Below are 121896 nucleotides of genomic sequence, written 5' to 3'. Positions count from 1 at the left end.
AATCACAGGAGCAGGGTGTAAGTGGTACGTGGGTTTCTAATTTTAAATTCGAAAACATACCACACATCAGAGCTACATAGTCAAAGTAAAGTAATACCGGACAATCATGATAGCTAGGTTAAAACAAAAACCTATCTTGCACAGAAGAATACTCGCTGATTTTTAAAGTAACTTTAGTAAAAGATTATATATTTATTTCCTTTGCTTGTTCTTTGAAGACATTGGAGTAGACTTTTGGATTCTACAAAAGCTTGTTTTTTTTCTTTGTAAGTCATTATCTCCATTATGTGAGAATGAGGACTAAAGCAAATCAGAACTATAGAAAATAGGAGCAATGCACAGCAGCCACTAAGGACTCACACAAAATGTGTGACACTTCTACTAGGATCTTCAAAGATGATTCAGACAGTGATCTTGCCCCTAGAGTGGATACACAGAAAAACATAGGAGACATCCAAACATGTATAACACAAGGCAGAACACTGAAAGAGAATGAGAGATACCAAAAAGCATACCACAAGTATTTGTAAGAACAGAATTCTTTTCGGTAGGGATTAGGGAGGGTTTCCTAGAAAAGTATCCTTTGTGAGAGGTTTTAAAGAATGTTCTTTAAATGATGGTTAATAGGGCTCAATTCAACAGATATTGTTTCCTACCTACTGTGTGGCAGGCCTCATTGTAGGCAGTGGAGATACAGTAATGGAAGTCTGCGTTTAAGCTGTGGATGGGGGTGAAGAATGGTGAAAGACAAGTAAAACCAGCAATACAGCTCTTTCTGGATTCCAATCACTTTTTCCACCTTATGTTACCTCTGACATCCCTCTGCCTCTGAAGTCTTCTGAGGGTCTGCCTCTTGTACCCACAAACAACTTCTTATCTCTTCTCTGTTTCTGACCTTTCATCTAGAATATGACTCTTGGTCTTACCTTGTTCTCAGATCAGCCTGGTTGTAGGATCAGGGTTTCATTCTTTGACCCTTACCCTGCAGCCACATGCACACTCTGCCCAGCCCCTGTTCCAGCTCTAGCTCTAGTCAGGAAGCTACAGAATCAAGAAGCTGCCACCACAGCTTCAGGCTCCAGCATTACTCTGGTATAAAGAGGAAGTTGGGCACAGTTTAGTAAGTATTATCAGAGAGAGTTCTAGTGGAGAACATTTGACTCAGCCTGTGAAGATCCAGAAAGGATTCCAAAAAGAGCAGATGCTTGAGAGGAATTATCCAAGAATGAAAGGAAGGATGAGATTTTTTGGCATAGAAGAACAGCATGTACAAAATCAGGGAGAGGTGAGAGTGTGATGCTCTTAGGGAACTAGAGAATGAGTGCCGGTCAGAGAAGGATCTTGTGGGCAGGGAGAGGAAATGATTCTGGACCTGCAGAAAGAGACTATATCATGTTAAGGAGTTTGGATTTATTTAGAAGATGATAAAAAGTAGAGCAGAAAGACAAACTGCATTAATGATGATGCTTTAAAAGAATAAAGTTTATATATGTGGACATATCATCAGTGTATCATACATAACTTTTGAATTTCAAGATATTCTTGTTTTGATAACTTCCTTGATAAGCTCCATGTAGCATTCACTCATAAAGTGTAGTATGTGAAAACCGGAAATGGAATTACAGTACCTACATGATTATTTCAAGCTTATCTGTTTGCTTTTAATAATAAATCATCAGTATTGTGGAGGCTGATTACTTTCTGGTTAATTTTCCATTAATCTGAACAGTTTTTATTATTAACTATGTTTATCTCCTTATGAATAATAATTGCACACACATGAAATTCAGTGGTCAATGCCAATTCCATGAGTCACTCTGCTATTCATGTATTATCTCCTAGACGTTTTTTTCTTTTTTCTCTTCTATCACAATATAGAATTGCATATTCTATTCTACTAAAAAGTAGGTTAAATACAAATAGAAAAAGTATGAGAATCTCTTAAAAGAGAATGGTACCTTGAAAGAGAAAGGAAATTAACCTATTTGGGTTGGGGGGAAATGTTAACTTCTTAGCCATTTGTCAAGTTCATGGGAATTTCCTAAATGGGGGAAACATGAAAGTTTTTAAAAATTTCTTTTAAAGTTTTTCTAGGGCTTCCCTGGTGGCGCAGTGGTTGGGAGTCCGCCTGCCGATGCAGGGGACACGAGTTTGTGCCCCGGTCCGGGAAGATCCCACATGCCGCGGAGCGGATAGGCCCGTGAACCATGGCAGCTGAGCCTGCGTGTCCGGAGCCTGTGCTCCACAACGAGAGAGGACACAACAGTGAGAGGCCCGTGTACAGCACAAAAAAAAAAAAAAGTTTTTCTAATCTTTTTTTTTTCTTTATTTGCTTGCACTGGGTCTTAGTTGTGCCTCCAGGGCTCCTTAGCTGTAGCACATGGGCTCTTTAGCTGTGGCATGCAAACTCTCAGTTGTGGCATGCATGTGGGATCTGGTTCCTTGACCAGGGATTGAACCTGGGCCCCCTGCATTGGGAGCACGGAGTCTTATCCACTGCACCACCAGGGAAGTCCCGTAAGTTTTTTTAAAAAAATAGTTACCTTTAATAAAAAGAGTGATCTCTGCTGTGATTTCTTGGTTTAGAAAAGTGAAAGAAACTCAAAGGGGTTAATTACAGCTTCCTGCTCCAGGCAAGACCTGCCCAACATATTCTTTTGCTCATCAAAATTATTCAGTTCTATTTTTATATTCCATTAACTGATAAATATTAAATCAATAAGAAAGATATACAGGGCTTCCCTAGTGGAGCAGTGGTTAAGAATCTGCCTGCCAATGCAAGAAGGGACACAGGTTCAAGCCCTCGCCCGGGAAGATCCCACACACCGCGGAGAAACTAAGCCCATGCACCACAACTACTAAGCCTGAGCTCTAGAGCCCGCAAGCCACAACTACTGAGCCCACATGCCACACCTACTGAAGCCTATGTGCCTAGAGCCCATGCTCCACAACAAGAGAAGCCATGACAATGAGAAGCCCATGCACCACAACGAAGAGTAGCCCCCTCTCACTGCAACTAGAGAAAGCCTGCACACAGCAACAAAGACCCAACACAGCCAAAAATAAACAAATAAATAAATTTATAAAAAGAAAAGAAAGATATACAAAATATTAAAATAAGTCATCTATTTGTTAAGAATTCTGATAAGCAGCTATAATATTATTTTTTCACTTTGTTTTTACATAGTTTTAGGCATCCCTATATATTCTTTAAAAGTGCATTTCTAAAATTAACAGACTTCTTTTTAGTAGTTTTAGGCTTATAGAAAAATTGACTGGAAAGTACAGAGTTCCCATGTAGCCCTCATCCCCCACCCCACAGTTTCCCAGTTATTAACAACTTACATTAGTGTGGCATAATTGTTATGAATGATATTTTTTCAACAAAGTTTTAAACTTTCCACCAAATAGTTCTTGGATATCTTATGTTAGATTTACTCCTAGACACTTGATATTCTCTAATATTTCTATAAATAGTTTCTTCTCTTTAATTGTATTTCCAGTTGTTTGCTGCTAGTAGTATTGATACATAGGAATGCAACTCACTTTTGTCTTACATAGGACATTTTGTTAATTTTAGGTTATTTTGGGTTGTCTATGTAAACAATCATATCAACTGCAAATATTGACCATTTTGTTTCCTCCTTGCCAATCCATATGCCTCCATGCTACTTAGGACCACCAGTGTAAGGTTTTATAGAAGAAATGATAGGGAAATATTTGTCTTATTCTTGTTTTTAAAGGGAATGCTTCTAATATTGTCCCACTTAGAATGATGTTTGCTTTAGGTTATCTACAGTATTCTAATCAAGTTAAGGAAGATGAGAAAGTAGATCCAACATATATATAATTGGTATCCTCAAAGATACAAACCCTTCCCCCACAAAATGACCATCCTAACTATCTAAAAGCATAAATCAAGAAAACTTTTTCTCCAGATAAAAGGTAATTTGACTATTATGAATCAAATAATATGAGACATATCCTAGCAAAAAAGTTATTGAGAATCAAAGAAAAAGAAAACTTTGGTTTGCCAAATAAAAGTTTAAGGCACAATAACTGTGTCTCAGATTTCCCCACAGCCCTGATTACAAGTCAGTAAAATAATGTCCTCAAGAACTCAAAGTCCTCATGGAAACAAAGTGTGAGTCAAGAATTTTATGCCCAGTAAATTGCTTTTCAGGTATAAAAGCAATAGAAGTATAATTCTAAACATAGAAGAATTTAGAGAACATAATACCCATGTTCTTCTTGAACAAACTACTTGAGGATTTACTTTCAGTCACCTGAGAAATAAATGAAACGATGGCAAAAGGACAAAGTATGCAATACTGAATTCATTTGACAGTGAGAATAGAACAATATAAAAGTTTTGTGGTTAAAGAACAAAATGTAAATGTCATAAATTCTGATGTTAAAGGAATACTACTTCTAACAAAAGCTGGGGGCTTCCCTGGTGGTGCAGTGGTTGAGAGTCCGCCTGCCAATGCAGGGGACAAGGGTTCGTGCTCCAGTCCAGGAAGATCCCACATGCCGCGGAGCGGCTGGTCCCGTGAGCCATGGCTGCTGAGCATGCACATCCGGAGCCTGTGCTCTGCAACGGGAGAGGCCACAACAGTGAGAAGCCCGCGTACCACACACACACACACACACACACACACACACACACACACAAGTTGGGACAGGAAGGAAAAAAGGTAAAGACTCAAGCAATATATTTAAGAAAATTCATCTGGCATTGGGTTTTTGAAAAAATGTGTCCAGGTGATTCTAACAGGCAGCTGAATTTAGGAACCACTATGTACTATGGGAATAATGACAGTTACTCTCCTTTTCAAGCCTCAATAGTCCATGGTAAGTACACCAAACACTCTTGATTTCTACCAGTCTCAGGGCTGTTGAACAAGGAGACAGCAGTGTGTAACAATCTGTATATTAAATCTTGTATGAGAAAACTATTTTTTTCCTTCTTTGTGTGAGATATTATTTTAGTATATAATCTTGGCAAGAACAAGCTGTTCTTGACTATGAATCTGGCCAATTGTTATAGAAATCACCAACAAGAGTTACAATGAATAAATCCAATCAGTATGCCCTGTGCCTGGAACATCCATATCAATCGAGGCTGACAAAAGAATAGTAAGCACAGTAAGGACCAAAAATAAATTAGAAAACAAACAAACAAAAACCCAGAGATAACCACCTGTAAGCTCTGGTATCCAGCAAATTTAAGAATGCTTTCGGGGTCTCCTCTTGCAAGAAGAGGAGTTGGGGGCTAACTAATCCTTGTCCTTTCTTTCCTGTTCCCATAATTTTCTTACTCCGTTCTGGGTTTTCCCATCAGCCTATTTGCTTGTCTGTGGTTTGCTCCACAGAAGTAGCAAAATCCATTCCAGATATTTGTATCAGCCTATCAGGCTGGCTGCAATTTGGAGCCATCAGTAGTCAATTTCTTTTATATTTTCTTTGTGTACTAAAGGAACAACTCCAGCTGTCCCTTATCATGTTGTGGTCCACTCCCTGGTGAACTGGACCTGGACTTTTTATCATTATGCAGTGTTTCCCTATCTCTAGTAGTACTTTTTGTTTTAAAGCCTGATATTAAAGCTACATCAGCTTTCATTTGGTTAGTATTTGTATGATCTAACTTTCTCCATTCTTTTGCTTTCAACTTCAAGATCTCTGCTCAAAACAATGGGAGTTTACTGAATTCTAATTTAATAGCTATTTGGGTCAGTACATTGAATCCATCATTCCACTGTTTTCTGACTTCCGTTGTTGTTGGGATCCAGCTTTGGCTCCTATAAAGGTTATACACTTCAGGTGTGAACTCTGGCAGCAGACAATTCAGAACAACTCTTCCGAGATCAAAACCCACTTTCTCATGGGCTGAAATTATAAGCCTGCTGAGCTAAACCAGAAAAACAAATATGGTAGAAATGACTAAGTTCTGAGATCAGAATTGGCACATAATTTGTGCAGCTCTGTGCAAAATGAAAGACTTTTTGTTAAAAAATTATTTTATTTAAAAAAATGTATTTCATTTATTTATTTATTTGGGACATGCTGCACGGCTTGTGGGATCTTAATTCCTCAATGAGGTACCGAACCTCGTCAGTGGAAGCACAGAGCCCTAACCACTGGACTGCCAGGGAATTCCCCCAAAATTATTAAGAATATCAAGACAGAGGTAGCAGGACACTAAACCAAGTTTAGGGTCCTTCTGAACACGGGGCCTGTGTAACTGCACAGGTTGTACACCCATGAAACTGGTACTGTGTGAGATAGACTCTGCTTGTTGTGGTGATCTATTACTTTTCTGCACAAATGGAGCCATTTGTGCCATTAGGACTTGAGTGAAATTCAAAGAAGAAAGCTGATCGAAAGAAATGATTCATAAAACTTTAGAAAGCAATCAACAACCTTCTTGCAAACATACACAGACTTCTCTAGGAAGAATACACAAGTGATTTCTTACAATTCTCAGCTATTGCTTTCAGAAGACAACTTACTCTAATTATAATAAACAAGCAGAAATGTCAAAGAAGTGAAGAGACTCATTTTTGCTCATTTACTACAACTATTACCACTTAGTAGAAGGTAGTACTGAGGCAGAAGGAAAAATATTCCAGAATTCAATTCTGTTTTCGAAACATTTTCCCATAGCTACCACCCATCCTTTAGATTTCACTGTGGAAATAATAACTTAGATGAAAACAAGTATATACCAGTGAGTTAATAATAGTTGTGTGATATACACATGGAAGGGTATCAAGCTACATTGCAATTTGGATATCTAATAAGATATCATGCTTTCATTAGGTTAGAAAAATGAACAGCAATAGTATATTCATTCATTCAACAATTGTTTAATGAGTGCCTACTATATGTCAAGTAGAGAACAGTAAAAAAATAACACCGTATATATATACATATATACATGTAGGTATGTAAATGTATGTATCAGATATTAGTATAATAAGAAAAAAAAGCAGTTAAAAGGAATAGGAAGCAAAGAGGGGTTGAAATTTTAAAGGGGTGACGGTCAAGGCAGATTTTACTGGGAAGATGACATTTGAGGAAATGTTTGAAGTAGATGCAGGTATTATGAGAATTTTGAGTGTGTTTGTGGATATGAAGAGACTGAAGATAAAGGAGAAGAGATAAATGATGGAAGATGGTCTGGGAGGTGATAAGGGGGTGGGATCAAGGGACATAGGTTAAGGGATTGGCCCTGAAAAGTGAAAGACAATTCATTTTCTGAGATCAGAGAAAGTGACCTAAAACTGAATTCAGAGTAAAACGTAATTGTAAATTATTGACTTTTGTACAGAGTTAAGGTGATATTAGCAACCTTAATCCTATGAGACAAAAGACCAAGGTCAAGGAAATAGTGGTGATATTAGTAGAGAAAAGAAAGTGCGTAAGATAGAAATGTAAGAATATAATTTGAGAGCTGAAGTACAGAATAAGGAAAAATGAGCTTATTTAGGATAATAAAGGCAAAGACAGTGTTTAATAAATTATTAACATCACAGCTTATAAAGGAAGCATCACGCAAAATAAGACCATAATTTTATAATCTTAAGAAAAACAGAGAGTTCCCTGGTGGCCTAGTAGTTAGGATTCAGCGCTTTTACTGCTGTGTTCATCAAAGAATTAATGAATGAATGAAAGAATAAAATAAAAAAGTAGTTTAGATTCTGAGCAAAGACAGGACATAATAAAAATCCATAACATGAATTTTGAAATTCAGAAAAATGTTGTATAAAACATAGAGAAATGTTTAAAATCTGTAACTAAAGCAATGACCCGTGGAAGGATTTCCCCTCTGAGCAGAAACACTGTCAAATCAGAGAAGGGTCAAGGAAGTTTACTCTGAGCAGGACTCTGGGATAAAGATCCCACTCCCAGCTGAGAAAACAAAACAAAGCTAAGCCTCTCTCTCGGATATGGAATCTAAATTTATTCTACCCTTATAGTTAGGGAACTCCCTGCTGAGACATTAATATTAACACTGGAGCTGGACCCCAGTGAAAAACACCTAGGATGCCTGGCAGTAGCAAACCCCAAACCACTCTAAGGGATGCTTCTGCAACAATGGTCACATGAATTATGCACTCAACGTTCACAATAAAAAATGACAAAAGACAGGCAGTTAGATTACAGTTCACAAAAACATAATAAACAGGAGGATATGCAACCTCAAGAACTTATAGAAAAATATTTCTGCAAAATTATCTTTCAAAGTATTTTTAAATTAAATAAAATTAATTTTTAAAGAATTAATAGTAAATAATTTTTAAAGATTAAAGAAAAAACAGGATCCAAAATTACAGGATAATACATATGAAAAAGAATGGGTAATTTTGATTTAAAAAAATACAATTTCTAGAAATGAAAAACAGTCATTTGAATTGAAAAATTCAATCAACTTACTATTACTGCTGTTATTAAATTACAGATTACACACAGCTGAAACAAAATAGCAAAATGGATGATGGAGAAAATTATTCAAAATATATTATGCAGTGATAAAAGAATGGAAAATAAGAATGGGAGATTAAGACACATGAAGGATAGACTGAAAGGCCCAATATAGTCTGAAAAGTGTTTTAGATAGAATAGAAGGAACACAGGAGAGGCTATACATGAAAACATAGTGGAGAGATTTTCTAGAAATGATGAAATAAATAAATTTCCAAATCAGAGGAGACTGGTGAAGAATAATAAAAGTAAATCCATATCTAGACACATAACAGTGATATTACAAAACATATATATTAAAAGGAAATTCTTATGGCAACCTTGAGAAGAGATGGTTAGTACAACATATCTCAGATAAAAAGAAAATCTGAAAGGCAATGGAAAAACAGTATCATTGACAAAAGATATATCAGGAGCAACTACAGACACCAGAAAGCAAAGAATAATACTTTCAAAGTCTTTAAGATAAATAACTGTCAGAAGAGAATTCTACATCAAGTGAAACTATTATTCACAAATGAAAGAGAAATAAAGACATTTTAGACAAGCCAGTTAAGGGAATGTGCCTCTCACAGACCCTCAGAGAAAGAACTTTCTTAACAAAAAGAAAATTGAACTAAGGAAGAGTGAGATGCAAGAAATAACAGTTATCACAGGACTGGAAAATGCTGACCTAAGAAAACAACAAAAATGACTAATTTGGGTGTTTAAAATAAGGTGATTCCCCCTCCGTCCCCCCAAAAAAAACTGGTGTTATTTTTTTGAGAACTAGATAAACCTATTTTAAAGTGTATATGGAAAAATAAGCCAAAATAGTTGGTAAAATTATGAAATAGAAAAGTAATGAGTGGGAACTCGCTCTACAAGACATTCAAACGTTGTTATAGAGATAAAAGAATAATGTGATACTGACAAGTCAGTGGAGCAGAACAGAAAGCACAGAAACTATTGTATCATATGTTGGATTTTAGTACATGACAAAGGTAGCACTTCAAGTCTTGGGGAAAAGCTAGATTAAGCAATTAGTGTGTTAGAATAACTGGTAGCTATTGGGGAAAAAAATAAATTTACTATCTATCTACCTAAAACCCCACAGCAAAATAAAATTTAATTGAATCAAAGATTTAAATGTAAAAAAAAAACTATAAAAATACTACACAAAAATATGGAAGAATACTTATTAAAAATCTTGAAGTAGAGAAGACTTTTCTAAGTGACAAAAAACCCAGAAACTGTAAAAGAAAATACTGATTTAAAAAAATACCTAAACAAAGTTAAAAGACAAATGATGATCTGGGAAAAAATACTTGCAATTCATATCATGAACAAAAGAAAACCCAACAATTCTATAGAAAAATGGGCATAGGACGTGAACTGACAGTTCACACAGAAGGAAATACCAATGGATCTTAATATATGAAAAGATACAAAAAGACTTTTGACTTGAGTCATAATAAAAGAAATGCAACTTGAAACTCCAATAAGATGGATTGTTTACCTTTTGGTGGGTAAACAACAAAAGAGTTTCTAACACATTGTTAACAAGGGCATAGAGAAATGTTTTTTTTAAATTTTACTCATTCATTCATTCCTTTATTTATTTTGGTTTAAAATGTACTTGATGAACCTGAAGGTGATTTGATGAGGAAATGTTGATTGCTGCTTCAAATAGACCCCATAATTTCATTTACTTAACACACAGAAGTGTAATTTTTGTACAAGAAATAGACCAGTGCAGAATTTCCTAGTGATGGGAGCAAGGGAGGAGAAAGGGAAGTATAGGGATGGAGGTCTAATCCATGAAGTCACTCAGGGACCTAGGTTGGTAATAATTCTGTTTCTTCAGCAAGTGGCTTTCCAAATTGCCCTGAGTACTGACATCCAGCCAAGAAGAGCAGAAAGAACATGGAGAAGAGTGCATGGGAAATGTCTTAGCCAACTTGTGCTACTCTTAACAAAATACTATAGACTAGGTGACTTTGGCGGCAAAATTTTTTTTCTCATAGTTCTAGAAGCTGGGAAGTCTGAGATCAAGGCGATGCCAACATGGTTGGGCTCTGATGAGAGCCCTCTTCTGGATTCCAAATGGCTTACTTCTGGTATGGCAGAAAAAGAAGGAGCTAGCTCTCTGGCCTCTTGTTGTAAGGGCATTAATCTCATTCATGAGGGCTCCACCCTCATGATCTGGTCACCTCCCAAAGGCCCCACCTCCAAATACCACTGCATTGAGACTAGGGTTTCAACATATGAATCTTGGGTGTTTACAAACATTCATTTCATAATAGGACGTTTTAATGGGGCATCATAGGAAGACAATGAAACGCATTTGTAGACGAATTTATTGAAATTAAAACACACATGCCTGTTGTTGCATGCCCTTTGAGGAATTTATACTACAGATATACACATGTGCAAAATGAGGTCTATACAAATATGCTCACTACAATATTGTTTTTAGTAGCAAAAACATTAAACAACCTAAATATCCAAAGTAGGTGATTGGTTAAATACATTATGATACGTGTATCTAATGGCTATTACAAGAATTACAAAGCCATTATACTATTATATATTTATATATGTAGTATAAAATATATATTTATATTATTATAAATAATTATATAAATTATTACAAGGAGTGAGGGAGCTCTATATGTACTGATATGAAGTAATTTCAAAGAAATACTTTTAGATAAAAAAAAACAACATGTAGAACAGTGTGGGTCATATGCTACCATTTACATGAGAAAGAAGAAATATGTACACACCTTATATGCTTGTATATCCATACACTGCTTCTGGACAGATATACAATAAACTGATACTAATGGTTGCCTCTGGGGAGGGGGCCTTGAAGACAAGGGACAGAGATGGGAATAAACCTTACACTGTACAGCTTTTTGTAGCTTTCAAAATAATTTTTTTCACTACGTACAACCTAGTCAAAACATAAAATACTTAAAAATACACCAAATATCAGAGAATAATAATATGAAAGATGATGGGAATTAGGCTGAAAGGTAGTTATGAGAATGAATCAGATAATTTAAAGACATGTATGCAGGATAAAATTCTAAGGTAACTGCTAAGAATGGATATAAAATGTACAATTCTAAAATAGAATAAGGGTAAAGAAAAAAATAATTCAGCAGAAGGCAAAAAGGAAGAAACAAATAAAAGGCACAAAATAGGACTGGCAGTAATAAATTCAAATATATCAGAAATCACAATGAGTGTGAGCTCATGAAACTCACAAGCAAAAGACAAGGTAACTTCAGATAGGCTCCTTTAGATTGAGCAGCCTGCCAATCACCAAAGATGTGAGAAAGGTCATGTTAAGATCATTCAATCCCAGCCAAATTAGCCCAGACCAGAATAGACCATACAGCTAACCCACAGAATCAAAACAATAATATATGTTAAGCCACAATGTTTTGCAGCAAAAGTTAACTGGTAGAGTTGGGACTTTAAAAATTATAACAAAATACTTGCAACAGTTTTATGCTATTAAATTTTGAAAACCTGTAAAAAAGACAACTTTTTTGAAAAAGATCAACTCCAGAAACAGATTCAAAAAGAGAGTGAAACTATGAATAAACATAAACCATTAATCTAAAATATACCCTCATTTAAAGCACTAGGTTTAGAGTTTACGTTAGATTTTTTAAAAACCAAACTTCAGTAACAGTTAATTTCCGTAGAATTATAAAGTAGGGAAAAGATAAAACCTGGTATAACTGGTGTAACTTTGCTATAAAATTATACAAGAAGAGTATGGAGAAAGAAAAATTAAAGGTCAATCCTGCTGATAAACATGGATGAAAAAGTCCTACACAAAATATTAGCAAACAAAATCTAGCATATATATACAGAAAACATATATACACATATAAATCTATCATGACAAAGTAGATATTATAGCAAGAATGCAAAGCAGATTCAACAATGAGAAAATCCAGAACCTAATTAATTCATTACTGTCCTCATTAAAAGATTCAAAAAAGAAAAGCCATTTTATCATCTTATTAGGTACAGAAAAAGAAAACTCGTAGAAGACTACATATATGGACAGAAACTTTCCTAATCTGAATAAGGACATTGTGCAGCTTTTTGACTTTTAGCTGTCAGCTTCATTCTTGCACTTGCGTTTTCTCTTCTCTCTATCACAGGGGGCTGGAAGCCTGATAACTGTATTTCCCGTGCTCCCTTGCTGTGGTTTGGTTAGATTCTGTCAATGGGAGACAATGGTTGAGGATTTAAAAGGTGGCAAAGGGAGAGAAGCCATTTGTTTCCTTCTTCTGTTTCTGGCTCTAGTAGCAGGAGCAGCTGTAGCAGCTGTGCCCCAGCTGCCCAGAAGCACAGCATTCTAGGGCTCTGAGTTAACAGCACTTTCACCTTTTTGCTCCTTAACCTTTCCAACAATTTTGTAATTAGTTCCGTGTGTTAGCTTCCCTCTGACATACCTAATTGGTTTGTGTTTTTCAAACTGGTTAATAACTGATATAGGTATCCACCAGACTCTGCAACAAATATCATTAACAGTGATGATTAGGGAAGAACGAGAGAGTGAGATGGAGGAGGGGGCGCATGAGCGCTCTCTGGCATCTCTTCCTATAAGGGAAACTGATCTTACAGGATCAGGGACCCACCTTTACAACTTCATTCAACCTCAATAACTTCCTTAGAGGGTCCTCTCTAAATACTGCCACACCAGGGGTTAGGGCCTCAATATGAATTTGAGGGGGACACAAACATTCTATCCATAACAATGGACAAATACCCTGAAAAAGGGCAAGGAGCTAGGCTGTTTGTGTCTGCACTCTAAAACTGAGGTATTCTTAATTACCTTTAGAGCCAAGTGTCCTTTATTGCAGGGAATAGAGCCTCTGATTAACTCAGATAAAGGATGTAAGTCTCACAGAAACCAAAGACCAAAGCCAAATTCCAATGGACTTCATGGGAACTAGAAAGCCACCAGGGACCAAGGCCACTCTATGTTTACAGTCTATGGGGCAGATTCTTTATATGGTGCTGTAGGTCAGGCAGACAATAAGATATGTCTAATATGGTTATTAACCATGAGGTTGGTTATGTACCTCTAACAAATATTCCACTCGTCCATAAGTTTACTATATTAGTAAAATAGCGGTTGCTATTGTTAATTCTAAAATTTCCTTTTCCAAACTTCTTTGTACCACCTTTAATTCTAGGATTCTTGAAATTGGCGAACTATACCACATTTGAAAGACATGAGATTTTAATCACCCAAATAAACAGGATTTTTCACTTTTATACTTGGTAAGAAAAGTTGCCAATGGAGACAAATACGAAAGTACAAAATAAAATCAAATTCTATAAATTAATGTTCAATTTTAGTTTTTACAAAGCAAATGTATTCAACCTGACAACGAGTCATGAGCTACCAAATAAAGAAGTTAGATTTCATAACTATAAAGGCTTACTTCTTTTTAAGACCACATCTTGTAAAGGGATCTTCTTTAAAAATACCATGAATATTACTGATGGTAATGGTGTCCCTTACGATTGGCCAGCTCCTGAACTGACTGATTTTCTATTTGCAGCCACAATAGTGTTAGTATCCCAGGTCAGCTTTAAAGTGGTTTGAGTAATTGTATCAGTCAGGGTTTGATTAGACAAGCAAACCAGTAAGAATATCTTTTTGGTAAGCAGAGGTGAGTTTGTGGTGACTTCCATTTGGCCTTTCCTACTACAATAGTTTTTTTTTCCAAGAGTAAAGCAACCAATGTGGGGGCTATTCCAACTATGCATGCCAGAACTGGAGAAATAACCATTAGGTGAATTCAAGAGCCTACTGAGCTTGCAGTGAAGTGGACTGGAGCCAAAATTCCAATAAATACCTGACCTTCGTAAGCCCCTACTCTGACTGATGGACCATAATGGTGCTTTGGTTCTCTAGGAATTAGTGCCCGTGTCCCATAATTTCCATAGTTTGGTTATTCCACCTTCCTCAATGCATATCACCCTAGTAAATGACTGCAGGGCCCTTTGCGTAAGTTTAGGAGCAAGATTTACAGTATATATTTTGGGCTGTGCATTAGGGTTGTTCCTCAGGGGAACCTGGTCTCCCCTTTATTTAAGAGGCTCTGGGTCTGTAAATTGGCTCAAGTCTGGTAATTGGTTCAGGAGCCAAGAGTTTTGTATTGCGTGATTCAAGTCAGACTTCGGCTCATCAGACCTAGCGTTTCCTGCTTATGCAAATCATACTAAATATAAATGATACTAACTTACTATGCTAAAGTAAGATTTCAGTACATTGCTTATCTAATTCTGACCTAGGGCCGCCATAAGCAATCAGCCAACACCAAAGATCTCTATGGGTCAACTCGTTCTGATTACCCCTTTGGCTTTGCTGTCTGTTACATTAACCAAACCCACTTGTCTTTGGCAATTAAGCATTGCCATTTTGTCCTTTTCACCACAGGAGCCTATGATCCTTTGGTTCCAGGGTTTAGTGAACAAACAAGCCAACTCCAAGAGTGGAAAGCCATTCTTAGTTCCTTGGCCTAACATATCAGATCCAGAATTTCTGCTTTGTACACCCAAATCAATACTTTTGGCCTGATCCTACTTTACATTCTTTCCACCCTGATCCAACACTCTTAGGATCCCAAATGTATTTTATCAGTCAAAATTAGCAAAATCTCACTATCCTTTTGGTGCATTTGGCTCCTTCTTGTAGGTCATTTTGTAACTGACCTCCCGAGGCCTGCCAGGATTTAAGTCTATTTCAAGTTTGAGAAACAATGAGGGATGGTGGGGATAGGTCCTGAGGAGGCTTTGTCTCCTGCAAAGCCACTCTCTCAGGTTCTTCAGGCAAGCGGAGACTGACCTTCTCATGCAGAAAGAAGGGCTACTTCTACTGGAATAGAAGGCAGAGCAAAATTTAAAGGTCATGGGCCAAGGTTCATTCACATCTGCCCATAAAGTCCCCATATCAATTTTCAAAGTCCCTCTTCTTCCCAATCAATGCCCTAACTTGAACAAAAAAGACCCTATGGAGTGGTAAATTCAATTTGCCTTGTAATTCAATCACCCACAGGATTAGCCTTTTGTTTTTCAGAAAAATTTCAGAAACTTTGCTACTGCATGAGATAGAGTTTCTTTTAGGGCAGTCATAAACAAGTTTGTAATTCTGAACGTTCCTAGAATTCCCTGGCTTGTGGAAACAACTAAAGTCACCTTAATATTGAAGACTGAATTCCACTAGTTTGAAAGCTCTCACGTACATAACTGTAAAACCTTGGGCCTCTTTTGAGGTTTCTCTCTTACAGACATACCTCTGGTGTTTTTGGAGGTTGTCGCATAGTGTCACAAAGCATGCATGGCCACTGTGCGTGGCACTGCTTTCACTTGGCTCTGGGCCACCACTCCATACTCCCAGCAGACTGCTGCTGGAGCTGGCACCACAGCCCTACTCTGAATTGCTGCTCTGTGCTCCACCTAAGCCACTGTTGACACAGGGGCTGCTCCTTTACACTCTATGCCTGCCATCCCTGTCATAGCTGCTTCACCTGGACTCCCATTCCCTCTCCCTCAGGCTGCTGTTTATGCTGGTGCTGCTGCCCAAGGTAACTAACTCTCTTGGCCTTTCTACATGCGCTGCTGCTGGCCCAGCTGCTGTCACTCTACCTGGATGCTACTTCTGGGTGCCTTGCTGCTCTGTCGTACTCCATTGCCAGACCTTCTGCTTTGCCTCCTGCTTCTGCTGTGGTCACCCTATCCTTTGCAGCCAGTCAACATCCTTCACTGTCATCACCAATCTGCCTTAGGCTGCTAGCATTCACCTTGTATAAAATGCGTAGAGAAACATTTTCCTCTCCTCTGTGCTCTGTCCTCTTATAGAATTCCACCTCAGAGCTGCTTGGGGCCTGAGGTGTTACATAGTATAAGGAGTCTTCAGTATTATCCACACATGCTCCTGTCCTCATAGGTTCATGTTGGCGATTAGGACAACAGTAGAGCTTGTGGGGAGGTTGAGTCAGAGGCACTGCACTACACCCAGAAATCCTCTTGAAATCTCAGGTCTTATTACTGAGTTTAGTTTATTGTGTTAGGCTTCTTTCCTTGAGATTGTGCCAGGTTTCTTACAGGAGCTGCATAATCTACTTCTCTTTTACCCAGTTTTCTACTCAGTTTGAATTCCTATCATGAACACAGTTCAAATGCTTGTCCTAGAAGATGCCAGTGAATACAAACAGATCCAGTGGTGTGTGAGGGCCTCACTCCACACTAGAATATAAAGGATAGTCACTCCACTGTAGGATTTAAAAACTCTCATTTGGCTTTATCAGAGGGAAGTAACTTCATTTCATACATGTATATGTGTGTATGTTTGTATGTACATGTATCAACAATTATTTGTCAGATACATATATTGTGACAGATGCTCCAAGTATATCTATGAGCAAAACAAAGATCTTTGTCTTCAAAGCGCTTACATTTAGTGGGAAGACAGAAAAAAAAAAACAAATATAATATGTATTAGTAGCTGACGACTGCAGAAAAAATATAACACTAGAACAGGGTAAGGATAATCTGAAGTGTCAGTGGTATGTGTGTGCACATGTGTGAATGTGTGCCTGCATGCATGGGCACAGTTGTAGTAAACCAGATGGTTAGGGCAAGTCTCACTGAGAAGGTTCCCTCACTGAGGGAAGACAAGAAGGAAGAGAGAAAGTTAGCTAAGGAGAAGAACATTTCAGGGAGAGGGCACAGCCAGGGCAAAGTCCTAACCCAAGAGTGTGCATGGTGTAATGGAGTTAACAGCAAGTAAGCTGTTGAAGGGGAGTGAAGCTGAGTGAAAGGGAGAGTAGAAAGAGACAAAGTCAGAGAGATAATGGGATGCCAGGTTAAGTTGGACCTTGAACCTGTTGTAAAGGTTTTCACTTTTACTCTGACTAAAATGGGAAGTTTTTGGAGGACTTTGAGCAGACAAATGACACGACCTGTCTTACATTTTTTAAAGCTCTGGCTTCTAACTATGACGTTTAGGTTAGAGGAAGAGGGATAGTGAAGAGGTTATGAGGTTAGTCCAAATGAGAGAGGATGGTGGCTCAGACCAAGGTAGTAACTGAAGGGGTGGTGAGTACTCAGATTCTGGTAATACTTGAAGGGACAGTCACATAGGATTTCCCAAGAAATTGGATGTGAGAGATAGAGAGGAGTCAAAGCTAACACTAATATTTTTTACCTGAGCAGATGGAAGGAAGGAGCTGTTGCGAACTTTCAAGATGCCAAGATACGGAACGCCGCAGGTGGGCCAAGTTTAAAGAGTAAGGTCTGGAGTTCTGCTGGAGACCTGTAAAGTATGAGATGCCTATTAGACATTCAAGGAGATGTTGAATAGGCAGTTGGATATTCAACTCAGGATTCAAGAGGGAGAACTGGGCTGAAGAGAGACATTTGGGAGTTGTCAGATAAGAGGTTTACATTTACAGCCCAGAGACCAGATGAGATCATCAAGGTAGTGAGTTTGGATAGAGAAGAAAGGGCCCAAGGCTGAGCCTGGGGCACTCCAACACTAAAAGGTTAGAGAGGAGACACCAAGTCAGTCAAAGACTGAGAAGAAATAGCCAAGAAGGTAGGAGGAAAACTAAAAGAGTGTGGTATCCTGGAAGTCAAAAGAAAGTACATCAAAGAGGAGGGAGTGATCAATGTCATAAAATGCTGCTGGTCAGACAAGATGAGCACTGAAAATTGACCAATGGAATGATCAATATGAGGTCACTTGATGGCCTTGACAAGAACAATTTTGGTAGAGTAGTGTAGGCAAAAGCTTCACTGAATTTGGTTCAATAGAGGTGGAAAGGGAAAAATTAGAATCTATAAATGGCTATTAAGGAGTTTAACTGTAAAGAAATTGGACAGTAGGGGGAGGGAAAAGTAGGTCAAAAGGAGTTTTTTGCTCATTTTATTAAAGACAGTAAAAATAATAGCGCCCTTGTAGGCTGATGGAAATGATTTAGTGGAGAGTGAAAAGCTGATAACAGGGCCTAGGGAGCAGGAACTACTGGAGCAATGTCTTTTATTGGGTGAGAGGGAATAGGACCTCAGTGTCTAAGTTGAGGGACTGGCTTTAAACAGAGCAGGAATAGCTCATCTATGGTAACAAGCCGCTATGGGGGAGATTTTGCTTCGTGTAGAAAATGGCAATTTTTAATCTGGTTTATAATATTGGTCATAAGAGAGCAGAGGGTTTGTCAGATCAATGGAAAATCAGCTTTCCAAGTTGGCAGCTGTGCCCCTACACATTCTCCCCCAGTACTCATCCGGCACACACATGCCCAATCCCAAGGGGTGGTCCAGGCCCCAGGCATATTTAGGGAAGGCCAAAGAAAGGGGTCTTTATGGTGGTCACTGACATTCAATTCTGGTTTGCAGATGCTCCTGATTTGATTAGAACATCAGGTGGGAATAGAGGAAAGAAACACTTGTGTTTTTCTGTCAATTGAGTTCCATTTAGGACTAGAAAGGAAGAAAAAAGAAACAGTTTTCTATTTTAAGTAAATGAATAGGGTGATGATGAGTCAATAAATTAGCTAAGAAACAGTGCTAGGAAGGAGAGAAAATAATCTGCTATTTTAAGAAAATGGACGGGGTGACAATGATTTCATTACATTAGCTAAGAAACCAGTCAGCGCTTATTGTACGTTTCAGGGGGAGAGGCCTGAAAACCTGAATCTTGCACAAATCTAGAAGCTTGGCAGCAAGCAGAGTAAGAAGCCAAGACTGGATAAGCAGTAGGATGAAGGTAGAAAATGACACTGCAATCTGGATTTGTCTTTCTGAGGGAACTGCTGAGAATGGTATGGAGAAGTTAAGGGTGCCATGTCCCACACTCATGTCCTCATCTGCGTCCACGCCACTCACTTGTCACTCTGTCAAAGAAGCCTGCTGAAGCACAAGATCTGGACAAGAAGCAGAGAGTGTATCATCTGAGACCAAAACAGAATTGCAGGGTACTCGTCTACAACAAATAGTAGAAATGCAAATACAAGTGCAGTGATGTGTGAGTCTTCACCTGCATTCGTTTTGTTTAAAATTTCATTTAGCAGTAGCTCTGTTTTCTTTGATTCACTGTCGCTATCAAATAATGCCAATAATAGGTAACATATTATGAACTTACAATGTGCCAGGCACTGTTCTAAGTAGTTAAAATGTATTTATTTAGGGACTCCCCTGGTGGTCCAGTGGCTAAGACTCCTCGCTCCCAATGCAGGGGGCCTGGGTTCAATCCCTGGTCAGAGAACTAGATCCCACATGCCACAACTAAGAGTTTGCATGTCGCAACTAAAGATCCCGAATGCTGCAACTAAGACCTGGTGCAGCCAAATTAATAAATATTTTTTAAAAACGTATTTAATTAATTTCAAGCAGGGACTATTATTCTCCCTTTACGGATGAGGAAGCTGACACACAGAGGTTAGATAACCTGACTCTGCACACAAAGCTAGTGGCTAAGTTGGGAGACAATCCAGGCAGTCTAGTGACAAAAGCCAATGTTCCTACCTACTCCGGAATAGTCTCATCTCAGGACTTGGGGACTTCTGGATTGCTAAAGAACTTCTTACTGACTTGGGTGTTTGTAAAAAAATCTGTTTTATCTTTGCATTATGAGATTCTATTTCAATATTAAAATTTGAGTGGAAATTTCTTGTCTTCACAGAGATTTTAAAATAGAAAAACTTAGCTACTCTTTCTTATGAATCCAAACAATTTCTGGGAGCACTCATCCATGTGAGCACTATGTAATGGTGAGTCAGAACTGTTTGAAAGGTTTGGGGAGTGATACATTATTTATACTGCTAATTATCATACTAAAATTATAAATTTGCACAATGTTTATTGTGAATATTCTTCAGGTGCAGTTTAGTTATTCAAATTATTTCTGACTTTATGTATACATATGAATCAATGCTAACTTGCCATGTTCTTTTCAATACCCGTATTTACCAATTAATAAAACATTAAAATTTACACAATTCACCTATGGAAAACAGCTGATGGCAAGTGCGAAAAAAGGGGGCTAATAGAGAAAAAAATGAGAAAGAACAGTTCATTTTTGCAAGTAAGTAAAAACATTTTCCTCTTTATTTTATAAATTGTAGAGGTGGAAAAATGAAACAAAGAAGTCAGAGGATATTGTTAGGCATGAAGCTCTTCCACCCTGTAACAGAAGTAGTTCATGAAAGCTTCATCCTCTGGAGAAAGAGTGGGTATTCTGGGATTGCTTTTTGTTGTTGTTTTTCCCACAGATAGTGTGCTCACACAAGGGAGTATTACATTGTAAATTCTGAGGGTACGGTCACATTTCTCACTTCCTGTATATTTTTCATAGTATCTGGTGCTTTGCATAGGAGAGGGTGTTATTAATAAATATTGATTTGGCTGGGTATGATGATTAATTTTATGTGTCAACCTGATTGGCTAAAGGATGCCCAGGGCTTCCCTGGTGGTGCAGTGGTTGAGAACCCGCCTGCCAATGCAGGGAACACAGGTTTGAGCCCTGCTCCGGGAAGATCCCACACGCCACGGAGCAACTAAGCCCGTGCGCCACAACTACTGAGCCTGCGCTCAAGAGCCCGCGTGCCACAACTACTGAAGCCCGTGTGCCTACAGCCCATGCTCCACAACAACAGAAGCCACCACAATGAGAAACCCGCGCACCGCAAAGTAAAGTAGCCCCCGCTCTCCACAGCTAGAGAAAAGCCCGCACGCAGCAACGAAGACCCAACACAGCCAAAAATAAATAAATAAATTAATTTTTAAAAAAAGGATGCCCAGATAGTTGGTAAGACCTTATTTCTGGGTGTTTCTGTGAGGGTGTCTCCAGAAGAGATTAGCATTTGAATCAGTATAGAAGATCTTCGTTACCAATGTTGTGGGCATGAACAGAACAAAAAGTGGAGGAATGACGAATTTGCTCTGTTTGAGCTGAAACATCCATCTTCTCCTGCCCTCAGACACGGGTGCTCCTGGTCCTCAGGCTGTCAGACTCAGATCAGGACTGACACCACGTGGCTCTGCCACTCCCACTCCTATTCTTAGGACTTTGGACTGGGACTGACTCCATATCACCAGCTTTCCTGGTTCTCCAGCTTGGAGATGGCAGATCGTGGGACTTGGCCTCCATAGCTGGCATGAGCCAATTCCTATAAGTATAAAGATTTACAGATATTGGTCTGTTTCTCCAGAAAACCCTAACTAATTTTCACAGAATAGATAAGCAAAACATTTAGTCTCAGGTGAGGTACTCCTGGAAACATTTCAACCTTGGAGACACACAAACAAGTGTGTATAACTTGGAGATTAAAGTCAAGTACACATAGGCACTGATAATGTAGAACTGTGCTCTAGCAATCAGGCATAGCACACGTTTCACAAAATACCACTTCGAGAATGGCTTGTCCTGAGCAAAATATCAATAACAGTTCTGTCCTGATTTACTGTGTGATCTTAAATAATTTATTATCTTCTGTCATTCTACCTCATTTTCTACATGTATAATAAGATGTCCTATCAAGGTGCTATAAAGTCACATTAGCTAAATATGCTATTGCAGATGAAGTGTTACATGCTGCTTGCTTGGAAATATTTTCTGAGAAAAAAGTCAAAAGTATTTTTTAAACAGGTTATTCCTAAAACAAATGACATAATTAAGTGCAAGTGTGTGATCAGAGCACTACGTGCTGACAGATAACATTTATAGAAATTCAGTACTTTAAAGTAATTCCTGTACCAACCGTTACTCAGCCATATTGATATAAAATGCAAAGAAATTAGAGTGATCATAAACAGAATTAATCAAGACCTTATTCCAATAGACACCTACAACACAGTTGCTGTGGCCACCCACAACTTTTCTTTTCTGCATTGTGTGTGTATCAAAGCCACAACACGATGTGTTTGCAAATGACATTTATAGCATCTCAAGTTCTGTATATAATAGTTAATGACACATCTCAAAGAATTCTATTTTTCAGCCTTATTGGTTCACTATTGTAGAGGGAAGTAATAAAGTAATTCCTGTACCAACCGTTACTCAGCCATATTGATATAAAATGCAAAGAAATTAGAGTGATCATAAACAGAATTAATCAAGACCTTATTCCAATAGACACCTACAACACAGTTGCTGTGGCCACCCAACAACTTTTCTTTTCTGCATTGTGTGTGTATCAAAGCCGCAACACGATGTGTTTGCAAATGACATTTATAGCATCTCAAGTTCTGTATATAATAGTTAATGACGCATCTCAAAGAATTCTATTTTTCAGCCTTATTGGTTCACTATTGTAGAGGGAAGTAATAAAGCTCTACAGTTCCTGGAAAAAATGGTCAGACTTTATTTTTAGTGTAAAGGGTCAGAATTACATTCATCAGAAAGGGATACTGAGGTACATTCACAATTAGCAAAAATATAAGCTACTATCAATCAGGGAGCTTCCTGGTACCAGACTGAATTAAATGGTAATTGGATTATTTTAAAATCTTGAAATATAACAGGATTATGAGCTTACCACTTACTGGTATAATGTATACCATTATTAATATCAACAATTTCTTTTATTTTTCAAATGTTATGTTCAAGTCACTATCCCAAGATCACAGGGGCTAACAATGTAACATATATTGTAGTTTATTTTTAAATAAAAACTTTCATTGGTCAAGATGGTGGAGTAGGAAGACCCTGAGCTCACCTCCTCTCATGGGCATACCAAAATTACAATTATTCAGAGAGCAACTATTGATGAGAAAGACTGGAATCTAGCAGAAAAGATCTTCTACATCTAAAGTTATAAAGAAGGAACCACAACAAGATGGGACGGGGGGGGGGCGGGCAGGCAGAGACGCAGTATAGTCAAGACCCATTCCCTGAGTGGGCAACCAACAAATAGGAGGATAATTACAATTGCAGAGGTTTCCCTCAAGGATTGAGTGGTCCAGGAAACACATAGGGCTCCCCAGCCCAGAGGTCCTGCACCAGGAAGACAGATCCCCAGAACGTTTGGCTTTGAAGGTCAATGGGGCTTACATTCAGGACACCCAAGGGGCTGCAGGGATTAGAGACTGCACACTTAAAGGAAGCACAGAAAATCTCACAAGCTCCGGGAGCCAGGGCAGAAGCAGTAATTCGAAAGGAGACGGGGTCACATTCACCTGCTGATCTTGGAGAGTCCCCCAGAGAGACAAGGAGGCAACTGGAGCTCACCCTGAGATCACAGACACTGGTGGCAGCACTTTTGGGGAGCTTGTTCTACCACGTGGACACTGGTGCTGGTGAGTGCCATTTTAGAATCTTCCCTCTAGCTTATTAGCATCAGGACCTGGCCCTACCCACCAGCCTCTGGACACCATATGGAAACACCTCAGGCCAAGCAACTAGACACAGGCCCACCCACCATCAGGCAGGTTGCTTTAAGACTCCCTGAGCTCACAACAAGCCTGGGACACAGCCCTGTCCACCAGAGGGCCCACGACCTGGCCTTACACACCAGTGGACAGGCACAAGCCCCAGGAACCCCAGGGCCCTGCAGCCAGAGACCTTGGGGCCCAGCTCTGCCTACCAGTGAGGTGGCATTAGCCCTGGAACCCCTGGGCCTCGGCTCCATCCACCAGTGGGCCCTGAAGTCAGACAGCCTTGGACCCAGCTCCACCCACTACTGGCAGGCACCAGCCCCAGGATTTCCTGGACTCAGGCCCCACCCACCAGCAGGCAGACGCTAGCCCCAGGAACACCACAGCCCCACAGCTTTCTGTGCCAGGACCCAGCCCACACTCAAGGGGCCAACATCAGCTCTGAGACACCTTGGGCCCCTCACCCAGCTGCCCCAAGTCTGGTCTCACTCACCAGCAGGTGACACAAACTTCAGGACACCCTGGACCCTACAGCCAACTGTGTCAGGAACTTGCCCAGCCCACGAGTGGGCCAAAACCAGCTCCAGGACCCCCAGGACCCTGAAGCCAGAGATCCAGGGGCCTGGGTCCACCCACCACTGAGCCAGCACTAGCCCCAGAACTCCATGGACTTTTTAGTGTCTCATGCATTTCTACTTGTTTATGTTTTGTGCAGTTCTAAAAGGGAAGTTTATAGTGACACAAGCCTACCTCAGGAAACAAGAAAAATCTCAAATAAACAACCTAAACTTATACCTAAAGGAACCAGAAGAAGAACAAACAAAACCCAAAGTTGGAGAAGGAAAAATATAATAAAGATCAGAGCAGAAATAAATGAAAGAGACTAAAAAAAGAAACATAGAAAAGATCAATGAAACTAAAAGTTGGTTCTTTGAAAAGATAAACAAAATTGATAAACTTTTAGCCAACCTCATCAAGAAAAAAAGAGGGCCCAAATCAACAGAATAAGAAATGTAAAAGGAAAAGTTACATTGACACCACAGAAATACAAAGGATCATGAGAGATTAGTAAATAAATAAAATGGACAACCTAGGACAAATTCCTAGAAATGTACAATCTTGTAAGACTGAACCAGGAAGATACAGAAAATATGAACAGACCAATTACCAGTAATGATATTGAATCAGTAATTGCAAAACTCCCAACCAACAGAAGTTCAGAACCAGAAGGCTTCACAGGTGAATTCTACCAAACATTTAGTATTAACACCTATTCTTCTCAAACTATTCCAAAAAATTGCAGAGGAAGGAACAGTTCCAAACTCATTCTACAAGGCCAGCATCGCCCTGATACCAAAACTAGACAAAGATATCACAAAAAGAAAATTACAAGCCATTGACTTCAGACTATACTACAAAGCTACAGTAATCAAAACAGTGTGGGGCTTCCCTGGTGGCGCAGTGGTTGAGAGTCCGCCTGCCGATGCAGGGGACACGGGTTTGTGCCCCGGTCTGGAAAGATCCCACATGCCGCAGAGCACCTGGGCCCGTGAGCCATGGCCGCTGAGCCTGCGCATCTGGAGCCTGCGTTCCACAACGGGAGAGGCCACAACAGTGAGAGGCCCGTGTACCGCAAAAAAAAAAAAACCCAAAAAAAAAAAACAAAACAGTGTGGTACTGACACAAAAACAGACACATAGATCAATGGTCAGAATAGAGAGCTCAGAAATAAACCCATGCACTTATCATCAATTAATCTACAGCAAAGGAGAAAAGAATATACAATGAGGAAAATATAGTCACTTTAAAAAGAAGTGCTGGGAAAACTGGACAGCTACATGTAGTATAATGAATTTAGGACATTTTCTCACACCATATACAAAAATAAACTCAAAATGGATTAAACACTTACATGTAAGACGAAAAACCATAAAACTCCTAGAAGAAAACATAGGTGGAGCACTGACATAAATTGTAGCAATATGTTTTTGGATCTGTCTCCTAAGGAAAAAGAAATAAAAGCAAAAATAAACCAATGGGACCTAATTAAATTTAAAAGTTTTTGCACAGCAAAGGAAACCATCAACAAAACGAAAAGGCAACCTACTGAATGGGGGAAAATATTTGCAAATGATGTGACCTATAAGGGATTAATATCCAAAATATAGAAACAGCTCATATAACTCAACATCAAAAAAACAAACAACTGGAATAAAAAATGGGCAGAAGATCTGAATAGATTCTTTTCAAAGAAGACGTACAAATGGCCAACAGGCACATGAAAAGATGCTTGATGTAATTAATCATCAGAGAAATGCAAATCAAAACCACACTGAGATACCACTTCACACCTGTCAGAATGGCTATCATCAAGGGACTTCCCCGGTGGTCCAGTGGCTAACACTCCACGCTCCCAATGCAGGGGGCCAGGGTTTGATCCCTGGTCAGGGAACTAGATCCCACGTGCCGCAACTAAAGATCCTGCATGCTGCAACTAAAAAGATCCAGCGTGCCACAACTAAAAGATCCCGCATGCCACAACTAAAGATCCCACATGCTGCAACGAAGATCCTGCAGGCAGCAACGGAAATCCCGTGTGCCGCAACTAAGACCCGGCGCAGTCAAATAAATAAAATAAATAAATATTTTTTTTAAAAAAGAAAAAAATGTCTATCATCAAAAGGATGACAAATAACAAATGTTGACATGGATGTGGAGAAAAGGGAAAACTTATACACTGTTGGTAGGATGTAAATTGGTGCAGCATCTATGAAAAATAGTATGGAGATTCCTCAAAAAACTAAAATCCAGGAATGATAAATGATTTGCTCAAAGACCCAATTTTCACTGCCAGAGCTATGACTAGAACCCAGGACCCTGTTCCCTCTTTGGTAGGCTTATCTCCAGGTGACATTAGACATTTATTGAATGAATAATGACCCCACACATTAACTCACTTTGAATCTCAACTCATAATTAGCTCTTTTCTAATGGACTTGCCATCTTCTTTTGGTCTGAATAGGTAACAAACTGTCCCTGGGGTACTTACTTCCCAGAAGAGAAACACCCAGCTTTACAATTCTGCCTCTCTTGCTCAAGCAGTTTGAGCTAATTACAGAAGAACCTTATTTGGTGTAGTGGGTTCTGTGCAACTACCCAGACGTCCCCTTCAGAAGGAGGCATTCATTTCCTTAGCTCCTGGGACTGTGCACAGCTACTGTTCTTTCTAGGAGTTGTCGCACTGAAGGAAGCTGCCTCACTAAGGTTTTGTCTCTTCCCTGGGGTTGCCCCACCTTCAATGACTGTTGATACCAGCGAACAAAAGCCCAGTCCCCTTCCCGCAGTTCAGAATTCTGAAAGCCAGTTCAGCTCCAGGGCTCCTCTGCAGCTGCATCACAGTTCAACAACTCCTTCTGCCCAATCTCACTTCTCACTCCCTCACAGAGGTTACTCCTGACTGCACTCCTGTATCCGTATCTCTGTCTCAAAGTCCGTTTCTCTGGAAATCTTACCTAAAACAGTAGCCCTTTCACTCTGTTGCCAGAGTAAAAGATAACAGGAGAGAAAAATGCTACAAAAGAAGTTTGTGGCAGAAAGCTTAAGGTTTCCCCAAACTTCTCCTGCCTCACAAAATCCCATTTTTTTATTCCAATTTATATATTTTAAATGTTAGGTATGAGTTATTTTATAGGTTTACTTCTTTCAAGAGATTAAAAGCACATTATCTTATATATTTATATTTTGCAAACCACTTTCTAATAAATTACTTTATATTCTTAAAACTGTATAATTCCTGTGTAGCACTAATTACACTACAATTGCCTACTTTCTGAGTCTTTCCTGCTAGACTGTCTTGTCTTTGATTCTCTAGCACCTATATCACAATCCACAACTCCATATGGGATCCTCAGTGAATTAACAATTGCCCTTCAAGATATACTTACAATAAAGAACTACAGAACAGGGCTTCCCTGGTGGCGCAGTGGATGCAGGGGACACAGGTTCGTGCCCCGGTCCGGGGAGATCCCACGTGCCGCGGAGCAGCTGGGCTCGTGAGCCATGGCTGCTGAGCCTGCGCGTCCAGAGCCTGTGCTCTGCAACGGGAGAGGCCACAACAGCGAGAGGCCCGTGTACTGCAGAAAAAAACAAACAAAAAAAATACTACAGAACACATGAGGAAAGACTATGTCATGAACAAATGAAATATTCTGAAAGAGTACAAAATTATCTTTAAATGATGAAAGATATAAAGAACACATAACTGTGCAAAAGGAACAGAGAGAGAAAGAGAGAGAGAGAGAATATGGGTCTACTCCTCTACTCCTGAGCTCTCTTCTGGTCAGCTGCTAACCATCCTTCAGTTCTTTCACCAATACTACATTTAAAAAAAAAATCATTATGGCTTTGTAGTATTTTTTAAACAGCTTTATTGAGTTATGATTGAAATACAGTAAACTATACACATTAAAAATGTACATACACCCATGAAACCATCACCACAATCAGGATAATGAAAATATCCATCACCCTTTAAAATTTCCTCATGCACCTTTTCAGTCCCTCCCTCCACCCACTCCCTGCTCTCATCCCCTGGCAACCACTGATCTGCTTTCAGTCACTATGAATTAATTTGTGTTTTCTAGAACTTTATAGAAAAGGAATCATAAAATATGTACTTGTTTTTGTCTGGTTTCTTTCACTCAGGATAAGTACCTTGAGATGCATCTATGCTGTTGTTTGCAGCAATAGTTCATTTCTTTTTATTCATGAGAAGTATTCCATTGTACAGACATACAATTTGGTTATTCCTTCATCTGCTGATGGATATTTGGGTTGTTTCCAGTTTGGGGCCATTATAAATAAGGCTGCTATAACTAAGTCTTTTTTTAAAAATTGAGATGTAATTGACATTCAACATTATCCCAGTATCACACACACAACATAATGATTCGATGTTTGTATATATTGCCAAATGATCACCACATTAAGTCTACACACAGCTGCAAATCTTTTTTTCTTGTGATGAGAACTTTTAAGATATGTTCTCTTAGCAACTTTCAAATATATAATACAATATTATTAACTATAGTCACCATATTGTACATTACAAACCCATGGTTTATTTATTTTACAACTGGAAGTTTGTACCTTTTGATTCCCTTCACTCATTTCTCCCACCCCTCAAACCCTGCCTTCAGCAAACACCCAGTACTATGAGTTTGCGTTTTTTGTTTGTTTTGTTTCCTTCTTAGATTTCACGTCTAAGTGAGAGCATCCATTATTTGTCTTTCTCCGTTTGACTTAGCAGACAAGGTCCACCTACGTTGTCATAAATGGCAAGATTTCCTTCTTTTTTTATGGCTGAATGATATTGCATTGTATTAAATGCATACACACACATATACATATATACAGACACATACAACATTTTCCTTGTCCAGTCATTCATTAAAAGACACTTAGGTTGCTTCCATGCCTTGGCTATGGTAAATAATGCTGCAATGAACATAGGGGTGCATATATTTTTTCCAGTTAGCATTTTCATTTCCTTCACATAAAAACCCAGAAGGAGAATTGCTGGATGACATGCTAGGCCTATTTTTAAAAAATTATATACACTTCAACATTATACAGCATTATACTTTAATGCTGTATCTGTATATACTACAAAGTGAGCACTACCACAAATTTGGTTACCATCCATCACCATACAGTTGGCCTGTTCACCATTTCACCCACTGGCAACCCCTCCCCCTCTGGCAACCACTAATCTAATCTCTGTATCTATGAGTTTATTTTTGTTTTATTTTGTTTTGTTTTTTTAAGGTTCCACATATGAGTGAAATCATAAGTGTTTTGTCTTTCTCCATTTGTCTTACTTCAATTAGCATAATACTTTCAAGGTCCATCCATGTTGTTCAAATGGCAGGATTTCATTCTTTTCTATGGCTAAGTAGTACTCCATTGTGTATATATGTCACATCTTTATCCATTCACCCACTGATGGACACTTAGGTTGTTTCCATATCTTGGCTATTATAAATAATGGTGCAGTGAACACAGGGATGCATATACCTTTTCAAATCAGTGTTCTCATGTTCTTCAGATAAATACCCAGAAGTGGAGTAGGTGGGTCACACAGTTGTACTATTTTTAATTTTTTGAGGAACCTCCATACTGTTTTCCATAGTGGCTCCACCAATTTACATTCCCACTACCAGTGAACAAGAGCTCCCTTTTCTCCACATGCTTGCCAACACTTGCTATTTCTTGTCTTTTTGCTAATAGCCATTCTAACAGGTGTGAGATGATAGCTCACTGTGGTTTTGATTTGCATTACCCTGATGATTAGTGATGCTGAACATCTTTTCGGTAATTCCCTGGCAGTCCAATGGTTAGGACCCTGTGCTTTCACAGCTGAGGGCTTGGGTTTGATCCCTGGTTGGGGAACTATGATCCCACATGCTGTGTGGCGTGGCCAAAAAAAAAAAAACATCTTTTCATGTACCTGTTGGCCATCTGAATGTCTTCTTTGGAAAAATGTCTATTCAGATCCTCTGCCTATTTTAAAATTAGATTTTTTTTGCTATTCAGTTATATGAGTTATTTATATAATTTGGATATTAACTCCTTATCAGATATATTATTTGCAAATATTTTCTGTCTGGAAGTTGCCTTTTCATTTTGTTGATGATTTCTTTTGCTGTGTAATATAAACATGTAAGTCTTTGTGCTTTCACTTCCCTTAGGTAAATACCTAGGAGCGGAAGTCTGGATTATAAAGGAAGTATATGTTTAACTTTGTAAGAAATGGCTGAATAGTTTTCCAAAGTTGTTCTGCCATTTTACATTTCTCTCAGTAATGAATGAGGATTTCAGTTCCTTTACATCCTTGCCAAGACTTGGTATGTTCAGTCATTCTAATTTTAGCTATCATAATAGGTATGTAGTAGTATCTCATTATGATTTTAATTTGTAATGACTAATGATGTTGAGATCTTTTTATGTGCTTATTTTCCATTTGTACATATATAGTTTTTCCATTTATATATTTTTTGAAAAAGTATCTACTCAAATATTAAAAAATTGTTTTTTGTTTTCCTATTAAAAGTCTTTTATATTTTCTGGATAACAAGTTTTTTTTTAATCAGTTTATGATTTTTAGTATTTTCTCCCCATCTGTGGCTTATCTTCTCATTCTCTTAACAATTATCTTTTACAGGGCAAGGTTTTTAATTTTGACAAAGTCCAGTTTATTAATTTTTTCTTGTATGTATTGTGCTTTTGGTGTCGTATCTTAGAAAACTTTGTCTAACCCAAAGTCACAAAGATTTTCTCCTGCTACTTCAAGAAGTTTTACAGTTTGAGGCTTTGTATTTAGATCTATGATTGATTTTGAGATAATTGTATACGGTGTCAAGCATAGACCAAAGTTCCATTTTTTTGCATATGGATATCTAATTTTATTCTTTTGTCATAGCTGATTTAGCCATTTAAGGACTTTTATTATTCCTCATAAATTTTTTAGTAAGTTTTATCAGTTCCTTATAAAAATCCTACTGCAATTTTAACTGTGATTACAACAAATTTAAAGATCTGGGAATAATCAACAAGAGTATGTTTCTCCAATTATTTCACTGAAACTGTCTTGCCAAAGTCACCAAAGTCAGCTCCATGTTGCCCTTCCTAGTGGAATTTTTAATTATGATCGCAATGCAGTCACTCCCTCGCAACGAAACACTTTTTTTTATTTGGCTTCTAAGACTCTACACACCAGGGGTCAACAAGCTTTTTCTGCAAGGGGGCCAGATAGCAATTTTGGGCTTTGTGGATAATACAGTTTGTTGAAATTACTCAACTATGCCACTGTAGTATGAAAGCAGCCATAGAGAATATGTAAATGAATAAGTGTGGTAGTGTTCCAATAAAAGTTTATTTACAAAAAAAGACAGTGGGTCAGATTTGGCCCCTGTGAGCCATAGTTTGCCAACTTCTGTTCTACATTCTCCTTGTTTTCAGAAACTTCTTTGTCTCTTGTGCTTGTTGTTTCTTCTCTCTTTAACTTTTAACATTGGAGTGCCAAAAAAGACTCAATCATGGACTTTTCTTCTTCTCTATGTCAATTGCTTAGTGATATCATCCAATGCCATGACTGTAAGTATTTTATCTATATTAATGGCTCCCAAATTTATATCTCCAGCCCAGACCACTTCCTGAACTTCAGATCTTAGTCCAGTGTCTTATTAACATCTCCACTTGGATACCTTCTAGATATTTCAATTAATACATGCCCAAAATGAAATGCTTGATCTTTTTTCACAAATCTAGTCTGTTTTCACCATTACAATTGACGGCAACAATATCCTTCCACCTGCACAGGCCAAAACCCTTGGGAATCATCCCTGACTCTTTTCTTTTCCTCTTACCTTAGATTCAATCCATCAGGAAACCCAGGAGCTGTATCAAAATATACCCATAATTTTGCCACTTCTCACCACCATCACTGCTGCCACTCTGGTATAAGCCACTATCATCTCTTACCTAGAATAACGCAAGAAACTTCTAGTTAGTATCCCTGAATTCATCCTTGCCACCATGGTCTATTCTCAACACAACAGCCAGAATGATGTCTTTAAAACTTAAAATCAGATCATATCACTCCTCTTCCCAAAACCATCTAATGGCTCTGCATTTTATTAAGAGTAAAAACCACAGTCCTTATAATAGCCTACGTAACCTGGCATCTACTCTCTGCCTCCTTCTACCATATCATTTCCATGACTTTTTAAAAATATATATTTATTTATTTGTTTGCACCAGGTCTTAGTTGCAGCAGGCGGGCTCCTTAGTTGCGGCATGTGTGTGGAATCTAGTTCCCTGACCAGGGATCAAATCCAGCCCCCCTGCTTTAGGAGTGCAGAGCCTTATCCACTAAGCCACCAGGGAAATCCCTCATTTCTATGACTCTGTCTCCTACTACTCTCCCCCTAAAATCACTTTGCTCCTGTCACTTGGTTCTCCTCAAACATAGCAGACAAGAACCTGTCTCAGGAACACTGCATTAGCAGTTTGCTCTGCTTGGGAAGCTCTTCCCTTAGATATCTGCATGGCTAGATCCCTCAGATCCTTCGTCTTTGCTCAACTATCACTTCCTTAGTGAGACCTTCCCTGGCCGCAGGACTTCAAATTGCAACACCTCGTTCTTCCTGGCTTTCCTATTTCCCTTTTCTACCTTATCTTTCTCCACATTACTTATCACCTTCTTATTTACTTTTTAATTTTGTTTATTATCTGTCTCTCACCTACAGAAAGTTAAGTTCCCCCAGGGCAGTGAATTAGTGAGAGTCCTAAAAGGAAATAGATGATGTACTTAAAAATACATGTTTGAGGAAGATTTATTTATAAAGAGTCTATTTACAAAACTGTGCATGTAAAGGAGCTCACATGGATAGCAGCAGATGAGATGTTGCTGCCCCAGATCTGAAGATGGGAGGGAAGCTCTTATCCAAACTGGAAGGAAAGAACTGTACAGAGGTCACCGTGAGAGATAGTTTGAGGCACAATGCCAACATGAGGCAACCTCTCAGGGATAGAGCCAGGAAAAAAAATACCTGCCTTCACTCTCTTCCCTCCTTCTGATCTCTGGCCACTGGCTGAACCAACCAAAAGTCAGAGGGTACAAGAGCCACTTGAGCTGATTCATATAGGTCAGTCTTCCCACAGAAGGCTGAGAGCAGCATCAACAAGGGCTGAGAGTGTATCTAAAATCACAAGCAGAAGATGAGGCAGGCATTTTTGTTACTTTGGTTCATGGCTGTATCTTACTTGTAGTAGGTCTATAATAAACACGTGTCTAGGTCTTGGTTCAAAAAAGAGGGAATGACCAATTATGCAATTGCTACTGACAGGGTGAATAAAGTAAGAAATGAGAACTGACCTTTGGACTTACCAAGTAAAGGTCAATGGTAACTGGGACAAGAAGGGTTTTAGTGGAGTGGTTGGGATTAAATTCTGATTGGGGTGTGTGTAAGAGAGAATGGGGACAGAAGTGGAGACAGTAAATATAGAAACCTCTTAGAACAAAGAAGAGCAGAAAAATGGTGCTGAAGCTCAAGGTGGGGAGCTGGGGCTCAAGAAAGTTTTTTTTTTGATGGGAAATATTTCAGAATGTTGAATGCTGTTGAGAACAATCCAGTGGAGAAAGGGAAAAAGATATTTGGCAGAGGAGGGGGACAACTGTAGGAGCAGTCTTTGAATAGCTAAGAGGGTTAGACTGATTCCAATATATAGTAGCTTGGGATATGATCAAAGTAGCTTTACATGTTATCAGGAAAAGGACGGACCATTCAATAAATGATGGTGAAGCAAACTGTTAACTCATTAACAAAAATAAAATTAGATCCCTCTCTCATGTCATAAATAAAAATAAATTCTAGATGATGTAAAGGCCCAAGCATAAAAAGCAAAACTTCAACATTCAGAGGAAAATGTACTAGAATATCTTTATGATTTGGAGTAGAAAGAATTTCTTAAAAAGCTATAAAGGCAAAATTAATAAAGGAAAAGTTTTTTTAATGAATATGATAAAAAAAAAAGTCCCAAACTACAGGTTTATCATAAACAGAATTGAAAGACAAGTCACATATTGGAAAAAGGCAATTGTACCACAGATAACCAACACAGGATTAATATCAAGAGTATATAAAGGATCAGTAAGAAAAAGCCAGACAACCCAATAGAGAAAAGTGAACAAAGGATATGAACACACATTCATAATGGAAAATTGTAATGACCATAAGCATGACAAGCTGATCTACCTCACCAGTAATCCAGAAATGCAAATTAAAACAATCTGATACCTTTTCATATCCATGAGTTTGACAAAAATGAGAAAAGTTATATATAACAATAACAGTGAGGATATGGTGAAAAGGGACCTCTCACACAGGGTTGATTGGGGTATAAATTGGTACAGTTACTTTAAAGAACAAGTAAAAAATTCCTGGAAAACTGGAATATGTACATACCCTATGCCTCAACAGTTCTGCTTCTTGGTATATACCTAGATAAACTTTTACATGGGTGCAAGAATCCATGTGCTAGTGCTTTCAGTAAATTCATTTGCAATATCAAAAAAATGAAACAATACTATTGTTTATCAAGAGACATGGATAAATAAACTAGCTTATTCTTACAATGGAATAAGACATAAAAGTGAAAGACCTAGATATTTATCCAACAGTATAGATAAATCTCAGAACCTAATGTGTGATGAAAAGTAAGTTGCAGAATATATGGAGCATAACACCATTCACTTGCATTTTAAAGCCACAGAACAATACAATATATTGTTTTGAACACACACACGTTTGATAAAAGTATAAAGACAAGTACAGGAGTGATATCCACTGACTATAAAATAGTGATTATCCCTGAAATGAGACAAGAAAATAAAAAGGGAGGTAGGATTTCAGCTTTACAGGATTTTATGGCTTAAAAGGAAGGAGATTTTTGTTAAACAAATATGGCAGAATGTAACATCTGTCAAATGTGGGAATTAGGTGTACGAGTGTCTGATGTACCAGTTGCTGATATTTGAAACATTTTATAATTTAAAATTTTACATAAAAATCACTAGTAGCTTAGGTATTATTGTCCTTTAAAAATTATAAAACATTTAAACATTCAGGAGTTATCAGAATAAAAGTCCTCAAGTTACTAGTCCCCTTCCCCAAATCTCATTTTTCTCCCAGACTAATTATTAACATTTAGCATGCATTACTTCTATGTACTTATATACACATATGCATATATGTGTACAAAAATAGTTGTTTTGTATCTAAGTGGATTCAAAGAGAATATATATTCTGTGACGTGCTTCTTTCACTTGACATGTATATATATATATATATACATATATATATATTCTATATCATACTTTTCAACTTCTGCATAATATCCCAGAGTATGAATGAGCCATATCTTCCTTCATTGTTCCCCTAAATTTGGAAATTTAGGCTGTTTAAACAATGCTGTAGAAATTTCTGTACATATACCTGAAGTGTACATTTATTAGTATTCTTGTGAGCCACTGGGATACATTCTGAATAGTATGTTTATTTTAAATTTTGATGTCAATTTCCCTTTCAAAAAGGCCCTATAACTTACATTCCTTCCTGAAATATATGAGAGTGCCCATTTTCTCACATGCGTATCACCTTTACATATACTGGATATGACCAGTTTCTTTAACTTTTGCAACTTTGATGACGAAAAATGTTTCCTTTGTTTTAACCTACATTTCTTTGACCACTAAATGGGTTAGTATTGCTTGTTTTGTGAATTTCTTATTTATATCATTTGCCCATTTTTCCATAGAGTTATCTTTTGCTGAGTCATAGGAACATCTTATATCTTAACTATTTTTAATTACTACGTCGGTGGCAAATTTGTCTAAACTTTATTTATAGTAGCTTTCACAGAATACAGAAGTTTTATATTTTTATGTACACATATCTGTGAATCTGTTGGGATCTTGATAGACTACATTTTAAAGAACTGTCATCTCTACAATTTTCAACTGTCCCATCTAGGAACACAGTATGTCTTTCATTTTTAAGCTTTACAGTTTTTTTAAAAAGTTGCTTCCTATTTTAGTTTTGTTTGCTAACACAGGATCTTTTTTCCATTTCATTTCTGATAGGTTACTCCTGATATATAGTAAAGTTACATTAATTTTTTATTTATCTACTTTCACTTTAGAAAATTCTGCTTAAGAAATGGAATTTTCACTTCTTTGTTGACCTATGGCTTTGTGTTTACAGTGAAATGATTGGTTTTGTCAATGAGTGTAGAAATTCTACCTATTCTTATTATTGTGTGCTTTTTGGACATTGTACTGATGTTAAAATATGCAACTGAAGGCAAAATGAGGACCAACTTAAACACAATTATACTCAAATCTTAATTTCAATGTTCTGAATTAGATGTTATGCAAACTATCTCTCATATTTCCTTTAGCTTCAAATCTTTAGTGAAGGATTCTTCCCCACATATGCTTGCCAAATCTAAGTCTCCTGGCATACACTCTTTCTGACTTCTGCCAAAAGACTGTTTTACAAAGTCCTGCTGGGCCTCTGAGCCTAGATATCTGCAATTAGAATTTGCACCCACCCACTTTCACTGGGTTTCAATAGTCAAAGTGAAATGTTAGATGTGGGTAATTCCCTCTGGGAACATGGGAAGCTTTTTTTTAACTAACTAAAAAAGATTTAATTAAATTTGACATTGTACCACAGAGAAGTCAAGCACTTAGATAATCATCATTCTCAAAATTTACTCTCTAGAATACTGACAATCTTTGTTTCACAACAGGCCAAGAACTCATAAATTGTTTTAACTGATCTAATAAAACTATTAAATAATGTTAAAATTAATTTGAAATATAAATATATGCTCTTTAAGGACAGGGTGCCAAATCTCTCAAAACTATGACAGTGAAACCTATTGTTGATATCCTGGTATATTACATAGGAACTGTACTGCATAGTCTTAAGGCACAAAATCACTATATATATATATTTATATATATACACATATATAATACATATACATATATAGTATATATTTTAAAATGTCTAACGTACTAGCTTCAATAAAATAAACATCTGAATGATTACTTTTTATGTAACATGTTAGTTATTAATCTCTGTTGCTCCTAATGATAACTAGATTGTAAAAAAAAAACTAAACTATGTTTTGATGAGATATTTAAATTAACATGAGTGAAGAATGGAACAGGGGAATTCAGGTTAAAGAAAAAATACTAGAAACTTCTAAAAATGTTAAATAATATTAAAATATATATTAAATTTAAACTATTTTAGCCAACTTTCCTCAAAAGACATAATATAAACACTTACTGAAATAATAGTAAGTCAGAGAATTTACCAGTGATTGTGTCATGACGGCCTTTAGCATTTTCTTATAAGGGCAAATTTCAAATCTGAAACAACGTTTATGTAGGTATAATTTCCATACACACAATAAGAAAGAGGCGTGAGAGATAAAAAAATTATGTAGCAAATCTTTTGACCTATATAATCCATTTCGCAGACTACTAATCTCCAAAGTATTAGGAGGCATTAAGGGTAGTCTCTGGTTTACTGTTAAGTGTTCTATGTCTAGGCAATTTTGATAATTTTTTTATCTACTAAAATTAAATTATTTTAAAACATGACATTTTATATTGAGCATGGCAATACCAATATGTTTGCCAACAAACAAAGCTCGCATTGAGAATCCTGTAAAAATTAAAAACGCTGTATCATCATCAAATGGGAGAACTGACCAGTGAATGGAAGAGAATACACTGCTCACTGAGAAAACAGAATGGTAAAGATGCATAGATAAAAGAGAAACAAAAAGAATATTAAACACAGTTTTATAGTTCCTATCATTAGATGGTAGAATGCCAAGCTGTTCTGTGATACTGTCAATCTTGTCAGGGATGAAAAATGTTGGAGAAAAAAAAAAAAGCCATTTAGATTTTATTGATTAAAATGAAGAGGATGCAGCCATATATTACATTTTCACAATAAGGTCTAGCTGTGGTCTAAGTACAGCTAATTCTACTAAGCCTATATTATATAGTTGGATCAAGGGACACTATTTCCTTAAAAAACTAGAATTTCTTTATTCCACAGTTATCTTATGTGATTTTGACATTTTATTCATCTATCTTCAGAAGACTGATTAAAAATTTTCTCTTAGGAACAGAGATACACTCTATCTCTAAAAGGAAACTGTATAATTATTTGTTAGCTACAGGAATAATTTCAGTGCTTTAGGAACAAAGGCTGCCTTCTGTGGAAAGTTGGCACACACTGTGATTTTTAGACCAATTCTTTTCGGGACTAAACGTTAACTTAATCTAATAGTTTCATTTCACATGGGAAGAAAACCCACCAACCTGTCAAAACACTTCATTCTCAAATAGCTATGATAAAACCAAAATACTCATTAAAGTCAAACAGAAGTGAATATGATATACCTCCGTAAGCATTTATTTCACTTTATACAGTTTGATTTTCAGTGAAAATGAAATGTCTTCTTACCTAATGTTCTTTAGAAATACTTAACTATGTTCTGCAGTTTTCAGCAATATTCTTTCAATGTGAAACTTAATTATGAAACTATAATTTAATGCACTAAATTTCAATATGCCATTTCAGAGAAAAATATTTGCATTTCCAGGAGTTTAGCCAGAGTTATATACTTTAAAATTAAAAATGATAAAGACTTAATTTTATTCGAGAAAAATTCATTGCTTCTGAGTTGGTGCATCACAATATGGCACATTTTCTATAAGAAGGTCTTTCCTAGGGACCAATTCTGAAAGAAAAACAAGAAGAATATTTAACATCATTAAAATTAAAATTAAATGCAAATACACTCATTTCCCCCTAAAATTTGTAACAGTAAATTATCTAGTTTTAAAATAAATCTTCCCAGTGATATTTTATTTCAGTTAACTTCTAAGGTAGCGTTCCTAATTTTAAATGGAGATAGTTAATAGGACTCTCATTTCAGATTATACAAAAACATACATGACCAACTTAACCATTTACCATCAATTTATTAAATATAACTAAATAACTGACTAGAATTCAGCTAAAGCACGCTGTCAGTAGCAGATTACAGATTAATGATAATTAAAACTATCAACTGGGGACTTCCCTGGTGGCACAGTGGTTAAGAATCTGCCTGTCAATGCAGGGGACACGGGTTTGAGCCCTGGTCCAGGAAGATCCCACATGCCGTGGAGCAACTAAACCCGTGCACCGCAACTACTGAGCTTGTGCCCACTCTAGAGCCCACGAGCCACAACTACTGTGCCCACACGCCTAGAGCCCGTGCTCTGCAACAAGAAAAGCCACCGCAGTGAGAAGCCTACGCACTGCAATGAAGAGTAGCCCCCCTTTTCCGCAACTAGAAAAAGCCTGAGCGCAGCAACAAAGACCCAACACAGCCAAAAATAAATAAATTAATTAATTAAAACCATCAACTGGAAAATTAGCTCATGCTACCAACTATATAAAAAGCAAGACCACTTTCCTAATTTAAAGATTTCAGTGACTTCCCTGGCGGTCCAGTGGTTAGGACTCTGCGCTTCCACTGCAGGGCACCTGGGTTCATCCCTGTTTGGGGAACTAAGATCCTGCATGCGATTTCAAATTTTACATAACAGTGGTTCTCAACTGGAGGTGTTCTGGGTGGTCATACCAACTGAAGAATGCTACTGGAATTTAGAGAGGAGCCAGGGATGTGTGGGATAGTCTGTGTAGTGCAGAACTATCTGCTCAAAATGACAATAGGGCCCCACTGAGAAACACTGTTCAACAACAAGAACAACAACAACAAATGCTGAGTCCTAGGGAAGACATCCTGCTGGAGTCAACTGAGGTAAAGCTCTTAAGATAGAAAGTTTTTAGAAGAGCTGAATCCAGGTGAACTGCCATGATCAAAAAATGCTCACACCAAATTCTATGAAATAACTTGCCTATATTCTTCAAAAAGAACAAGGTCGGGCTTCCCTGGTGGTGCAGTGGTTGAGAGTCCGCCTGCCGATGCAGGGGACATGGGTTCGTGCCCTGGTCCGGGAGGATCCCGCATGCCGCGGAGCAGCTGGGCCCGTGAGCCATGGCCGCTGAGGCTGCGAGTCCGGAGCCTGTGCTCCGCAACGGCAGAGGCCACAGCAGTGAGAGGCCCGCGTACCGCAGAAACAAAAAAAAGAACAAGGTCATGAAAGACAAAGAAAGACTAAGGAACTGCTCCAGATTAAGGAAGACTAAAAACATATACATACTACTACATATAATGGCAGATGGCTCATAGGGACCTGCTGTGTAGCTCGGGGAGCTCTTCTCAATACTCTATAATGACATGTATGGGAGGGGAATGTAGAGAAGAGTGGATATATGTGTATGTGTGGCCAATTCACTTTTCTGTACAGTAGAAACTAACACAACATTGTAGATGAACTATACTTCAATAAAAAGAAAAAAAAAGAAGCCTGACTAATACAATGGCATATATAATCATCAATTCTAGAACTTGGAATTTCAGTTCCTTCTGATCTTAACCCAGTGTCTTTCCAAACTGAATATTGGCTAAGATGGGGCCACACTAATGAAAAACACTTTCTTCTTATCTAGAGGTGAGTTGTAAGAACCACTGTAATTGTGCTGTTCCATTCACATGCATGCTTATCCCACAGTTCACGCACAATATTTTTTTTTCAAAAGACACGGAGAATGTTGTTGTATAATGGAAGAAATAAATAGAACATTCTCAAGTAACTGATTTATTCATTTTAGGAGAGAGTATGTATAATGAAATGCATTTTTGCTCAGAAATGAAAAGGGTTCTCTCTGCTACTGTCAAACTTGTTTTTATAAACTCCTATTTTATATTTTATTTTGGTATATCAATCTTGAGTACTTTATTGTCAGGTCATCATTGGTAACCCCCTTCCCTATGACAGTACAGTGTGTACTCAATTTTGGAGTGTGGAAAATACATGTACTTATTTGGTTTTTGTTTTGTTTTGTTTTGCAGTACGCGGGCCTCTCACTGTTGAGGCCTCTCCCGTTGCGGAGCACAGGCTCCGGACACGCAGGCTCAGCGGCCATGGCTCATGGGCCCAGCCACTCCGCGGCATGTGGGATCTTCCCGGACCGGGGCACGAACCCATGTCCCCTGCATCAGCAGGCGGACTCTCAGCCACTGAACCACCAGGGAAGCCCTTGTTTTGTACCTGTAGTTTGGATATATAGTTGACATCTTTGTGCTTTGGTGTTTCAAAAATTTTAAGGCTGTAATGAGGAGTCACATTTACAATCATCAATATATTCTCTACAATGAATATGCTCCCTTAATTAAATCACGATGCTGGAAACACACACACACACACACACACACACACACACACACACACGATGATTGAATGCGATCTGTGTGACCTTCAATTGGACCCTAGACCAGAGATCCAATCCATTTTTTTTTTCTTCTGCTATAAAGGGCATTCTTAGGTCAAATGGAAAATTTGAATAACAGAACTGAATCAATGTTAATATACTGATTTTGATAATTATACTGTTGTCATATAAGAGAACGTCTTTACAAATTTAGGAAATACACAATGTAGTATTCTTAAGAAATATACACTGAAGTATTTCTCCAGATCTAAACCCAAGTGGTCTGTTATGATCTGAAAAATGCTCATTTGGGGGAAACAGTACATTATGCCTGTATTTAGCTCCAGAAAGTTCAAGAAAAAAATGAGGGAGAGATGATAAAGCAAATGTGGTAAAATGTTAGCATTTGTAGAATCTGGATAAAGGAAATTCACATATTCTTCAACTTTTCTTGCACCTTTTCTGTAAATCTGAATCATTAAAAAATGTTTTAGAGATATTACTAAATGAGTTCAAAAGGAAAACTGAAATTCTCACAAAAAAATAAGTGATCTGACTAAAGATAATGCTCTTATGAGCCACATGGTAAATCTGGCTTACTGAAATGAAAACCAGTTAAATAAGTATTATTTAACCATTTTTTATATCTCACTTGCTGTTACCAAATATTTGGAGGTTTCACCAGACAGCAAATTATAATTTAGGTTTTAACTTATTAACAATGGCAGTAAATTCTTTCATTTATCAAACATACATGTGCTTATTTTTTGCTAGACATTACATCACAAAATGAAGATACAGAAATAAATATATAATAGTCTCTTAAGTACAGCACAGTGACTTTAGTTAATAATACTGTACTGCATACTTGAAAGTTGCTAATAAAATCTTAAAAGTACTCATCCCCCCCAAAAAAATTTTTTGTAACTATATATGGGGACAGATTAACTAGACTTACTGTGGTGATCATTTCAAAGTATATATAAATACAGAGGACAGACAGCAGAAGCAAGAGCAACTACAATCCTGCAGCCTGTGGAACAAAAACCACATTCACAGAAAGATGAAAAGGCAGAGGGCTATGTACCAGATGAAGGAACAAGATAAAACCCCAGAAAAACAACTAAATGAAAGTGGAGATAGGAAATCTTCCAGAAAAGGAATTCAGAATAATGATAGTGAAGATGATCCAGGACCTCAGAAAAAGAATGGAGGCAAAGATCGAGAATATACAAGAAATGTTTAACAAAGACGTAGAAGAATTAAAGAACAAACATGTAGAAGAATTAAAGAACAAGCAAACAGAGATGAACAATACAATAACTGAAATGAAAAATACACTGGAAGAAATCAACAGCAGAATAACTGAGGCAAAAGAACAGATGAGTGACCTGGAAGACAGAATGGTGGAATTCACTGCCACGGAACAGAATAAAGAAAAAAGAATGAAAAGAAATGAAGACAGCCTAAGAGACCTCTGGGACAACGTTAAACACAACAACATTCACATTATAGGGGTACAAGAAGGAGAAAAGAGAGAGAAAGGACCTGAGAAAATATTTGAAGAGATTGTAGTCAAAAACTTCCCTAACATGGGAAAGGAAACAGCGACCCAAGTCCAGGAAGCACAGAGAGTCACAGGCAGCATAAACCCAAGGAGAAACAAACACGCCAAGACACATAGTAATCAAATTGACAAAAGTTAAAGACAAAGAAAAATTATCAAAAGCAACAAGGGAAAAATGACAAATAACATACAAGGGAACTCCCATAAGGTTAACAGTTGATTTCTCAGCAGAAACTCTACAAGCCAGAAGGGAGTGGCACAATATATTTAGTAATGAAAGGGAAGAACCTACAACCAAAACTACTCTACCCAGCAAGGATCTCATTCAGATTCGATGGAGAAATCAAAAGCTTTACAGACAAGCAAAAGCTAAGAGAATTCGGCACCACCAAGCCAGCTCTACAACAAATGCTAAAGGAACTACTCTAAGTGGGAAACACAAAAGAAGAAAAGGACTGACAAAAACAAACCCATAACAATTAAGAAAATAGTAATAGGAACATACATATTGATAATTACCTTAAATGTGAATGGATTAAATGCTCCAACCAAAAGACACAGGCTCGCTGAATGGATACAAAAATAAGACCCATATATATGCTGTCTACAAGAAACATACTTCACACCTAGGGACACATACAAACTGAAAGTGAGGGGATGGAAAAAGATATTCCATGCAAATGGAAATCAAAAGAAAGCTGAAGTAGCAATACTCATATCAGATAAAATAGACTTTAAAATAAAGAATGTTATAAGAGACAAGGAAGGACACTACATAGTGATCAAGAGAACAATCCAAGAAGATATAAGCATTATAAATATATATGCACCCAACACAGGAGCACCTCAATACATAAGGCAACTGCTAACAGCTATAAAAGTGGAAACAGTAACACAGTAATAGTGGGAGATTTTAACACCTCAGTTACACCAATGGACAGATCATCCAAACAGAAAATTAGTAAGGAAACACAAGCTTTAAATGACACAACAGACCAGATAGATTTGATATTTATAGGACATTCCAACCAAAAACAGATTACACTTTCTTCTCAAGTGCACATGGAACATTCTCCAGGATAGATCACATCTTGGGTCACAAATCAAGCCTCAGTAAATTTAAGAAAATTGAAATCATACAGAGCATCTTTTCTGACCACAACACTATGAGATCAGAAATCAATTACAGGGAAAAAAATGTTAAAAACACAAACACATGGAGGCTAAACAATACGTTACTAAATAACCAAGAGATCACTGAAGAAATCAAAGAGGAAATCAAAAAATATCTAGAGACAAATGACAATGAAAACACAATGATTCAAAACTTATGGGATGCAGCAAAAGCAGTTCTAAGAGGGAAGTTTATAGCTATACAAGCCTACCTCAAGAAACAAGAAAAATCTCAAACAATCTAACCTTACACCTAAAGGAACTAGAGAAAGAAAACAAACAAAACCCACAGTTAGTAGAAGGAAAGAAATCATAAAGATCAGAGCAGAAATAAATGAAATAGAAACCAAAAAAAACAAAAGCAAAGATCATGAAACTAAAAACTGGTTCTGAGATGATAAGCAAAATTGATAAACCATTAGCCAGACTCATCAAGAAAAAGAGGGAGAAGACTCAAATCAATAAAATTAGAAATGAAAAAGGAGAAGTAACAACAGACACCACAGAAATACAAAGCATCCTAAGAGACTACTACAAGCAACTCTATGCCAATAAAATGAACAACCTAGAAGAAATGGACAAATTCTTAGAAAGGTATAACCTTCCAAGACTGAACCAGGAAGAAACAGAAAATATAAACAGACCAATCACAAGTAATGAAATTGAAACTGTGATTAAAAATCTTCCAACAAACAAAAGTCCAGGACCACATGGCTTCACAGGTGAATTCTATCAAACATTTAGAGAAGACCTAACATCCATCCTTCTCAAACTCCTCCAAAAAATTGCAGAGGAAGGAACACTCCCAAACTCATTCTATGAGGCTACCATCACTCTGATACCAAAACCAGACAAAGATACTACAAAAAAAAGAAAATTACCGACCAATATCACTGATGAATATAGACACAAAAATCCTCAACAAAATACTAGCAAACAGAATCCAACAACAAATTAAAAGGATCAAAATATATATATATATATATAAAATCATTATGTTGTATACTTGAAACTAGTATAGTGTTATATGTCAACTATACCTCAATTAAAAAAACAAGTCTCCTCAGCTTCAAACAGTTCACAAGCTAGTGGAAAAGACAGATTAACCAAAAGTCCAACAAATAGTGGTTTAAGTAAGAGATTTAACTTTCTCACATATCAAGAAATATAGATTAAGGCAACCCTAGGCTACTGCAGGTCCTTAGTACCACCAAGGACCCAGGGTCTTCTTTTTTTTCCTGTTCTGCTCCTCTTCATGTATGGTTTCTGTCTTCACTGCTGCTGTCACATCACATCTGCATTCCCGGTAGGAAGAGGGGAAAAGGGCAAAAAAGAGAGTGCTAGCTCGGCCTCTGCCTTTTAACAGGAAAACAATAGTTTTACTGGAAGCAACATTCAGTAGACAGCTGCTTACACTGACCAGAAAGGTTTCACATGGTCTGAGATATCACATTTTTTCCTCCCCTGTCACACCGTACTCTGAACACAATTTTTCAGTTAGTGAGAAAGAAAGGCTATTGAGAGGCAACAACCCATTCACCCTTTTAGCTACACAACATGAATATGCACCCTTCTTCCGATATATAGAATACTACATCCGTTTACTGCTTGACCCCTAAGATCTCATCCATGTTCAAATCAAGGATCTCTAGCTGATGTGCTAACCTTTCCATTAGGTCCAGCTGTGGCTCACATGGTAGATACCTACTGGACCATAGTAAAGAATAAACAGGATACAGCAATAAAAACCTGGAATGGAAAACACATGGCAGTTACTGCTCCACAGCAAATCCTAAACCCTAATCCTTCTGGATAGAGGAGCAAAAGCTCCTTGCTTTTGGCAGAGCAATAAACTCCAGTCAGCCAAATTGGCAACACCTAATCCTGTTTTCTGGGAGACCCAAAGACCCTCTATTGTCCACTGTCCTTCAAGGCTTCTGGTCTGTCCTCTGGGGGATCCAGATGGAGATATTACAAAAAATGCCCTTCTCTGAGGCTCTGAAGCTTTCATAATCCACTTCCTGTTGATATGAGTTAAGGGACCCAGGGATGGCCTTAAGAGTGAAAGAGAGCTAACCAAACTTGGGGTTTCTTGGCAATACAACTTATTCAAAAACTTTATAACTTCCAATCTATTTTTTTCCAGTCATTTCCATGTGCAAGTAGCCACAGGCAAACATGTTGACACAGTTACTAAGCATGAAGATTTTCATTCTCTGGTTATGGTCTCTATGCTGTCTCATCTCCTTAACTCTTAGCTTAATGGACACTTCTTAACACAATGAAAAACTATAGGCTCCAGTGAGTAAATGCATCATATATCTGATCTTTGTCTGGCAAATGAGAAAGCTTGGGGCACTGATCTTATATTAGAGCTAAAAGACCCCCTGCTTGTATTGGCTTTAGTTTTAGTGGATAGGAGCAACCGGCATTTTTAGGCCTGCAAGGCTCTAAATTATAGGACCCTCAATCAGATTCCAGGTTGTAGCAAGAAGTGTCCCTTCACAAAGTAGTACTTCTTTCCATCTCTGCTTTGAAGACTGACTAGCTTAACCTGCATTAATCCTCTTTTTCAATATTTTGCTGAAAGCAGGAAGCAATAACGAGCACACATTGACATTCTGATTATATCCCTTATTGCTGTAGCTGTACTCCCAAAAAACAGTTAAGTGGCACTAACCTTACGTTCACTACTACATAACAAGGGCCACCAGCTTAAGGCCTGTAATGGTCAGGTCCATGTTAACAACACTCCCCTCTATCCCTGTCTTCCATTCAACTAATTTCACATTTTAGGTTGTGTAATTTTCAGTATCTCACTTCTGGCAACAACTTCTGTTGTTCTTAGTTATAAGTAACAGAAGCTGACTCTGGCTAATGAGGCAGAAAAGGTATTCATTAACAGTTTATTAATCTAACTCAAGGAATTACTGTGAAGGCTTAAGAATCAGGCAGGTTTGAGTCTAAGCTTCCAGGAACAATGTCCAAAGACATACCATAGAACTGGCCTGATGACAAAAACTGCTGCTGCCTATGGAGCACTAGAAATAACTACCACTATTTCTACCCTCATGGAGCACAACATGCTATACTTCGGATGTTGCCAGAAACTCAACTTTACTACATCTGTTCCTGCTACCACACCAATGACACTTCTGGATCAGTAACTTGACTCCGCAACCACTGATGCTAACTCCTGCCAGCAAAATGAGTTCTGTGCCAAGCCTCTTTTCTCAAGCTCACTTCTGAATACAGTACAGGTAGTGTGCTGCACCTATGTTAAATACATGTGCCTGAGGTGCAAAGGAAACTGAGGAAATGAATATTCTAGATCCTTTCCTGGGAATTTAGAACTCATAGAGATGGAAATTCCTGAAGTAAGACAAGGACATTCAAAAAGTGGTAAATAACCAGAAAAACTGTCAGATATTCATTACTCTATCCCTTCACACAATTTATCTTATTATGCAATCTTTGAAATCAAAAGGCATCCTACAATTGAATTTTTCTATATTCATTAATTGCTAATACTTTAATTAGGCCAAACATATTACAAGTATATTTACATGCAGTATACTATTTTTCACTGTGATTATTTTATTGATTATAAAATTCCTAACCTTGCTCTCTATATTAGATATCAAAGTACCAAAACAACATTAGTTTAGGAAGTTGTCAGATCTCAACAAGGAACCACACTAAGATCGTGATTTATTTCCTGTATTTTAGGCCCCTGAAAAAGCTTCTCTCTTATGGTCATATTAAATGTATCATTTAAAAATTAATTTCTTAAAATAAACATGTTTTAACTCAATTATGGCCCCAAATCAAAATTTAGGTCAAGATTTAAAAAAATAAAAGAATAGAAGAGGAAGGTACACGTCCAAACTCATTTTATGAGTCCAGCATTAGCCTAATACTAAAACCAAACAAGCACACTATTAAGAAAATTACAGGCCAATGTCCCAGTTGAACATAGATGCAAAAACCCTCAACAAAATGGTAGCAAACTGAATTCAACAATACATTAAAAGGATCATATACCATGATCAAGTGGCATTTATTCCAGATGCAAGGATTTTTCAATATCAGCAAATAAACGTGATACACCACATCAATAAAATGAAGGATAAAAATCATATGATCATGTAATAAATGCCAAAAAAGCACTTGACAAAATTCAATATCTGTTTATGACAAAAACCTCTCAACAAAGTGAGTACAGAGGGAATATACCTCAACATAATGAAGACCATATATGAGAAGCCTACAGCTAACATCATACTCACTGGTGAAAACCTGAAAGCTTTCCCTCTAAGATCAGGAACAAGGCAAGGATGCCTACCCACTACTTTCATTCAACACAGTTTTGCAAGTCCTAGCCAGAGCAACCAGGCAAGAAAAAGAAATACAGGCATCCAAATTGGAAAGTAGTAAAACTGTCACTGTTTGAACATGACATGACATTATATAAAGAAAATCCTAAAGAATCCACCAAGAAACTGTTAGAACTAATAAACAAATTCGGTAAAGTTGTAGGATACAAAAGCAATACAAAAAAATCTGTTGCATTTCTATACACTAATAATGAATGGAATAAACATCAGAAAGAGCAATTAAGAAAAAACCCTATTAACAATTGCATACAAATGAACAAAATATCTAGGAATATATTTAACCAAGGAGGGAGAGACTGGTACCCTGAAAACTATGACACTGATGAAAGAAACTGAAAACACAAATAAATGGAAAGATATTGTGTCCTCACAGATTGGAAGAATTAACATTATCATTAAAATGTCCATACTACCAAAGGCAATCTACACATTCAACGCAATTGTTTTTTTTGCGGTACGCGGGCCTCTCACTGTTGTGGCCTCTCCCATTGCGGAGCACAGGCTCCGGACGTGCAGGCTCAGCAGCCATGGCTCACGGGCCCAGACGCTCCACGGCATGTGGGATCTTCCCGGACCGGGTCACAAATCCGTGTCCCCTGCATCAGCAGGCAGACTCTCAACCACTGCGCCACCAGGGAAGCCCTCAATGCAATTCTTATCAACATTTCAATGGCATTTTTCACAGAAACAGAACAAACAATCCTAAAATTTGTAACATGAAAGACCCTGAAGAGCCAAAACAATCTTGAAAAAGTACAAGGCTGACAACATCACACTTCCTCATTTCAAACTATACTACAAATCTATAACAATCAAAACAGTATGGTATTGGCATAAAAGAAAAACAGCACACAACAACCACCAAAAATGGAACACACAGACACAGAGAAAAGATTTGTGGTTGTCAAAGGTAGGATCAGGGTGTGTGTGTGAAATGGGTGAGGATGGTCAAAAAGTACAAACTTCCAGTTATAAGAGAGATAAGCTCTGGTGATGCAATGTACAGCATGGTAACTATAGTTAAAAATACTGTATTGTACACTACAAAGCTACAGTAAACCAAACAGTGTGGTATTGGCACAAAAACAAACATGGATCAATGGAACAGAATAGAGAGCCCAGAAATAAATCCATATACCTATGGTCAAATCTTTGACAAAAGAAGCAAGAATATATCATGGAAAACAGTCTCTTCAGCAAGTGGTGCTGGGAAAGTTGGACAGGTGCATGTAAAACAATGAGGTTAGAACACACCCTCACACCACACACAAAAAACAAACTTCAAATGCCTTAAAGACTTAGACATAAGACATGACACCATAAAGCTCCTAGAAGAGAACAGAGGCAAAGCATTCTCTGACATAGATCATATCAATGTTTTCTTAGGTCAGTCTCCTAAGGCAATAGAAATAAAAGCAAAAGTAAACAAATGGGACCTAATCAAAGTTACAAGCTTTTGTACAGCAAAGGAAACCATAAACAAAATGAAAAGACAACCTATAGACTGGGAGAAAATATCTGCAAATGATATGACTGACAAGGGCTTAATTTCCAAAATATACCAACAGTTCACAAAACTCAACAATTAAAAAAACCCAATTGAAAAACGGGCAAAAGACCTAAATAGACATTTCTCCAAAGAAGACATACAGATGACCAATAGGCACATGAAAACCTGCTCAACATCACTAATCATCAGAGAAATGCAAATCAAAACTACAGTGAGGTACCACCTCACACCAGTCAGAAGGGCCATCAGAAAAAAATTTACAAATAATAAATGCTGGAGAGGGTGTGGAAAAAAGCGAACCCTCCTACTTGTTGGTAGGAATGTAAATTGGTGCAGCCACTACAGAAAACAGTATGAAGGTGCCTCAAAAAACTAAAAATAGACTGGGTCATTCGCCTGCGAGTCGCAGAGGCACCTGCTGCAGTTGCCGCATCTCTGAGCCTGGCTGACAGCAAGCCCAAGCCCCCCAAGCCTGCCAACAAGACACCCCCCAAGTCCCCAGGGGACCCCACGAAGGACAAGGCAGCCAAGAGGCTGTCACTAGAGTCGGAGGACGCCAGTGAAGGGGCAGCCACCACGGCCCGGAGCCCAGCGCCCTGGAGGAGGTTTACGGTGCACTGGTACACCAGGGCCACCTGTAAGGAGATGCATGGCAAGAACTGGTCCAAACTGTGCAGGGATGGCCAGGTGATCGATGGCAGGAACATAACCGTCACCGACGTGGACATCGTCTTCAGCAAGATCAAGGGCAAGTCCTGCAGGACCATCACATTTGAGCAGTTCAAGGAAGCTCTGGAGGAGCTGGCCAAGAAGAGATTCAAAGACAAGAGCCGTGAGGAGGCCACCCAAGAGGTGCACAGGCTCAGTGAGGGCAAGGCCCCCATCATTTCGGGGGTGACGAAAGCCATCTCCTCGCTCACCGTGTCGCGGCTCACGGACACCACCAAGTTCACGGGCTCCCACAAGGAGTGCTTCGACCCGTCCAGAAGGGGCAAGGGCAGGGCGGGCCGCATGGACCTGGTGGACGAGTCGGGCTACGTGCCGGGCTACAAGCACGCGGGCACCTATGACCAGAAGGTGCAGGGAGACAAGTAGCCGGTGGGGCCTTCTCCTGTCGCCCGGTCCCCCCCCCCGCCGCCTCACACTTCGTCATATTCCTGTGCTTGCAGGCAGAACTCTGACCCAGGGCTGGACGGCCGCGGAGGCACCAGGCCTCCCTCCCCCATGGACCCGCACTCCCCTCGACCCCAGCTTTGGCCCCGACTCACCTTTCCTAACGCAACTGCCTCGTCCCTGCCAGGAAGTGGGCAGATGACCCTTTCCAAAGTGTCTCCCAGGGCCAGACCACACCGGCCACTGGTTTGCAGCAAAGGGGGTGTTTTAAAGGAGCTGGTGGGCAGACGCTGTCTGGGGGTGCTGACCCGCAAGCGCCAAGGCACCAACCAGCAGCACCGATAAAGCAGACGGAGCCCTGGACAGGGCGCCACAGTACCCAGAGAGCACCACGCAGGTATGGGAGGCAGGGCACACCGTGCACGCTTGCACACCCATGCACACATACATGCACGCACATTCACCCATGCACGCACCTACACACACACGCACTAAGCACCCACAACACACGCACACACGTAGCTACGCACGCACCCACGCACACGCATGCACGCACACGCGCTCAGGCACACAAACCGAGGACCAGGTCTGCGCTGATGGCGGGCGCCGAGTTGAGGGCTGCAGTGCAAAGGAAGACGCCTCCTCTGTCGATCAAAGTGACTCGAAGTGTGATGTCACAAGATTTCAAAATGGAAACTAAGGGCAATTCATTTCGCTTCTTTGAGAAGAAATAGGAAACAGTGATGCATGTTTATTCTCAGAATGGCTCAGGGAAGACTCAGAATATTCCGTCTCTGTGACTCCCTCCCAGCAGCCCCTGTCTCCCGGCCCTGAGCGGGGAAGACCCCCAGGGGCCGGGCCCTGGACTAGAGGCTGCGGGTGGCCCGCCGGCTCTCTCCTTGCTCCTCCAGCCACTGTGGTTCCTCTGGCCTCTCTGGAACCTCCGCGAGCAGCCTTCCCCGTCCTCCCTGCCCTGGAGTGCAGAAACCGCAGGGCAGGGCCAGGCCAGGGGAGGGCCAGAGGCCGGCAGCATCTGCGGGGTTTGGTTTCTCTGAGAGGCCAGAGGTGGGGCCTCCTGCTGTCACAGTAGGCCCTTGGTAATGTGTCCCTTTGCATGGACATGGCCACAGCCTAGCAGGTAATGCTCTGGGCCCTGTGGTCCTGGTTTTGGTCCTGGGGGAAGCCCATGGCAGCCCCTGGGGAATGCTTCCCAGGAATCCAACTGCCCTGACGCTATCTGTCCTGTGTCCAGGGCAACAGGCCAGTTAGGGGCACCCCTCCATGGACACACGTCCTGGCCCACGGCACAGGTGGCCGTGAGTGCCACAGCACTGCCATGGTAGGCACGTTGGTCACAGCTGGACCTGGGAGACCCCGCCCACCCACACAGAGGGGCTCAGGCCAGCGCTCCCAGCCAACACGGCCACTCGCACGGGGCTCCCCCTGGGATGGCAGTGGCCTCTGCAGGCAGCTTCGTCCTGAGGCCCTGGCACCTCACCGCACTGTCACCCAGTAAGTGATGGAGCACAGGTCAGGGGTCACTGCGAGGATGTGAATCGCTGCCGTCTAGAAAGTTTCTAAAACTTGGGGATCCGAACCTGCCCGGCCAGGCCCCCAATCCACCACCAGGAAACTGAGGCCCGAGGGCTGGGGGAAAGCAGGCAGGACACCGACCCCCACCCTAGGCTCCTCTCCTCCCTCCAGAGGCAAGAGTCACCTGGGGAATTGCGTCTGCAGAGAACTCTGAACGTGCAGAGTGTTTCTGAGCACTAAGTTCATCACAGATGGGAAAGCCCGTGTTCCAGGGCCAGCCGGTTCCTCTCTGTGGACTCGGGACAGGACTCCTCCCCAGACCCATGCTCTACCCAGTCGCTGTGGGTCTCTGCCTGCCTGACAGCCCGGCACCCCCCCAAGCCGTCCCGCAGCAGGACCCTGGAGTCCAGCCCTCCCAGCTGGTCAGGGGCTGGCCTGCCAGGGAACACACGGGAGGTGGTCTGAGCAGAAGAAACCACGCCAGTGGCATCCTGGGACACTTCCTCACGCTGCCCCCCACCCCGGGGCCGGCCTGCGGGGCCGACACCACCCGCTGCAGGAAACCATCTTCCCGATGGTTACAGCAGCACCTCCTCCTTGGGTTAAGGAAAGTCAACTGCACACAGCTGCCCCCGTGGCCATCCCTGCCTCAGGCCCGCACTTGCGGGCTCCCAAACTGCTGAGGCCGAGGTGTCCGGGTGGGTCTCAGGTGTCCCCAGCCCGCCTGAGGCTTCTTTCCCAAAGTGTAGCTCTGGAAGCACATCTCCCGCTCAGGGCAGGAGGAAGCGGTGGCCCCCTCCCCGTCGGCTCTATCACGGCATCTGCGTGTAGCCCCAACACAGCACGTCGCTCGGGCTCCAAGCTCTGCACAGACACACATGCCTCCCTCAGGCTCTGGACGCTGTGGACACACAGGCAAGTGTGCATCTTTGCTACATGTTCTATGCAATACCCATTCGCTTCTACTAACTGTGGTTAACTAGGAACTACATGTCTCTCTGTGAACAAAGGAAACTGCACAGCAAGCCCACCAGAAAGCAGGGACCCGTGGTCAGGGCGAACCATGCTGACTGCGCCGAGTGCCGGGACAGCAGAGCGAGCATTTGAGAACACTGATCGCACTACAGTACTTGTTTATTTCTACTTAATGCTCTAGGATAAGCAACTAGACGGTGGTCAGTTCACCAAAATTGAAGTTCAAATTACGTAAGTTTAAAATATTATAGGAAGAGATCTATATTTATACTGGAGTATTTTTTTTTTAAGAAGATGTTGGGTAGGAGTTTATTAATTAATTAATTTTTGCTGTGTTGGGTCTTCGTTTCTGTGCGAGGGCTTTCTCTAGTTGTGGCAAGCAGGGGGCACTCTTCATCGTGGTGCACAGGCCTCTCACTATCACGGCCTCTCGTTGCGGAGCACAAGCTCCAGACACGAGGCTCAGTAGTTGTGGCTCACGGGCCTAGTTGCTCCGCAGCATGTGGGATCCTCCCAGACCAGGGCTCAAACCCGTGTCCCCTGCATTAGCAGGCAGATTCTCAACCACTGTGCCACCAGGGAAGCCCCCCATACTGGAGTATTTTTACACCTTGAATATCCTCAGTCTTAAGGTTTGAGGCCGATGAAAATTACAGTCAGGAAGAGGCACGCGGAGCTCCAGCGGCATCGCCTCCTGTCTAAGCTGCTCTATGTCCACGCCCCAGTGGCTAAGAGCTCAGGGCAGGCCGTGGCGTCCCTCTGAAGCACCAAGTGGACAGAGGCTCACACACCCGCAGCCTGGGCCTGCTCAGCCACCGGCTATCATGAATCAAGTTTTAACAGCACACAGCCCCACCATGCACCGCGCAACGCCTGTGGCTGCTTCTGTGGCTACGCCGGCGGCAGGGAGAAGATAAGTCACAGGTGCCATGGCCCACGAAACCTACAGCAGTCACTGCCTGGACCTTTAGGGGAGGCTGCTGGTGCTGCCTCCACCCCTGAGGACCCAGCAGGCTCCTTCCTCTGGGAGTGTTCCCACACAAGCTGGCACACCCCGTCCCACAGTGCACGCAGGTGGGGACACCGTAGTCCCCTGTCCGTACGATCAGGTTGACAATTCAGCTGTACTGTGAAGTCACCACGAGGCTAGAATGTCCTTAGAATGCTGACCCTGAGTAGCTTCCCTCCAATGACTGACTACTGAGCGCTCTGTGAAGTCCCGTGGCTTGGGCGTGTGGAGAGTGTGGCTGGTGGTCGCCCGGCACTTTGGGATGCTTTGGTTAACTCTCTCTCTTCCCCAAACCAAGCCAAACAACAAAGGAAACGCACATAACTCAAATTTGAAAGGGAGCATATGCTACTAGTTTGAACTAAGTTTTTTTCAGGAAAGGGAAATAAATGTATATATAGATGGGGCGGGAGCTAAAAATAGAGTTTCCATATGACCCAGCAATCCTACTCCTAGGCATATATTTGGAACTATAATATGAAAAGATTCATGCACCCCTATGTTTATAGCAACACTATTCACAATAACCAAGACACAGAAGCAACCTAAATGTTCATCAACAGATGAATGCATAAAGAAGATGTGGTATAAATACACAGTGGAATACTACTCAAACACAAAAAATAATAAAATAATGCCACTTGCAGCAACATAGATGGATCTAAAGATTATCATACTAAGTGAAGTAAGTCAGAAAGAGAAAGACAAATACCATATGATATCACTTACATGTGGAATCTAAAATATGACATAAATAAACTTATCTAGAAACAGAAACAGACTCACGGACATAGAGAACAGACTTGTGGTTGCCAAAGGGGAGGGCCGGTATGGGAGGGATGGACTGGGAGTTTGGGATTAGCAGATGCAAACTACTATAAATAGAATGGATAAACAACAAAGTCCTACTGTATAGCACAGGGAACTATATTCAATATCCTGTAATAAACCATAATGGAAAAGAATATGAAAAAGAATGTATATATGTATAACTGAATCACTTTGCTATACAGCAGAAATTAACATAACATTGTAAATCAACTATTTCAATAAAATAAATGTTAAAAATACTGTATTGTGTATTTGAAAGACGCTAACAGTAAATCTTAAAAGTTCTCATCACAAGAAAAAATTTGTCACTGTGTATGGTCATGGATATTAACTAAAAACTTACTGTGGTAATCATTTCACTATATACACATATATGTTGTATACATAATGAAATGATTATATATAACCATTATGTTGTACACCTAAAACTAATACAATGTTGTATGTTAACTGTCAATTAAAAAAATCTTTCAATGGCATGGTTTGTAAGAGTGTGAAAATCACAGAGGCATTTAGGATATAAATAATTTATAGGACATTAAAATATTTAACTCTGCAATTATAAAAAGTCTCTAAATATATAAAACACAAACATACAAATGAGTTTAAATAGACAACTTGCATATAAAATTTTCTTTTTTTATAATTAATTTTTTATTGGAGTATAGTTGCTTTACAATGTTGTTAGTTTCTACTGTACAGCAAAGTGAATCACCTATATGTATATATATATATAGGTATATATATATATATATATATATATATATATATATACACCTCCTTTTGGATTTCCTTCCCATTTAGGTCACTGCAGAGCACTGAGTAGAGTTCCTTGAGCTATAAGGCAGGTTCTCATTAGTAATCTATTTTATACATAGTATCAATAGTGTATATATGTCAATCCCAAACTCCCAATTCATCCCACCCTCCCCCGTCCCCCCTTGGTGTCCATATATTTGTTCTCTATGTCTGTGTCTCTACTTCTGTTTTGCAAATAAGATGATCTATACCATTTTTTCTAGATTCCACATATATGCGTTAATATGCGATATTTGTTTTTCTCTTTCTGACTTACTTCACTCTGTATGACAGTCTCTAGGTCCATCCACATCTCTACAAATGACCCAATTTCGTTCCTTTTTATGGCTGAGTAATATTCCGTTGTATACAGGTATCACATTCTTCTTTATCCATTCCTCTGTTGATGGACATTTAGGTTGCTCAAAATTGTTTTCTTTAAGAACCTCTTCCTGACCCACCAAGTTTGGGATTTGGAGCTCTGCCTATGTACCTGAACAGCCCCTCTACCTCTCCTGATATGGCAGCCAAAGGACTGTGACTGAACACTTTATTGTTTATCTTCTAATACGGTGCTCTAAGTTCCATAAAGACTGACCATTGTTCTATTCTTAGTGCCTAGCACAAGAGGTATTGAATAAATGGTTGTTGAATCACATTAACCTACCTTAGAATACAAACTATAAAGATAGTTTAGGGCAAAGACGAATATAAAAAGCCAAAGGACAGAAGTTTAAAAACACATCTGAAATAAAGAATAGCTTCCTAGAGCTTTTTTTTTTCTCTTTCAGTACTGTTCTTTATTATTTTCCAATTAAAACAAAAAACACCTTATTTTACAATCACTTAGGTAACACAATGCAGACAAAGAATATATTTAACCTTTTTTTCTTCAGCAATATCCACTCTGTGAAATATGGAGAAGACTCACGATATAGGCCTCTGATCTCAAAGAGCTCAAATTCTGGGGACCTTGTTAAATATGCAGATATCCTCTGCTTTTCTGCACAAGCACATTAGCCAGAAACTATGTCTTCTTAAAGCCTCTGACCTTGAAGCACATATCTCAAAAAACTCCTTCCATCCATAGGCAGAAATGTTTATCCATCATCCTCCTTCTTTACTAGCTCATCATTCATCCCACCCACGTTTGTTTTAATTCTCAGCAATATCATATTGCTCTCTGGTGACTTTGAGATCCTTTGTAGGTGGCATGAATGCTAAAATGGTTGCATTGTGGTACATCAAATCCATGGTATGAGATTATTCATCCATTTAAAAGAAACAAAACAAAAAACAGCATGCTACGTGTTCTCTAAACCCTGTCTAAATGGTGTGCTGCATAAAATCTTGTAAAAGGATAAGAAAAGGAAAAAAAACAACTGTCCAAAGGTCCAAAGTATATTGAACCACTAGGGAGAAAAATGATGATGGAACAATAAAGGTAAACTCTGGATCAGAAAGGGTATTTTTTCCTACAATTAATGAATATTCATGAATAACTATAGATAAAATAATGAGTGAGACAGTTCCTGCCTCAGGGAGTCTAATATCTAGCACCAGAGAGAGAAATAAAGCACATATACACATCACAAAGATAATACCCAATGGCAAGCTGTGTAAATAATCTGAAGGGAGATTACAAGGTACCATGAGAGCATATGAAAGGGTATATACTGTTTTTTAAAAAATGTATCACACATGTTCAGAAGCATGTTCCTATTTTGTTTGTCTTACATATATGCCAGACAGGAAGTTAAAAAAACATGGATAACGCTACTCAGAAACTAGGTAAATATGTAGCCCTAAAGTCTTGAGTTTTCTTGGTACCATCTATAACCATACATGTGGTTACTGTCTATAGAATATATGTTTGATAAAGGCCAACACTGAAACCAGTTGACCAATATCCATATTAGAAAGAGGGCTTTGAAAATGTCAATAGTCAATGACAAAGCAAGTATAGAAAAATACTGAAATTAACTCATTGTTCTAAGTCATAGTTAGTTTCTACTTTTCTACAGAAAACCTAGGAAGGCTAGAATGGACCAATGATGAGACTGATATGAATTAAAAATTATGATTAATCCAAATTCATGTACCTGTGATCATACCAAAAATAAAAATACAAAAAAAGTAGGGAATGCTTGGAAAGAAAATAGTTTTCCCAATATTTTTGAGATTTTAAAAATAAGGAGCTTTTCTCAAATGATGAAATTATTATATCTATAATAAAGAATAGTGAAATTATCTTCAAGGATAAGGAAAGCAGTCTTTTTTAAAAGGAAAAAAAGAGAAATTATTTAGGATAAAGAGTTCTTTCTGCTACTCAGTATTTAATTTCCACTGTAGATATTACTTAGAAGGGAGAAAAAAAGAGATGGATTGAGAATTTACGCATACAGGTAATTAATTATGCAGAGGAAGTTTCATTTCATTATTTTCAGTTTCTATTATTTTTCATGTTGGGACTTTATCTGATCTTTTTTAGAGATACACAGTCATAACTCTATTTTCTAGGCAAGAAGAATTTTAATTCCTCTCACTTCTGTATGTCAATAAAGACATTGCTAAAATATGTGGAGGAATTTTACTTAAAGTAACTTCTTAAAACAGAGATTAAAGACTCAAATTTGTTCTATCTTAAACCGATAGGAATAAAGTAGGAAAAAGAGACCCATATATAACTTAACAGAAAGAATGAGGCCTTTATTAAGGCAATATAGCATTAGATACTAATAATCATGTACGAGTCAAAATTTTCAATCTTGTGGAAAAATTAAACTATACAGAAAACCAAAAGAAAAAAAGAAATTTAAACCAATATTATCATATTTAAAACCAGGCTTCTGAAATGTAGCTATCAAATTTAGCTATCTGAAATAACCTAAATTTTTATTCATATAATAAAGATAATATTTTGCTGTAATTACCCATATAAAATTTTGGCTATAGTACACAGAAGCTCTAAAGATTATTATTAAGATTAAAGACAATGACTACAAATTTTCAATTTAGGATTAACCATGTTTATTGCCCTTAGAAATATAACTGGATCTGATAATTTCTGATAAATACTCATGAACTAAAAATAATTTTAAAAGTCCTATAGGACATATACTACTAGATATTAAGATTTACTGTAAGGCTGTAGTAATCAAGACATTATGGTTTGTGATGCAAGGACGGAAAAACAAACTAATTGAAGAGATTATAAAGTCCAGAAACAGATGCACACATATATAGTTATTTGATTTTTTTTAACTTTTTATTTTATATTGGAGTATAGCCAATTAACAATGTTGTGAAAGTTTCAGGTGCACAGCAAAGTGACTCAGCCATACATACACATGTACCCATTCTCCCCCAGACTCCCTCCCATCCAGGCTGCCACATAACACTGAGCAGAGTGCCCTGTGCTATACTAATTATACTTTAGATGTAATTATTTTTATACCGTTTTAAAGACTACTTTCCCAACAGAAAGTTTTTGTTTTTTTTTTATGTCCATGCCTCTCTCTCGCTTTGTCACAGCTTACCCTTCCCCCTCCCCATATCCTCAAGTCCATTCTCTAGTAGGTCTGTGTCTTTATTCCTGTCTTACCCCTAGGCTCTTCATGACATTTTTTTCTTCTTAAATTCCATATATATGTGTTAGCAAACGGTATTTGTCTTTCCCTTTCTGACTTACTTCACTCTGTATGACAGACTTTAGGTCTATCCGCCTCATTACAAATAGCTCAATTTCATTTCTTTTTATGGCTGAGTAATATTCCATTGTATATATGTGCCATATCTTCTTTATCCATTCATCAGATGATGGACACTTAGGTTGTTTCCATATCCTGGCTATTGTAAATAGAGCTGCAATGAACATTTTGGTACATGACTCTTTTTGAATTATGGTTTTCTCAGGGTATATGCCTAGTAGTGGGATTGCTGGGTCATATGGTAGTTCTATTTGTAGTTTTTTAAGGAACCTCCATACTGTTCTCCACAGTGGCTGTATCAATTTACATTCCCACCAACAGTGCAAGAGGGTTGCCTTTCTCCACACCCTCTCCAGCATTTATTGTTTATAGATTTTTAGATGATGGCCATTCTGACTGGTGTGACATGATATCTCATTGTAGTTTTGATTTGCATTTCTTTAATGATTAATGAAGCTGAGCATTCTTTCATGTGTTTGTTGGCAGTCTGTATATCTTCTTTGGAGAAATGTCTATTTAGGTCTTCTGCCCATTTTTGGATTGGGTTGTTTGTTTTTTTCTTATTGAGCTGCATGAGCTGCTTATAAATTTTGGAAATTAATCCTTTGTCAGTTGCTTCATTTGCAAATATTTTCTCCCATCCTGAGGGTTGTCTTTTCGTCTTGTTTATGGTTTCCTTTGCTGTGCAAAAGCTCTGAAGTTTCATTAGGACCCAATTGTTTATTTTTGTTTTTATTTCCATTTCTCTAGGAGGTGGGTCTAAAAGGATCTTGCTGCGATTTATGTCATAGAGTGTTCTGCCTATGTTTTCCTCTAAGAGTTTGATAGTTTCTGGCCTTATATTTAGGTCTTTAATCCATTTTGAGCTTATTTTTGTGTATGGTGTTAGGGAGTGTTCTAATCTCATACTTTTACATGTACCTGTCCAGTTTTCCCAGCACCACTTATTGAAGAGGCTGTCCTTTCTCCACTGTACATTCCTGCCTCCTTTATCAAAGATAAGGTGACCATATGTGCGTGGCTTTATCTCTGGGCTTTCTATCCTGTTCCATTGATCTATCTTTCTGGTTTTGTGCCAGTACCATACTGTCTTGATTACTGTAGCTTTGTAGTATAGTCTGAAGTCAGGGAGCCTGATTCCTCCAGCTCCGTTTTTCGTTCTCAAGATTGCTTTGGCTATTAGGGGTCTTTTGTGTTTCCATACAAATTGTGAAATTTTTTGTTCTAGTTCTGTGAAAAATACCACTGGTAGTTTGATAGGGATTGCATTGAATCTGTAGATTGCTTTGGGCAGTAGAGTCATTTTCACAATGTTGATTCTTCCAATCCAAGAACATGGTATATCTCTCCATCTATTTGTATCATCTTTAATTTCTTTCATCAGTGTCTTATAATTTTCTGCATACAGGGCTTTTGTCTCCTTAGATAGGTTTATTCCTAGATATTTTATTCTTTTTGTTGCAATGGTAAATGGGAGTGTTTTCTTGATTTCACTTTCAGATTTTTCATCATTAGTGTATAGGAATGCCAGAGATTTCTGTGCATTAATTTTGTATCCTGCTACTTTACCAAATTCATTGATTAACTCTAGTAGTTTTCTGGTAGCATCTTTAGGATTCTCTATGTATAGTATCATGTCATCTGCAAACAGTGACAGCTTTACTTCTTCTTTTCCAATTTGGATTCCGTTTATTTCCTTTTCTTCTCTGATTGCTGTGTCTAAAACTTCCAAAACTATGTTGAATAAGTGGTGAGAGTGGGCAACCTTGTCTTGTCCCTGACCTTAGTGGAAATGCTTTCAGTTTTTCACCATTGAGGACGATGTTGGCTGTGGGTTTGTCATATATGGCCTTTATTATGTTGAGGAAAGTTCGCTCTATGCCTACTTTCTGCAGGGTTTTTACCATAAATGGGTGTTGAATTTTGTCGAAAGCTTTCTCTGCATCTATTGAGATGATCATATGGTTTTGCTCCTTCAATCTGTTAATATATTTTATCATATTGATTGTTTTGCACATATTGAAGAATCCTTGCATTCCTGGAATAAACCCTACTTGATCACGGTGTATGATCCTTTTAATGTGCTGTTGGATTCTGTTTGCTAGTATTGTGTTGAGGATATTTGCATCTATGTTCATCAGTGATATTGGCCTGTAGTTTTCTTCCTTTGTGACATCCTTGTCTGATTTTGGTATCAGGGTGATGGTGGCCTCGTAGAATGAGTTTGGGAGTGTTCCTCCCTCTGCTATATTTTGGAAGAGTTTGAGAAGGATAGGTGTTAGCTCTTCTCTAAATGTTTGATAGAATTCTCCTGTGAAGCCATCTGGTCCTGGGCTTTTGTTTGTTGGAAGATTTTTAATCACAGTTTCAACTTCAGTGCTTGTGACTGGTCTGTTCATATTTTCTATTTCTTCCTGATTCAGTCTTGGCAGGTTGTGCATTTCTAAGAATTTGTCCATTTCTTCCAGGCTGTCCATTTTATTGGCATAGAGTTGCTTGTAGTAATCTCTCATGATCTTTTGTATTTCTGCAGTGTCAGTTGTTACTTCTCCTTTCTCATTTCTAATTCTATTGATTTGAGTCTTCTCCCTTTTTTTCTTGATGAGTCTGGCTAATGGTTTATCAATTTTGTTTATCTTCTCAAAGAGCCAGCTTTTAGTTTTATTGATCTTTGCTATCGTTTCCTTCATTTCTTTTTCATTTATTTCTGATATGATTTTTATGATTTCTTTCCTTCTGCTAACTTTGGGGGTTTTTTGTTCTTCTTTCTCTAATTGCTTTAGGTGCAAGGTTAGGTTGTTTATTCGAGATGTTTCCTGTTTCTTAAGGTAGGATTGTATTGCTATAAACTTCCCTCTTAGAACTGCTTGTGTTTCATCCCATAGGTTTTGCATTGTCGTGCCTCCATTGTCATTTGTTTCTAGGTATTTTTTGATTTCCTCTTTGATTTCTTCAGTGGTCACTTCATTATTAAGTAGTGTATTGTTTAGCCTCCATGTGTTTGTATTTTTTTACAGATCTTTTCCTGTAATTGATATCTAGTCTCATAGCGTTGTGGTCAGAAAAGATACTTGAAACAATTTCAGTTTTCTTAAATTTACCAAGGCTTGACTTGTGACCCAAGATATGATCTATCCTGGAGAATGTTCCATGAGCACTTGAGAAAAATGTGTATTCTGTTGTTTTTGGATGGAATGTCCTATAAATATCAATTAAGTCCATCTTGTTTAATGTATCATTTAAAGCTTGTGTTTCCTTATTTATTTTCATTTTGGATGATCTGTCCATTGGTGAAAGTGGGGTGTTAAAGTCCCCTACTATGAATGTGTTACTGTCGATTTCCCCTTTTATGGCTGTTAGTATTTGCCTTATGTATTGAGGTGCTCCTATGTTGGGTGCATAAATATTTACAATTGTTATATCTTCTTCTTGGATTGAACCCTTGATCATTATGTAGTGTCCTTCTTTGTCTCTTCTGTTATTTGATTTTATGATAAAGGTGGCCCTACAGTGCAGCGGAGAAAGAGTGGTCTTTTCAATAAATGATGCTGGATCAACTGAATATTCAGATATAAAAAAATAAATCTTGACTGCTATCTCATACCATATACAAAAATCAACTCTAGTTGATATAAACAACAAAATGAAAAAGACCAAACAATAAAGCTTTTGGAAGAAGCATAGGATAATCTCTTCATGACCTTGCTTGAGACAGGAAAAGATTTCTTAAACAAGACTCAGAAAAATATTAACCATAAAGGAAAAAAGGGATAAACTGCACTACATTAAAATTAAGACCTTCTCATCAAAAGATAAAAACAGCAAAACGAAAAAGCAAGACAAAAAGCAGAAGATTCTTATAATATATATATATCCAACAAAGGATTTATATTCAGAACATACAAAGAATTTCTTCAAATCAATAATAAAAAGGCAGATAACCTCTTAGAAAAATGGGCAAAAGACCTGAACAGCCACTTCATAAAAGAGAATATTCAAATGGCCATTAAACAACTGAAAAGGTGCTAGTCCTTCATTAATTACCAGAGAAATGCAAATTAAAATCACAATGTGATACTATTACATAACCACCAGAAACTCTAAAATTAAGAGATGCACAGTATCAAAGAGCTGGTGAGGATAAATCACCTGGAGTTCTCAGATACCACTGCTTCAAGTGTAACTTAGTCTAACTACTTTGGAAAGCTGGTTAGCAGTACCTATTAAAGCTGAATAAACACATACCATATGACATGGAAGTTTCACTCATACAATATTCACAGAAATGTTGCTACACACGATGATAAAGATGAATCTCACAAATATAATATTGAGAGAAAGAAGCCAGACAAAACAGAAATCCTATATGATTCCATTTACATAAAGTTCAAACACTTTATTATATTAGGTTAAAATTGATAGTGTTAAAAGGACATCAGTTATACTTATGGGAAGGGGCTGACGGTGAGGGACATCAGGGCATGATGGTGCTTTTGGGAAAGTGGTAACATTATATAACTTGATGTGGATGTTGGTTACATGATATTTCACTTGGTGAAAATTCACTGGGCTATGCTATTATAAATTGTGTACTTTTCTGTTTGTATGTTGTTTGTATCTTTGCTGTTGTTTCTGTCCCCCAAAATACTTCAGGGAATGAAAACCAAATATTATGTGAAATGAGAGTCTGCTGAAGCCCCACCAGGAGTTTGGAGGTATAATGGAGGATTCTCAACTATATTACCATTTTGTATAATCCCAATTCTTCTGAATTAAAATAGTAGAATCATAGGAGAAAAGATAAAGAAATAGACACAGTCTAGGTAGGTGACAAATTATACTAGGAAAATTAGGAATGCCAGATATATTTTATAAAAACAGTCACACAGGCAAACTTCCGAGATATTGCAGGTTCGGTTCCAGACCACTACAATAAAGTATCTCAATAAAGCAAATCACACCAATTTTTGGTTTCCTAGCGCATATAAGAGTTGTGTTTACACTATACTATAGTCTATTAAATGTCTAATAGCATTATGTCTAAAAAACAATGTACATATATTAATTTAAAAATACTTTATTGCTATAATATGCTAACCATTATCTGAGCCTTCAGCAAGTCGTAGCAGTAACATCAAAGATCACTGACCACAGATCACTATAACAGATACAGTAATAATGAAAAAGTTTGAAATACTCCAAGAATTACCAAAATGTTACACCAAGACACCAAGTGAGCAAATGCTGTTAGAAAAATGGCACCGATAGACTTGCTTGACACAGGGTTGCCACAAACCTCCAGTTTGTGAAAAATGCATTATCTGGGAAGTGCAATAAATTGCGGTATGCATATACTGCCTTTGTAACTGTAGTTTTGCAGTATAACCAGTGGTTAAGATTAAAAAGAAAAAATATATAAAAGAAAAAGTCTGGTAAAACAAAGTTTCATAATTCAGCATTTTTAAATACAGCCTTATAAATGTGTACAATATATACCACATTGTCTGGCAAAATCAAGTTTAGTAATCAGCATTAAAAGCACTGTAATTGCTCAATAGTTTAAAACACATTGCAAGCAACATTTTTCTTTAATATTACTTACTCAGCGTATTGTGGTCTGTGTGAATACCTTGTATAACAGATGTTCTGAGTATCAACTCAACATCAGAACCTATTTTTATTAGCTGTTAAGAAAAAAAAAAATAGACTAAATCCTCTGTTTTTTCAATGGTTCACATGAATGCACTGTTTTTGAAAACTAAAGGTTTACAATTCTTTTTAGGTGATACTTGCCTTTAACTTCTTTTTTTTAAAGAATATATTTATTTATTTATTGGCTGCATTGGGTCTTCGTTGCTGCGCACAGGCTTTCTCTAATTGTGGCAAGTGCACAGGCTTCTCATTGCGGTGGCTTCTCTTGTTGCGGAGCACGGGCTCTAGGAGTGCAGGCTTCAGTAGTTGTGGCTGGCAGGCTTTAGAGCACAGGCTCAGTAGTTGTGGTGCACGGGCTTAGTTGCTCCGTGGCATGTGGGACCTTCCTGGACCAGGGCTCGAACCCGTGTCCCCTGCATTGGCAGGCGGATTCTTAACCACCATGCCACCAGGGAAGCCCCTTGCCTTTAACTTTTTGTCAACATTCCAAGCATACAGAAAGCTCAGACATGCGTATATTTTTACCTTTTATCTATCCATTCCATATTTTGTTCCAAAACAGATTGGAGTATTTTTTGTTGTAATATATATTTTACAATGTGTTTAAAATGTGCATTTTGTTTTTTTGAGAGGGGCTAAATCTTTCTTTTACTGTAGAGTTGGATGTTCTGAACACTAGAAAGAGTACTGGATCAGGAGACAGAATACTTGGACTCCCAACTCTGGCTCTGTCATCAAGTGTATGGCCTTGGGTTAATACCTACTCACTAAGTTTCAGAACTCATCATTGCAAAATGAAGAACTGAACTAAAACAGTGAGTCTCAAAGCTGTGGACCCTGAGACCCTTTCAGGGGACCCATAAAGTCAAAATTATTTTCATAATACTAGAGCTGTCTGCATTGTTTGAGTTGTGAGCACAAGTAGAGTTTTCTCTTTGGAATACCATTTTTACTTTTATAGACAAACTCTGTTTATTCAGATTTGGGTAACTGGCAGATAGGTGAAATGAGTATGTCACTTTAAGAAAACAACTGACAGTATTTAATGGCAATGATAAAATTCAAGCTTTCAAGCAAAAATCAGAATTCTGGAGAAGCTGTATCTGTCAGTGTAAGCTTGACAGCTTCCCAATACTTAAAGATTTTTCTGATGAGATGGATATTAAGATATAATTTTAAAATATTACATATTGAACTATGTCAACATTTGGAAGATCTGCCTTACTTGGTGAACCTACATTTTCCAAATCATCAGTGCATGATGTTACAAAACATGCATGACTGAAAGATCCATTCAAAGGGAAAGACAGATTAAAATCTGTTGGTCTACTAAATGACCAACAGATTTATATGTTATACCTATCAATATTTACCATATTAGAGAAGGGCATATTGGAGAAGAATATCGTAGGAAGAAGCAACAGCATAAATGGCCTGAGATAGGAAAGTTCTTGGTAAACTGAAGCACCCTCAAAGAAGGCACTGAGACTGGAAGAGTGAGAAGTACGTGGTGAATTGAGGCAGGAAGTTAACAGGGGTCAGATAATACAGTGTTATAGGTCATGGTAGGTAGACACTTTAGATTTTAATTTGAATAGGATGAGGAGCCATGGGGATTGTGAGCAGAGGAGTGATGGGATATGCCTTTTTTTAAAAGGCTCACTGCCTTTTATAAGTATTGAGAATAGGCTGCAGGGAGTTAGGGCAGAAGCAAGACCCACCAGGAGGCTGCTGTAACAACCCAGTGAGAAATAATGATGGCTTGAACCAGGAAATAATAATAGGGCGAATAAGAAGTGGTTGAATTCTGGGTATATTTTGAACGTTAAGTCAACAGGATTTGCTGCCAGATTGGATGTAAATGTGAGAGAAGGAAAGCAGTCGAAAAAGAGAGCACCAAGGGTTTTGGTCTGAGCATCAAAAGGAGGGAGTGGCCATTAATTGAAATGGAGAAGGCTGTAGGAGAGCAAAGCCTCACCTCCCTACAGAGCTGAGAAGGGGCTTAGAAGGGGAGAGAAAGAAAAACAATGCGACTCCTCACCCACTGGAGGTGCATAAACTGAGCTGAGTCTTAGGTTTAAGGCTGGAAACAAGGCTAGATGAGAAACAAGGGATTATGGGAGATCAAAGGGGATGAGCACGATGTGGTATGTATAAGTCCTAGGAACCACCCCAGCAAAGGATAAACACACACACCCACACACATCCATTGGTCTAACAGATAACAGAGTTCTGCATTGCATCTAACCTTTAAAGAAATTTACCACTTGTTGAGGTCTGATATCAAAGAATATTCGCAATTATTTGAAAAGGCTAATATATACACCTACCCCCTTCCAACCACATATCTGCATAAGGCTGAATTTTCTTCATATAATTCAATCTAAAAAAACATACAGTTGGGCTTCCCTGGTGGCGCAGTGGTTGAGAATCCGCCTGCCAATGCAGGGGACACGAACGTTTGGGAAGCTCCCACATGCCGCAGAGCGGCTGGGCCCGTGAGCCATAGCCGCTGAGCCTGCGCGTCCAGAGCCTGTGCTCCGCAATGGGAGAGGCCACAACAGTGAGAGGCCCGCGTACTGAAAAAAAAAAAAAAAAAAAAAAAATACAGTGCCAGATTGAATGAGGAAGCAGGTATGAAAATTTAGCTGACTCCTATTAAGCCAGACATTAAAGAGATTTGCAAAAATATAAAATAATGCCTTTCCCCTTACTAAATTTTTTGGAAAATATAGTTATTTTTCATAAGTATTGTATTTAATAGGTAATGAGCTTATTTTTTTTTCTTTTTTGCGGTACGTGGGCCCGAGCTTATTATTCTTAAATTACTTAATCAACATATATTTTAAAAATTTCTCAGTTTTAAATCCTAATATGGTAAATATTACTACTAAGTATTTAATATATGCAGAGTTACAGAAAGTATAAAATATACACTTGTATATAACAAATATCTAATTTCAAGAGTGCTTAATGTGGGCTTCCCTGGTGGTGCAGTGGTTAAGAATCTGCCTGCCAATGCAGGGGACATGGGTTTGAGCTCTGGTCCATGAAGATTCCACATGCTGTGGAGCAACTAAGCCTGTGTGCCACAACTACTGAGCCTGTGCTCTAGAGCCCACGAGCCACAACTACTAAAGCCTGCATGCCTACAGCTCATGCTCCGCAACAAGAGAAGCCACCACAATGAGAAGCCCGCACACCACAATGAAGAGTAGCCCCCGCTCGCCACAGCTAGAGAAAGCCCGCACGCAACCAAAGATAAATAAATAAAATAAATAAATTTATATATAACAAAAAGGAATGCTTAATGTTAGTGTTCTACAAGTAAAATTAATTTGGGAGATGGTAGTTCATTTTTCCAGTTTAGTTAATATAAACAGACCTCAATTAAAAAATTTTTAAATCATGACTTCAAAATTTAAAAACACAGGCATAACTCAGAGATATTGTGGGTTCAGTTCCAGACCACCACAATAAAACAAATATCATAATAAAGTGAGTCATACAAATTTTTTTGTTTCCAACTGCATATAAAAGTTATGTTTACAATATACAGTAGTCTATTAAGTGTGCAACAGCATTATGTCTAAAAAAACAATGTGCGTACCTTAATTAAAAACACCTTATTACTAAAAAATGCTAACCAGCATCTGACAATGCAGGGTTGCCCCAAATCTTCAATTTGTAAAAAACACAGATTCTGTGAAGTGCAATAGAGCGAAGCACAATAAAACGAGGTATACCTGTACCATATTGTTATTAATCAGTCTACCAAATAGCAAAATATTACAAATTTCAGTATATACATTTTAACTTCTCTTCATGTCATGATCTGATTAGAATGTCATTTTAACTTCTTTCATGAATAGAAATTACATAGTCCCTGATTGCCCTATCATACGCTTAAGTGAAATCTCCCCCTTTTTTCTTTATGTTATAGGGAAAGAAATCCTTAGGCTATCTCATTTTGTCTCATTAGTTTATCATAGATATTTACTATTTCAAAAATAGCATTTTCTCTACTAAGTAGAAAAGTATTTGTATAAAAAAATTTTTTTTCACTATGTGGAAATTCTATTAAACATGGAAGAATTTCTCTAATTTGTACCTTCCTCTTTACCAAACCAATTCTTGGAATCTTAATTATTCCAACAAATAATTTTTCATTTTCTTCCTAATGGTCCTTTCCCTACATTTATACAGTTAGATACAGGAACACCTAGGAAGCAGTGTTCCTTCCTAAGACAGAGACAATGTGTATATGCATATGATTTTATACAGGAAAAGAATCATTGTGCACTTTTTCAATGAACATATACTAGGAATACTAGGGAGCTCACCGACTAGTAGATTGTCTTCAACTGCGGCAAGTGACTAAAATGCAAATACAGAAGGCAAAGCAAGAATAGTTCATAAACTCTGGATGGTTAACTTCCACAGCCAAGATATGAATTTTTTAAAAAATTCTGTCTAGTTGAGCTAAATGAGTAGACGTTCCCTCTGTGTAATTCTGAGTGAGTTACCACAACACTCACTCTCCTTAGTTTCAGTCACTTGCCTTAGATGAAGACAGCATTTCTGTGAACTTCTGGGTTGGTTCAGCTGCTCTTGCTTTGATCATGGCTACACTCACGTTCTTTTCACCAGGCAACTTGCTATCTTAAGGGTGTAGGCTGATGACCCTGAGAAGGTGAGCCAAACCAAACAAGTAAAGGTTATCTATAGTTGTGATGGCTTGCTTTAACTATCAAGTAATAATTTTTATTTCATATAATCCCTCTATTTTTATCATTTCCTTAGTTGCTAAAATTTGAGTTTTATTATAATTGAAAAACTTAATTACTGTACCTCTTCTATTTTCTTAGGAGAAGTTTCACTTTTATTACATTTGAATTCTTCATTTATCTTTATTCTGGCTGCTAGAAAAAGAAAAAATATGTATATAGTTATTTGCTTTCCTTTCTTTTCCTTTTTCTTTTTAAATATTTATTTATTTATTTTGGCTGCACCAGGTCTTAGTTGCGGCATGCAGGATCTTCACTGTGGCGTGTGGGATCCTTTGTTGCGGCGTGTGGGATCTTTAGTTGCGGCATGTGGAATTCTTAGTTGCGGCATACGGACTCTTAGTTGCAGCATGCATGCGGGATCTAGTTCCCCCGACCAGGGATCAAACTGGGGCCCCCTGCATTGGGAGCATGGAGTCTTACCCACTGGACAACCAGGGAAGTCCCTGCTTTTCTAATTTATAATTCCTGTCCCAATAATTTACATATTATTCATTATACTATGATACTATATGCTATATACATATATCTACTAGTTCTCTAGTAGAAAAAATAATTTTGCCCCATGTAAAACAAAGTATAAAAATAAGAAATTTATTTTAAAAGTCCTTGGAGAGCTTTTGACAGGCTGGCAAATTTGTAATTAAACTTAATACATATTTTTAGCACTCTAATACTTTTGTGTCCTGCTTTTTATTTCTAATTTCATTTTGAACCTCTAGCTATGAGATCCTAATAAATTCAAGTTAATACTTTGTTTTTGTAAATCTAAGGATTTGAATTAACATGCTTTTTTTAAGATGGCAAAACTCAATGCATACAAGCATGTTAACCCTACCCCCTCGCCAAAGACACACTTAAAATGAAGATATAGCAGCAAAGAGGATATACAAATAATTCTGGGTGCCTTGACTGACAAGTAAAGTGACTGATAAATAAAACTTTTGTTCATATACCACTGAGACTTTGGCATCACTACAGCAGCATAATTCAATATAACTGATAAATTGCCTTAGAGTGTGCTGTGAGCATTTAATGGAACAATTCATGTACAGTGCTTAGTAAATATGCAGTATTAGCTATTCTTATAATTATTTCACTTAAAAACATTTAAAAATGTTATGCTGATGGAGATTAGCCATAAAACCTTCCTTCTGTGCTCGATACATTTCAATATGTAAGGTGGGTAAGAGTTTAGGCTTTGGAGCCAGAATGTTTCGGCTAAATCCCAGCTCCACCTCTTACTAAGTATGATGTGGGGTAAATCCTTTCACATTTTGTCAGTTTTCTCATCTGAAAAAATAGAAATTATGATAGTAACTACCTCACAGGGCTGTGATAAGAATTAAATGAGGAATTTGTGTAAAGTACATATAATATGAGGCATATACTTTAATATTCAAGAAAATTTTTTCGATAAATTAGAAAAACTTGAATTCCTAGGGACAGTGGGGACACTTTACGTAGGTGGCCTCTTTTTTTTAAATGGAGGTTGAATTTTTTTTTTAATTTTTATTTGAGCATAGTTGATTTATAATGTTGTATTAGTTTCTGTTATACAGCAAAGTGAATCAGTTATACCTATACATATATCCGCTCTTTTTTAGATTCTTTTCCCATATAGGTCATTACAGAGTATTAAGAAGAGTTCCCAGGCTTCCCTGGTGGCGCAGTGGTTGAGAGTCCGCCTGCCAATGCAGGGGACACGAGTTCGTGCCCCAGTCCGGGAAGATCCCACAGGCCGCGGAGCGGCTGGGTCTGTGAGCCATGGCCGCTGACCCTGCGCGTCCGGAGCCTGTGCTCCGCAACGGGAGAGGCCACAGCAGTGAGAGGCCCGCATACCGCAAAAAAAAAAAATCTGTGCTATACAGTAGGTCCTTATTAGTTATCTATTTTATATATAGCGGTGTGTATATGTCAATCCCAATACCCCAATTTATCCGTCCACTCCTCCCCCAAGGTGCCTTCTTAAAGAGGTTTACAAACTGAGTATGACCAACACAGAACCTAAGCTTTAGAGCTCTGAGTTCCGGTAAGACAGAAACCACTTTAAACAGTGAAATACTGAATTTGGAATCATTTGTGATAGATTCCCTTTCATAGCTGCTGTCACTTCTAGAAAGACACAAAGCATTAACAATATGGTAGTATCTGGTCCTAGAGGATGTGAAAATTTGATTATATAATAGGCAAATGAGTTTCATGGCTTGAACATAAGGCAAGTAATGGAGCACATTGAAATTCTGATCCTTTTTTTTTTCCTAATTTTTTAAGAAAAGTTGATCTTTAAAATTTTTTCTTTGTAGATACTTCTCAAAGAAGGGTAAGGTAAACTCATTTTTATTTAAAAAAACATTAGGGGAGAGATCGTGAAGGTCATTCCCCAAGATAGGTCTTGACCACCATACATGGTCTCTTGTATTATTAGCAGCCACCTAAAGAATGGACTTGCTCCAAAGGGGCAAAATATAAACTTACCTTCTAATGCCCTAGCATCATTTTTAAAAACTTGTTGTCTGGTCCTGTGCAGTGTTTTAAAGAGCTGTAAAACCTATAAAGAAAATTAGAATTCAGACCTCAAAAGAAAAAATTTCACATTTTACATAATTACATGGATTAAACAGTATTTATTTTCTGTTTGTTTTTTAGACTATTTTTCGAAATAGTTGGTGAAAACAAGGGTTGGCCAAAATAACTTTCCCTTGATTATTTATCTTTAAATTAAAAAAAAATTAGCCTTATGTATTTACAAAAACAATACAAAATTCTTTGAAACAAAACAATACGAGAATGGTTAAAAAGTTAATGATTCCCCCTGCCAAAACTAGTTTGCTAAGTTAATCAACTTTACCAGTCTGGTATTTGTTCTTATTTTGCTTAACCTGAGAACTTCATCTGCTCTTAAAGTCATACACACATGCACACAAACTCGTGAATATACTACATCTTAGAAGAGGCCAGAGGAAGATGTTTCAGATAATTTAGGCAGGTTTAATTGTGCTTTCTCAAAAAAGAAGTGGAATGCTGAGACTTCTGAATATTCTAAGACTGTGCTAAAAAAAAAAACAAACAAAAAGGTATTCAATATTGTCCCCCCAATATTGCTCTTTCTTCTGTCTTCTCAATTTCAGTTATGGAAAACAATGGATTTCTCATGCCAGAAATCTCTAGGTCATTCTTTAAATCTACCTTACTCCTCATGTAGAAACTGTAGGGATGTTTCTCTAATCTTTTGTACATTCTCCATCATCCAAAACAATTTAAGTTCAGACCTCTCCCTATCTCTTGCTTAGACTACTGAAAAAGATTTGTCACTCTGCCACCATTCTCTCCTTTCCCTAAGTCCATTCACCAGATAACAATACCTAAACTTTACTAAGTGTTTCCTGTGCGCTAGGCACTATTTTAAGTATTTTACATATACTAGAAAACCTAAAACATCAAAGGCAGATACCAAAACAGAAACAGAAAACAGGGAGCAGAAAACATAAAAATAAAACAAAACAAAGACTGACCAACCACAAAGAACCTTCTCAGAAACATAAATTATTGCAAACATGGAATAACAACAAAAAGAAGTTAGAGTAAATTTAAAAAGGAACATTCAGAAAATGCCCCCAAACTCTTGGATATCAAAAGAGTGATAGCAAAGATTAAGTTGAGAAAAACTACCCCAAAAGTCGAATAAGAATTCAGAGATACAAAATAAGGAGAGAAAGGATAAGAAAATTAAAGGAGTAGTCTAGATGGACCAACAGTTATATTCACAGATCTCCAACAAGACTGAACAAAGAAAACAGCCTCCATCAAGTGCTCAACACAAAACCCATGAATAATCTTGGAGGGAAAAAAACAGTTCACGTATAAAAAATAGAAAATCAGAATGGTACCTGATTTCCAAATAGCATCACTGTGAGAAGACAATGGTATAAAATCTTCAAGTTTTGTATAAAATGTCCAGCTTAGAACACCATACATATCCAAACTATCACCTAACTGCAACGGCAAATAAAGATTTTTAGAAATGCAAAGTCTCTTATTTGCCATACGCCCTTTCTTGGAAAGCTATAGAAGATTGTGCTCCACCAAAATAAGGAGATGAATCACAAAGAAAAAAAATGGGAATGAGGGACACAGGTAATCCAACATAGGAGAGGCAGAGATGATGGTGAAGGACAAATAAAGGTCAGCATTTCTGCAGCCAGCATAGAAAGCAACTAGTCTGGACTATAGCAAAAGGCTATATTGCTCTACAAAAGATGCTGCTAGGAAAAAACGATACTAGTAGACATCAGTTTTGCTCAGAGTTCGGAAATAGCTATGTAGGAAAATGATAATAAAAACAAGACAGTTATTAACTTCAAGAAAAGCTGGGACTTCCCTGGTGGTCCAGTGGTTAAGACTCCATGCTCCCAATTCAGGGGGCCTGGGTTCAATGCCTGGCCGGGCGGGGAACTAGCTCCCACATGCCGCAACTAAGAGCCCGCATGATGAAACTAAGACTTGGTACAGCTAAATACATATTAAAAAAAAAAAGAAAGAAAGAAAAACTAAGACTTAGAAAGGCAACGTAATCATATATTTATATTAGAGGGCTCAGCTGTGGACAAGTTCTATATAGTCATATTAATATCAAAGATGAAAAACTGCTTCACCAAAATCTGTATATTGAGAGGAATAGGGTATAAGGGGGAACTTAGTCCTCAACTTTCATAGACAAAGGTCAATAAATATCCTCAAAGAGAAAAAAAAAAAAAATCAATAGTAGTTTAAACATGTTATTTAGAAACATGGAGGTAAATATCAGAAAAAATAAGTAAAATGATTAAAAGTGCTTATATTTGGGGAGCAGGAATTGGGAGTATGTAGAAGTCAGTAGACACCTACTGGTTTCTGTGTAACACTATTTGACTTCTTAAATTTTACACATTTATCCCCTTTATAAAAACTAAAAAAATTATTTTAAAAAGATAAAGGGAAAGGACACTATCAAGAAAGAGAAAAGACAACCCACAGAAGGAAAGAAAATATTTATAAATCGTATACCTGATAATGGGCTAGTATCTAGAATGTATAAAGAACTTCTACAATTCAAATAAAAAACTAATTTAAAAATAGGCAAAGGATTTGAATAGATATTTCTCAAAAGAAGACACACAAATGGCTATTAAGGCCATGAAAAGATGCTCAACATAATTAGCCATCTGGGAAATACAAATCTAAATTTCAGTGAGGTACCACTTCATCCCAATAGGATGGCTACAGTCAAAAAAACAGACAGTCAATAACATGTGTAAGATGTGGAAAAATTATAACTCTTATACATTGTTGGTGGGAACGTAAAATCCTGCAGCTGCTTTGGAAAAGTTTAGCAGTTGTTCAAAAAATTAAACAGAGTTATCTATCATATGACCCAGCAATTCCATGCCTACATATACAACCAAGATGAAAACATATGTTCATATAAAAACTTGCACATGAATGTGCATACTAGCATTATACAAAACAGTCAAAAAGTAGAAATAACCCAAATGTCTACCAACTCAGGAATGGATAAATAAAACATGGTGTATCTATATTGTTATGGCTTGAACTGTGTGTCCCCTCAAAAGACATTAGAGGATTAGAGTCCTAATCCTCAGTACATGTAAATGTGACCTAGTAGGGTCTTCACAGGTATAACTGAGTTAAAATGAATCATTAGAGTAGGCCCTAATCCAATATGACTAGTATCCTTAAAAGAAGAGGATAATGCCAGGTGAAGAAAGAAACACAAAGGTGTAAGACCACCATGTGAAGATGAAGCAGAGATTGGAGTGATGCAACAGCAAGCCAAGGAACACTAAGGATTGATGGGCACCATCAGAATTTAGGAAGAAGTAAAGATTCTGCCCAGAGTTTCAGAGGGAGTATGGCTCTGCTGTCACCTTGATTTCAGACTTCTAGCCTCCAGAACTGTGAGACAATAAATTTCTGTTGTTTTAAGCCACCCAATTTGTGGTAATTTGTTAGAGCAGCCATAGGAAACTAACACAGATTTTACTACTGGGAAGCGGGATGCTGCTGTAACAAACATCTAATAATGTGAAATTGGCTTTGGAATTGAGTAATGTGTAGAGACTGGAAAAATTTTGAGATGTTTGATAGTAAAAGCCAAGACTGTCTTGCAAAGATTGTCGGTAGAAATAGGGACATTAAAGGTGGCAGAACATCATAGAAACCCAGGGAGTTTAATATTACAAGAGCAGTGGAAGAGGTTGCATGGGATTAAGAAAAAAGTGAGAAGTAAGTAAGCCTAATCATTTTACATGCTATTCAGGGAAAAAACAAAGTGATTCCATTAGTACAACAACCAGTAACCCTACTTTAAGAATTAGTATTAAGAAAAAGAAAATTAGTATTAAGAAATGCCTTAGGGCTTCCCTGGTGGTGCAGTGGTTGAGAGTCCGCCTGCCGATGCAGGGGACGCGGGTTCGTGTCCCGGTCCGGGAAGATCCCAGGTGCCGCGGAGCGGCTGGGCCCGTGAGCCATGGCCGCTGAGCCTGCGCGTCCGGAGCCTGTGCTCCGCAACGGGAGAGGCCACAACAGTGAGAGGCCGGCGTACCGCAAAAAAAAAAAAAGCTAGTATCACCTTGGAGTTAATAAACTTTTATTAAAATGTAGACAGCTAGGTCATAGAATGTCTTCTCTTCCTAATTTATTTATATTGATTGGACAAATTCTGGCAGTATATATGGAAAGTCAAATTACTTAGCCTTTTTGCCTCAAAAAGGCTTGAATAATGGGCTAATTTTAAGGGTGGATGATATAATTTCTGTACTAGGTATCACTTTAGCTGGTTAGTACTTTTCTGTCTCTTCTAAGTCTGGGTTATATGCCCCTCTTGAGTACATCCATAGCAGTGGGCACTTACTACAATTACTTGCTGTGTCCCCTACTTCCTGAAAGGCTTCTCAGTCATCTTTGTATCTTCCACATGGCACAGGTGTCTTCTACACACGGCAGTTCTCACCAAAAGTGTTTCTGGAATGAATTCTATTTAACTTCACTTGTATTCAAGTTTTCCAAGCAACTTCCCACTTCAAGGATGGTCCATGTGATATTTCTTCTTCATAGAATACTCTTTTCTCTATTCTAGCTAGTTTCTAACAAAACTTCAGGTCTCAACTCATACTTTTATGAGGGATTTTTTTTTCTTTTTTTTGCATCCCTCCACACAGGTTAAATCTGAGTTATGTGCTCACCAAACACACTGTATTTTCAACAGAAATATACATCACCACCCCTGGTGGTGCAGTGGTTAAGAATCCACCTGCCAATGCAGGGGACACAAGTTCAAGCCCTGGTCCAGGAAGATCCCACATGCCTCAGAGCAACCATACCCGCAGGCAACAACTACTGAAGCTGATGCGCTCTAGAGCCCATGCTCCGCAACAAGAGAAGCCACTGCAATGAGAAGCCCGCGCACCGCAACGAAGAGTAGCCCCCGCTCGCCACAACTAGAGAAACCCTGCATGCAGCAACGAAGGCCCAACACAGCCAAAAATAAAGAAAGTAAAAGATAAAAAAAAAAAAAAAAAGGAAATATAGATCAGTGGAACAGGATAGAAAGCCCAGAGATAAACCCACGTACTTATGGTCAACTAATCTATGACAAAGGAGGCAAGGATATACAATGGAGAAAAGACAATCTCTTCTATAAGTGGTGCTGGGAAAACTGGACAGCTACATGTAAAAGAATGAAATTAGAAAACTACCTAACACGATACACAAAAATAAACTCAAAATGGATTAAAGACCTAAATGTAAGACCAGACACTATAAAACTCTTAGAGGAAAACATAGGAAGAACGCTCTTTGACATAAATCACAGCAAGATCTTTTTTGACCCACCTCCTAGAGTAATGGAAAAAAAAACAAAACAAAAATAAACAAATGGGACCTAATGAAACTTAAAAGCTTTTGCACAGCAAAGGAAACTATAAACAAGACAAAAAGACAACCCTCAGAATGGGAGAAAATATTTGCAAACAAATCAACGGACAAAGGATTAATCTCCAAAATATATAAACAGCTCATGCAGCTCAATATTAAAAAAACAAACAACGCAATCAATAAATGGGCAGAAGACCTAAATAGACATTTCTCCATAGAAGACATACAGATGGCCAAGAGGCACATGAAAAGCTGCCCAACATCACTAATTATTAGAGAAATGCAAATCAAAACTACAATGAGATATCACCTCAGACCAGTTAGAATGGGCATCATCACAAAATCTACAAACAACAAATGCTGGAGAGGGTGTGGAGAAAAGGGAACCGTCTTGCACTGTTGGTGGGAATGTAAATTGATATAGCCACTATGGAGAACAGTATGGAGGTTCCTTAAAAAACTAAAAATAGAACTACCATACACCCCAACAATCCCACTTCTGGGCATATACCCAGAGAAAACCATAACTCAAAAAGACACATGCACCCCAGTGTTCATTTCAGCACTATTTACAATAGCCAGGACATGGAAGCAACCTAAGTGTGCACTGACAGATGAATGTATAAAGAAGATGTGGTACATATATACAATGCAATATTACTCAACCATAAAAAGGAACAAAATTGGGTCGTTTGTAGAGACAGAGATGGACCTAGAGGCTGTCTTACAGAGTGAAGTAAGTCAGAAAGAGAAAAATATCGTATATTAACGCATATATGTGGAATCTAGAAAAATGGTACAGGTGAACCGGTTTGCAGGGCAGAAATAGAGACACAGATGTGGAGAACAAACGTATGGACACCAAGGGGGGAAAGCTGGGGGTGGGGGGGATGAACTGGGAGATTGGGATTGACATGTATACACTAATATGTAAAAAAGATAACCAAAAAGAACCTGCTGTATATTAAAAAAAAAACCACACACTGTATTTTCAATTCAAAGCACTTACTACACTTGTAATTAATTGTTTAAACTCTCCCTACCTGCCAGATTTCTGTATGAAGTTACTGTTGCTTCCACTATGCCTAGACAGTATAGGCTAAATGCTGGCTGTTAGGTGCTACTAATAACTATTATGGACGCTCAGTAAGTGTTTTGAATGCATAACCGTTTACAGTTCTGTTTCTCTTGGTCTTGTGACATATATTGAAATGTACTAAGAACAGAGTTCAGTAGTACAGGAGGCACTCTTGGTGGCTCCCTGTTATTGACCAACAATTATAAGCACTGCTTTTCCTTACTATACTATAGCAGGCCGTTTCCCATTTTCCATATCTCAACCAGTGACAGGGACTGGTCTCAACCGGCCATGCTGATAATACTTAAAGTTAGGGATGGCTGCTCCCAGAGAACTGTACACTGGCCAGGAATGCGCATCAGTTTGACAAGAAATAAATCCGACACCAGGTCCTCGGGGATGTGACCCCCGACCCCGGCGGGGCCATCACTTCCCAAGCTCCTTCAGAACACTCAGGAATCACAGGTTTCTGCTCTGTCTCGCTAAGTGCTACTTCTGGCAAACGGTTTTGCTGGGAATCGGTTTCCTTGGTTCCTAGACGTCTGTGCACCTTCTGGTTATCTGACGAAACCTTTCACCTCATAGGAAGGTTTCAGCGCAGGACTGATTTTGGGGTCTCGTACAATTCCCAAGGATGTGAAATGGGCCCCTCACACAAACGCTCGGTGTGGAGATGGCAAGGGGGCAGAACTCAAGTCGCCGGCATGCATCACGGACAAACATTCCGTACCCGGTAGACGAAGAAGTAGGACCACCTGTGTCGCCCTCTCTCCTCCGCACCTGCACAAACCTTCGACTGCCCTGCAGGGTCGGTCACCGGCTCCTCAGCTGTAAAGGCCACATACTCCGTGGAGGGTCCTGAACCCCAGCTACAGAGATTCCAGACTACGTTCGCAAGGCCGCGCTCTTACCCACCCCGCCGGCATCGCACCCAACCCCTCCCCGGACCCAGTCACCTTGGCCGCCTGACTCATGGCTCTCCTCACAGCTGCAGCTACTTCTCCAGCGGTCGAGTCGCCCCGCCTCTATGCAACCAGTCACCGCCTGGTATGGACGGTCCAACACCCCGTAGCCACGTTCTTAACGAGCCTCAACCAATCACCACGCAGCATCTCCTTCGTAGCCCCGCCCCCCGTGGAGGGACAGGCGTGAGGTGTTCGCTAAGCCGGTACCCTCTAGGAAAACCGCGAGGAGCCGCCGAGCTCAATTACAGCCGAGAGGGGAACGGAAATCACCTGGACGCCATGTTAGTTAGGGGCAGCGGCACTTCCGGCCATTTCTGAGGCAACCGCCGGTGGCGGAGTGTGCATTGACACTTAGTTGATGGCTTCAGCACGTTTATGTACTTACCTCCTGTTTGGCGGTTGGGGTTATCTATTAAGGAATCATTATTTTAACGTTTCTGGGTTGCAAATGTGTCCTTGCAAAAGTGCATAAATAAGAGCCAAGCACTAACAACTACAGTAGGCGTTGACTGGAACGCTGACTCCCAAAAGCGCTATTGGTACATTATCCCACTTCATTCCTCTAGAAGGAGAGGTTGAGTTAGTTGCTCAAGTCCACACGATTAGCAAATGGAGGTCTGGGATACAAATGCCTATGATTAACCTGAAAGCTCAGTCTTACCCTCTACTCATCCTGCCTACTCAACTCGCCCTACTCCTTGGTTTTGCTGGTCAAGAGGTTGGAAACAGATAGTTTATTAGCAGCATCATGATCATAAACAATCATAAAGCATTTAAGTACATTTAACTTATGACCTTGCAAGCATCAAGAAAAAAATCTCAACCTTGCTCCCATTGCATAATCATTGTTTGTCTTCCCTAGCCACCCCCCCCAGGTTAACTTTTAGGTAAAATTGACTTTTTATTAGGAATGAAAGATTTAGACCAATGGATATCCAAGACCCTTTTCCTTCTCTGTGATTTATGTCATTTTAAAGAATATTGCAAGTCATCATGAGAATAGCAATAGTTGACTTTTTAAAAATTAAAATGAATTGGATTTGCAAAAGAGTGTTTAACATAAGCAATTAAACCAAATATTCTGGATACTGTCTTTTATCCAGGAAACAACAAGTTAGATGATCTTGTGACATTGTATAGTAGTGCCTTCTGACTGCTAATGAATGAGTCAAAGATGCCAATTTTCATTTTCAGTTTAGAATCACAGCCCAATCTCCTAAACATTCATAATTTATTTTTATAATTTCTGGCTAACTAGGGTCCTGTATTCAGTTAACTAAAGCCGCTTATCTGCCAATATTTGAAAGTACAGTTTCCATAGTGCCCAAAAATCAATTCAGTTCTGAAGCTTCTCTTCTCTTAGGTAAATCTGTATGGTTCCTTGAGCTGTTCCATAAAAGAAGCGACTATTCTGGTTGTTCTGGGAATATGTCTTGGTTTGTTGGCATCTCAAAGTGCGGGACCCAAAACTGAACAGGAAATTCCTACATGTTCATCATGTAAGGTCATGGACTATGTGGTAGGCAGACTAATGGCTTCCAAAACATGTCCCTATTTAAATCCTAGGGACTTTTGAATATGTTATTACCATTTATGACAAAAGGGGCTTTGCAGATGTGATTAAATTAAGGATTTTAAGATGGGAAGGTTATCCTGGGTTGTCTGATGGGCCCAATGTAAACACAGGATCGTTTTTTTTAAGATTTACTTATTAGTTATTTATTTATATTTATTTTTGGCTGTGTCGGGTCTTAGTTGTGGCACCCGGGGTCTTCATTGAGGCATACGGGATCTTTCGTTACAGCACATGGGCTTCTCTCTAGTTGTGGCATGCGGTTTTCCTCTTCTCTAGCTGTGGCACGCAGGCTCCAGGGCGGGCGGGCTCTGTAGTTGTGGCGCGCAGAATCCAGAACAAGTGGGCTCTGTAGTTTGCGGCATGCAGGCTCTCTAGTTGAGGCGCTTGAGCTCAGTAGTTGTGGCACGCTGGCCTGGCTGCCCCGTGGCATGTGGGATCCTAGTTCCCCAATCAGGGATAGAACCCGCATCCCCTGCATTGGAAGGCAGATTCTTTACCACTGGACCACCAGGGAAGTCCCAACACAAGGATTTTTATAAGTGGAAGAAGGAAGCAGAGTCAGAGAGAGGTTTGCAGATGCTCTTCTGTGGTCTTTGAAGATGGAGGAAGGGCCAGAAGCCCAGGGACACAGGTGGCCTCTAGAAGACAGAAAAGGCAAGGGAACAGGTCTCCCCCAGAGCCTTTAGAAGGAATGCAGCCCTGCTGACACCATGATTTTAGCCCAGTGAAACCCAATTTGGACTTCTGACTTCCAGAATGTCATCTGCTTGTGGCCCCTTCCATCTTCTAAGACAAGAGTGGAGCATCTTCAATCTTTGATTCTCACCCCTGCTTCCATCATCATATCTCCTTGTCTGAGTCTCACTGTCCCGTATCCCTCTTTCATTTAAAGGGGTCCATGTGATTACACTGGGCCCACCTGGATAATTGAGGAATCTCCCCACCTGAAGACCCTTAACTTAATCATATCTGCACATCCCCTTTACCATGTAAAGTAACATATTCACAGGCTCCAGGGATTAGGACATGGAAATCTTCTGCCTCTCATACCCACTTTGGGTGAAGCTGGTCAATAAGGATGAAATGGAAGGAAATGAAGTAGGAGAAGCAGCCATGGGCCCGATTGCTTAATAGCTTATAAGCCAAGTTTAGGATTTTATATTTAATTCTATGATGAAATGCCTTACCATCAGGAGAGTGACATCATGATTTATATTTTATAAAAATCATCTTGGCTACTGTATAGCAAATGGACTAGAGTAGAAGCAGATAGGCAAACTAGGAGGCTTTTGAAGTACTCCAGGCAAGATATGATAGAGGCTTGGATTAGGGTGGTGGAGTCGAGGAGGTGAGAAGTGATTAGATTCATATGTGTTGAAAATCCACAAAGAAGAGTTGATGATTGCAAGGCTTTTGGCTTGCACAATTTGGTGAATGGTATCATAGTAGATGTAAAATGCTGCAGGAAGAGGTTTTTAGATTGTTTGTTGTGAGGGAGTAAAAATAAATTTGAAGTGCCTGGTAGACATCCTACTGAAGGTGGTGAGTAGGCAGAAATATGTATCATACACCAATCTGGAATTAAGAAGTTGGGAGATAAATACTGGAGTCATTACTCTGTAGATAGCAAAGCCTCTTAGTGAAAGATGACCATATTATTTACTACCCAACCCAGTATATATTCATTTTTTAATTTTGACAATTTCAGTCTTACAGAAAAGTTGCAAGAATGATTGAATTTGCAAATACCTTTCACTCAGTTTCCCCTACTGTTAACATTTTACTACAGTTGCTTTATCCTTTTCTTTTTTGGGGATCTCTTTACTGTTTGAAAGTGAGTTGCAGACACAATACTGCTATACTCCTAAACACTTCAGTAGGTTTTTCTCCTACAAAAAAGACATTCTCTTACATCAGTGGTTCTCAAAGTGTAGTTCCCAGGTTAGCAGCAACTGCATCACCTGGAAACTGTTAGAAACCTAAATTATAGAGCCCCACCCCAGATCAACTGATTTTGATAATTTTGCTATATGTACGTGAGGAAATTAACAAGACTTTCAAAACTATTTCCTAATTTGTATGAATTATTTAGATTTCACCAATTGTCTCAGGAATGTCTTTAATACCAAAAGTACCAAATAGGACACTTTTGTGATTAAAGGGGACCACTATCAATAATTTTGCCAAGGCAAAGTGCTAAAGGTATAATTTTTCATAATAAGGACACTTGGAGATTAAGTGTTAGAGAAGAGGGCAAAGAATGGCATGCATTGAAAGACCTGGAACAGAAGGCTCACTATGAAGGAGAAATAGCATCCAGAAAGGTAGGAGAGTGAAGGCTTTTGCTGAAAAGAGGGCATGGTCAACAGTGGCAAATGTTGCCAAGGGGTCAAGTATAATTGGAATTGCCTATAGGATTTTGTAAGTGGAGGTCCTTAGTGACCTTGACAAGAGGCAAATGGTTTCAAAAAAGAAAGGTAAAGTGTACACAATATATAGAAAACTCTTTTAAAAAGGAGCAAAGACATGGAGGGGTATGTGGGGTTAGGAAAGGTGTTGTTCTTTTAAGGTGGGGCATCTTACATTATGCTGATTAATGCTGGGAATAATTCTTTGCAGAACAGTCTAGGGAGGTTTACAAACTACTGATGCCTGGGTCTCTCACCCCCAGAGAGTCTGATTTAACTGACCTGAGGTGTGGCCAAGTTCCCGGGGACGTTTTACATGCTCCCCAAGTGATTTTAACGTGCAGTCAAGATTGCGAACCACTGCTAGAGGGAGGGAAAAAAACGGATACAGGAGGGCTTACTTGCTGGAGTTAAGACCTATGTAGCTGACAAATGAAGTTATCATGGTGCCTCTGCCAGCAAAAACGGCCAGTACTACTTAGGTTATCAAATCTTTTCAGTTACAGTATCCGATTTTTCCTACAAGCATCCATAAGTTAAGCAAAGGGCTTACTGTAGTAACACCGCTCCCCGAGAGACTAGAAAGGAAGAAAAACGACCTTGGTGCGGAACCCTCGGGCCTCCAATCAGGAACCGCCCTCCAGCTTAGTCGCGCCCAGCGATTCCCCTAGAGCTGCCGCGCGCCCGCAGCAGCCCAGCGCACGTCGCCAGTGCGCACGCGCACGAGCTGCCGGGGCAAGAGAGCAGCGGTCCCCTAGCGGGCTTGGCCGCCAGCTCCCGCCCTCTGCCAGCTCCCACGGCTCCTCCCTCCTCCCGACCTTCTCCCCGGCCAGCCGCGCGGGAGGGAGGCCGAGATGGCAGATGAGATCGCTAAGGCTCAGGCCGCTCGGCCTGGTGGCGACACGATCTTCGGGAAGATCATTCGCAAGGAAATCCCAGCCAAAATCATTTATGAGGATGACCAGGTAGGCACCGGGCGCCGCCTCGCTCGTGGGCTGAGGCGGGGCAGCCGCCTGTGGACACGCGGGTTTCCCGTAGTGGGAAGGGAAGGGAAGAGTCGGGGTGGGGGTGCGCCGCGGAGAAGGGAAGGCAGCGGGCCGCCTCGCGCGGCCTCTGCCTCGGGCCCACAGCCAGCGGGCTGGGCCGCGGCCGCTCCGAGGCGGCCGGCCGGCGCGTGCCTGCGCTCCGGTTACGCGTTATCAGCCCGGAGCGCTGGCCAGGCCGCCGGGCGCCCGCGGGCCCGCGCTGCGGGGTCTGGGTGCTTGTTGTGGGCGCGCCGGGTCCTCGGCATGAGCGCTCGCCTGCTCCCCGACTGCCTCGGACCTCTCCTGTGTCAGGAATCTGACAATCTCGCCCGCGCTCTGCCTGACAGGCAGAAACCTGATCGCACCCTGACTCGGGCCCAATCTCCGCGATCTCCCGCGCGCAGCCGGCCTGCCCGGGAGCTCCTGGGCGCCTCTCCCCGCCGCCTTGCGCTAGAAGGCCGGGGGCGAACGACCTGGGGGCGGCACAGACGCGCTGGGCCTGGGCGAGGGCCGCTAGCCAACGCCACCCGGACCCACCCCCGCCGCCCATTCTCGGGCCTAGGACTCCTGAGATGAGAGTGGGCCTGCATCTCGGATTTGCTTTCCTTTGGCCCCTCCCGGGAAGAATGGTTCCTTTTATATTTTCAGGAAGCAATTTTATGCCAAGGGATTAAGAATGTCGTTTTTGTTGACTTCACTCTAGGTGAAACTGTTTTAGAAAGGCCGAGTTCATTTGACTTCGAGACATCTTGTATAAAATATTTAGTGGGCGGTTATATTTATGGATCTCACATAAAGCTGGACAGGTTGGCTGATTTAGATACAAGGTTTGTGCACTTTAATAAATTAGCTTTATGAAATATGGAATATAAGGAAAGATTTTATGCTACCAGTAGCGTTCTTAGATTCAGAACACCTACCTCGAGGTGAATTTATTTAAATATCTTTATTTGTCCGTTAGGGGAGTTCTTTTGTTGTAAGTAATGTGTATTTCTTTAAAAATATTTTAAGTTTCTTTTAATAAATGATCGTTGAAATACTGACTTTTGAGCCATCAAAGTTCCAAGGTGTAACAGCATGAAGCAATCTAAATGATACAGCATTTTTGTACAGAGTACCAAGTAGAATAACTCCTGAGACAGTTAAGCTGGGATAGGTTCTATTAAACAGCTTCCACCTTCAGTAGAGAACAAGAGATTCAAAACCATTCAAGTGGTATGTAATTTGTCTAAATGTTACTTATGCGCTTCATTTCTACAAAAGAGAATAGATATATTTATTAAGTAATTGAGTAAAGTTGGAAGAAATCGGTGTTGGTCAAATATCAGCAAATTTCTCATTACAAAAGTGATCACCACCATAAAGGAAAAAAACCAAATTGCACAACCAGGACTCCAGACCTAGGGAAGGTGGGGACGTGAATCAAAAGATTTCCTTTAAGTGGCGCTGGGAAAGTTGGATAGCTGCATATAAATCAATTAAGTTAGAACACACCCTCACACCATGCACAAAAATAAACTCAAAATGGCTTAAATGGCTTATGTTTAAAGACTTAAACATAAGACATGACACCATAAAACTCATAGAAGAGAACACAGGCAAAACATTCTCTGACATAAATTGTACCAATGTTTTCTTAGGTCAGTCTCCCAAGGCAATAGAAATAAAAGCAAAAATAAACAAATGGGACCTAATCAAACTTACAGGCTTCAGGCTTTTGCACAGCAAAGGAAACCATAAAAAAAGAAAACCGAAAAGACAACCTACGGAATGGGAGAAAATATTTGCAAATGATATGACCCACAGGGCTTAATTTCCAAAATATACAAACAGCTCATACAGCTCAACAACAAAAAAACAAACAACCCAATGGGAAAATGGGCAGAAGAGACATTTCTCCAAAGAAGACATACAGATGGCCACAGGCACATGAAAAGATGCTCAACATCACTAATTATTAGAGAAATGCAAATCGAAACTACAATGAGGTACCACCTCACAACAGTCAGAATGGCCATCATCAAAAAGTCTACAAATAAATGCTGGAGAGGGTGTGGGGAAAAGGGAACCTCCAACACTGTTGGTGGGAATGTAAATTGGTGCAGCCACTATGGAGAACAGTATGGACGTTCCTCAGAAAACTAAAAATAGAGTTACCATATGATCCAGCAATCTCACTCCTGGGCATATACCCGGACAAAACTATAATTCAAAAAGATACCATTAGACTGTAATTTCCATGAAAAGGACCAGAGGACCACATGTGTTGTGTCCAATTCTGATTTCCTAGCATTTATTACAGTGTTTCCCATGGGGTTAGTGTGAAAGAATGATAAGTTTAGGCTGTAAGATTTATATACGAAAACCTTGATTTCCCCTCCCCCCCTTATTCCAGTGTCTTGCTTTCCATGACGTTTCCCCTCAAGCACCAACACATTTTCTGGTGATACCCAAGAAACATATATCCCAGATTTCTGCAGCAGAAGATGACGATGAAAGTGTAAGTACATTTACTAACATGATTAATTTTCTTGCTTTTTAAATTGGGAGACTAAATTTTGACTTTAAAGTGATATCACATTTTCATTTTCCTGAGGGCATTACTGAGGAAAATCAGAAAATCATCAGGGGTTCAATGCAATGTATAAGTAATTTGATTTTTTAATGAGATATAATTGGCATATAACATATTAGATTTAAGTATATAACAAAATGATTTGATATATGTGTGTACTACAAAACGATCACCGTGGGACTTCCCTGGTGGTCCAGTGGGTAAGAATCTGCGCTCCCAATGCAGGGGGCCTGGGTTCAATCCCCAGTCAGGGAAGTAGATCCCACATGCCTCAACGAAGATCCCGAGTGCTGCAACCAAGACCTGGCGTAGCCAAATAAATAAATAATTTTTTTATTTTCAAAAAGAAAATGATCACAGTAAGTCTTGTTTACATCTATCACCACAAATTCTTTTTTTTTTTTGGATTTTAATTCCTTTATTCAAATGCTCTCTGGGCTTAAGTTTACAAAACAAATTTCATCTTTAGACTTTCATTTCTCCCTGAGAATTTGATAAAGAGAAAAGATGTATATTCACATTAGATGTAGTTCCATATTTTTAGAGTTTTTATTATTAGAGAACCTTACTATTTTCATTCAGTCTTATGCAGAACCTCTGATATACTATGTTGAGCAATGTAATTGGACATAGTTTGGCATGGAAAATAGGAAATTAATTTTCAGCCTTTGAAATGGAGTATCTTTAGTGTTGACTGATTAGTGTATTTTCTTACCCATTTCCTAGCCTTCTGTGGTCAAAACTACACTCCCACCAACAATCCCAGAATGATGCCCAAAAGAAGTCATCACCACAAATTTTTAAACAAAAAAAGGTTCTAAGCAAGGATTAGTTGGTGAGACTAATTTTTCCTTAAGTAAGAAATAGTGTTATCGTACAGGAGAGGGTTCATTGGCTCTTCTGTTAATGCCGTTAAAGAAAAATAATTATTTGATTTTGCTAGGAGGTACTGGCCTCAATTAAAATTTTTCCTGGTGCTCTTTGTAGTAGATTATATAATTGTTCATAAATACTATTTTATTTAGGGGTACATTATATTTCTGAGCTCACTGATGTTGGGCCTGGTCGTATGACTTAACTTGGCCAGTGAGTACAAACAGAAGTGATACATGTCTTTTGAATAGAAACTTTAAGAGCTAGCACCCGGTTTGCCATGTTCTCTCTTGCCTCTGCCACTGTTATCATACAGAGACTGTTCCATCAGCATGGGTTTCAAAGTGAAAAAGATGTAGAATATAGAGCCTGGTCAACTTGTGATGAAGATGTAGTAAACACAAGAAATGTATGTTCGTTGTAAACCAGATTTGGAGGTGGTTTGTTACCACAGCATAACCAATTCTATCCCGACTGATACACGCCCCCGTAACAAGCAAGCAAGGTATCGTGCCGTATTAAGAAAACTTAAATACCACTTGGAATACGATTTTAAAAAGTTTTTTTTTTTTTTTTTCGCGGTACGCGGGCCTCTCACTGTTGTGGCCTCTCCCGTTGCGGAGCACAGGCTCCAGACGGCCATGGCTCACGGGCCCAGCCGCTCTGTGGCATGTGGGATCTTCCCGGACCGGGGCACGAACCCGTGTCCCCTGCATCGGCAGGCGGACTCTCAACCACTGCACCACAGGGAAGCCCTAAAAATTGTTTTAATTGAGCAGATTTTTGTCTCTAATATGTTTATTGAAATTAGTAATTACCTAATACTAATTTCAATACCTAATCTTACTGGGTTTTTAATTGTAGATTATATTATTTTAGGATTAAAAGTGTTTCCAAATATTTGCCCAAAGTCTGTTTCAGTTTGGCAGTCTTTTAATTTAATATTTCAACTTGGTAGTTTGTTACATGATGACAAGAAGTTGTAAATTACCATTGCTTAAGAAACTTTTTTTTTTTTTTTTTTCCAGCTTCTTGGACATTTAATGATTGTTGGCAAGAAATGTGCTGCTGATCTGGGCCTGAAGAAGGGTTATCGAATGGTGGTGAATGAAGGTTCAGATGGGGGACAGTCTGTCTATCATGTTCATCTCCATGTTCTTGGAGGTCGGCAGATGAATTGGCCTCCTGGTTAAGTGTATTGTAGGGATCATTTTCCCTTCTCTATGCAGTGATCAGGTCTGCAAGTTCCAATATGCAAAACAATACTTTTTTTTGCGTGTGTATGGAGAGATTGCAGAAATAATTTTAAAAACCCATACATAATAAAAGACATTGTTGCATGGTCTGAATTCTGTATTTGACTTATTTTAAAAACATATTTGTTGGAATGTTTGAAGGTGGAGTTCATAATTTGGGAGGTTTTTGTTTTTTCTCCCCACGGAGGACTCAGCATATGTACATGGCTATAATGGTGTGACTGATCTTTGAAGACAAATGTAAAAATTTCATAAAATTAGCTTTAGCTTTGAAATATCCTTTTAGGGTAAAATATTAGTCCAGGAGAAGATTTTCTAATCCAGTTCTCTTATTTTCTAAGAACAAAGGAGTATGTGATGTGATTGATCCAGAAAATGACAGTTGTGGGTCTAGAAAAATGCTTTTTGTCCAGCTCACGTGTTTCTCCTGGACTACTGGGCTAGTGTGGAAGGGATGAAAGTAGATTTGTCACAGAATCTTTGATGACCATGTGAAGCCATACTATGATGTTTCCTTGTTACCTAATGCTATTTATTATAAAGACTTGAAAATATATTATTTAGAATCAACTCTCCAAATTGAAAACTCATTGTTGTGAATGTGTATGTGCACACTAGCAAAAATTTTTAAGTTATGCATGACTCTGGCTGTGTAGAGTTGGGGGGAAATCTCAGGGTTTGAGTTCTTATGTAGGCTGACAACAAAACTTTTTTTTTTTGGTCTTGCCATGCACCCTAGCCTTTCTAAGTTTGTGCAGGGCAAACAGGTTTGCTTCTTTGCTTTCCTTCATGTAGGCACTTTCCAGCTTCTAAAATTTATTTAATACTTCTTGCCTGCTTTGTCTCTTCTCTCATTCTCTTTGTGTTTATGGGTTCCTTCCATTTTTAATCCCTAAGGCCATTTTAGTAGATTTTGACACATTTTATTGCAAATTGTTTTTCTTCTAAATTTTTAATTTTATTAGTGACTTAAAAAATTTAGGGGGGGTGGATTAGGGAAATTGGCTGTATTTGTCTTACAAGTGAGTTTTTTCCAACTGTCATTTTTTTACTTTGTTTATGGTGTTTAAAATATTTATATAGTTCATGTATCCATTTTTAATTTAGTTCATATTTTTATATAGTTAATGTACCAATTTTTAATTTAGTTCATATTTTTAAGAACCTTTCCCACCCTAGGAGGATTTATAAAAGAAATTATTCCCCTAATACTTTATGGCTTTACGTATTTTTATGACTTTTTTATGATGGAAGTTCTGGGGCGGGGGATGAGTTTTGGAGGGATTTGTGCCACTGTAAAAAATGTAATAATGAGAGAAGCATTTGTACTATATATAAGAGGGTTGAGTCTAGTTTCCTTAGGCATATTAACTTTACCATTGATTTCGTCAAACTAGTGCTAATAAATCAGGTAGATAACCGCTAAGTTGTCTTGCTGATTGTGTCCGACCTTTCTGCCTAAAATCATTCTGAGACTCAATTTTCAGTGTGTGCGGGGGGGTGGGGGGGGTGGGGTGGGGTGAGTATCCCACACAGCATCCGCTAATTCTCCAGATACCAGCTGGGCGTCCTACAGTTCAATTCAATTCTGACACTACCCAGAGATAACATCAGATTCCACAGGTTAAGGGTTCAGTCCTACACAACTGCCATCCCCCTATCCCTCCAACTTCAGATGCCATTCACAAGCTCGGGTTGTTACCTGTACTTCTGACCAGCTGGCTGTAAATCACACATTCTCAAGACTCTTCCTTGACTTCAATTAATTTGCTAGAGTGGCTCACAGGGCTCAAACATTTTACTTACTAGATCAGTGGTTTAATAGAAAAGGATATAATTCAGAAGCAGCCAGATAAGAGATACATAGCACAAAGTATGGGGAAGGGCCAGGAGCTTCCATGCTTTCTTTCAGTGCACCACTCTCCCCAAATCACGTATTCACCAATGTGGAATCTCTGAAAAATGTTCTTTTGGGTTGTATGGAGGCTTCACTGCATAGGCACGATTGATTAAATCATTGGCCATTGGAAATGAATTCAACTTCCAGCCCTTTTCCCCCTCCCTGAGGTTGCTGGGTGGGGCTGAAAGTTCCAATCAAGGGGTTGATTCCCTTAGGTTACCTAAGGGTGGTCCAAAAGTCACCTCATTAACATAACAAAAGATACATTTATCCCTCTTATCACTTAGGATAATTACAAGGGTTTTAGGAGCTCTGTGCCAGAAAGGGAGAGGAAGACCAAATATATATTTCTTACCATAAATCACAGTATCAAACTGCCTGAAACAGACTTGTGTCAGATATTCACCAAACGCAGGTGGTAGCCAATTTACAAGATAGCCCACAGACATCCTCTCCTAGCATCCACACCCTTGTGTAGTGGGTCACAAAGGGCTTGTGGCTTATATACCTTGTTCTCTTGGATTGCTCACTTTGGGGGAAGCCAGCTGCTATGGCCAAGGACACGCAGGCAGCCCAGTGGGAAAGCCTATGTTGGGAGGAACTGAGGCCTCCTCCAGCAGCCAGAGTTAACATGTCAGCTATGAATAAACCACCCTGGAAGTAGATCCTCCAGCTCCAGTCAAGCCTTCAGATGACCGCAACCTCATGAGAGGCTCCAAGGCAGAACCACCTGACTAATCTCCCAAATCCCTACCCCACAGAAATTAAGAGATAACAAAGGATTGTTTTAAGCCACTAAGTTTGGGGATAATTTGTTACATAGCAATAGATAACAAACATCCTCTTTTCCTTAGCATATAGCTAAGTTACATTTCCCTGCATCCCTTCAGCTATGTGGGGGCATGTGCCTATAGTCTGGTCAGTGAGATGTGTGAGGAACTGATGTATGCCATTTCAAGCCCCAGAAAAATCTCCCATGCTATTTATCCCCCATGCTTTCTCTTTTCCTTTGTCTTGGCAAAATGCAGAAAGGATCCAGGAGAGGACAATGAGCTGTTTGATGGAAGGAGCTTGAATCCCTGAATGAATGGGGCAGAGTCCTCATTATTCCTGACCCACATCAGAATTTGTTAAGCTGAAACAGGAGGGGAGGGGGCAGGGCACAACTTTTAAAAGAATGACATAGCCCGAGGACACAATATAAACTGATTAGAACCAACAGGTCCAAGAAGGCGGACAAGTTCACTAGACCTTAAGCCTCAGGATACGCTCATTGTAACACATCAGCAAGCTAAATGACACACTCACAGGTGCCATGACAGTTCCAAGGCTGACCATAAAGGTCAAAAAGTAGGTGCTGGCCTAATTTTTGGAATCCCCACCCCTTCCCCAAAATAGCTGGAATATTCCTCCCACTCATTAGCCTATGAAATTACCCACCCCTATAAAAACTGACAACCCCATACCCTGAGGGCCACTCTTGCCTTCTGAGATGGCCCACGCTCTGTCTGTGGAGTGTGTTTCTAAGTAAATCCACTTCTTACCTATCACTTTGTCTCTCACTGAATTCTTTCTGTGACAAGACAACAAGAATCCAAGCTTCGGGCTTCCCTGGTGGTGCAGTGGATAAGAATCTGCCTGCCAATGCAGGGGAAACAGGTTCAATTTCTGGTCCAGGAAGATCCCACATGCTGCGGAGCAACTAAGCCCATGCGCCATAATGACTGAGTCTGTACTCTAGAGACCGCGAGCCACAACTACTGAAGCCCACGTGCCTAGAGCCCGTGCTCCTCAACATGAGAAGCCACCGCAATGAGAAGCCCACGCACCACAACGAAGAGTAGCCCCTGCTCGCCGCAACTAGAGAAAGCCCGTGCGCAGCAATGAAGACCCAACACAGCCCAAAATAAATAAATTTTAAAAAAAGAACCCGAGCTTCATGAAGTCCTGAGACCAGGTGTGTGATCTCAGTTAAAAAACCCTGGGTTTGAGTCCCAATCCGGTTTTTGCCTGGGTTTGAGTCCCGGCCCATGGGCTCAAGTCTCAATCTGGGTTTTTGCTGGGTTCAAGTCCCAATCTGAGTTACACAGTTTCAAATCCACTGAGATTTCAGGGATTAGGTAACAGCAGCTAGGAATATTTACCATAATTAATACAAGGTCCATTCAGGAGTGGTGGAACTTACTTGTCTGCATAAGGTGGCTTGGGCTTTTAACAATCATAGCAGCCTATTTGATTGTTCTGCCCTTTGAATTACCTAGGAGGGTGAGACTGACAGGGTAAGCAGGGTTAGAACTTGGAGTTAACAGTTGGGCTCATAAGCAGAGTGTAAGCCAGTTTCTGTAGCACAACTTGATTGAACTGAACTGAGAGGGAGGCTAAATGGGAAATGACTCCTACCTTTACCATTAAATGTTGTAAGTTTAGACCAAAAGTGATAGATTCAGACCATTCAAGGGTTTTAATTTATCACTGAGATAATTTGCTTGAGTAAGCTACTAAGAAAAAGTGGCCTTTATCCTTCATTTTTAAAAATGTTATTTTTCTCAATCAATGTGATACACCACATTAACAAATTAAGGAATGAAAACCATATGATCATTTCAATAGATGCAGAAAAAGCTTTTGACAAAATTCAACACCCATTTATGATAAAAACTCTCCAGAAAATGGGCATAGAGGGAACCTACCTTAACATAATAAAGGCCATATATGACAAACCCACAGAAAGCATCATACTCAATAGTGAAAAACTGAAAGCACTTCCACTAAGATCAGGAACAAGACAAGGATGTTCACTCTCGCCACTCTTATTCAACAGAGTTTTGGAAGTCCTAGCCACAGCAATCAGAGAAGAAAAAGAAATAAAAGGAATACAAATTGGAAAAGAAGAAGTAAAACTGTCACTATTTGCCAATGACATGATACTATACATAGAAAATCCTAAAAATGCTACCACAAAACTACTAGAATGAATCAATGAATTTGGTAAAGTTGCAGGATACAAAATTAATGCACAGAAATCTCTGACATTCCTATACACCAACAACAAAAAATCAGAAAGAGAACTTAAGGAAACACTCCCATTTACTACTGCAACAAAAAGAATAAAATACCTAGGAATAAACCTGCCTAAGGAGGAGAAAGACTGTACTCAGAAAACTATAAAACACTGATGAAAGAAATCAAAGATGACATAAACAGATGGAGAAATATACTATGTTCTTGGATTGGTAGAATCAATATTGTGAAAATGACTATACTAACCAAAGCAATCTACAGATTCAATGCAATCCCTATCAAACTACCCATGGCATTCTTCACAGAATTAGAACAAAAAATCTTACAATTCATATGGAAACACAAAAGACCCCAAATAGCCAAAGCAATCTTGAGAAAGAAAAACAGAGTTGGAGGAATCAGGCTCCCTGACTTCAAACTATACCATAAAGCTACAGTAATCAAGACAGTATGGTACTGGCACAAAAACAGAAATATAGAGCAATGGTACAGGATAGAATGCCCAGAGATAAACCCATGCACATATGGGCACCTAATTTACGACATAGGAGGCAAGAAAATACAATGGAGAAAAGACAGCCTCTTCAATAAGTGCTGCTGGGAAAACTGGACAGCTACATGTAAAAGAATGAAATTAGAACACTCCCTAACACCATGCACAAAAATAAACTCCAAATGGATTAAGGACTTAAATGTACGACCAGACACTATAAAACTTTCAGAGGAAAACTAGGAAAAACACTCTTTGACATAAATCACAGCAAGATCTTTATTGACCCACCTCCTAGAGTAAAAGAAATAAAAACAAAAATAAACAAATGGGACTTAATTAAACTTAAAAGCTTTTGCACAGCAAAGGAAACCCTAAACAAGACAAAAAAGACAACCCTCAGAATGGGAGAAAATATTTGCAAATGAAACAACAGACAAAGGATTAATCTCCTAAATATACAAACAGCTCATGTAGCTCAATATCAGAAAAACAAACAATCCAGTTAAAAAATGGGTGGAAAACCTAAATAGACATTTCACCAAGGAAGACATGCAGATGGCCAAGAGGCACATGAAAAGATGCTCAACATCACTAATTATTAGAGAAATGCAAATCAAAACTACAATGAGGGGCTTCCCTGGTGGCGCAGTGGTTGAGAGTCCGCCTGCCGATGCAGGGGACACGGGTTCGTGCCCCGGTCCAGGAAGATCCCACATGCCACGTAGCAGCTGGGCCCGTGAGCCATGGCCGCTGAGCCTGCGCGTCCGGAGCTTGTGCTCCGCAACAGGAGAGGCCACACGGTGAGAGGCCTGCGTACCACAAAAAAAAAAAAAAGAAAAAAAAATCTACAAACAATAAATGCTAGAGAGGGTGTGGAGAAAAGGGAACCCTCCTACACTGTTGGTGGGAATGTAAATTGATACCGTCACTATGGAGAACAGTATGGAGGTTCCTTAAAAAACTGAAAATAGAACTACCATATGACCCAGCAATCGCACTACTGGGCATATACCCTGAGAAAGCCATAATTCAAAAAGAGTCATGTACCACAATGTTCATTGCAGCACTATTCACAACAGCCAGGACATGGAAGTAACCTAAGTGTCCATCAACAGAGGAGTGGATAAAGAAGATGTGGTACATATATACAATGGAATATTACTTGGCCATAAATAAAAGAACAAAATAATGCCATTTGCAGCACCATGGATGGACCTAGGGATTGTCATACTGAGTGAAGTAAGTCATGGATGGATCTAGAGATTGTCATACTGAGTGAAATAAGTCAGACAGAGAAAGACAAATATCATATGACATTGCTTATATGTGGAATATAAAAAAAGGCTACAAATGAACTTATCTATAAAACAAAAATAGAGTTACAGATGTAAAAAATAAACTTATGGTTACTGGGGGGTAAGGAGGGGGAGGGATAAATTGGAAGATTGGGATCGACACATACACACTACTATATATAGAATAGATAACTAATAAGGACCTACTGTATAGCACAGGGAACTCTACCCAATACTCTGTAATGGCCTATATGGGAAAAGAAGCTAAAAAAGAGGGGATATATGTATATGTATAACTGATTCACTTTGCTGAAAGTAACACATTGTAAATCAATTACACTCCAATAAAAATTAAAAGAAAATAGTAGTGGGTGCAATTTTAATTCCAGGTAAAGCTCCTTTTTTAAAAAAAATTATTTTATTTATTTTTTTATACAGCAGGTTCTTATTAGTCATCAATATTATCCCCATCAGTGTATACATGTCAAAGCTCCTTTCTTGGGCTTCCCTGGTGGCGCAGTGGTTGAGAGTCCGCCTGCCGATGCAGGGGATGTGGGTTTGTGCCCCGGTCCGGGAGGATACCGCGTGCTGCGGAGCAGCTGGGCCCATGTGCCATGGCCGCTGAGCCTGCGCGTCCAGAGCCTGTGCTCCGCAACGGGAGAGACCACAACAGTGAGAGGCCGTGTACCGCAAAAAAAAAAAAAAAAAAGCGCCTTTCTTATTGCACTCATTTCTAGTGTCCTATTACACTGACAACATATCTTTTCTACTCATATTATGACTTACAAAATAATAAGTGACTAAAATTTAAAAATTATGGCATCAATTCTAGTTAAAAAGAACAAAAAGTGGGGAGAGTGGCCCAGATGGCAGAGTAGGAAGACCCTGAGCTCACCTCCTCCCACAGGCACACCAAAATGATAGCTATTTACAGAGCAATTATTGATGAGAAAGACCTGGAGACTAGCAGAAAAGATCTTCTGCAACTAAAGATATAAAGAAAGAACCACAGTGAAATGGGTAGGAGGAGCAGAAATGCTGTATAGTCAAAACTCATACTCTTGGGTGGGCGACCCACAAATGGGAGCATAATTACAATTGCAGAGGTTCTCCCCAAGGAGTGAGAGGTCCACCCCACATTGGTCTCCCCAGCTTCGGGCCTGGGGGTCTTTCACCAGGAAGATAAGCCCCCAGAACGTTTGGCTTTGAAAGCCAGTGGTGCTTACTTTTGGAAGAGCCAAAGGGCTGTAGGAAATAGAGAGTCCACTCTTTAAGGGTACACACAAAATCTCACACGCTCCAAGATTCAGAGCAGAAGCAGTAATTTGAAAGGTGCCTGGGTCAGACCCACCTGCTGATCTTGGAGAGCCTCCCAGAGAGACAGGAAGCAACTGGAGCTCACTCTGGGGACGCACACACTGGTAGCAGCCATTATGGGGAATGTGTTCTACCACGAGGACACTGGTGCTGACAAGTGCCATTTTTTTTTTTTTTGCAGTACGCAGGCCTCTCACTGTTGTGGCCTCTCCGGAGCACAGGCTCCGGATGCGCAGCCTCAGCGGCCACGGCTCACGGGCCTAGCCGCTGCGCGGCATGTGGGATCTTCCCGGACCGGGGTACGAACCCACGTCCTCTGCATTGGCAGGCAGACTCTCAACCACTGCACCAGCAAGGAAGCCCACAAGTGCCATTTTTGAGTCCTCCGAGCGTATTAGTGCTGGGACCCAGCCCTGATCATCAGCATGTTGGTACAAGTACTGGGATGCCTGAGGCCAAGCAGTTAGCCAGGCAGGGGCACAGCCTCACCCACTAGCAGATTGGCTGCCTTAGGAACCCCTAAGCCCCCAGCTGCCCTGGTACCTGACCCTGCCCACCAGAGGGCCCAGGATCTGGTCCCACCCATCAGTGCACCAGAACTAGCCTCGGAGCCCCAAGGCCCAACAGCTAGTTGTTGAGACCTGGCTTTGCTCAGCAGTGGGCATAACACCAACTCTGGTACACCCAGAGCCTTGCAGCCAGAGACCTTAGGACCCAACTCTACACACCAGTGGGCAGGCAATAGCTCCAGGACAGCCTGGGCCCAGACTCCACCTGCTAGAGGGTTGGCACCAACCCTGGGACCCCCCAGGACCCCGCAGCCAGAGACCCCAGAACCTAGCCCTGCCCACTAACAGGCTATCAGCCCCAGGACCACTAAAGTACGACAATTTGCCATGTTAGAACCCAGCCTACCCACCAACAGGCCAGCACCAGCTTCATGACCCCCAAGGCCCTATAGCCAGAGGCCTCAGGACCCAGCCCTTCCCACCAGTGGGTAGACATGAGCCCCAGGACAACTGCAGTCCTGCATCTTGCTGTGTCAGGACACAGCCCACCTACAAACACCCAGCACCAGCCCTGAGACCCTTGGGCCCTGGCCCTATCCACCAGCAGGACAACTCTGGGAAACCCTGGGCCCCTGAACCAGCTGCTCAAGATCTGGCCCCACAGACCAGTGGCTGACACCAGCTCTGGTCCCCCAGGGCTCTGCAGCCAGAAACCCTGGGAACTGGCTCCACCCACCAGTGGGCCAGCAGCAGCCTTGGGACCCCAAGGGCCCTGGCCCTGCCCTCCAGCAGGTTTACACCACCAGCTCTGAGACACCTTGGACCCGTCAGCCAGCCACCCTTGAGATTGAGCCCCATTCATCAGTGGGCCAGCGCCAGCTTTGGGACACCCAGGACCCTGCAGCCAGCCATGTCAGGAACCTGTCCTGCCTACCAGCAGGTGGACACTAGATCCAGGATCCCCAGCTGCACAGCCACCCACTTTAAAGTGATGAAAGGAAAAACCTCCAATCAGGAATACTCTACCCAGCAAGGCTTTCATTCAGATTTGATGGAGAGATCAAAAGTTTTACAGACAAGCAAAAACTAAAAGAGTTCAGCACCACCAAGCCAGCTTTACAAGAAATGTTAAGGGGAACTCTCTAAGCAAAAAAACAAAACAAAACAAAACAAAAAAAAGGTCACAACTAGAACATGAAAATTACAGAGGAAAAATCTCATCGATAAAAGCAAATATACAATAAAGATAGTAAATCAACCATGTATAAAGCTAGTAGGAAGGTCAAAAGACAGAAGTAGTAAAATCATCTATATTCTCAATAAGTAGTCAAGGGGTACACAAAATAAAAAGATGCAAAATAGGATGTCAAAAACAGTAAAGGTGGGGAGAGTAAAAATGCAGGGTTGTTAAAAGGTGTTCAGACTTAAGAGATCAGCAACTTAAAATAATTATACACTCACATATATTTCTATATATAAACCTTATGGTAAGTACAAACTAAAAATCTATATAGATACACAAAAAAGAAAGGATTCCAAACATAACACTATAAATAGTCATCAAATCACAAGGGAAGAGAACAAAAGAAGAAAGGAGCAAAAAAGAAGTATAAAAATAACCCCCAAACAATTAACAGAGTGGCAGTAAGTACAAAGCTATCAACAATTACTTTAAATGTAAAGGAACTAAGTGCTCCAATCAAAAGATATAGAGTGGTTGAATGATACAAAAACAAGGCCCATATATAAGCTCCTTACAAGAGACTCATTTCAGATCTAAAGACATACACAGACTGGAAGTGAGAGATTGCGAAAAGGCTTTCCACGTAAATGGAAATGAAAAGAAAGCTGGGGTAGTGATATTTATATCAGACAAAATAGACTTAAAGTCTATTTTAAAGAGACTGTGACAAGAGACAAAGAAGGATACCACATAATGATCAAGTGTCAGTCCAAGAAAAAGATATAATAATTGTAGACAGAACTGGAGCTCTGGGCAGCACCAACAGTGACATAGGAGGCAGCGAGGCTGCGATAGCAGAAGCCAACCAGTGATTGGAGCAAGAGTGGCAGGGACAGAGCAGACCACAAGGAAGGTGCACAGGCAGCCAGACTGGGCCAGGCCATGGGGAGAGTGGCCACTGGGAAGCAGGCAGGAGGCTGGGTGGGCAGTGGGCAGCTGCCTAGCCGTGAAGCAACATGGTGCTGCTCAAGGAGTATCAAGTCATCTTACCTATGGCTGTGGAAGAGTATCAAGTGGGGTAGCTGTATTCTGTGGCTGAGGTCAACAAAAATGAAACTGGTGGTGGTAAAGGCATAGAGGTCCTGGTGAATGAGCCCTATGAGAAGGACAGTGAGAAAGGCCAGTAAACACACAATATCTACCACTTACAGAGCAAAGTGCCCATGTTTGTTCAAATGCTGGCCCCAGAGGGAGCCATGAATATACATGAAAAAGCATGGAATGCCTACCCTCCTACCCTTATTGCTGAACTGTTATTACAAATGAGTACATGAAAGAAGACTTTCTTATTAAAATTGAAACCTGGCACAAACCATATCTTGGCACCCAGGAGAATGTGCATAAACTGGAACCTGAGGCATGAAAACATGTGGAAGCCATATATATAGACACTGCAGATCAAAACCAAGTACTTAGAAAGGATTTCAAGGTAGAGGAAGACCCAGCAAAATTTAAACCTATCAAAACAGGCTGAGAACCCTTGAGCCCCAACTGGAAGCAAGAACTTGTAAATCAGAAAGACTACCCATACATTCATACATACAAAATGGTTACTGTCAAGTTCAAGTGGTGGGGCCTGCAGAACAAAGTGGAAAATATACATAAGTAAGAGAGGTGTCTGTTTACAAACTTCCACAGGCAGCTGTTCTGTTGGCTCAATAAGTGGGTTGACCTGACTATGGATAGCATTCAAAGGATGGAAGAAGAGATGAAGAGATAGCTGGATGAGACAAGGCAAAAGGACCCAGTGAAAGGAATGATGGCAGATGACTAAAGCCACCCCTCCTCCTTCTGCACTTTTTGCAAGACAGTGGTCAAAAGGAAGGCCCAGCAGCTCCACCCTCCCAAGTGACAGGTCATCTTCAGACATAGCCTTTCTGTGCCCATTCTTCAGACAACTTTTTATCCCTTACTGTAGCTAATTCTAGATGCCCTTTAATACTGTGAACAAATAGACCATCTGGTATTATGAAGTCCATGTGTGCGGGAGCCTGTTCCTCTGAGATGTGTGGTGTGTAGGTTGCTGTATTTACAGCTCCTCGCTCTCCAACCATTGTGTTCTCAACCTATTTCTGTGTGCCCTCCCCCACTTTATTTCCAAGTGACAATTTTAGTCTTTCAAAAACAAACTGTAAATATATACACACCCAACATCGGAGCACTTAAATACATAATGCAAATATTATCAGGCATAAAGGGAGAAATTGACAGTAACACAATAATAGTAGGAGACTTTAACACCCCACTTACATGAATGGGCAAATCATCTAGACAGAAAATCAATACGGAAATACTGTCCTTAAATGACATATTAGATGAAATGAACTTAATGGATATATATAGAACATTCTGTCCAAAAGCAGCAGTATATGCATTCTTTTAAAGCATACATGGAACATTCTCCAGGACAGATCATATGCTAGGCCACAAAACAAGTCTCAGTAAACTTTAAGAAGGCTGAAATCATATCAAGCATCTTTTCCAGCCACAATGCCAATACAAGAAAAAAACTGTAGGGAATTCCCTGGCAGTCAAATGGTTAGGACTCTGCTCTCACTGCTGAGGGCCTGGGTTTGATCCCTGGTTGGGGAACTAAGATTCCACAAGCTGCGCAGCCAAAAAAAAAAAAAAAAAGAAAAGAAAAGAAAGAAAAAAACACTAACATGTGGAGACTAAATGATATGCTACTAAACAACCAATAGATTACTGAAAAAAATCAAAGAAGTAAGCAAATACCTGGAGATAAATGAAAATGAAAACACAATGATCCAAATCTATGGGATGCAGCAAGAGCAGTTCTAAGAGAGAAGTTTATAGTGATACAAGTCTACCTCAAGAAACAAGAGAAATCTCAAATAAACCTAACCCTACACTTAAAGGAACTACAGTAAGTCCCCTACACACGAACGAGTTCTGTTCCAAGAGTGCGTTCATGAGTCTAATTTGTTTGTAAGTCCAACAAAATTAGCCTAGGTACCCAACTAACACAATAGGCTATATAGTACTGTACTGTAATAGGTTTATAATACTTTTCACACAAATAACACATAACAAATGAACTCAAAAAATAAAAAAAAATTTTAATCTTACAGTACAGTACCATGAAAAGTACAGTACAGTACCAGCTACATCATTGCTGCTTTTACTCTTGCTTCCAGACATCCTGGGCTTGAAATAAAGATACTGTACTACTGTACTCTATAAAGTACTGTACACTAAAGTACACAAAAGCACAACCACTTGTAGAGGATGCATGCATGTGACAGTGTACACCAGACACGTGAACTAACTTACGTGATTGGACATGTGAACGCACGTTCGCATCTTTGAAAGTCTGCAACTTGAAGGTTCGTATGTAGGGGACTTACTGTAGAAAAAAAAAAAACCCAAAGTTAGTACAAGGCAAGAAATCATAAATAAAATCATAAATGAAATAGAGATGTAAAAAACCATAGAAACACCTAGAGGGGTGGGATAGGGAGGGTGGGAGGGAGATGTAAGAGGGAGGAGATATGGGGATATATGTATATGTATAGCTGATTCACTTTGTTATAAAGCAGAAACTAACACACCATTGTAAAGTAATTATACTCCAATAAAGATATAAAAAAAAACAAACCATAGAGTTGGTCCTTTGAAAAGATGAACAAAATTGACAACCTTCAGCCAGACTCATCAAAAAAAAAAAAAGAAAGAAAGAAAGAGGGACTGAATCAATAAAATAAGAAATGAAAAAGGAAAAGTTACAACCAATATCACAGAAATACAAAGGATTAAAAGAGATTACTATGAACAATTATACACCAATAAAATGGACAACCTAGAAGAAATGGACAAATTCCTAGAAATGTATAATCTTTTAAGACTGAACCAGGAAGAAACAGAATACATGAACAGACCAATTAGCAATAATGAAATTGAATCAGTAATAAAAATACTCCCAAAAAACAAAAAGTGTAGAATTAGATGGCTTCACAGGTGAATTCTATCAAATATTTTGAGAAGAGTTAATGCTTATCCTTCTCAAAATATTCCAAAAAATTGCAGAGGAAGAAAGCTTCTGAACTCATTTTATGAGGCCAGCATCACCCTGATACCAGTACCATGGAAAGACATCACCAAATTACAGGACAATATCACTAGTGAACATAAATGCAAAAATCCTTAACAAAGTAATTGCAAAGCAAATTCAACAATACATTAAAAGGATAGATCATGCACCACGATCAAGTAGGATTTTCCAAGGGATGCAAGGATAATTCAATACCCACAAATAGATCAATGTGATACACCACATTAACAAGTGGAAGAATAAAAAATCATATAATCCTCTCAATAGATACAGAAAAACTTTTTGACAGATTTCAAGATCTATTTATGATAAAGACTCTCAACAAAGTGGTTATGGAGGGAATGTTTCTCGACATAACACAGGCCATATATGACAAACCCACAGCTAACATCATACTGAATAGTAAAAATCTGAAAGCTTTCCCTCTAAGATTAGGAACAAGACAAGGATATCCACTCTTGCCACTTTTACAACATACTATTGGAAGTCCTAGCCATAGCAATCATACAAGAAAAAAAAATAAAAGGAATCTAAATTTGAAAGGAAAAAGTTAAAGTGTCATTTTTTGCAGAAAAGATGATACTATACACAGGAAATCCTAAAGATGCCACCAAAAAACTACTACAACTCATGAATGAATTTGGTAATGTTGCAGGATACAAAATTAATACACAGAAATCTTTTGGGTTTCTATATACTAACAATGAACTATCACAAAGAAAATTAAGAAAATCCCACTGTATCAAAAAGAATAAAATACCTAGGAGTAAATCTAACTAAAGAGGTAAAAGATCTCTACTTGGAAACTATAAGGCACTGATGAAAGAAACTGAAGATGACACAAACAAATGGAAAGATATACCACGTTCACGAATTGGAAGAATTAATATTATTAAAATGACCATACTACTCAAGGCAATCTACAGATTCAATGCAATCTCTTTCAAAATACCAACGACATTTTTCACAGAGCAAGAACAAATAATTTTTAAATGTTTTGGAAACAGAAAAGACCTTGAATAGTCAAAGCAACCTTGAGAAAGAAGAACAAAGCTTCAGAGGTCTCATGCGCCCTGATTTCACACTATACTACGAAGCTACAGTAACCAAAACAGTATGGTACCAGCACAAAAACAGACACATAGATCAATGGAACAGAATAGAAAGCCCAGAAATGAATTCACACTTTTATGGGCAACTAATCTATGACAAAGAAGGCAAGAATATACAATGGAGAAAAGACAGCTTCTTCAATAAATGGTCACTTCAATTTTTCCAATTGGACATCTCCATGCAAAAGAATCAAACGGGACTACTCTCTCACACATGCCCAAAAATAAACTCAAAATGGATTAAAGACTTAAAGGTAAAACCTGAAATCATAAAAATTCTAGAAGAAAACATAGGCACTAAGCTCTTTGACACTGGTCTTAGTAATATTTTTTGGGATCTGTCTCCTCAGGCAAGGGAAACAGAAGCAAAAATAAACAAATGTGACTACATCCAACTAAAAAGCTTTTGCACAGCAAAGGAAATTATTAACAAAATGAAAAGGCTGCCTACGGACCAGGGGAAGAGATTTGCAAGCCATATATTTGACAAGGGGTTAATATCCAAAATATACAAAGAACTCATACAACTCAGCATCAAACAAACAAACAAACTATCTGATTAAAAAATGGGCAGAGGACCTGAGTAGACATCTTCCCAAAGAAGACATAGAGATGGTCAACAGGCACAAGAAAAGATGCTCAACATCACGAATGATCAGGAAAAAGCAAAACAAAACTACAACGAAGTATCACTTCATACCTGTCAGAATGGCTATTATAAAAAATACAACAAATAATAAGTGTTGGTGAGCATGTACAGAAAAGAGATCCCTGGTCCTCTGATGGTGGAAATGTAAATTGATGCAGCAACTGTGGATAACAGTATGGACAGTCCTCAAAAAACTTAAAGTAGAGGACTTCCCTGGAGGGTCCAGTGGTTAAGACTCTGTGCTTCCACTGCAGGGGGCATGGGTTCAATCCCTGATTGGGGAACTAAGATCCCACATGCCATGCAGCATGGCCAAAAAAAAAAAAAAAAAAAAAAAAAATCAGAAGTAGAACTACCATAGGATCCAGCAATTCCACTTCTGGGTATTTATCTAAGAAAACAAAAACAGTAATTTGAAAAGATATAGGTACCCCTGTGTTCACTGTAGCATTATTTAAAATAGACAAGATATGGAAGTAACCTAAGTGCTCACTGATAAATGAATGGATAAAGAAGATGTGGTATATATATACACAATGGAATATTTCTCAGCCATAAAAAAGAATAATATCTTGCCAGTTGTGGCATCATGGATGTACCTAGAGTATATTATGCTAAGTGATTAAGACAGAGAAAGACAAATAATATCTGATTTCACTTATATGTGGACTCTAGAAAAACCACAAATGAACAAACAAAACAGAAACAGAATTAGAAATACATTCAGGTGGTTGCCAGAGGGGATGAGGGTGGTGAGAGGAAAGAAATAGGTGAGGGAGATAAGAAGTACAGATTTCCAGTTGTAAAATAAATGCGTCAGGGGTATGAAATGTACAGGGTGAGTAATATAGCCAATAACTATGTAGTATCTTTCTATGTTGACAGATCGTGACTAGACTTATTGTGATCATTTTGAAATGTACAGAAGTACTGAATCATTATGTTGTGTAACAGGAAGTAACAAAGTGTTACGGGTCAATTATACTTCAAAAACAAACAAACTCATGGAAAAAGCAATCAGATTTGTGGTTAGCAGAAGCGGGATGTGGGGAGGGAGAATTGGATGAAGGCGATCAAAGGTACAAACTTCCAGGTACAAGACAAATAAATACTAGGGATGTGATATACAACATGATAAATCAACACTGCTTTATGTTATATATGAAAGTTGTTGAGGGTCAATCTTATGATCACAAGAAAAAATTTTTTTTCTATTTCTCTAATTTTATATATATATAATATGATGGATGTTCACTAAACTTATTGCAGTAATCATTTCATGATGCGTGTAAGTCAAATCATTATGCTGTACACCTTAAACATATAGTGGGTACATCAATTATATTTCAATAAAACTGTAAGGAAAAAGAACAAAAAGTGGTTAAGCCTTTTTCAAATATGTACTGCAAGTATGCCAAGAGTTGATATCAGTTCTCTGTATATCAATCCTTTCATCCATCTATGAAGCAAACTATTTAAAAGCACCAGCTGACGATAGTAATTGCTTCTTGCTTTGCCTTCTATGATATACAGGATCATTTAATAAAGAGATTTTTGCCTATAGTAGCTCATTAAGTTTTCTTCCTGAGCATATTTATTATAATGATATCCAGTTCTATAAGCTTCTCTGAAGTAGTGTGACTTGTACATGCATTTGTTTACTAAGAGTAAATTCTGATGTTTTTATAGCCTGATTTCTTCTCTTTGTTCCATACTGAAGAGTATTTGCATTTGTCCTAGAAAAATGCAGTTGGTTTAACATGGATTTATTGTACTCTGTTTGAAAATGACCTGAAAGCTTGGATGGCTTCACGTTATTTTTTTAAAAGTCAAGATTATTGATTTATAATTTAAATACCGTAAACTCTACCTTTTTAAAAGTGTGCAGCTTGATGACTTTTGACAAATGTACATCATGTATCCATCACCACAATCAAGATACAGACTATTTCAATCACTCCAAAAAGACTTGTCAGGAGATCATTTTATAATCCATGCAAGAGATGACTGTAGCTTGGTCCTGTATGATAGTGATGGAGCTGATGAGAAGTGATCAGATTCAGCATGCATTTTGAAGGTAAAGCTGGCAGCATTTGCCCATGGGTAAATTGCATAAGAAAGTAGTCAGGATTTATTATTTCTCAAGATTCTATGGACCAACTTGGCAGTCTGCTGCTTTTTGCCTAGTCATGTCGCTGTGCTTTGTTTAAGGTTGGAAGGTACAAGATGATCCCGCTCAGATGCCTCACAGTAGGTGCTGGCAGTCAGCAGGGGTCCTTGGAGTCTCCTTTATATGGCCCCTTATTCTCCTGTAGGCTAGACCAGCTTACATGGTGGTCACATGGTAATAAGCAATCTCAAACTTTGCTTAAAACAAGTACAATTTATTATTCATCATGATTTTTTGTGTTGGTTGGGCTGTTCTGCTGATCTTACCTGGGCTTGCTCATGTAGGTTGGATGGAATGGATTCAGCAGGGAAAACTGGAATGGCTTGGCCTTTTTCCATGTTGTCTTCCACCTCAAGTTTCTTCACAGCATAATGTTCTCAAGGCAGCATTTCAAGAGGGTGAAACAGATGCTGCAAGGCCCCTTGAGGCTTAGGCTTCAGAACTCAAATAACATCACTTCCCCCACAACCCATTGGTCAAAACAAGTTAAAAAGGCCAGCCTAGATTCAAGGATTTGGAGAAACAGACCTCACTTATACAAGGGAGAAGCAGAAAAGTCACATTGCAAAGGTGGGTACATACTAGTATGGAAGGAAGATATATAGCCATTAATCAGTTTACTCCACTGCCGTTATGTTAACTTGCCTACTTTCTTTCTCTCCTCCTGCCATTAAGACCAATTGCTACTGTATCTCTTTGTGACTTGAGTTCATACTTCCTAAGAGAAGACAAGGACTCCTAAGGCATAAACCTGGGGCCAGATCCCCTCATAAGCTGCAAAATAGCCTATAAATGGCTTACCAGCTTTCACTGTGGTGAGCCAATCTGGTATCCATGGTAGCCAGTGTGTAAAGAACTCAAAGAATCTTATAAAAAGGGCAAAGGGCCAGTGGGTGTGGCAGGTCCTCTGAAGTTTTCCTGAAGGGGTCAATACAGGCATCTTGCTTGACTGGTACAGAGCACCTGGGAAAAGATGTAGTGTGTACAAATATCAGCTTACAGTGTAGTATGCAAAAATATACCTCCTTTTGATCTTCTATAACAACTTACTTTCTCTTTTGAGTCTCTGATCCATCATGATGAAAAATGCGTATTTTTAGTCAGTTTAGAGTTTCTCTCTTCCATCCCTTGGTCACACCTAATTTCTGGAAGGTCTTATATAGTGTCACAGCATCAGGAGGGCCTATCTACGCTTCTTTGTCATTGGTCTCTACAGTGTTCTCAAGACTTTAGCTATCTCATTTAATCCTTATTCATTGATCCCTGTAGCCTGATATTTTTTAACAATGATGACCATGATTATGATAGTAATTATGACAGTTTTATGATAGTATTAACAGCAATTTCTATTTATTGTCTGCTATGAGAGGCAGGCAGTATGCTGCTGTATATATTAAATATACTATTGATAAAAAACCAAACAACTCTGTGTACATCTATTACATCCTACGGCATTTACTGAGAAATTATATGTATAATGAACACTAGTAATTACTGATGTCCACCATTTGAAACCCCCTTGAATTTAAGGGATTCCTTGTCCCCAAAAGAGAAGTTGAAATGAAAAGACATCTAGTATTCTAGCTCCTCTGCTAGCTGGGATGTAAGCCCTTGACTTAGGCTTTGCCAATCAGATGGACTCATCTGGGATTTTGAATTTGAAACTAATGACACAAAGAAAAAAGGACAGTGGAGATTGCTTTCTGATGTCAGTGGCCGCAGCATCCAGTTGGCAGGCACAACAGTGTCTGTGTTGCCAACTGCTGGATCCAGTATTAAATACCAGGGATGACAACAGTGCAAGCTGCAGTTAGTTCCTTTGTTCAGTGGCAGCAGTAGTGGTGCCCCAATAGACTAGCTTTTTGGTTTTATTTTTGGCTGTGGTATTATCTGCATATGTTCTCTTGATTCTTGCCTGTTTTACCAGTTAAATCTGCGAGGTAGCCATTAAATATTGTTACAAGAAATTAAATTTTGGAGAAATTTTTACCAGGGATGGTTGTAGGCAACAGATCCTCAGGGAAGGGTGGGGGCGGGGGGGAGACCTAAGATTAGTTACTTGGTCTGGTTTAAGATGAAGACAAGGAGAATCCAGCTAACATTAAGAAACTGGATTTTCACAGCCCATGGTAAATAGTACCAAAATAGCTAAATCATTCCATGGATCACTTGTACTAAATATGCCAATTGAAGGCAAGACTTTGTACTTTCAAGTGCTACTGCCATAGGATGATATGAAGGGTAAGCAGAATTCTAGGACTATGGAGGTGTTGTGATTGCTTCTAATATGGCTGAACATCTGAGAAAGGAAGAATGACATTCTATGAGGCCACCATCACGTTGATACCAAAACCGTACAAAGAAACCACAAAAGAAAGAAAATTACAGGCCAATATCACTGATGAACACAGGCACAAAAAAACTCAACAAAATACTAGCAAACTGAATCCAACAATACATTAAAGGATCATACACCAGGATCAAGTGGGATTTATCCCAGGGATGCAAGGATTCTTCAATATCCACAAATCAATTAGTATGATACACCAAATTAACTGAAGAATAAAAACCATATGATCTCATTGCAGCACTATTTACAATAGCCAAGACATGGAAGCAACCTAAATGTCCACCCACAGAGGAATGGATAAAGAGATTGTGGTACATATATACAATGGAATATTACTCAGCCATGAAAAAGAATGAAATAATGTCATTTGCAGCAACATGCTTGGACCTAGAGATTATCATACTAAGTGAAGTAAGTCAGACAGAGAAAGACAAATATCATATGATATCACTCATATATGGAATCTAATTTTAAAAAATGATACAAATGAACTTATTTACAAAACAGAAACAGACTTACAGATATCAAATACAAACTTATGGTTACCAAAGAGGAAATGTGGTGGGGAGGGATAAATCAGGAGGTTGGGATGAACATACATACACTACTACATATAAGATAGATAAACAAGGACCTACTGTGTAGCACAGGGAACTCTACTCAATATTCTGTGATAACCTATATAAGAAAAGAATCTAAAAAACAATGAATATATGTATATGTATAACTGAATAACTTTGCTGTACGCCTGAAACTAACACAACCTTGTAAATCAACTATGCTCCAATAAAATTAAATTTAAATAAAAGAGACATTGTCACTATTCTTTCTCTTATTTCCTCTTTATATGATGTATCTGTCCTGCTGTGAACAGCATCAGCAGCTCCTAAAAATAAAACAGTCCAAAGGCTATCACCAGCTATGAGATTGATAAGAATCTTACTCTTGAGAGCAACAGTGTATCCTTTCAAAATTGTATTTTGTTACATCACATTATATTTGGCCACACAGTACAGGTCAGATTCAGAAGAGCATTTGGTAGACTGCATTTTGTCATTTAATAAAACTTTTATGGAGCATGTTTTTGTTATTAAAGAAAGTAAATTATGTTCCACTTCAAAATGTCTTTCTCGGAACTTTTGTTAATGCCGTGAATTTTTTTTTTGATAACTTGTGAGATGTTGCATTTGTTTTTTTAGGTGTGCCCTAACCTAAGTGCCACAAACTGGGTGGCCTAAAACAACAGAAATGTATTCTCTTGCAGTTCTGGAGGCCAGAAATCAAGGTGTCAGCAGGGCTGGTTCCTTCTGGAGGTTCTGAGGGAGAATCCACTCCACGCCTCTCTCCTGACTTCTGGTAGCTGTTGGCATTCCTTGGCTTGTAGCTGCATCACTCCAGTCTCTGCCTCCATCTTTACATGGCCCTCCCCTCTGTCTCTTTATTTTTTAAATATTTATTTATTTATTTTATTTATTTTTTTTTGCTGCATTGGGTCTTAGTTGCGGCATGTGGGATCTTTCATTGTGGCATAGGCTCTTCGTTGTGGCGCGCCAGGGTTCTCTCTAGTTGTGGTGTGCGGATTTTCTCTCTCTAGTTGTGGCATGGGGGCTCCAGGGCGTGTGGGCTCCAGAGTGCATGGGCTGTGTAGTTGCAGCACACAGGCTCTCTAGTTGAGGCACACAAGCTCAGTAGTTGTGGCACATAGGCTTAGTTGCCCCGCAGCATGTGGGATCTTAGTTCCCCAACCAGGGATAGAACCTGTGTCCCCTGCATTGGAAGGAGGGTTCTTTTTTTTTTAAAATCAACTATTTATTACTATTATTTTTTAAAAATTTATTTTATTTATTTATTTTTGGCTGCATTGGGTCTTCATTGCTGCGCAGGCTTTCTCTAGTTGCGGTGAGCGGGGACTACTCTTTGTTGCAGTGCGTGGGCCTCCCATTACAGTTGCTTCTCCTGTTGCAGAGCACAGGCTCTAGGTGTGCAGGCTTCAGTAGTTGTGGCGTGTGGGCTCAGTAGTTGTGGCGCACGGGCTTAGTTGCTCCGCAGCATGTGGGATCTTCCTGGACCAGGGCTGGAATGTCCCCTGCATTGGCAGGCAGACTCTTAACCACTGCACCACCAGGGAAGCCCTGGAAGGTGGATTCTTTACCACTGGACCACCAGGGAAGTCCTCCCTCTGTGTTTCTTTCTCACATCTTCCTCTACCTTTGTCTTCTAAGAATCCCTGTCATTGAATTTAGGGCTCGCCCTAAACCCAGGATGATCTCATCTCTAGATACTTAACTTAATTACATCTGCAAACACCCTTTTTCCTAACAAGGTCACATTCACTTAGTTCAGAGGATTAAGACTTGTTTTGGGGGACTACTGTTTTTTTTTTTTTAACATCTTTATTGGAGTATAATTGCTGTACAATGGTGTGTAATGCCGTGAATTTTAAAAAATCTGCTATATTAAAAAGCAATTGCATTGATTTTCTTTTCTAAAGTTCAGGAAATGTCTCATTCAAATAGTTGCTTGCTATTAACTATGGTTAGGCAGAAGACAACGGAATGAATTTTCCTCCTGTTGGAAATAATTAAGCAAGCTCTGCATGTAATATATATTTTGCCATTTATGTTACTTTTATTCCATCAAATATGGTTATAAATGTTTTAGAGAAAGAAGATGGCTATCAGAGAAAGCTCATGTTTGCTAAGTGGAGGATATAATCCTTAACATCAAGGCATCGTTTGTCAAGATTCAGCTATTAGGTGTATTTAGGATTCTATAATAGTTTTTGTTATTTATTCTTTTGAAATTCTAATGTAGCATTTCTCTTTGGAAGATATGAAACATCTTTCATTGGGGTTCCCAAGAGGACCCCAAATAAACAGCACCCCTCTTCCTTGCCTGAGTTTTGGACAAATTGAGAAAATAAAACAAAGAGTAAATATAGAGGCCAACATTTTGATTACATCTTCATTATTGTTAAGATGAGGTTAGAGGATGTGACTCTATGTCTGTAACCATGTGTCCTTGCTAATACTTAACCTACAATTAAGTATATTTAACCTTGGATGGGTAAAGGGATTGGGTGGGTTAGCAGGGGAAGTGAGCCTCTTGAGGGCTTCTAAGAGGAAGAAGAGCAGAGCTGAGAATTTGCATTAGTGGTTATTCTTCACAGATTTACCAATCAGAGAAGTCACTCCACCTACCTTGGGATGGAGTGCAAAAAATGAGAAGAGCATACTTAGGAAAAAGCCCTTCTCTTGGAAGTGGGGAGTAGAAGAAAGGAATTCTATTCCTACATTCCTTGGCTTTTTGTTCTTCTAATCCATTGATTTAGTAATTAAGCCTATGGTCAACCATAGGCTGTTTTCAGTTTTGTCCCTGTTTCATAAGAGTGCTCCTCCCAAACCAACCACTTCTTTTGGGCATCATTCTGGGATTGTTGGTGGGAGTGTAGTTTTGACCACAGAAGGCTAGGAAATGGGTAAGAAAATACACTAATCAATCAACACTAAAGATACTCCATTTCAAAGGCTGAAAATTAATTTCCTATTTTCCATGCCAAACTATGTCCAATTACATTGCTCAACATAGTATATCAGAGGTTCTGCATAAAACTGAATGAAAATAGTAAGGTTCTCTAATAATAAAAACTCTAAAAATATGGAACTACATCTAATGTGAATATACATCTTTTCTCTTTATCAAATTCTGAGGGAGAAATGAAAGTCTAATAATGAAATTTGTTTTGTAAATTTAAGCCCAGAGATAATTTGAATAAAGGAATTAAAATCCAAAATCAAAATCTCTTGTTCTTGTGACTTAAAAGTCCAAAGCCTAAAATTCTTCAAGTCCAAAATCCATTCCCTCAAATTTCTTTTCCTACTTGGTTTTAGTGAGGAACTAAATGCTTGAGTGGGACTGGGGTTCCTCCTATAACTATGGTTTCAGCTGACTCTCATGGACGGAGTATGCTTTCTTCAGAATTCCAGAAATAATACCTGTTTAGAGGCAAGTTTCTCCTGACTCTCCCATTTTAAAAAGTTCAAAGTGTCCACAGGCCCCATCATAGCCACAATTTAGAAAAAAATATGTCTCTACCCCAAGAGCAGGAAATGGGAGAAAGCCAGACACCACTCTGCTTCAGCTCCAATGAACTCAGGACCTGGGAGTGGATGAGCCCTAGGGTACAGAGCTCCAAGCAGGAGAAAACCCACTGTCAAGAAAACCCACAATCAGTCACCCCTTACCTCTCAAAACAACGCTGCCGGTCTGGTCTTTCTCCATTGCCTCTGTATTAATCAGAGTTCTCCAGAGAAACAGAGCCAATAGAACATATGTAGATAGATAGATAGATAGATAGATAGATAGATAGATAGATAGATGATAGATAGATAAGAGGAGATTTATTAAAAGAATTGGCTCACCGAGGTTATGGAGGCCAAGAAGTCCCATGATCTGTCATCTGCAAGCCAGAGAACAAGGGAAGTAGGCTGTATAGTTCAGTCTGAGTGCAGAGGCCCGAGAACCACGGGGCGACTGATGTAAATCCCAATGTTCAAGGCTGGAGAACTAGGAGCTCTGATATCCTAAAACCCAAAGTCAGCAAAAGACAGAAATCCCAGCTCCAGTAGAGGGAGAGGGAAGAGGGAGAGGAAAAGGGAGAGAGGGAGAGAGAGGGAGAGAGGAAGAGAGAGAATTCTCCCTTCTTCCATCTTTTTGTTATATTTTCAGGCCCTGAAAAATGGATTAGCTGATAGCCGCCCTCACTCCAGAGCAAGGATCTTCTTTCCTAAGTCTACTGATTCAAATGCTAATCTCCTGGAAACACCTTCACAGTGCACCCCGAAATAATGTTTTTTCAGCTCTCTGGGTATCCCTTAGCTCAGTCAAGTTGACACATAGAATTAACTATCACAGCTTCCTTGGGAGAAACAGCAGAAGAGGGCATTCCTTGGTTTTAATTCCCCAACTCTGAAGTTTCTAAGCAACTGCTTGAGGTCAGTTAGTCCCCACTTATTTGTCTCATATCCTCACAAGTGCAGGACTTCACTGTTAAACTAATTTTAATCCTGAGTACACCTGGACCACAGGCTGCTGGTAAAGGCTTAACAACCAGCTGGGGGTTGTTGGGGGGAAGCCCTGATTAGTAGGGTTTGTTGATTTTCATGGTATAGAATCAGGGCTGATTTCAAGTTGCCAACTGAAAGTGGAGTTGAGAGATGTGCAGTAGCACAATATTATATAGAGTTTCCACCTTACAAGTACAATAGATACAAATAATCTCAAGAATACAGATAATTGCAAATTGTAGTATAATTAGGAAGTGATGACTTTTGAGTATTTATTGTTCAAAAAACCCTTTTTATTTTAAAATATAGACTCATAATAAGTTGCAAAATAGCACAGGGAGGTTCTGGGTACGCATCACTCATTTTCCCCAGTAGTAATATCTTACATAATTATCAAATATTATGAAAACCAGGAAATTGAGATTTTATTGCCTTTGCTTTTTTTAAAAAAAATAATTTTTAAACTTTTAATTGTGGTAAAATACACACTACATAAAACTTACTATCTTAACCATTTTTAGGTGTATAGTTCAGTAATTGCTACGTTTATGCACATTGCTGTGCAACCAACTTCCAGAATTTTTCCCTTGCAAAACTGAAACTCTATACCCATTAAACAGCTCCTCATTCCTCTCACCCCCTTACCCCTGGCAAACCACCATTCTACTTCGGGGGTCTTTTGACGACTCTATGTACCTCATTTAAGTAGAATCATGCAGTGTCTGTCTTTCTGTGTCTGGCTTATTTCACTTGGCATAATGTCCTCAAGGTTCATTCATGTTGTAGGATGTGTCAGCATTTCCTTCCTTTTTAAGCATGAATACTATTCCATTATGTATATATACCACATTTTCTTTATCCATAATCTGTTGATAGACACTTGGATTGCTTCTACCTTTTGGCTATTGTAAATAATGCTGCTATAAACATGAGTGTTGCCTTTGTTTTTAATACAACTTACTTAATTGTACATTTATATAATTTAATTTTTAATAATGGCTGTATTTAAAAACTGGCTTGCAAAATTTCTGACAAGTTAACAATCAGCTATTGAGAGCCGCAATACCAGTTCCAGCACATCAGTGGATCTGAGTCACTTCACGCATGGGAATGGGCAGTATTTGTTCCAAGACAGCAGCAGAGGAGAAATAGAACCAGAGTGCCAATATTTCCCTTTTTGGGCTGCCTCCTGTTTGGGGCTAAAGCCACCATACCCTGCACAAACCAGTTCAAAGCACTTCCCCTATCAAGGATTTCTCACAGTTTTCCTTCTCTACATGCTTGGCGTTGATCTTGAGAGAGGGAACCAGTGTCCCTAACAGTTCAGCATCTTGTCCTTCTATGTTATCTCTACATTTTTGCAATGATGTTTTCGATAGTGAACAACAGAATGCCTGTCTCCTTTTACAGGAGGATGATTTGTAAATGCTGTGCTCCATGCTTACTGGAGCTCTTCTCTTGGAGGAGAGGATGTGTCTGTGCCTTGAGAGCACATCTTTCTTGTCATATCAATGGCATTCCAGAGGATAGACGTCTTTTCACTTGTCAACAGTGATTTTCCCCTTCTAGACAACTGCCATTCTCTAGACGGTGGGAATCATCCCTGGAGGCTTTGTGAATTGCTTTAGTTTCCCTGAATGACTAATGAGGTTAGAGAATTTCTGCTTCCATTCCAAACTGGGAGGCTGGGGCTTAGCAAGTAATAAAGATATAACTCAAGTAGAGCAAAGAAGGCTTTATTTTATTCATGTTTTGTAGCAGAGTGTTAATTTTCCAGAAGTGTATTTTTTTTTTCCAAGTGCAGCATACAGTTAGAAGCTCTAGTAGGCCACTCACATGGAACAATTATACTTTTGGTGAGTGCTTTTCATAAACCTTAGTCATGTACTTTGGGGACTCATTAAATTTCACTTAGGTGACACATTAAAAAATTCATAGATCTGATAGGGAGCTGTAATTAATCTCTATTTTTCTTCAGGGAAGAGGCTAGAAATGTAGCATTTTGTGGGGTACAAATGATAGACTAAATAGAGGGGAAAACCTCAGGAAGGCAGGTGTGCAGGACTAGCTGCTCACCTGAGCATGCAGGCTTCAGTAGTTGTGGTGCACGGGCTCAGTAGCTGTGGCTCACAGGCTCCAGAGCCCAGGCTCAGTAGTTGTGGCATGTGCGCTTAGTTGCCCTGCGTCATGTGGGATCTTCCCGGGCCAGGGATCGAACCCGTGTCCCCTGCATTGGTAGGTGGATTCTTAACCACTGGACCACCAGGGAAGTCCTTATTATTAGTGCTTCTAATGTGTGTTGCCTGGTTCTGTATTTTGCCAAGTTTTGTCGGTTTTCTCCTTTTGTTTTAAAAAATCTAGCCAATAAACATTTGAATAAAATATTATTTTCTGGACTCCCTACTGGCTGACACACCTTCATAAAGACCTGGAAGGCTAAGTTCAATTTCCTAGAACGTGACACTGCAGGGAGGGCTGGTCCCCAGCTCAGTTCCAGGTCCACGGGTTACCCATTTCTTTCCTTTTTTCCCTGAGGCAGTGCTCAGGGTGCCTATACCCTGGCTCTTGTAACCATACTCCTTGCATCTCCCTACAAAGGACCCCTCCACCCCCACCCCCAGTGAACTGGGAGCCCAGGTGCTAGTAGAAGGTGACAGAGTCTGGGTGGTCTCATCCTTGTGGTCCTGTGGACACCTTGCTCCATGCCCCACGCGGAGAGGTGAGCCAAATGAAGGTTCAGAGCTCGCATGGAGGCACTCCTTGCAGAGGTCTTGCAGGGATCCAGTGATTAATAATTTTGTGACAAAAAGATGCTATGCTAGGTCTTCCCTGGTGGCACAGTTGTTAAAAATCTGCCTGCCAATGCAGGGGACACGGGTTCAAGCCCTGGTCCGAGAAGATCCCACATGCCGCGGAGCAACTAAGACCGTGTGCCACAACTACTGAGCCTGCACTCTAGAGCCTGCGAGCCACACAACTACTGAAGCCCACGTGCCAGAGCTCGTGCTCCACAACAAGAGAAGCCACCGCAATGAGAAGCCTGCGTACCGCAATGAAGAGTAGCCCCCACTCACTGCAACTAGAGAAAGCCCGCGCACAGCAACAAAGACCCGACACAGACAAAAATAAATAAATAAAATAAAGTTAAAAAAAATGCTATGCTAAAAATAAATGCTTTTAGTATTAACATTTAGATTGGAAAACCCATCACAATTTCCATCTTGTTAACTTGCAGATAAACCTTTGTAACCCAGTTATAAGTTTGGAACCCTGTTCTGTCAAGTCCATGTTAATTTGATCCAGCCCTTGCATTTGTTAATTTGCAGCTGTTGTTGTAAACTGTCATATGAGCACAGTCAGTCTGAAAATACATAAAATATCTTGATCTTGAGAAGCTTGCTGGTGAAATCAAGCTAAATTTAGAATGCAGTTTTCAAATATAATTTACCACAAGATTGAAGGTTTACAAATCTAAATGATGGTCATTGTTTGCCCCAAAGCAACAAAACCCCAAACTGAAACAAAACAACAAAACGAAAACATAAACAAAACCCAAAAAACAGGCTGGAAGTGGATAGCTGGTTAGGACCAAACCATATTAGCCCCTGAGGAAGTCTCACGTCTAGATTTTAGGAACAGGATTTAGGTAAGTAGGTCAGATCAATGGGGGAAAAAACTTTGGGAAAGTTCAGGTTCACTTTTGCCTTCATATGGGACTTAAATGCTAATTAACTTACCTGAAACCAAGCCTGCTTAGTAAATAATAGAATAAATAATTAAGCCTTACTGTTTTCATAATTTAGTCAGCATCATTTTTCTGACAATGTTAAAAATTAAAAATAGTACAGAGAAAACATGTAATTGTCAGATGCTGTCATAATACTTTTTGTTTATTCAGTTTTGATAGGTGTTTCTTAATCAGGATTGGTCTGGTAAATGTTTTTTCTTTAGGGCTGTAAACCACACATCTTTGTGTAAATGAAATAAAAGCTGCTCTGGGAGCTAGGATACTTGGACTCGGATTCTGAATCTCACAATAGGTTTGGGTCCTACCTACTCACCTCAGGGTCTTCAAGGTGTCTTGTGTACCATGAAGTTCCCGGTCTCCCTCGGAAGCACTGTGTAAGGAGCAACAGAAAACATTTACATGAAGCACTTTGAAAAGTACAAAGAGCTAGTACTCATCTCATGGGTTTGTTGTGAAAATTAAACAAATTAATATTTACGTGGTGCCGGATATACAGTAATTGCTCAGTTAATATTAATTATTATTATTGTCCCTACTTTTTATATTTAAACCCATACCATGTTTTGTACACCATCAAACAACATTTCACCTTGGGAAAATTAGAAGATAAGTTGAACATTAAATTCAACTTTACAAGTGGATGAGTTAAAAACCATCTGACATTTGCAAATCACTTTTCCTCTAAGTCATTTATATTTTATCTTATTGCATCCAGTAACACTATACTCAGAAAATATGAGTATTTAGTGTGGATTTCTGATTAAAAGAGAAGCCTCTGTTTTTTCCTTTGTGCCCTGCTTATTTCTCTGACTAAAGGCATTTATTTTCGCTGATTCCAAGTTCTGAGCACTGTCCCCTCATGCACTTCTCAGCATTCCCACAGCAGGGCAGAGCAGGACCATAAAATGAACACTAGTCAGCCTGAGCCATTAGAATGCATGTCTGCTGGCCTTCACCTTATTTGATTCTGCAGTCTAATATGAGACCCTGTGAATCCTTTGTCTGAAGTTGTGCTTATTAAATTCACAGGTCCTTCTGAAGAATTTTCATACCCTCTGAGCATTTTGTGTGTGTATATGTTCAATATACATCAGAAGGACAACAACTTAATGTTTACTCTGTAAAACTGCTTTTCATTTTGTCTGATGCATTCCTCAATGGAAGGGAACAGAAACCTAGCCTCGTGCTTGGGAGAGCCACTGTCTTTGCTGTTGTGACTGAGAGGATCCCTTTGAGAAACCATCAACTTGCTACTTGTAGAGTAATCTGTAGGTAGGACTCTGTGGAGACACTGGTAAATTAAAAAATAAAAAATAAATATAGTAACTGAGCATATATGGGCAAAATTTTCCAATGACAAGTTGTAAACCCAATCATTTACTATTAACATTGTTTTTTCAATCTTGGCAATCCTTTCAGAAAAGTTCACATGAAAAATAGCATTTCCTTTGCTACCTTGCTCTCCATAAAGTCTAGGACCTTCACTGACACCAACAATATTTTACTATAGTTTAATTAATACCCACCCCCAAAGACTTTCTAATCCCTATTTTGAGCAAGTTATAGTGTGTGTATTGCATATGTGTGTGTATACATGTGTGTGTGTGTGTGTTTATACGTTTAGGGCTTGTTTGGCAGACTTGCATACAAGTCAACAAGTGTTTGTTAAATACCATGTATTGAATACCCTGCTAATACAAGGGTTTTCAAACAAGCAAAGAATATAGACTTTACAAACGTCCAGTTTGGGTTTGAGAGGTAAGACACAGGAGATAAGACTTGTTAAACAATTACTAGAATTCTAAATTTTTACCATTTAAAGTGGATAAGCACTAAGATTTTTCCAGTTCTAAAATTTTGAGTCTATTATTTAGAGGACACATAAAAATAATATATAAGCAGGTCCAAAGTTTTATGGCATAGAACTAGTACTGCCTTAGAAGATTAACAGTAACAATAAAGATTCAAGGTTGATTTTTTTGGTCCCCAAAACTCTTACTAATGATGAATTAATGTATAAAAGGAAGAATTCTCATATTTTTAATTCCTTTTGGAAAAAAAAATAACCAGAGTTTTTCTAATTTTTGTGGGCTTTTTACTAAATTCTCAGCAAAAAGTACTTAGGATAAAAACTGAGCACTGTAAACCCTTCCCAATGCCTTTTAAACCCACGCACCTATGGCCAACTAATCTATGACAAAGGAGGCAAGGATATACAATGGAGAAAAGACAGTCTCTTCAATAAGTGGTGCTGGGAAAACTGGACAGCTACATGTAAAAGAATGAAATTAGAACACTTCCTAACACCATATACAAAAATAAACTCAAAATGGATTAGAGA

The 121896-nt window shown here is 39.2% G+C and overlaps 2 protein-coding genes and 2 pseudogenes across 5 annotated transcripts; 3 read left to right on the top strand and 1 right to left on the bottom strand.

The window, feature by feature from the left end:
* Window positions 1-8342: 8342 nt before the first annotated feature.
* Window positions 8343-81743, bottom strand: LYRM7 (LYR motif containing 7). Of its 4 annotated transcripts, none has more exons than XR_016392763.1 (6): window positions 80889-80978; window positions 73398-73470; window positions 70984-71054; window positions 66083-66164; window positions 32313-39279; window positions 8343-28019 (listed from the first exon to the last, which is right to left on the bottom strand). XR_016392763.1 is itself a non-coding variant. In XM_030762733.2 (5 exons), the coding sequence occupies exons 1-5, from the start codon at window positions 80904-80906 to the stop codon at window positions 39209-39211; spliced, it is 312 nt and encodes a 103-aa protein (XP_030618593.1). In that variant the 5' UTR covers window positions 80907-81743; the 3' UTR covers window positions 8343-39208. The 4 variants fall into 4 exon arrangements, 2 of the variants coding, with proteins under 2 accessions (XP_030618593.1, XP_022444433.1); XR_016392762.1 differs by having other exon boundaries at window positions 8343-32427; window positions 33331-39279; XM_030762733.2 differs by having other exon boundaries at window positions 8343-39279; window positions 70984-71051; window positions 80889-81743.
* On the top strand, window positions 47616-51709 carry LOC111182404 (tubulin polymerization-promoting protein pseudogene; annotated as a pseudogene).
* Window positions 81744-85634: 3891 nt separating the features above from the next.
* Window positions 85635-90703, top strand: HINT1 (histidine triad nucleotide binding protein 1). Its single transcript, XM_022588717.3, has 3 exons — window positions 85635-85846; window positions 88302-88406; window positions 90383-90703. The coding sequence occupies exons 1-3, from the start codon at window positions 85736-85738 to the stop codon at window positions 90545-90547; spliced, it is 381 nt and encodes a 126-aa protein (XP_022444425.1). The 5' UTR covers window positions 85635-85735; the 3' UTR covers window positions 90548-90703.
* Window positions 90704-92128: 1425 nt separating this feature from the next.
* LOC149749638 (phosphatidylinositol transfer protein alpha isoform pseudogene) lies at window positions 92129-113735 on the top strand (annotated as a pseudogene).
* Window positions 113736-121896: the final 8161 nt, after the last annotated feature.

The sequence above is a fragment of the Delphinapterus leucas genome, chromosome 3, assembly GCF_059928025.1.
Source record: "Delphinapterus leucas isolate spDelLeu-1000000601 "Yukka" chromosome 3, BTC_Dleu_Yukka2, whole genome shotgun sequence".
In the NCBI taxonomy this organism is placed as follows: Eukaryota; Metazoa; Chordata; class Mammalia; order Artiodactyla; family Monodontidae; genus Delphinapterus; species Delphinapterus leucas.
The sequence above is the reverse complement of the archived record's forward strand: the minus strand, read 5'-3'. Positions and strand labels throughout refer to the sequence as shown.

Coding starts and splice junctions, on each gene's coding strand:
- LYRM7 (XM_022588725.3), bottom strand. Junction 71,055..73,397: donor TGATGCTAGGGCATTAGAAG/GTAAGTTTATAT, acceptor TTCTTTTTCTAG/CAGCCAGAATAAAGATAAAT. Junction 39,280..66,082: donor CACAGACCACAATACGCTGA/GTAAGTAATATT, acceptor TTTTTCTTTCAG/AATTGGTCCCTAGGAAAGAC.
- HINT1 (XM_022588717.3), top strand. CDS start 85,736: ATGGCAGATGAGATCGCTAAGGCTCAGGCCGCTCGGCCTGGTGGCGAC. Junction 85,847..88,301: donor TCATTTATGAGGATGACCAG/GTAGGCACCGGG, acceptor CCCTTATTCCAG/TGTCTTGCTTTCCATGACGT. Junction 88,407..90,382: donor CAGAAGATGACGATGAAAGT/GTAAGTACATTT, acceptor TTTTTTTTCCAG/CTTCTTGGACATTTAATGAT.